This window comes from Microtus oregoni, unplaced genomic scaffold (assembly GCF_018167655.1).
Source record: "Microtus oregoni isolate MIOR12 unplaced genomic scaffold, Mior012 000005F_ref0000423, whole genome shotgun sequence".
Lineage (NCBI taxonomy): Eukaryota > Metazoa > Chordata > Mammalia > Rodentia > Cricetidae > Microtus > Microtus oregoni.
Window position 1 is genome coordinate 58,651,498 of NW_024543064.1, and position 121,896 is coordinate 58,773,393.

Below are 121,896 nucleotides of genomic sequence, written 5' to 3' on the forward strand. Positions count from 1 at the left end.
GTTGTATAAAAAAAAAAAAAAAAAAACAGAAACTGAGCAACCCATGGTAACAAGCCAGTAAGCATCGTTCCTCATGTTCCTCTGTGTTCTGCTTCAATTCCTGCCTCCAGGTTGCTGTCCTGAGTTCCCTTCATGAAGGACTTTAAACTGTAAGCTAAGATAAACCCTTTCCTCCCTCGGTTGCTTTTGGTCATGGTTTATCATGGCAGTAGAAAGCAAAGAGGAACAGCTCTTCAAATTGTGACCAGAACTGCCCATCTCCTATGTTTTGACCTTTGGGAAATAGTTTTAATGTCTTGTTTTGATGTTGCAAGAAGTGTTCTCCTATCTTGCAGCCTTGCCAGTCATGCTTCTGACGTGCCAAGCTGACATTTACTGCTTGTAGCTTTCCATTCTGGTTAAAATGGAGATGTTTTTATTCTAAATCTATAGTAAAAGTTAGATTAAACTGTTAATATTCTCCATAGTGGATACTTACCCATCATTTTCCTGTGAACATGTATTGATGTGCAATTTTGGTTTATATTCATTGTGGTAGTGGAGTTGATACTGTTATTTGCTTTTTTAAGGCAGGGTCTTATGTAGCCCAGGCTGGTCTCAAACTATGTTGCCAGGGATAATCCTAGACCTACCTACCTACCCACCTCCCTCCCTCCCTCCTTCCCTCCCTCCCTCCCTCTCTCTGTCGGTCCATCTGTCTGTCCATCTCTTTAGACAGGACCTCTCTGCAGCTCTGGCTCGCCTGGAATTTGCTAAGTAGACCAGTCTGTCCTTGAAATCACAGAGCTTTCTGCCCCCCCCCCCCCCCCATGGAGGATTAAAGGTATGTACTCTCACACCTAGCCTAACAAGCGCTGCTTTTGAAATACCTCACCCCTGTTTACTTCTTGGTCTTAGATTTTGGTTGTACCTCATGAACATCTTCTAGATGGATTAATTCCCTCCTGTGACACAAAGTATTTTCTAATGGGGTACCACCCATGTTTCTACACAGTAGTGGAACCTAACATGAAAGCAGGTTTTAGAAATAAAAAAGGAAAATCTGATTTTACTTGTTACAGCAGTATGGTGTTTGAAACATTTCTATAGTTCCAGTGACTATGTTTGTGGATTGCAACACCTTAATTGCTTAAAGAGCCTTTGATAAAATTTCTACTTATCACTCTAATTTCTGTTTCCTCTCTCCTCCCATGTCTATGTATTTTAGCCTTGTCTTTTACTCTGTTTCTGTATGACCCCACGGGACAGTACAGTGTCACATTTCTGACGTTCCAAAAGAGTTTTGAGATGCCAGCTGAACAGTGACTTCTAGAGGTTTCCTCTGACCCTCACAATCCCTGCATGATCCACGATCCTGTACTTTCCAATTGACAGTTGCTATTGCTGTTGTTATTGTTGAATGTTCACAGTCCACACCCGCACAAGACTGGCAGCTCAGAAATCAGAGGTAGACACTCGGTAGAGAAGTGAAAAGTGGGCGTGGAGACAGCACATTGGATGCCTGGTGAAGTTTCAGGCTTGGAAGAATTTATATTTTAGTTTCCAATTTATGCAGCTGCTAAAGCCAAATCAACAGCCATCAGTTTCTTCAACTGATGCTATGGCTGCTCCTTCAGAGCCTTGGAAAGCTTTCTATCTCACTGCTTTTCCTCTGCTTTTCTGCTCAAAGTGTTTCCCTTTTTACAAAAGAAAGCACAGTTTGTTAAATATACCACTACATTCACAAGGGTAAGTAAATTGCTTAGGTAGCAAAGATGCTTAAAATGTGTGACTAAATGGGATTAACATCCTTGATTTCAGAACAGATTAAAGGTTTAAGGTTTCTCTTGAGTATGAGTCAGTGTTTAAACTTCCCCGCTTTACCAGGCAATACAAACTGGAAGCTGACCATATTTATAAAGAATAAGTTCTGACAGCATGACAATTGTTTTAAAAGATAAACTAATAAAATTCAAGTTCTTCTTGCACAAAAGTGCAGTTTCTACTTCTTAAACAGTTTCTTTTGTAACTGAAGCAGAAAAATGTTCTCGAGGAATCTTTACAGTCTTGAAGTAATATGTTAGTAAGTGAGAACCAGCTCATCAGAATGGGGCCTCAAGTCTCTTCCACCCACAAGCGTGACTATATTCGGTGGAGACTGGCTCCTGGGCACATCTCTAGCAGCCAGGCTGGCTTCCTCATGTCAGGGCCTCTTTGATTTCCTGTACCAAACATTACCAGAAATTCCCAGCTACTGATTAGGTCCGAAAACAGTTAAGATCAGAAAACAGAGGTAGCCTGAGCCTTTGGGATTTGTTACTCTTGATTTGTCTTGAGGAGACCTGCAAATATAATCATGTCTTTGACAGAAAATAAGGATAGGTTCCTCTGATTTGGCATGGAATTGTGCAGGTCTCCTGCTTCTGCCACCCTGGCTTTGCTCTACCATCTCGAACACTAACCCTCTGGAACCCTAAACTCAAATAGACTCTTCCTTCTGTAAATTTTCTGGGAAAGGGTGTTTTATCACAGCTGTAGAAATGTGACCAGTACTCCTGGTACCACCCTCAGTATTAGTTTATTTCTATTGCTCTGATAAAACACTGTGACCACAGCAACATAAGGCAGAAAGGGTTTATTTGGCTTATGATTCCAGAGAGGTGAATCTGTTACAGTGGGGACGCCTGACAGCAAGGAAGTTGGGTGCCTGGAACAGCAAGTGGAGAGCTCACATTTTGAACTACAAGCATGGAAGAGAGAGCGAGCAAACTAGAAACAGTGTGAGCCTTTAAACTCTTAAATCTTACCTCTGGTGGCATAATGCCTCCAACAAGGCCACACCTAAGCCTCCCCAAACAGCACCAGCAACTGGGAACCATATATTCAAATGCCAGATCTTATGGGGGCATTATCATTCAAAGCACTACCAGAGGGCCATGGGCTTGCTTGTCTAGATGAAATGGAGAAGCTCTGCCTCAGATGAGAGGCTCTGTCTAAAGAAATAAGGTGAAGCTGACAGAGGAAGACGTCCAGTGTCAACCTCTGGCCTCCACGTGTGCAAACAGAGGTGATAGCACCCTCCAGCATGCCCATATACCAGAGAGAGAGAGAGAGAGAGAGAGAGAGAGAGAGAGAGAGGAGAGAAGAGTTGAGACAGTTTTTGTACACACTAAGCATAAAGTTTAAGAACATTTTAGTAGTTTTCTGCAAATGCTCGACCGCCTGCCAACGTGGAAAGACATGTAATTCATCAACTGCTTGCTGCTCATTTTTAATATATGTGTTCTACCAACTAGGAACTAACCCCAAAAGAAGAGTCCTACATGCCAGAATCACCTCTTCCAGAAAGGCTGGAGAGTTGGCTCTCATCATTTTAAAGAAGCAGCACACACAGGCCGTTCTGCACTTGCACAATAAGCTAGCAGCACCATGCCACATGCTTCTACTACAGCTTCCGAACACCATTTCCCGGTGTAGGCACTTAGAAGGAATTCATCTTCACTACCCTCTTTACTTTGCCCTGTAAGAAATATTACAGGATCACGAGGGTCCCAAACAAATTCACAGAATCAGTGAACTTTCAGCATTAGGAAAAAAAAAGTTCTCAGCCATCTGAAATTGCAAAACGAACCATGGGATTCAGAGAACAAGAGAGATGTATGTAATTCTAGAGCAAAGGGGTATGGAAATTATAAAAGGAACTGAAAATGCAAAACTTGTAACACTGTACAGAGAAGAAATAGCTTTATATTAAAATTTGTGTGTGAAAGAGAGAGAGAGAGAGAGAGAGAGAAGTTGAACCATTGCTATCTCTCCAAGCCTCAGTTTCCTCTGTATTAAAATGAGATCAAAGTGTTTACAAAGTTGTTGTGAATAGCAAACAAAAACACACATTGTGAAGCACTTAGTATCTTCCTTAGTGTAGTGTTTTCAATACGGCAGGTCTCTGTTAAGAGCTGGACTGATCAGCTAAGACTTTCTTTGAAGCCCGACACTTCTGGAGAAGTAACATACCTTGGCAGAGTCAATAATAAGCTGGGACCAGGGCCTTGGGAGAGCTGTGAATTCGGGTCCCAGAAGCCAACTCTTCCTACTGTAAGTGGCTCTGACTGCTGTGTGCTTGATCTGCAGTGCTCTTGAGATACCCTGTGTTCCCCTTGTGCAACGCTATTCCACTAGCCTCCTTCTGACATAGTCCCATGGTATGGTGGCTTTCTGCTGACTGCACCATTGCTGCCCTGGAAGTAGTAGATAAGGCGCTAAGCTTCTTAAAAAGTTTGCTTAGCATAAGCTATAGCTGGTGCAAGACCTCCCGATTCCAAACTTTCTTCTCCATCCTCTATCCTCTTTACCGTTTGAACTCATGGTCCTCTCTCAGGACCGTATCTATCACTGAAGAACAACCTGCTGATCCAGGTCAGCTATCCCCCAATATTTCTTTACTGGCTGTGAAAATACTGTTTCTTTCTCTAAAATTGATTGGGTCTCTGTCCACTACTCAGTAACTGACTTCAAAGCAAACAATATAAAAAGACAGTATTGTGTTATGAAGTCTAGAGAGGCAGAAAGCACCATAGCTCAGGAGAGCTCTTCCTTTTAAGGAAGTCTCCTTCTTATGTTTATATGGTGATGGTGACTGGATGGGGAAACATCTGGAAGAAAGTGCATAAGACCTGTGACGTTTAGTTAGCGATTGGGCAGCCACCACCCTTGCCTCAGCATCCGGGATTCATTTCCACATCACTAGGATATTGTCACTCTGTCCCAGGTGACCTTTGCCATCTCTTCACTTTTCTGCCTGTTCACACATAGCTCCTTTCTGTTCTATCTGGTTTCAGCTCAGTGGTTTCCCTAAAGAGCTATACATCGAAAGCAGAAGTTAAATGTCTGTGTTTTGTCATGCATCTGCTAGAGAGCCCTCATAATATCTGCCCCATATCATTTAATGCCACACTTTTAAGTATGCAGGATGTAGTGCTTCCTGTCAGGGACAACTTTGAAAAACATCTCTTGCCAGGGTGGGAGCGTGGGGATCAGAAAAATAAGTAAAGAGTGTGAAGATACAAGTAAAATAATAAATCAGAAAACAGGGTAGTCCTGGGAGGGCGTTCCAGTGAATACTGAAATTGCCGGTGTTTAATTTTCCCTACACTTTTATACCCCAATATAAAAGGGGGAAGAAGGCAACAAAAGACTTCTTTAACATGGTATGATACAAAGGACAACTTGAACAGTTAATTGCTTTGACACTGTGAGACATCAAGTCATTAGCATTATATTGTATAGGCAGTGAAGCCACCCTTGACCAAGTATCCTAAAAGCAGCCACTCCCCAGGTAACCTGCAATTCGAAAAGAAGGAGCAAAAGTGCACTTGCATATCCTGGCCATCTGTCAGGGGGAAGGGATCTTCCTGTATGAGCTATCTTAATGTCAAAAGGACCAAGTAACCGCATCCTGATTCAGGATGTGTAATTCTTGATTATTGCTAGCAAAATTCAGCGACCTCTAACTCTTTGACCTTCAGACAAGATGGAAATAGGCTCACATTTTTGGGCCTCCACAGCTTGTGGGTCAAGGAAAACTCAGGGAAGAGTTGTACCTGGAGAATAACTGTACCAAGGTCAGCAGCCCAGGCTGGGGGGTACGGGGCGGGGGGGGGGGGCAGATTCTGATCGTGTAGAAATTCCAGGACTGATTGGGGGTTTTCTTCGTGATGCAGAGACAAGTTTTTTGGTAATCCTAACAGTTGCATATTGTACCTTAAAAAGACTTTTTATAAAAGTCTATATCATGATACTGAAATCATTTACCTATCTTAATAGCAATCTTTGAAATCACCTTTCTAAAATCTAGAAGAACCATCTAAGATGAGTTCTGGAGAAGACTGGAGAGCAGTCCCTCCTCACGTGGGAGTAGCTCTAACTTAGTGCTCAGCTAGGAAGTGACTGCTGGTAGGAATACTGAAAGATAGCTGGTGTCCTGAGCCAATGACTTGTGCAGTGTTCCCTTGCTGATTCAGACACCCAGCACGCGTCCCACATCTTTCTCTCCCTCCAGAAGTGTCCAGTTGCTCTGCTCACTCACACTCAGTAGCCGTTTTCCCCATCCTTGTGGTATCTGCCCTTAGTTTCCCCCAAAGAGAACAAAGCCACAAATTAAAAGCAAAAGATGGGTGGAAGTTGTGATTTTGTAGAAATTCCTAAAGGAGGGATTACTTTTCCTTTACCTTCAGATGAATAATTTTAAAAAGATGTATTCATATTTTTTGCGTATGGGTGTTCTGCGTGCACGTCTGTCTGTGCATCATGTGTCCATAGTGCCTGAGGGTGCCAGGAGAGGGTGTCCGATCCCTTGAGACTGAGGTGACGGGTAGTTGTGAGCCTGTCCTCTGGAGGAGCAGCCCGTGCTCAGAACGGCTGAGCCACCTCTCCAGCCCTAATGTAGAATACATTTTTAAAATTACTGACTGTTATCTGTTAAGATGATGTGACTAGCAGCTGGTTGTGGTGGTGCTCGCCTTTAATCCCAGCACTCGGGAAGCAGAGGCAGGTGGATTTCTGTGAGTTTGAGGCCAGCCTGGTTACAGAGTTTTTCAGGATAACCAGGGCTGTTAACACAGAGAACACTGTCTCAAACAAAAAAAGAAAAAAAAATGCTGTAACTATAGCTGTAGCTAAAAGAAAATCAGAAGCTGGGCCATTTTCTTCTTTTGCTGAGAAAGTAATACCAGAGAAGTACTCCACTACCTGCCAGGAGAGAGGCCAGTCAAGCCTGGAGACCTGTTCATATTCTGTTTCTGTAGAAATCCACCTCAGAGGTTATAAACAATCTCTTCCACGCAATGAGTTTATTGCTGCAGCAGAATGGACACATTTACTTTGCTTTTGTATCTTGTAGAAACACTCCCTACTCAGTCAAGCAAGTTCTTTTTTGGCAATGGATAGCATTGTGGGAACAAAACATTCAGAATGTGTCCATTGTCTCTAGTCTGCTCTTTGTACAAGGCAGGAGGAAGTTTTGACATATTAATTCCTCTGGGTTCTCAGGTCTCGTGTGGGGAGGGGAGACCTGCCCATCTGGATGTGACATTGCAAGAGGAGCCTCCTGTTGGCTGTGCATTGCAGGGTACTAAGCAGAGGTTGTTTGCATTCCTTTCTTCTAGAAGCTCTCTTCCCTCGACCTTATAACCCAGGGAGCATCCTACCTCTTTGAAGGAATGAGCTTGCTTCGGTGCCAATCTCACTGGGTCCTTAGAGAAAACACAGACAAGGGTCAGGCAGCACCAGAGATTATTGGGATAGCCTGCTGACATCTGTAGACTGTATAGAACACTCAGGCACCACGGTGATCTGCTGCACATTGTAACTAAGGAGCTGCTGTGAGGAGGGCGGGGACTTTCACTTCCCTTGGGACCAGTCTGGTGTCTGCCTGTGGTCAGAGAATAACTTGTGGATTGCTCCAGCCCCGCTACTGGGTCAGTGCCGTGGCTTACACGGGAGGGACTTTGTCCCTGGCCTTCTCTCCCCTCCTCCACTTGTAAATGGGCTAGTCGGGGCTCAGGGTGACATAGACGGGTGTGTTTTTAACTGAATATCATTTTAGTTGATGCCTTAAAGGAGGAAACTTGTCCATCTTGATGCAGTACTGTGTGACAGTCACGCGCGTGCGCATGCTGTGAGGTTTATGCAGTACTGTGTGACATTCACACGCATGCGCACGCTGTGATGTTTATTCAGTACTGTGTGACATTCACACGCGTGCTCGTGCTGTGAGGTTTATGCAGTACTGTGTGACATTCACACGCATGCGCACGCTGTGATGTTTATTCAGTACTGTGTGACATTCACACGCATGCGCACGCTGTGATGTTTATTCAGTACTGTGTGACATTCACACGTGTGCGCGTGCTGTGAGGTTTATGCAGTACTGTGTGACATTCACACAGGGGTGCACGCTGTGAAGTTTATGCAGTTTAGATGACTCCTCTCAACCACCTTTTTCTGTTTTGCAGAGAAAACGCTGCAAGCCCTTCTCACAGCTTTAGAATTGGCGTGGCCTCATGGCTGTCTCTTTGTAAATAATATGCAGCAGCCCACATGGTCCTTTCCTTCCTGTTCAATTCTAACTGTCCAGAGGTCTCTTCCGCGTTCCCTTAGATAGTGCTAGCCGTTTTTCTTTCTGAGGGTTGTTGGTGTAAGCTTGGCTGACTTTGTGATTATGTAACTTCTTTCCCCCTGACCACTTCTATTTTTGTTGTTGCTTATATTATCAACTCAGTTTAAAAATATAAATAATTACCCCCCAGAGTAATATTTCCATACTGCCACATTGCCCTGGACTTTTCTCCATAGCTATATTTTGTTCCATAAGGAAGACTATTGACTTGGTATATATTCTGAAAATTCCGGAACTGAGAAGTTGGCCTGGACGTTGTGTGGGATGAGTTGAAAGAGTGCTGACTTGCCTTATCCTCAGCATCCCTCAGTAGAGCCAGACTGTTGGGGTCCAGTGGCAGACCGGACCCCAACATAAGCTATCTCTGTGGACCGGCATGGAGGCACAGGAATAAAGACACAACTCACATGGCTTTAGCGGGAGGGAGATTCTCCGTGATCCGTGATGAAAGCCTGAGTTCACATCCTGAGAAATTCCTCCTATTTATTCTCCAAACAGCCTTATATATCAGAACATAAACTGAAGGGGAAATACATTAGCGTTCTGTTTCCTAGGTAACCAGGTGAATGGCTTTTAGCCACGTCCACATCTACCTATGCCTGCTGTCACTTCTTCTTGCTCTGTATGCTAGCTCAGTCATGTGGGCTGAATCAGCACCTCTTTCCAGGCATCCTCCAAATTACAAAGAAAGGAGCAAAACAACATCCTGAACTTTTGTTAGGATAGCAACAGCCTGTCTGGAAGGTCACGTGACCACTTCAGGTGTGGCCTATGGCTTGAGAGCCTGGCTGCCATACCATATAGAAATATGGGCCTACACCAGACTTTACTCCTTTTCCTGTAGCTCTGCCGTGAAGTGTCTAGTCCATACAGCAACAAGCACAGGATGTGTGGCCTGCAATGACCCGATGGACACTGACAAAGTCCTTGGGGAAAGACAACCATGCAGGGTCAGATAGAGGTCGCTACCATTCAGAGCCTCAGACTAAGATTATGACTGTAGACATGACTTGAATCTTTCAGTCTCCTGATTCCTGAGTTGCAGTGCTGTAGGCCCACTGATGTGTTACAAACAGAAAGAAAACCCACTATTCCACCCTCCTCCGATTCCATGCCATGGGTTTCCCTGGGCTCTGAACGCTCATGTGCACCTCAGTCTCCTTTTCTCTTGCGGACTATTGCAGAGGAATCACATCCCAACTCGACCTTCAATCCGTGTTCTAACTTTGAAGATTAATTTTGTCTCCAAAACAGTCTATAAATGAATATCATACAAACAGTTTTCCAGAGAGGGCTGTGCAGATATTCTGGTTATGGCATCTCTGTGGCTAGTTAAGTACGGTGGGAACACACTCTGCTCCTTCAGCCAATAGCCTTTAAGATACCAGCCCACTGGGGCATAGTCTCTTATCCTGTAAAAGCTTTAGTAAACGTGAACCCACTCTCTTGCTTCTGGCTCCCACTTCCGGCTGCTAGACTCTGTTCCTGTTAGCAGAGGACTGTTATCTAGGACAGTGATCTGTAAGTTTTCCCCTTAAATAAATAACCCTTTTATTATTCATAATTCTGAACTGGTATGGGATTGTTTTGTGACTTACACCATCAGGTAAGTATATGAGTAAATATTCTCAAAGACCCATAGCAATGTAAGCTCCATAATTGGCATTTTTTAAATTTTAATGTCACCATAATTGTTGCCAAAAGTAATGACAAGAATATAAGGATCATCTAATTCCCTTTCTTTTATCCTCTAGATTTCTGGAGGTAGCATTTCACTGCCTTCAGGGACTATTAACATATAATCCTACCAGAGGAGGTTAGTGTTGCAGTGGGAGGGTCTGGTTCCAGGCTTCTGTGCCTTAGCTGGTCTGACTCCTCCTCTCCCCAAGCTATTCAGATCCCCACTAAATGAGAGAAAATACAAGTATTTGGTCTTACAAAGGTAAGTCGGTTGATTGGCGTGACAGTCACTCTCCTTCCAGTCTCTGCCAATGCATCCCCTCACCTGTCCTTGTGGACTTGGGCAGCAGCTTTCACCTTGCCTTGTCCCGAGTTTCCCAGCTTTGCTCCACTGAGTTTTCCCTCTTTATGCAGAGGTCACTTTCTTTAGCTTTATGGCTACTGAAGTCTCAACATACTTTTTGAGGCTACAAAACCACTATGGAGCTTAGCTTTTTGGAAAAGTGGAAATAATAAATGAAAAGTGAAGGAGAGTCATAGAGGAAAAAATGGCACTACTCTTCAGTCTTTCTTTTAGTTCCCTGTATTTTTATTACGTCACCATGAAATAGAATGTAACTAAAGGATAAGTAAACAAATGCCCGCCATTAAACACCATCACATTTCTGACAACATTAGAAAAGTTGAGAGCACATTGTTTTCCCAGATGAAGCACAGACAGACTGGCAGGATGCTCAGGATGCACAGGGATAGAGTAAGAGACACTAGTGGTGATGGTGGGGTTTTTTGGGAGGAGGGGTATGGAGTATGGGTAATACTTCAGACATTTGGGGGGTATGGAGCATGGGTATTACGTCAGACGTTTTGGGGGTATGGATTATGGGCTATTCATCAGACTGCCTGCATGGACATGTGTAGAAAACTAATTCCTGAATAATCAGCTACCAGTGAAGGTAATTGTCATCAATCCATCACTGTCAAACATAGTCAGTATTTAAGACGAAGACTGACAAATAAGAAATATTTGTTTAAAATAGACTTAAGACAAATTGGAATTTTTTTCCATTTTTTTCCAAAGCAAAAACCACTTTGTTGTTACCTTCTGAGAACTCTTGACTGACACTTTAATCAATACCCAAAGATCCAAAGACATGGGTTACTATGGAAGACAGAGGCCTTTCACACAGCTAAAACCCTCTGCGATTCAGTGTACTGGAAACCTAAGTGAACAGTACCTCTAGTGCAAGAGCTTTGAAGCCATAGGACAGTGCTTATGCTCTCTGGGTGGGAGGAGGGATGCTGAGGACTTTTGTCACTGTATATTAGAAGGTGGTAGTAGATGATAGACTGTGTAAGCCACATGGTGAGGGAAAGCAGCATCACCTTATGATTAGAATCATCACACTCAGACACAACTAGAAAGAACCACATTCAGGGTGGTTACAGATGGGAGAACATTAGATCTCAGTATGAAAAATGTAGCCAGACAAGATCTGGCTCCAGAATTAACTATTTGTGACCTTGAAAGACCAATGACACACAACTCCACAGCCTGCAAGAATTTTTCCCTGGAGGAGAAAAACTTCAGAGAAGTCATGAGTCACCTTCAAAATAAAATACAACCCCCCTTTGCTCCTGATGTTAAATGCTTCTTTGCCATGAACGGTTCAGCAAGTCAATGAACACCTGCAGAAGCCAAGAGAGCTTCTGGGTCATCAATCTGCAGGTAAAGGAAGGATGTGAAGTGGAGGTGCAGACTGGCTAAAAGCATGTACCTACACCAGACCAATATTTAAATATACAAAAAGTCCATAGTTGTGGATGGGTGTATATATACATGATTATATACATATATGCACTTCTGAATATAGACCAAATTATCATTGGAATGATAATTTCCATCTGGAGTGGAATAGCTGGTTTACTAGGAACGTTCATCTTCATTGCAAACTGATAATTTTAGGCTTGTGCTCTCAGGTCACACGGAGAACATGCCGGTAGAAATAAGGAAGTAAACTGTAGAGAAATATTCAGAAGTGAGAATGTGTCTGCTCCATAAATCCATGCCTGCACAGGCTGTCTTCACAGGAACCAGAGTCCAAGATTCAGCCACACTCTGCTCAGCCAGGCCAGGAGCCCCTCATTTCCCCAGAGCCCTCCTGCTCCCCCTCCTGGCCTCCCTGGTGATGTGCAGCTATGCCCTGTTGGGTCTGGGCTGTGAGCTGCCTCAGAGCTCTCCCAAGCTCAGCAGAAAGACATCTGTGCTCCTGGGCCAAATGGGAAGTCTCCTCTTCCTCTTGAAGGAGTGATAGAAGTGACTTCCAGTTCCAGAGGAAGATGGTAGGTGGCATCCAGTTCCAGAGAGTCCAGGCCATGACTTTCCTCCAGCTGAGGCTCCAACTCTTCCTCACAGGCAGCTCCTTTGATTCCTATACCTCAGCCTCCCCCTCCTCCCCAATAAACTCCATGCTAAACTCTTTGGGCAACTGGAGGACCTGCAGTGTGTTTGGTGGAAGTGATGGGAAGGAGAAAATCTGACCTACAAACGCCCTTGAGGAATGTCAGGGGAATCCATCTTTACCTGAAGGAGAAGAAAAAGTTACTATGCCTAGGAGACTGTCTTGGTGGAAATCACTCTGCTGATTTCCTTCTCTGGAAGAAGACTGTTGCAAAGACAAACCTGGGGTCCTCTGGCAATCATTCTTCTAGGGTACTCTAACACCTCAAACTTGGACATCTAGCTGGATTATTTCCAAGGTGACTCCTATTTATACTTTGGTCATATTGGATTTATATGAATTTAGGAAATACTTTAATAACGTTAAACATACATATATGAGAAATATATTCATATCCAGGGAGATCAGTCTCAGAGATGACTGACATATTTATTCATTTGCCTTTCTATTTTTACTAATTTTCATGTATTTCTAAGATTTATACAATTTCACATAAAAACAAATTTATGTTCACATTTTATTAAAATCTTTAGTAACTGTCTGGGGAGCACACTAGAGGTGATCCTGTTGTCAGGGATGCCAGCCCTGGAAGCAGAGCTTGAGAGCAACAGAGCTGACCCTGTCTTCCCCCATGTGACATGTGGTGGCATGGGTAAAGGAAAGATGATCTCCCTCTCCCCCCTTTGCTACCTATGGCAGATGAGAGAGCTGGGGTCACAAGAGTGAGAGAACTAACCCTGCCCTACACCAGCCACAGCACACAGAAAAGCTGCCCTGTACCCAGCCTGGGCACACACTAGAGCAGATTCTGTTGTCTGGGTTGCTGGTGAGCCAGTCCTGAGGGCAGGAGAGCAGGAGAGCTGACTCCCCCCCCCCCCCCCCCCCGCCCCACATCTTACCCCTTACAGCAGTCAGGAGAGAGGGCCCTGTACCTTGCCTGGGCAAAATAGTAGAGCTAAGCCTGGAAAATATGAGTTGGGGTTCTGGATCTGAGGACCCCCAAGAGCAGAAGAACTGGCCCCACTCCATGCTGTAGGCTGCGTGAGGTGAGCAGGCTGAGAGGGGAAGTCAGTGAGATGAGAAATGCAGAGCCACCCAGGCCCAGAGCCAGGGCTGTGTTGGGCTAACCACCCCAACATCTACCAAATCTATGAGCTCTTGGAGCAGAGAAAGAGGACAAACCGACAGATCCAAACCAACAGGATCTCCATGAAACAAGACAAGATATCTAGAGTTCATAATCGGCGGTGTAGCAGAAACCAGAGGCCTCCATCCGAACCACGAACCAGGCAATGAAAGATGAACAGACTAAAGGGTAAATTGCATCTCAATGGACCACGCCACAGCTTCCATGACAAGATTCTTCTTTTTTTGTTTTTTGTTTGTTTGGTTTTTGGTTTTCCTTTTTAATTTGGTTTTGGAGGGAGGTTGCAAGGGCAGAGAATAGATACTAAGGGAAAGGAGGTGAGAAAAGAATGCATGCTGTGAAATCCACAAAGAATCAATAAAAGTAAAAAAAATAATTTTCATGTCATTTACTAGACATTTTGTTTGATTTAATTCATGTAATTAATAACTTATGGATTATTGAAATCAAAATCACCCAGCTACATTCCAAATGCTTTATTTACTGCTCAAAGAAATGTGAGCTCAGACATGGAGCTGGTTTGTAAACAGCTACTTCTCCAGAGAACTTCCTCCTCCAGAGGTTCCTTTATAGTAGGTTAGAGGGAAAAAATCTCTTAGTAACTATTTGTTTTTTAATGTTTATTTATGTATTTTTTAAATTTATTTTTTATTGAAAAGAAAATTTCCGCCTCCTCCCAGCCTCCCATTTCCCTCCCCCTCCTCCCACTCCTCTCCCCCTCTCTCTCCAGTCCAAAAGCAGTCAGGGTTCCCTGCCCTGTGGAAAGTCCAAGGTCCTCCCCCCTCCATCCGGGTCTAGGAAGGTGAACATCCAAACTGGCTAGGCTCCCACAAAGCCAGAACATGAAGTAGGATCAAAACCCCGTGCCATTGTCCTTGGCTTCTCAACAGCCCTCATTGTCCGCCATGTTTAGAGAGTCCGGTTTTATCCCATGCTTTTTCAGTCATAGTTCAGCTGTCCTTGGTGAGCTCCCAATAGATCAGCCCCACTGTCTCAGTGGGTGGGTGCACCCCTCGTGGTCCTGACTTCCTTGCTCATGTTCTCCCTCCTTCTGCTCCTCATTGGGACCTTGGGAGCTCAGTCCAGTGCTCCAGTGTGGGTCTCTGTCTCTATCTCCATCCATCACCAGATGAAGGTTCTATGGTGATATGCAAGATATTCATCAGTATGGCTATAGGATAGGGTCATTTCAGGCTCCCTATCCTCAGCTGCCCAAGGAACTAACTGGGGGCATCGTCCTTGCTGGAGAGGTTGTGAAGGAAGGGGTACCCTCATCCATTGCTGGTGGGAATGAAAACTTGTGCAACCACTTTGGAAATCAGTGTGGCGGTTTCTCAGGAAATTCGGGATCAACCTACCCCTGAACCCAGCAATACCACTCTTGGGAATATACCCAAGAGATGCCCTATCATACAACGAAAGTATTTGTTCAACTATGTTCATAGCAGCATTATTTGTAATAGCCAGAACCTTGAAACAGCCTAGTTGTCCTTCAATGGAAGAATGGATGAAGAAAGTGTGGAATATATACACATTAGAGTACTACTCAGCGGTAAAAAACAATGACTTAGTAACTATTTGTACACTTTGAGCTGTCCATCGTCCAGAAAACATGACCAGTGTGAACTTGGGAGCATGCTTCCTCCCTCATATAAGAAGTGGAGGGAATCGAATCTTCCAAACAGATGTCTGTTCTTCTGAGGAAAAGCCCATTTGATCTGAGGAGAAAACTCTATTAGGAAGCAGAAATCCACGGAAAACATGCCAGAGCGAAGCTGGTACTTCTTTGACGGCAATTACCAAAAAGGGGCGATCTTTATCTCTGTAGGCCAGCACTGCTCAGTTTCCTTTCCTCATTTCTCCTCTCTCTCTCTCTCTCTCTCTCTCTCTCTCTCTCTCTCAGCCATAAACATCATTAGGTCATTAAAAGAATACTCTCAGTTCCAAAAATGTGAGAAAATTCTCTCGCACAAGAACTTTTTACAAACCTCGAGTTGCTTCGTTTTTGGTTTCACTTGTGGTTATGCATTTTCAGGAAAAAAAAATTATCACCGGAAATCCAGACGTAAGAGATAGCAGTTGTCTACTAAACAGAGTTGGTTAATGAGGAGCACACACTGGGGCTTTCCACATCAGGGAGCAGGAAACCAGGGCTATGAGGTGGAAAAATGGGGTCTGGAAAGCAGGGAGGTACTGGGAGTGTATCAGAAAAAAAGCTGTGTGCACACGTATGTGTAATATTATATATAGTATGTGCTGCTGTTAAACAGTGCATCATGTATAATACATGTGCTTATATATACGGCCACTTTCAGTGTTGGTCTAGGACACTGATCCCTATATAAAGTAATTATAAGCCATCAGTTCCTTATTGAGTATTGATTTCGGTGATTGATCTTCAGTTTCAGTGTGTCTCATTATAGAGATGTTTAGACTGTTTTAAGAGACAGCAGAGGCTTTCAGTGCTTCAACTGTCTATACTTTTCCATTAACTCTTCGGTCCTTAAGATGTTCATTTGATGGTATAAGTCTCTGTATCTGCTTGCTTTCTCTTTTCTACTCTCCTAGAAAGAAGATGCTGATGTTGTTTTGTGGCAATGAACCAAAAAAAAATATGATGATGTCGTTGGAAATGAAAGCTGAAGAATGGAGCTGGCAAATCATCCGAGTATGGCAGGAGTAGCAGCAACATTAGCTACTAATTTAAGTAGGAAAGATCTATGTTTTTAAATACAATAATTTTGTTATGAAAGTTTCTATATGTCCAAAGGATCTTCGGGTGCAATGCAGTCTGTCTTAGTTGGGGTGTCTATTGCTGTGAAGAGACAACATGACCACACCAACTCTGATAAAGGAAAACAGTTAATTAGGAGTGGCTTAATGTTTCAGAGGTGTAGTCCATTAGCCTCCTGGTGGGAAACATGGCAGCATGCAGGCAGACACGCTACTAGTGAATGAGCAAGAGTTCTACACATTGTTCCGGAGGCAGCAGAAGGGGTCTACCACACTAGACCTAGCCTAAGCATATAAGACCTCAAAGTCGAACCCACAGTGACACACTTCCAACAAGAAGGCCATGCCAACTCCAACAAGGCTGCTCCTCCTAATACGGCCACTCCTCATTCAAACACATGAGTCTACGGGGCCATTCCTATCTAAACCACCACTCAATCCAAATAAAAACAGAAATTTTATTTCTCTCAGAAGTTACCAAATTTTATTTCTCCCATGAAGATACCAAAGACTAAAAGGAGTGTTGTTTTGATACTGTCACCATACCTGATTTCAGATTACAGCTATATGTCTAAGAGAGTGTTACTGCGGGATTACTACTCCTACCACAGGAGCCTCCTACAGCAGATGGCAATGAACGCAGAAACCAACAAGTGGTCATGGAGCAGAAAATAAAGGGCTGACTTCCAGGCCCCGAGGACCATTGCAGAAAAGGGAGCAGAAGGATTGCAAGATCCAGAGGCCATGCATGACGACAGCAAAGCAGTGCTCTTGGACCAGCACGGGAGCTGCACAGATGAACTGAGAGTGGCTGAGACTGAATGAACAAGACCAAGCCAGACAGCATCCCAGCTTGGAACACACAGGAAATCCCACTTGTGGCTGAGGAACCATGGCAACTGGCGGCTGCTGAGAGAGAGAGATTCATTGTCCTCAGGGGTGGGGCCTCGAAGGTTCCAGGAGATGCCCGTGCACAACTGGAAGCACTAAGACAGGGTAGAAGGATGAAAAGTAGGAGGAGGAGAAAGAGGAGAAAAACCCATGAAATGGAAAGGGAGGATTAATTTCAGAGGCATTTCACTTCCGTGGTGGGATTTATTGCAGGCATATTTTTGAGACTATTATGAATGGAGTTGATTTACTGACTTCTTCTTGGTATGTTTGCTGTGGTATTCAGGCAGGTTGATGATTTTTCTGTGATCTACTTTATATCACTGCGCATGATCTCACTCTTATTTAGAACCCAAAACTGCCAAACTCACAGAAGTTGAGAGTGGATGAAAGGCCCCAGAGGTCAGGGAGGTCAGAGGGAGGATTACTCTGGTGAACACGACATCAAAGAGGACCAAGTCACAATGTCACAGGAACAGATTCTGGACAGCATGCTGACTGTCCCCACAGAGAATACTACATCCTGGAGAGAATTAGAGGGACAGATGCAGGGTTTGTCTAAGCACTATGCCATTGCACACATGTATCCTGCTCAATTTTTTGACATTTTGTTCATTTGTATAATTTGTATGGTGTAGAGTACCCACTTAAAAATACTGGGAAAATTGGAAAATTACAGAATTAACAAAGTAAAAAAGTTCCATACAGCAAAATTTAATAGAAAACAAAATAATTTAATTGCACAAGATGGTTTTCTACATTAAAGAAAATATAAAACTTGAAGATTGAATTTAAATAACTTAAATTATATAAATAGTAAAATGAGTAAATAAATACATATACAGATACACCAAAGAGGATGAAGGAACAAATGCTTTCATATATAGACCCAAATTGTCTCTGTTCTGCTGAAACATCTAGGCAGGTTGATTGAATTCATGCCAAAATGAGCAAGAGTTTTTAGTGGAGAATTTAGTGAGGTCCAGCGTCCAATCCCAGGAGACTCCTCAGGGTTTACTCCTTCTCCTTGTTCAATCCTTTTAGCAAGCTGGCTGAGAAAGACCAGGCTCTCCTGACTTCATCTCTGACCACCATCCAAGCACAGGGGCTGTGTTTCTTCTCTCTCAGGTAGGCAGTGATCCTCTCGAAATATTTCTTCACAGGGTATTCTCCCACATGCTGCTCCAGACAGGACTGCAGGTCATCAAGCTGCTGGTAGAGGATATTACAGAATTTCTCTCGGAGGGTTGTCTTCCATGCAGCAGATGACTCATCTGAGCGGAAGAGATTCCAGCTCTGGTGGATCACGTCATACAGTATCTGGATCAGTTGAGGCTTCGGGATCTGCTGGGCATCCATCTCCTCCAGGGGACATAGAAAGTCCTTTCTTTCCTTCAAACAGAGAAGACGGGAGGATTGCTTCTTTGGTACCAGGTAGTTCAAGAGAGTCTTGTTCATGAAGTTGCCAGTCTGAGGCAGGTCACATCCCAGAGAGCAGGTTGACCAGTAGCTCATCAGCACCAGGATCATCAGGAAGTCACAGGGTCTGGCCATTGTGGATGTTGCAGGTGCTGCTGGTCCTGTGGGCTGTGTGGTTCTGAACCTTCCCCTCTAGGTTCTATGAAGACCATCATTCCTGCAGGACTTATATAGGTGAAAAATTAGTTTTCATTTTCTGAATGCCCGCCCCTTACTTCCGAATTGCCTTTTCACTTTCTTGAGCTCATCCTCTGCTTGTGTCTAGACACTTTTTTCTAAACCATTTTGGTTTTCATCTTTGTTTCCTCTTTCACCGCTGCCCTCAGAAAGCTGTTGCTTTCAGCACTTTTCTGTTTCTCAATGCATTGTCATTAACCGTTACACCACAGAAGATCATTCCTTGTATGAAACTTACACTATTTTATCTATTTTAAAGATAAAGTTTCTCCCCAAATTTTATTTAAAAGTTATTTAAATTGATTTTACATTGTGTTTTATTTATATTATTTAAATAAATACTTATATCATATGTAAGGTGTGATGCGAATTATTTCTAAATGAAAAGTATCAATGTAATGGTACACTTCAAATTGCCTTCATTAACTCTAATATTGATTTCCATAAGATGTTCATTGCATCATTCGTGTTTCTTCGCTATTCTTCCAGTAATTGTCATGCCATCATGAGGCATCCAGGTGCAAAGGCTCGCTGTTCAAGCTTGATGCGCTGAGTCCAGGGTTGAAAGAGAGAAACAAACTCTCCTAAGTCGGACTCCAATGAGCACATTCACACATGGTAAGAGCTTGTGTATATACACACACACACAATGCATGCACACACACAAAACCCTCACACCGTTACATAAAACACACTCACATAAGCACACATTTACCTCCTCACAAATGCACTCACCTACACATTTACAACTTCACACATGTAAACACAAAACTACACACTCAAACACAAACATAAATTCACACACACACTCACACAGTGGTGCACACACACCTGTGGGCACACTCACAGACATGCTCTCTGTCACACACATACACACATCTATTCACAATGCTCACACACACACACACACACACACACGATAATACAGAGGAGTAATAACATCTCTAAACAAAAACTTTCATTTGTCACACTTGAGATCCTTACCTTTATGGATTTATTCCCCCTGAGGCTGGACGTCTTACGTGGTCTTTCTAACATGCTGGGGTCCAGAAGAAGTGGGCTCTAATGACAGTGAAGGAATAGGATTGCAATCGAGGTGAGAGCAAGCAGGCAAAGTTCAAAAGCTTTCTTCTTTCACGTCCTCTATGGATTCCAGCAGAAGGTGTGCCTCAGCATAGAGGTGGGTCTTCCCTTCTCAAAGGATCTGGGTTAAAGGTGAGTGGTCCCACCTCAAAGATCCAGATAAAAGGTGGTGCCTTCCCCTCCAAAGTCTTGCTTAGAAGTGGCGCTTCCCACTTCCACTCGAGAAAAATCCCTCACAGGAATCTTAGTTTTGAGGTGTTTACTTCTTATTACACTTGCTCACACACAAGCATTGTTTATAGGTGTGTGTGTGTGTGTGTGTGTGTGTGAGAGAGAGAGAGAGAGAGAGAGAGAGAGAGAGAGAGAGAGAGAGAAAGAGCATGTATGTAAGTATAGATGTTTGTTCACCAGCGTGTGAGTGTGTGCACATGTGTGTACATATGTGTGGAAATGTATGTGTGTGTTTGAGTGTGGGGGGCATGTACATGTGAGAATTTGTAAACGTGCATGTGAGTGCACTTTCATGGGGGGATGTATACTTGTGGGAGGGGGGAGTTTGTGTGTGTATGTGTGTGTGCTTATGTGAATGTGCATTTTAGTGTGTGATGCAGTGTGTGTCTATATGCAGATATGCTGGAGTGTGTGTGTGTTAGTTGTGGAGTGTGCATGTTTGTGTGTATGTATCTGTGGGAGTGTGTTTGTATATGTGTGTGTGCTTATGTGAATGTGAATGTGCATTTTAGTGTGTGATGCAGTGTGTGTCTATATGCAGATATGCTGGAGTGTGTGTGTGTGTGTTAGGTGTGGAGCATGCATGTTTGTGTGTATGTATCTGTGGGAGTGTGTATGCATATGTGTGTGTTTGAGTGTGTGTGAGCAGCCTCCAGATTGCCACATCATGAATGTGGTGGGCAGAGGACAAACTACAGGACTCAGAACTCTGCTTCAACCATGGGTTCCTGGAGTCAAACTCAGATCATCAAACTAGGACAGCAAACCTTCACATATTGAAACCTCATGATGGCATGGCAATCATTGAAAAATAGCCAATATACAGTGATTAATAAATCAAACATACATATAAATCAGTATTAATGTTAATAATGGCAATATGAAAAAAATAATTTTTTCCTTTCAATCATTGGAAAAACTTAGTGTCCCATTACATTAATATGATAAATTTAGAAACCATGAATTTGCATCATACCTTAAATTATAATTTAAAAGTATGTATTTGATATAAATAACAACAGAAAATTTAATTACAAACTGAATTTCAAATCTTTTTATGACAAGTATTAGAAGAAATTTATCATTGAATATTGTGTGTAAATATCAAATGTTGAGTGAATATGTGAAGTTAATAGTTAATGACAATTTTACTCATGGCAAGAAAACCTCTGATACAGATTTCTTTAGGAGAAAAATGAAAGGGGAAGCAGTAATGAAAATAAAACCGGTTGAGAAAAATGCCCAGCTGAGAACGAATGAAGAAGAGCGAAAAAAGAATTGTGGAGAAGGGGAGGGCATTCAGAAAGTGGAAACTAGTGTTTGCCATACTTAAGACAGATGCACAAATGATGATCTTCAGAGAACCTAGAGGAGAAGGTTCAGGACCAGCAGCATCTGCAACATCCACAATGGCCAGACCCTGGGCTTTCCTGATGGCTCTGGTGGTGATGAGCTACTGGTCAACCTGCTCTCTAGGGTGTAACCTGCCTCAGACTCATCACCTCAGGAACAAGGACATCTTGACAATCCTGAAGCAAATGAGGAGACTCTCCCTTGTCTCCTGCCTGAAGGACAGAAAGGACTTTGCTTTCCCTCTGGAGAATGTGACTGCCCAGAAGATCCAGAAGGCTCAAGCCATCCCTGTCCTGCAGGAGCTGACCCAGCAGGTCCTCATCCTCTTCAGCTCAGAGAACTCATCTGCTGCTTGGGAGACAACCCTCCTAGACACATTCTGCACTGGCCTCCACCAGCAGCTCAAGGACATGCAGGCCTGTCTGATACAGCAGGTGGAGGTGCAGGAACCTCCCCTGAGCCAGGAAGACTCCCTGGTGGCTGTGAGGAAATACTTCCACAGCATCACTGCCTACCTGAGAGAGAAGAAACACAGCCCCTGTGCCTGGGAGGTGGTCAGAGCAGAAGTCTGGAGAGCCCTGTCTTCCTCAGCTGAGTTGCTGGCAAGATTGAGTGAGGAGTAGTGAGTCCTGAGCCAAAGTGGAGAGGACTCTCCTGGACTAGGACCCTGCACTTCACTGGGCAGATTCTGCCATCTTAAAAAATCTCAGGCATTTTGGCAGGAACTGACTCCACCTGCTTAGGTGCTTCAGCAGCAATGAATAATAGTGTGCCTTGCTCTAAGATATTTGTTTTTCGTCCATTCAAATTTATTTATTTATTCATTTATTTATTTATGTGATTTAACTTAGTAATTTCATACAGTTTTATATTTTTTGAGTTAGCCAATACTTTAGTAGCACTTTATTTTCTTTGTTCTATAAATTTTTGTGAAATGAATCTGCTTTGCCTTTTTTATTCTTTACATGTTTCAAAGACATTTATTTCTTCATTTGTTTGGGCATGTCTATATATATAGGTTTTTATTTATTTTACTATTCACATAATATTATTTATTTAAGCTAAATCTGTCAGGTTTATATTGTCTTTACTGTAGGGAATCATCAGATTTAATTAAATTACTGTGTATTCAATTTGAATTTGCTGTATAAAACACTTTAGATTGTTTATTCTCTTTTTTATTTTTCCAATGTTTTCATCTTATATACTTCATTATAAAAATTATACTTTAAAATACCAATATCCTCTCTCAATTTCATGGGTTTGTCTCCTAATCTACTCCTCCTCTTCCTCTCCCTTTTCCTAATTCTCCTTCTTAGTCCTTCTAGTTGTACATGCACACAGGACCTTCTCCTGGAGTTTAGCATAGGTAGCCTCTCTCTGGTGCCCCAACCCTGAGGACAACTAAATCTCTCTCTCAGCAGCCGCCAGTTGCCAAGGTTCCTCAGCTACAAGTGGGATTTCCTGTGTGTTCCAAGCTGGGATGCTGTCTGGCTTGGTCTTGTTCATTCAGTCACAGCCACTCTCAGTTCATCTGTGCAGCTCCCGTGCTGGTCCAAGAGCACTGCTTTGCTGTCGTCATGCACGGCCTCTGGATCTTGCAATCCTTCTGCTCCCTCTTCTGCAATGATGCTCGGAGCCAGGAAGTCAGTCCTTTATTTTCTGCTCCAAGACCACTTGGTTTCTGTGTTCATTGCCATCTGCTGTAGGAGGCTCCTGTGGTAGGGGGTAGTAATCCCACAGTAACACTCTCTTAGACATGTAGCTCTAATCTGAAATCAGGTATGGTGACATTACCAATACAGCACTGCCTTTATTCTTTGGTATCATCATGGTTCCATGTGCTTCAAAAATGATATTTCTCGGAGAAACATAATTTAAAATCTGATTTGCATTGTGTGGTGGTTTGAATAGGAATGGCCCCCATAGACTCATGTCTTTGAATGCTTGGTCCACTGCATCTTTGTTGTAGTATGTGTGGCCTTGCTGTAGGAAGTGTGTCACTGTGGATACTGGCTTTGTGGTATTACACACCCAAGCTTGGCCTAGTGTGGCAGTCCCCTTCTGCTACCTGTGGATCAAGATTCTCAGCTCCTCCAGTAACATGTCTGCCTGCCCGCTGTCATGTTTTTCACCGTTTTGATAACGGACTACACCGTGAAACTGTAAGCTACCACAATGAAATGCTTTTCTTTACAAGATCTGATGTGGTCCCGGCGTCTCTACACAGAATTCCCTTGGGAACATAGTCACTTTCATAATGTTATTGCGTCTAATCAACATAGATCGTTCCCCCAAATCTTAGTGGTTGATTTTGTTGTCGCTGTCTCACTTGAATGATTTGCCAGTTCCTTTCCTCATCTTTCATTTCCAATGACATCATTGTTTTGTTCATTGCCACAAACCAGCATCAGGGTTTTCTTTTTAGGACAGTAGAAAAGGGAAATAAACCAGATGTGCTGACTTCTACAATCAAATCAACACCTCAATGACAGACAAAAAGAGTTAATGGAAAATTATAGACATTTGAAGTACTGAAAACTGTTGCCATCTGATAAAATAGCCTGAACATCTCTACAAATGTGTCTAGCTCCAGAACTGAAGCTTAATCACTGAAATCAAAACTCAATAAGGAAGTGAAGGCTTACAAATATTTTATATAGGGATCAATGTCCTAGACCAACACTGAAAGTGGCAGTACCTATGCATTACATTCGATGCACTCTTCAACAGCAGCACATACTAAATATAATATTACACATACGTGTGCACTCAGCTTTCTTTCTGATACACTCCCGGTACCTTGCTCTCCCAAACCCCATTATTCAGCCTCATAGCCCTGGTTTCCTGCTCCCTGGTGTGGAAAGCCCCAGTGTGTGCTCCTCATTCTGTCCTCATTCACCACCTCTGCTCACTGCACAACTGATTTCTATTATGTCCATTATTAATATTCTGGAAATGCACAACCACCATCTGGAAGCAAAAAATGAAATAATTCAAGGTTTGTAAAAAGCTCTTCTATGAGAACCCCTAATGGTCATCACTTAAAAATACATAGAGTTTAACTTAACTGTGTTTCTCAAGAAATTTGTTTTCTAGATTTTTCTCCACAGCCAAATGGGATTCGCCCATAACAACTGACTTCAATTTGAAAAACTCAATTCCCTTCACTTCTCATCTGAGGGAGGGAGCATCCTCCCAGGTTCACCCGGGTCATGTCTTCTGGACAATGGACAGCTCAATGTGCACAAAATGGTTACTGAGAGTTGTTTATCCCTCTAACCTTCTGCAGAGGAAGTTCTCTGGAGAAGGAGGGGTCTGTGTGTAGTCCTCTTACTAGCTGTTTACAACCAAGCTCTGTGTGTGACGTCACATCATTCGGAGCAGGGGGTGGGGGGGATCTGGATGTAAGCTGAATGGGATAGGAAGAGAGAGGAGGTATGGGCAGTATAGCCCCTGTAGAGCAATAACATCTTGAAATTTGCATGTAAATGGATGGAACTAGATGAAACCATCCTGAGTGAGTATACCCAGACCCAGAAAGATGAACAATGGTATGACTTATTTATTAGTGGGTTCTAGCTTTAAAACAAAGGATAAAGAGCCTATAGTCCATGACTCTAGAGAGGCTAAGTAACAAGGAGAACCCTAGGAGAAACATACAAAAATCCTCCTGGGAAGGGGAAATAGACAAGATATCCTGAGAAAACTGGGAGCATGGGGGTGGGGGAGACAAGGGAGTGCGAAAGTGGGGAATGAGAGGAGAAGGGGAGGAGGAAGGAGAACTTGAGGGAATGGGATAGTCAAGATAGGGGAAGGACAGAGATGAGAACAAGGAAAGAGATATCTTGATTGAAGGAACCATTATGGGACTAGTAAGAAATCTGACACTAGAGAAATTCCCAGGATTCCACAAGGATGGCCCCAGCGATAGAGGAGAGGGTGCCTGAACTGGTCTTCCCTGTAGCCAGACTAATGAATATCTTAAATATCACCATAGAACCTTCATCCAGTTACTGAGAAACAGAGGCAGAGACCTGCATCGGAGCACTGGACTGAACTCTCAGAGTCCAGTGGGAGGAATGAGAATATGAGCAAAGAGGTCAAGACCATGATGGGCACACCCACTGAAGCAGTCTACCTGAGCTAATGGGAGCTCACCACTCCAGTCAGACAGGGAAGGAGCCAGCATAGAATCAAACTAGGCCCTAGGAATATGGGTGACAGCTGTGTGGCTGGGAGAGACTGCACAGCAGGGCCACTGAAGGTGTCACCAGAATTTATCCCTACTGTTTGCACTGGCTTTTTGGAACCCTTTCTTTTTAGAGGGATGACTTGTTCAGTCTAGATACAGTGGCGAGAGCCTTGGTCCTTCCTTAAAGAAATGTGCCTTTCACTCTCTGAGGAGTAGATGGGAAGTGGGGTTGAGGGGAAAGTGGAAGGAACAGGAGGAGCAAAGGGAACTGTGATTGGTATGTAAAATGAAAAAGGTTTTTTTTTTCAAATAAAATAAGAAATGAAAAAAAAATACCTAAATCAGTCACATCATGTTGAGGCAGGACCAAGGGCCTGTCCCCTGTATCTAGGCTGAGCTCCCCATAGGAAATGGGCTCCAAAAAGCGAGTTTATGCACTAGGGATAAGTCACTGCAAGTGGTCCCCCAAAACTTCCCAAGTAATCTGGAGTTTGCTTACTGCTGCCCATTGTGCATGGGTAAACAGTCATCGAGTAGAAAAAATGTCACCATCTCAGGGCTCTCATTACTGAGAATAACTGAATATCCCTCTGCAAGCAGTCATGAGAGCAAAGAGCTCCTCAGCTAGGGGTGGGATTTCCTGACATCGTCCCCGCTTTAAACTGGGGTCCTGTCTGTCTTGGTCATATTCAGACTTTATGCATGCAGTCACAACTGCTATCAGCAGGTACAGGCGACTGCTCCATTGCGCCCACACCACTGATTGGCTGCAATCATCAACTGTCTCTGGGCGTTGTCATCTTCCTCTGAGCTCTCGTGTAATGACCGCTGACCCTCGGGATCCAGGAAAGCCAGACTGACCATGTCTCAGTCACCTGTTCTCTGTCCATTGACCACTTGTGCGCAGCTGTCTATTGCAAGAGGAAGGTTCTCTGGAGGACGGAGAGATGCGCTTGTCCTCTGTGAGGAGTAGAGTGATGTAAGAAACCAGGCACGGAGACAACATGGCCATTGCTCTTCTCCTCCACAGTCCTGCTACCTACAGCTTCCTGTTTCCATAGTGTGTGAAGACTGATGTTGTCTAGAAGGAAATTATTGAAGTTTTGATTGGGGTCGCATTGACTCTGCAGATCACTTTCAAAATTGCACTCAGTTTTATGTAAAATTATTTTATTTTATGGCTGTTGAAGTTTCAATTTGAACATTATTAACATTGTTGTTACTGTTTCCCCATTGGGATGACATCACTTCCTTTCTTTTACTTTATTTCAAGTGATATTGCATTTTCAGTTCAATCCTACAAGCAACGTCAGTATCTTCTCTCTCGGAAACTGAAAAAAAGAAACAAAACATTCAATGCCATGAAATTTCAAAAGAAAGGACATCCACCATGAAGCCAACATCACAATGGAAAAATTAAATGAGAAATTCTGAAAATTGGTGGCACTGAAGCTCTTCTGTCTGATAGAATGCCTCAAAGCTCTCCGCTGTTCAGATTTCAACTGGACAGAGACGGAGGTGGTGTCTTTTCATTTTACTACTAAAGTCAAACTGGGTGAATATCTGTGATCAAAACTTTTAGATAACTCACAGCCAATCAGAGGCACTGCTATCGGTGTCCTCTGCTCTGTATTTCCACCTAACAACTTCAGGCAAAGCAAGCACGCAGGGATTAAATATTGATCATAAAAATAATTTTTGGAAAAACAACAAATCCTTATCTATTATAAATGTCTTCAGGACAAACTGAAATGTTGACACATCCCTACAGACCACAGAGTTTTCTGCTATTAACATCTGGGGCTCCTTGACAATTTGACCCCTGGCAATGTGGTCACTGTTAAAAACAAAAGCTTTGCTAGTGAATCCACTAGAATCAGAGCAATGATCCTCTAGGATTTATGATGCCGAAAACCAAGTAAACACCACATTGTGTGTGAGCGCTGAAGTCATCCAGATACGGTGAGCACCCTCAGGGAGTGGGGTACAAGAAGAGGGCTGAGGACCCTGTGCCACTGTGCAGCAGGGAATGTGAGTAGAATCGAACACCACTGAATAAGTCACAGGCACCTGGGCAAATACCAGTAGCTGGAATCAGAGCCTGTAAACTCATACATACCAGGAAAAATACTGCATTCAATATAGGCGTAACTGTTATTGGTTGAAGAACACTCAGTGCACTAGTGATGGACAGAAAAGAGATGTCTACACCGATCCTGACATTGAAGGAACTGTAAAGAACAACCCCATGACCTAAAAATGTGGTTCATAAGAGGGATGGAGAGGGAGAGAAATATCAGAGAAGCTCCGTTCACTGTAGAAGTCACCATGGCAGCAGCACAGATGCCCCCCATTCTTCATTCTGATGAGAGCTCTTCTGGAGCACTAACAGCTAAAGAACCCACAGCCCGAGACAGCGTCCTGTAAATCATAGGGACAGAGATGCAGCAGTGCAAAGAAAAGGCTGAAACTTTTAGCACAAAGATGCATATTATAAACTCCCTCCAAGCTCACCCCCATATCCTCCCATTTTTTTCTAGTCAGAAATGGGCAGACATTCCACGGATATAAGCAAAACATGGCATGTAACTCATTTCTTAAACTCTTAATGAACACATATAAGTTGATCAGTACCATTGCATCAAACATCATTATTGTAAACTAAGAAAAAATAATTTGCAACAAAATTTACATTACAAATTAAATAACTATGTTAAAAAGTAAAAATGACCTACAAAACTCAATTGCAGTATTGAATTGAATAACTTTTCAGCACAATTATTAGAAGAAAGTTTCATTCTTTTCATGTGAGTAACTTCAAACATATAAGGTATATCTGTGCTGTAAATTGTCAAAACAATCTTTTAGGATTAAACTCAAAAGAAGCTTTGTTGGGGGGAACAGTGAAGAAGGAAACAAAAATGGCTAAAAATGGACGGATACAAGCAGAGAATGATTTAAAGAAAATGAAAAGGATGTGGGAAGATAATGGGAGGGCATTCAGAAAATGAAAACTAGTGCTTTCTCTTATTTAAGACACATGCATGCAGCAGCGTCTTCAGAGAACCTAGAGGGGAAGGTTCAGGACCAACAGCCCAGAGGACCAACAGCATCTGCAACATCCACAATGGTCAGACCCTGTGCTCTCCTGATGACCATGGTGCTGATGAGCTACTGGTCAATCTGCTCTCTGGGATGTGACCTGCCTCAGACTCATCACCTCAGGAACAAGGGAGCCTTGACACTCCTGGCACAAATGAGGAGACTCTCCCCTCTCTCCTGCCTCAAGGACAGAAAGGACTTTGCATTCCCTCTGGAGAACGTGGATGCCCAGCAGATCCAGAAGGCTCAAGCCATCCCTCTCCTGCAGGAGCTGACCCAGCAGGTCCTCATCCTCTTCAGCTCAAAGAACTCACCTGCTGCTTGGGAGACAACCCTCCTAGACACATTCTGCACTGGCCTCCACCAGCAGCTCAAGGACATGCAGGCCTGTCTGATGCAGCAGGTGGGGGTGCAGGAACCTCCCCTGTGCCAGGAAGACTCCCTGGTGGCTGTGAGGAAATACTTCCACAGGATCACTGCCTACCTGAGAGAGAAGAAACACAGCCCCTGTGCCTGGGAGGTGGTCAGAGCAGAAGTCTGGAGAGCCCTGTCTTCCTCAGCCAAGTTGCTGTCAAGATTGAGTGAGAAGGCGTAAATCCTGAGCCAAAGTGGAGGGGACTCTCCTGGACTAGGACCCTGTACCTCTCTGCTCAGAATCTGCAGTCACAAAAATCTCAGTAATTTTGTCATGAGTTCAGTCAACCTACCTACATCTTTCAGCAGCGATGAACCATCCTCCTGTCTATCAGTAAAGGGATTGTTCCCCACAACCTCTGATCAATTCATTTGTTTGTTTGTCTATCTGCCTGGCTATATACCTATTTATTTATCAAATATTTATGTAATGTAACTTATTTTGTGGTTAAATTTTTATATATTTGTATATTCTATAAAGTATTACTTAATCAATCTGATTTCATCTGTTCATTTTTTACCTCCCTTCAAAATTTTTAATGTTCAAGCTGGTATTCTGCATTATATTGCATACATGCTCAGGGTACAAAGTATTGTGGGTGCATGTGATGCTACACAATCTTCAGACAAGTGTATAGACCCTTCCCACGCTTCTCACTCATTGCTGATAAAATCCTGTGTTTCCATTTCTCCTGCTTTTCTTATAATTTTGTATGGACTGTCGTAGGCCAGAATATGTTGCTTCTGTCAAATTTTAACCTACTCCCCTTCAATCAACTATTCCCCTGACATTACTAGCCTCTGAACTCCCTGACTCTGGAATCTAGTATTCTACTTTCAACATCTAGGAATTTAAACATTTAGGGAAACAAATATTACTGAAGTCATGTACCACAGCATGAAAATAAAGCACACAGTATTAAATATCCACACTGCCTACCACTGACAAACGACCTGAGAAGAAACCTGGCAATCACCCCATTCATAATAGCCTCAGGAAACATCCTTTGAAACCAATCTAGCCAGGGATTGTATATTTCAAAAACCCCACTATTGCCTTTCAATGTCATGTGTTATCTTTTTTGTAACATTTATTTTTTGTGATTGTTGAATGTATGATTTTATATTCTGAAACATAGCTAAAATTCTTTTAGAAATGAACTCAAAAATTCAAGGAGGCAGCTGAGTTCTCCACCTCTGAATTTTCTTTCAGGCTTCAGTTGTATAACTCGGAAGAGAATCCTACCTGGATTGATTTTATCTTACACATACTCATCCATCACCCCTCATCAACACTTTCACCTTAAGTGAGTAAGTATACTATGAGTTTCCATTGTAAGACTACAGTGGTGTAAAGAAAACTGTGCACTTTTCTGCTTACTTTAAAGTTCTCCATATAGTTCAAAAAATCTGATGTGTGGAATTAAGGTAAGATGTCTTCAGAGTCAGGCTTATGAGTAACACTGAGTTTAACACCCAAATGCCCTCTATTTCAATGAAACAGATAACATCATGTTAACCTCAGGATGCACCATAAAAACCTACCTTAAATTTTAGACTTGGATATTTTATGCTGAGACTATGATTGGGAGCATCCTTCACTTAGTATCACAATTTGTACTAGAAATAGTGAGAAACACCCAGCAGCAGAGGCTCAAGAATAACATCTCAAAGAAGAAATTGATGCTAAAAACCCTCATTCAGTTGTATTCATCCTCAGCTTTAGTAGTACAGCTCAATGTGTGCTTCGTAGGGAAGATTCTGATACTAAAATAGCAGTCAAAGGCTCCTGTCCCCTTTACCTACAGAACGCATAGTTGGTTCTGATCCAGAAAATAAATGAATTTGCACATACTTACAATGAAGATATGTGGAATATATAAACAATTCAAATATGGCTATGAAAATACTATTTATATGTACATGGTGCCTCACACTGCTTTTCACCAACAGGAGATACCGTTAAGTCCATAAAACGCATAAAATAAAGCCATAAAGACAGAGAAAGCAAATAAGGACTAGATTACCCATGAGTGTGCTCAGTGCCCATGTACACACATTTGCATGTGTGTACGTGGGTACAGGGCCATTGACTGGTGCATGGATAGCCTCTAGAGGACCTGATGTCTGAGGTTGAATCACTCCCTCTGACAAAAGACATAAATTTCCATTAGGTACTCATCTTGGGGTGGAACCTCCTGACTTTCTCTCAGTTCCAAGTAGGGATTTTTGTCTGGCTTGATGTGTTCAGGCCTTGTGATAAGCAGTCACATCCATGGTAATCTCACATGTGCAAGGGGCCTGTTGTATCCTGAAAGCTCTTGCTGAGTCCTCCCCTGCGTCTAGATCTTACACTCTTTCTACTGCATCTTCTGATTCCTGAGTTTGGGAGGGGAGAATTAGATAGAAATATCCTATTTAGGATTGAGAACTCTTCCGGTGTTTATTCTCTGGTTGGGAATCCAGTTAGGTATCTCTTAGTTTATAGACAGTCAATGCAAAAAGAGTATTCTCTGATGAGGTTGAGGGATGCAGTAATCCATCATCATACACCTGTGATCTGAAGTCAGGTGTTAGACGCCTCCACTGTGGCTCTTTTTCTTCCATCGTGTTTCTGCTATTTAGTTCTTCCTGTTCCATAACTGTTTAATATTGGCATTGTTAGAGTGGCATTATTGAAATTTTCATTGATATAACATTTGCTCTGTAGATGACTTTCAAAAACTTGATCAGGAACCATCCCCTGATGTTGGGACTAATTGAGTCCTGGCTTTCAGCTGTTCTACCCTCCTAGAACCTTCTAATTAAAGTTACTAGAAGCTGTGCCTACTTAGAGGATCAGATGATGGGATTATCACCTGTTGGCCATTGACTGCAGTGTATTTAAGCCTACACGGTGCTAATAAAGGAGGGCTTTTGGTACCAGTGTTAGGAGGTCCCTGTGTTGGTCTGTCTCTGTGTGTGTCGGTCCTTTTCTGCCTGTATTCTCAACCTCCAGCCCCTTGCCTGAAGCTCGCGAACTGGGGTCTAGCTCGCATAGAGTGCAGACGGGGCCGGTACGCGGCATCCTGATGCACCAAAGACCACAGGACCCAACAGTCCCTCCTGCACCTGGAGTGGCAGGAGGGTGTCTGATATCTCTGTTCTCATGGCTCTAGCCCCACATTTCCACATCTATCCAGTGGCCAGACAGCAAGACCTTCTCCCTCCAACCATCGCCCATTACACCAGTGCTTCCTGCACTTACCTACCCTACCTGCACCTGGAGAGGCACAGGGAACTGTCTGTTTCCCTAGCTGGAGAGCATGGCTCTCTAGCCCCTAGGGTCATCCCACCTCCATATACAGCATCCCCAGGGACCAGGCAGTATCACCATCTCCCACCAACTATCCCCGACCACACAAGTGACAATCGGACCCACTGGGCTCATCTGCACATGGAGGGTCAGATGAGTGTCCAATATCTTGACTAGAGATCCCTGCTATCTAGGCCCTAGCCCCCCAATTCCTCCCCCATCTATAAACCCCCAGTGACCAGGCAGCAGCTCCCTCTCCCACCAACCAAATTCCACTGCACCATTAACCACCAGCCCCACCAGCCCTACCTGCAGCTAGACCGACATTGACCACTAGAGCCACAGGCCCCAACAACACCTGGGGTAAGAGCAATGACTGGAACAACAGACCCCACCTGTAGGGATTAGAGGGTGAGATGGGTAGACGGCAGTGTAAGGATACATTCAACAACATAAAGAGCAATAAGGCAATACCAGAAACTAATGTTTCGACAAGAGTAAGGCCTGAACAACCCAATTCAGATGAAGTAGGAGGAAAGAACCTTAAAAATAACTTTATGAAGATGATTGAGGCCCTAGAAGAGGAAATGAAAACATCCCATAAAGAACGTGAGGAAAAGACAGAAAAAGTTGGAAGAAATCAATACATTTCTCAAAGAAAAGCAAGAAACCCTGGGGTGGGTGGGGGGGAACAACCAAACAAGAGAAGGAAACTGTCAAAGACTTAAAAATTTGAACAGAGTCAATTAAGAAAACACAAACTGAGGGAATTATGAAAATGAAAATCTGGGTAAACAAACAGGAACTACAGACTCAAGCAAAACCAACAGAATGCAAGGGATGGAAGAGAGAATCTCTGGCATTGAAGATACAACAGAGGAAATAGATTCAACAGTCAAAGAAAACATTAAAGCCAACAAATTTTCTAACACAAAACACCTAGGAAATCTGGGACACCTAGGAATAATAGGGATTGAAGAAGGATAAGAATTTCAGCTCAAATGCACAGAAAATATATTCAACACCAGAATAGAATAAGAAAACATTCCCATCCTAAAGAAACACATGCTGATGAAGGTACAAGAAGCATACAGAACACCAAATACAGTAGACCAAAAAAAAAATCCCTTTGCCATATACTAATCAAAACACAAAACATATAAAATAAAGAATAAAGGAAGAATACTAAGAGCTGCAAAGGAAAAAAGGCCAAGTAACATATAAGGCAGACCTATCAGAATTATGCTTCTCAATAAAAACTCTGAAAGCCAGAAGGTCCTGGACAGATAGCCTGCAGACACTAAGAGACCACAGATGCCAGCAAGGCTACTATACCCAGCAAAGCTCTCAATAACCCTAGACGAAGAAAACAAGATATTCCATGATGAAAGCATATTTAGACAATGCCTGTCCACAAATCCAGCCATATAGAAAGTACTAGAAAAAAACTCCAACCCAAGGAAGTTAGCTACATCCACAGAAACACAGGCGACAGACAACCTCACATCAACAAACCCCTAAGAAGGGAAACATATAAACACTAACACTACCAATAACAAAGCCAAATATAGCAGGAACTAATAATTACTGATAATTAATATCTCATAATATCAATGATCTCAGTTCACCTATGAGAAGTTCACAGGCTATCAGAATGGATACCAAAAGAGGACCCATCCTTTTGCCGCAAACAAAAAACACACATCAACGTCAAAAACAAACATTACCTCTGAATAATGTTTTGGAAAAGTATTTTACAAGAAAATGGAAAGATGTGAGTGTAGCCATCCTAATGTCCAACAAAATAAACCTCAAACTAAAATTAATCAAAAGAGATTGAGAAGGACATTTCATATTGTCACAGAAAAAATCCATCAAAATGAAGTCTCAGTTCTAAACATTTATGTCCCCAAAACAAGGACACCCACATATTTAAAAGAAACATTACTAAATCTTAAGTCACACATCAAACCCCACACACTAATAGTGGGAGACTTCAGTACCCCACTCTCACTACTGGACAGGTCTACGAGACAGAAACTTTTACAGAGAAATAAGGGAACTAACAGATGTTATGACTCAAATGGACTTAACAGACATCTATAGAACATTTCATCCAAACACAAAAGAACATACCTTCTTCTCAGCACCTCATGGAACCTTCTCTAAACTTTGCCACATACTCAGTAACAAAGCAAACCTCAACAGATAAAAACAAATTAGAATAACCATGTGTTATCAGATCACCATTGCTTAAAGTTAGAATTCAAGAACAACACTAATTGCAGAAAGCCTGAGAACTCATGAAAATTGAACAGTGCTCAACTGAATGGGTCAAGGAAGAAATAAAAAGAAATTAAAGACTTCCTAGAATTCAATGAAAACTATAGAAACAAATGAAGCAGACTCACTCAGGAGGAGTAGATGACAGGAAATAATCAAATTGAGGGCTGAAATCGATAAAATAGAAACAAAGAGAACAATACAAAAAACAATGAAACAAAGAGTTGGTTCTTTCAGAAAATCAATAAGATAGACAGACCATTATCCAAACTAACCAAAAGAAAGAGAGAGGATATTCACAGTAACAAAACCAGAAATGAAAAGGAGGACATAACAACAAACAAGGAGGAAATCCAGAGAATCATTAAGTCATACTTCAAAAAATTGTACTACACAAAATTGAAAAATTGCCGGGTGGTGGTGGCGCATGCCTTTAATCCCAGCACTCGGGAGGCAGAGGCAGGCGGATCTCTGTGAGTTCGAGACCAGCCTGGTCTACAAGAGCTAGTTCCAGGACAGGCTCCAAAACCACAGAGAAACCCTGTCTCGGAAAAAAAAATTGAAAAATTTAACAGAAATAAATAATTTTCTGGATAGGTACCACTTACAAAGTTGAAACAAGATCAGGTAAACAATTTAAGTAGACCTATATCCTCCAAGGAAATAGAAGCAATCAATAAAAGTTTCCCAACCAAAATAACCCATGGGCAGACAGTTTCAGTGCAGAATTCTACCAGAATTTCAAAGAAGAGCTAATACAAATACTCCTCAAGTTGTCCCACACAATAGAAGCAGAAGGAACATTGACAAACTTTTTATGAGTCTACAGTTACCCTGATACCCAAATCACACAAATATGCAACTAAGAAAGAAATACAGACCAATCTTCCTCATGGACATTGATGCAAAAACACTCAGTAAAATACTGAAAACTGAATCCAAGGCACATCAAAAAAATCATCCATCATTATCAAGTAGTCTTCACCTCAGAGATTTGGGGATGGATCAATATATGAAGATCTGCCAGTTTAATTCACCATATAATTATACTGAAAGAAAAACACATGATCATCTTATTAGAGGCTGAAAAACCCTTGGACAGAATCCAACACCCCTTCATGATAAAGGGATGTTGGAGAGATCAGAGGTATAAAGAACATATCAAAACATAATAAAAAGTAATATACAGCTAACCGACAGCCAACATCAACTTGGAGAAAAAATCAAAGCAATCCCACTAAAATCAAGAACAAGACAAGGCTGTCCACTCGCTCCATATCTATTCAATATAGTACTCTAAGTTCTAACTAGAGCAATAAGATAACAAAAGGAGATCAAGTGAATATAAATTGGAAAGGAAGGAGTCAAACTTTCCCTATTTCAGATAAAATGATATTATACATATGTGACCCCAAAAATTCTACCGGGGAACTCCTACTACTGCTAAACACCTTCAATATGTAACAGGATACAAAATTAACTCAAAGAAATCAGTAACCCTCCTATATACAAATGATAAATGGACTGAGAAAGAAATCAGAGAAACATCATGCTTTACAATAACCACAAATAACATAAAGCATCTTAGGGTAACTCTAACAAACAAGTGAAAGACTTATATGACAAGAACTTTAAGCTTTGGAGAAAAAAATTGAAGAAGATATCAGAAAAAGAAAAATCTTCCATGCTCTTGGATAGGCAAAACTAATAGAGTAAACACGGCAATCTTGCCAAAAGCAATCTACAAATTCTATGCAATTCTTATCAAAATTCCAATACTGTTCATCACAGACCCCAAAAGAACAATACTCAACTTTATATGGAAAAAAAACAGGATAGCCAAAATAATCAATACTGTACAATAAAGGAACTTCTGGAAGCATCACCATACCTGACTGTAGTGATAATTTATTTGTATTTTATTAATAAAGCTTGCCTGAAGACCAGAATGCAGAGCTAAGCTACTAGAGGCTAGGGCGTGTTGCCATGCCTCTAATCCCAGTCCAGCATTTGGGAGACCGAGGCAGACAGACCTCTGTGAGTTCGAGGCTACACTGGGCTACACAAGATAAACCCAGAAACAGATCCAGGTGGTGGTGGTTCACACATTAAATCCCAGTGTTTGGGAGTCACACACACTTTTAATCCCAGCACTAGGGAGGTGGAGACAGAAACGATATGACTGGGTGGAGAGAGGAAAATAAAGCAGAAGAGATAGGAACTCACTGGAGTGCAGAGTCTGAGGATTTGTGGAGACAGCAACCCACTCTTTTGGAGTGAAGATTTGGCAGAGGTAAAAGGTCTCTCTAGTTGTTGGCTGAAAGACATTTAAGAGATTGCACACCATCCTGCTGTGCCATCATGGAAATGCAAATTAAAACAACTCTGAGATACCATTTAACACATATTAGAATGGCTACGATCAAAAACACTGATGACAGCTTATACTGGAGAGGATGGGGAATAAGGGGAACACTCCCGCAATGTTGGTGGGAATGCAAACTTGTACAACAGCTGAAAATCAGTACGGCAGCTTCTTAGAAAATTGGGAATCATCCCATGATCATCTTTTTGGGTCTGGGACACCTCACTCAGGATAGTGTTTTCTATTTCCATCCATTTGCATGCAAAATTCAAGAAGTCATTGTTTTTTACTGCAGCATAGTACTCTAGTGTGTATATATTCCATACTTTCTTCATCCATTCTTCCATTGAAGGGCATCTAGGTTGTTTCCAGGTTCTGGCTATTACAAATAATACTGCTATGAACATAGTTGAACAAATGCTTTTGTCATATGATAGAGCATCTCTTGGGTATATTCCCAGGAGTGGTATTGCTGGGTCCAGGGGTAGGTTGATCCCGAATTTCCTGAGAAACCGAAACACTGACTTCCACAGTGGTTGCACAAGACTGCATTCCCACCAGCAATGGATGAGGGTACCCCTTCCTCCACAGCCTCTCCAGCAAAGGCTATCCTTGGTGTTTTTGACTTTAGCCATTCTGACAGGTTCTTAGTTAAGGGAGCCACTTTAGGGTGGGCAAGAGACTTGACCCTAGAGGGGCTCCCAGGTGCCCAAGCTGAGGTTCCCAGTTAGTTCATTGGGCAGCTGAGGATAGGGAACCTGAAATGACCCTACCCTATAGCAATACTGACGAATATCTTGCATATCATCATAGAACCTTCATCTGGTGATGGATGGAGATAGAGACAGAGACCCACACTGGAGCACTGGACTGAGCTCCCAAGATCCCAATGAGGAGCAGAAGGAGGGAGAACATGAGCAAAGAAGTCGGGACCACGAGGGGGGGCACCCACCCACTGAGACAGTGGAGCTGATCTACTGGGAGCTCACCAAGGCCAGCTGGACTGTGACCGAAAAAGCATGGGATAAAACCGGACTCTCTGAACATGGCGAACAATGAGGGCTGATGAGACGCCAAGGACAATGGCACGGGATTTTGATCCTACTTAATGTGCTGGCTTTGTGGGAGCCTAGCCAGTTTGGATGTTCACCTTCCTAGATATGGACGGAGGCGGGAGGTCCTAGGACTTACCACAGGGCAGGGAACCCGGACTGCTCTTTGGACTGGAGAGGGAGGGGGAGAGGAGTGGGGGAAGGGGGAGAAGGGTGGGAGGAGGGGGAGAAGGGTGGGAGGAGGGGGAGGGAAATGGGAGGCTGGGAGGAGGTGGAAACTTGTTTTTTTTTCTCTCCTTTTCTCAATAAAAAAATCATTCTTAAAAAAAATAAGCATAAAATGGGACGGGTATGAAGGTGGGGGTGGATCTAGGAAGAGAGGGGGTGAATATAATAGAAATACATTGCACAAGACAAAGAGTTAATAAAATGCTATTTAAAAAAAAAAGAAAAGAAAATTGGGAATCAATATACCTCAAGATCCAGCAATACCACTCTTGGACATACTCAAAGGATGCACAATCATACTGCAAAGACATGTGCTCAACTATGTTCCTAGCAACATTGTTTGTAATATCCAGATCCTGGGGGAAAAAAAAACCCTGGGTGTCCCTCAGCTGAAGAATGGATAAAGGAAATGTGGTACATTTACACAATGAAGTATTACTCAACTGTAAAAATCAATGGCATTTTGAAATTTGCAGGCAAATGGATGAAAGTAGAAAAAACATTCTGAGTGAGACAACCCAGATGCAGAAATACAAGCACAGTAAGTACTCACTCATAAGTGGATATTAGATATAAAGCAAAGAATAACCAAGCTACAATCCACAATTCCAAAGAATCTAGGGTAAAAGGGGGACCCTAAGAGGGACACACATGGAGGGCCCCAGGAAGTAACACAGTTAAGCTCTCCTGGGTAAACTGGGAGGAGGTAAAAGGAAGGGAATGGAGGATGGGAACATGAGGGATCAAGAAGACCCAGCTGGGGGAGGGATGAGATGGGGGAGAGCAATGAAAGAGATATCTCATTAGAGAGAGTCTTTATGGTATTAGGGAGAAACCCGGTGTTAGACAAATTCGCAGGAATCCACACGGATGACCACAGCTAAGACTCCTAGCAATAGTGGAGAGGGTGTCAGAAAGGGCCTCCACCTTTAATCAGATTAGTGACTACCCTAATTGTCATCATAGATCCTCCATCCAGGAACTGATGGAAGCAGTTCCAGTAACCCACAGACAAGCACTGGGCTGAGCGCCTGGAGTTCAGTTGAAGAGAGTGAGGAGGGATCATATGAAGAACGGGGCTTGAAGGCACTATGGGGTAAACCACAGAGACAGCTGACCTGAGCTAGTGGGAACTCACAGACTATGGACCTACAGTTGGGGAACCTGCATGTGGCCTAACTAGACCCCCCTAGTGTGGGAGACAGTTATATGGCTTGATGTGTTGGGGCAGGGGGCTGGCAGTGGAGTGGCACAAGGACCTTTCCAAGGTGCAGAGGGAGAGCTGACTTTATGGAGCCCATTCCCTATGGTGGAATACTTTGCTCACTCCTGATACGGTGGGTGGAGGGTCTTGGTCCTGTCTCAAGATGGTATGCCAGACCTTGTTGACTCCCCAAGTAAGACCTTAGCCCTTCTGAGGAATGGATGTGGGATGGAAAGGAGGAGGTGGGAGAGCATGAGAAGTGGAGGGAGGGGAAACTGGGGTTAAAATGGAAAATAAAAAATAAAATTTTGATAAAATATATGAAAAAGAAACAGAAAAATCAGTTTCATATCATATTAATTATTTTCCTGGGGGCTTTACAACTTCAGATTCAAGCACTGCTTTCAGTGTTGCTGTTGTTTCCCCATTTGAATGATGTGCCACTTTTCTTCGGTTTCATTTCTAGTGGGGTCACATTTTTCTTGGTTCTCTGCCACAAAACAACATTAGGAATCGCTTCCTAGGAGAGTTTAAGAGAAAAATAGATCAGAATGACCTATTCTTCCTGTGTTTGTTTGTTTCACGCACTCTCTCTTCACCATCAAGTAGAGAAGGTGAAAGGAACAGTGGGCTGGTATCCACCATGAACCTATTGCCCAAATAGTAAAGTTAGAGGAAAAATTATTCACAGTTGAAGAATAGCGAGCTCTTCTTTCTGACAGAATAGTCTGAACATGTCCTACCACTCATTTTTCATTTGAAGGAAAGAAGTCATGGAAAACATTACTAAGATGTAAGTGGATAGACATCAAACAGTCAACTACACCAGACGACTGACAACGACACAAGGTACCACTGTGTGCTGTATGTTCACCTAATAATTCATGAATAGCCACCACTCCCTAATTAAATGTTGATCACAAAATAGTATTTGACTAAAGAACAAATACTTATCGACTAAACTGATAATAATACAAACTAGAAAATTTCCCCATTAATGTAGACAACCCAGGATTTTACTGTTAATGTCTGGGATTTCTTGACACTATGATACCTGACCATGTGGATCACATCTGAAAACAAAGTCCTGTCACACTGATAACTAGAGACAGGGGCCCTGATAGGACAGAAATTTAGGTAGGCGGAGTAGACAGAACAGAATGCTGGGAGAAAGAAGCCGAGTCAGTCAGTCGCCATGATTCTCCCAACTCCAGACAGACGCAGGTTAAGATCTTTCCTGGTAAGCCACTTTGTAGTGTTACACAGATTATTATAAATGGGTTAGATCAATATGTAAGAGCTAGCCAATAAGAGGCTGGAACTAATGGGCCAGGCAGTGTTTAAAAGAATACAGTTTCCATGTAATTATTTCTGGTAAAGCTAGCTGTGTGGAGCTGGGTGGGAACGCAGCCCCCAGCTCCTTCAACAGGCAGTAACCTTCTAGGATTTATTAAACTTAAACCCAGAGGACATGGCATCCAGTGTGAGTTCTGAAGTCATCTAGTGAGCCCTCTCATGGAGTAAGATACAAGAGGGAGGGCTGGGGGTGTGGTGTCACTGTGCAGCAGAGAGCGCTAATGAATCTGAGAGCTGCTGAGTCAGTCCCATGGTACTGGAGAAGCAACACCATCCTGGGATCAGACTGTGCACACACATACACACCAAGGAAGAACCAGCACTGAGGGTCTGGGTGATTGTCACAGGTTGAATGACACTGTAGACCTCACTACATAGTGGTGGGCACAAAGGGGGATGTCTGTACTGATGTTGACTTTGAGAGACCAGGGAAGCACAGCCACAAGCCCTGAAGGAATTCATTCCTGAGAGAGAGAAATGACAGAGAACCCCTTTGCCTGCATGAGTTGCCCAAGGGAATGAAGAGGAAAAGCCCCATCTGGTTCTTCATTCTGAAGAGATTGTGCTATGAAGGCTCTGCCCATCCCTGCCCAGTTATGGAAGCAAAGGGACCTGGAGCATCACTTTCCATCTAAAGTAAGCAAGGAAGCAGAGGCCTAAATCTTGTTCATTGAAGATAAATAATAAATACGTTAAATGAATTAAACAACTGTGTGTGTCAGTGTGTGTATGTGTATGTTTGTCTGTGTGCATGTGTGTGTGTCTGTATGTGCATGTGTGTGTGTCTGTATGTGCATGTGTGTGTCAGTGTGTGTTTATGTGTATTTTGTGTGTGTGTCTGTGTGTGCATGTGTGTGTCAATGTATGTGTATGTTTGTGTGTGTGCATGTGTGTGTACATGTGTGTGTCAGTGTCTGTATATGTATATTTTGTGTGTGTGTCTGTGTGTGCATGTGTGTGTCAGTGTGTGTATGTTTGTGCGTGTGTCTGTGTGTGCATGTGTGTGTCAGTGTGTGTTTATGTGTATTTTGTGTGTGTGTCTGTGTGTGCATGTGTGTGTCAGTGTGTGTGTATGTTTGTGTGTGTGTGTCTGTGTGTGCATGTGTGTGTCAGTGTGTGTGTATGTTTGTGTGTGTGTCTGTGTGTACATGTGTGTGTCAGTGTGTGTTTATGTGTATTTTGTGTGTGTGTCTGTGTGTGCATGTGTGTGTCAGTGTGTGTGTATGTTTGTGTGTGTGTCTGTGTGTGCATGTCTGTGTCAGTGTGTGTGTATGTTTGTGTGTGTCTGTGTGTCTGTGTGTATATGTGTGTGTGCGCGCACACGCATGCACATGTGTGTGTGTATCTAGAGCTCCAAGTTCTCCACTAAACACACAAGGATGTCAGATGACAATTTTCAGGCATCACTAATCTCTTTTCTTCTTGTTTCCAGAGACTAAAATCAATCTATCGGCTTCAACAGCGAAATCTTTTCCCCATAAATCCATTAGAGAATGACAACATGAAAATCTTTGCATGAATTGTTCACACAAATGCAGAAATGGTATTAACTAAATAAAGTCAATTTGAAGAAAATAAATTTTAAATACTTGAAAAAATTAAACACATGCGATTGTGTAAGTGTTCTTTCTTCATTCGTCTCTCACACAGCTCATCCCCACTGCAGGCTTTCCACTCTCCACTCCTCCCATTCCCGATTCCCCTGATGTACCTGCTCCTCAGACCAACTCTCCTCCATTTCCCTTCAGAAAATGTCAGGCTTCCCAGGGATATCACCAGAACAGATAACAAGCTACAATAATACTATTCATATCATGGCTGGGTGAGGCAACCAAATAGGAGGAAAAGGGTATTCAAGCTTCCTTATGTTACACTACTTTAATAAATTTCTTAACATGTAATAACTCTCAACCATAATTTTTAATTAATTTATTTGTTTAAAAAGAAAACAAACTATCTTTTTTCATTATACATACCAAACCAAGTTCCCACTCCCTCCTCTCCTCCCATTCCCTCCACATACCCCCCACCCCACTTTCCATATACTCTTCAGAGAGGATAAGGCACATTGCTTTGGGGAAGGTCCAAGGCCCTCCCTACTATATCTAGTCTGAACAGGGTATCCATTCAAAGAGAATAGGTTCTGAAAAAGCCAATGCAAGCAGTAGGGATAAATCCTGGTGTCACTGCCAGTGGCCCCTCAGTCTGCCCAAGACATACAATTGTCACGCACATTCATAGGGACTAATTTGGTCCTATGCTTCCCAGTCCAGCTGAGGTTGGTGAGCTCCCATTAGCTGAGACAGACTGTCTCAGTGGGTGTCCCGTCATGGTCTTGACCTCTTTGCTCATAGTCTCGTTCCTCTCACTCTTCAACTGGACTCTGGGAGCTCAGTCCAGTGCTCTGCTGCAGGTCTTTGCCTCTGTTTCCATCAGTTGCTGGATGAAGATTCTATGGTGATATTTTAGATATTCATCAGTCTCACTACAGGACAAGGCCAGTTCGGGCACCCTCTCCTTTATTGCTTAGGGTCTTAGCTGGCGTCGTCCTTGAAGATTCCTTGGAATTTCTCTAGACCAGGTTTTTTGTTAACCCCATAATGGCTCCCTCAATCAAGATATCTCTTTCCTTGCTCTCATCTCAGTCTTTCCTCCATCTTGACTTTCCCATTCCCTCAAGTTCTCCTTGCCCTTCCCCTTCTCCCCTCCTCTTTTCCTACCCCTATACTCCCAATTTTGTCAGGTGATCTTGTCTATTTCGACTTTCCAGTTAGATCTATTTATGTTTTTCTTAGGGTTCACCTTGTTACTTAGTTTCTCTAGAGTCATGAACTATAGGCTCAATACTCTTTGTTTATGGCTAGTATCCACTTATGTGTGAGTACAAACCATGTTCATCTTTTTGGGTTTCTTAACAAAAATTTTCTTAAATTTTGTAACATGTGATAAACCTCAATAATAATTTTTTTGCTACTTCAGACCTGTAATTTTACTACTGATTTGAATAAAAATATGAATATGTGATGTTCAGGGAGGGTCCTATACCCTCACCTGCTGCTTCAGACAGGCCTGCAAGTCATCGAGCTGCTGGTAAAGAGGATCAGGCCATGCTGGTTCAGCTCCTGCAGAAGAGCAGGGATAGCTTCAGCCTTCTTCTATTTTTCTTTCTTTTTGTTTTCATTTTCCTTCTCTCTCTCTCTCTCTCTCTCTCTCTCTCTCTTTCTCTCTCTCTCTCTCTCTCTCTCTCTCTCGTTCTCTCTCTCTTTCTTTTTTTTCCTGTCGAGACAGGGTTTCTCTGTGTAACAGTCCTAGCGTCCTGGACTGGAACCAGCTCTTGTAGACCGGGCTGGCCTTGAACTCACTGAGATGTGCACATCTCTGCCTCCCGAGTGCTAGGATTAAAGGCCTGTTCCACCACCTGGAGACTTGAGTCTTCTGGATCTGCTGGGCATCCACCTTCTCCAGAGGGAATGCAAAGTCCTTTCTGTCCTTCAGGCAGAAGACAGGAGAGAGTCTCCTCCTTTGTGCCAGGAGTGTCAAGGCTCTCTTGTTCCTGAGGTTATGAGTCTGAGGCAGGTCACACCCCACAGAGCAGGTTGACCAGTAGTCCATCAGCACCGGGAATGTAAGGAAAGCACAGGGCCTGGCCATTGTGGGTCTTATGATACTGCTGATCCTCTGAGTATTTTGGTCCTGAATTGTCCCTTCTCAGCTCTGTCAAAACCATCCTGTGCGGATGTGTCTATAACAGGAAAACCCTAATTTCCATCTTTTAATGCCAATAACTTGCTTCCCAATTCTTTTGTCTTTCTTGAATTCATTCTTTGTTTGTGTCTGGGCACTTATTTCTCAATATTTTTGATTCCTTTATTGCTTTTTTATGTTTGCATTTGATGTGAGTGTTCTGTTCGTGTGTGTTAGGCAGGAAGTCAATGGTCAGTTGCTACTTCAGTAAAGCCCTGTTTTCCTCCTGTGACAGGTTCTCTCATTTAAGGGGTATTCATCAATGCAGTTAGATTAGCTGGACTGAAGCTCTGGAGTCTGATCTGTGTCTCCTCCCAAGTTTCAGGATTACAGTTATGTGCTTCTGTGCCTGACTTTCACATAAGTGTTGAGAAGTCAATCAGGTACTCAAGCGTGTGCTGAAGGAAGGTTGAAACAGAGCATTCAATAGATTCTAAGTATAATTGTGGATGAAATTCTTTTCATTTTTTATATTAGATGAGTAAATCTTATCTATATATATTGTAAAAGTTAATGCCCTCATTTAGTAGAAACTTGTTAAATGATTTTGTTAAGATGAGCGGTGACAGTGAAAGCAATAATGAAAACCAAAATGTTGGAGACAAAATGCCCAAGACTTGATCATAGATTGAAGGTAAGAAGTGAAAAGAGAATAGGGAAGAAAGAGGAGGGCATTCAGAAAATGGAAACTAAAGCCTTCTCTTATTTAAGACACATGCATACAGCAGGGTCTTCAGAGAACCTAGAGGGGAAGGTTCAGGACTAACAGCCCAGAGGACCAACAGCATCTGCAACATTCACAATGGCCAGACCCTGTGCTTTCCTGATGGCCCTGGTGCTGATGAGCTACTGGTCAGCCTGCTCTCTGGGATGTGACCTGCCTCAGACTCATAACCTCAGGAACAAGAGAGCCTTGACACTCCTGGCACAAATGAGGAGACTCTCCCCTCTCTCCTGCCTCAAGGACAGAAAGGACTTTGCATTCCCTCTGGAGAACGTGGATGCCCAGCAGATACAGAAGGCTCAAGCCATCCCTGTCCTGCAGGAACTGACCCAGCAGGTCCTCATCCTCTTCAGCTCAAAGGACTCATCTGCTGCTTGGGAGACAACCCTCCTAGACACATTCTGCACTGGCCTCCACCAGCAGCTCAAGGACCTGCAGGCCTGTCTGATGCAGCAGGTGGGGGTACAGGAATCTCCCCTGAGCCAGGAAGACTCCCTGGTGACTGTGAGGAAATACTTCCACAGGATCACTGCCTACCTGAGAGAGAAGAAACACAGCCCCTGTGCCTGGGAGGTGGTCAGAGCAGAAGTCTGGAGAGTCCTGTCTTCCTCAGCCAAGTTGCTGACAAGATTGATTGAAGAGAAGGAATAAGTCCTGAGCCAAAGTGGAGAGTACTTTCCTGGACTAGGACACTGCAACTCACTACACAGAGTTTGCTTTCCCCTAGGTCTATTTTATTTTGATATCATTGGTTCAATTTGTATATGTTCCATAATATAAGTTAATATTGTGTTCATTTATAAGGACATTGTTTATTCATTTAGATATATTGTTTTTATATTTATTTGTTTATTTATTAGTTTTTCTGCTTGTTTTACTATTTATATGATATTTGTTATTTTATAATATCTTGGAATATTATATTTTATTTAATGTATCATACCAATATTGTTAATTGATTTCCTCTATTCAATAAAAATTTTTTTACTATACATGTTCAATCTTTTTGTCAGCCATTAGATCTTCTGTAAAGTTTTTGATGTATCTAAACTAATTCTGTCATCATAAATATTACATATCTGGACTCAGTAGGAAATAATACTGAAAGCAATGTGTACCTCATAGACTTAGGGGTGAGTTGAAACAACCATCTCATTCTTGTTCATTGATGATAAAATCTCATTTCTCTCCATTATAAACCACTCCTCAGAATGTATAGCCAGCATCCTGTGCAGACAGAAGTGAAGACATATTTGTCTCACATTGTGCCTTTGTCCTCTTGACCAACTCTTCCCAGAGTGCACTTCCCTCTGATTTCTCTGTGTAATCGCTTAAGTTTGACTTTCAACTTCTATCAGATTAATTCATTTGGATTCCAAATAGGAGTGAGATCATGAAGCCAGAATAAAATATATCACACAAGAAATGAGGACTCTTCCTTTATACCACAGAGAAACACTGAACACTGGTTATCAGCCCTGTCTTGGTGATGATCTCTACAGCTGTGTTAAAGTATCATTAGCTAAAGGAACTGGGGTGGAAAGGGTTTATTGTAGTGTTAAATCCACAGCATATTCCTTAGCGAGAGGGTTGACAGGCACCTGGACAGGGCAGGAACCTGAAGGCTCATACGGAGGTCATGGAAGAGGACTGCCTACTGTCTTGACATCTCATGAAACTGCTCGGTCTGTTTTCTATGCTGCTGAGGACCACCTGCCTGGGGTGAGATCACATACAGTAGGCTGCGTGCTCTTATCCCAGTCATGAGGTATTGAAATGGTCTAGAGACTTGTCTACAGGGTATCTATTTTTCTGTAGAGACATCTTCCCAATAAGAGTCCTTCTTCCCACATGACCCTAGCTGGTGTCAAGATGACATTAACTTTTCCAGGAAAAACTCCTTTGAAATTGGCCTCAAAAAACATCCCTTGGAAAAAATCTAACAAAGGAAATAAAATTCCTCAAAAATTTCTCCGCTTATCCCTCTCCATTTCATTTGAGTTTTTAGTTGTTTTTTTTTTTTTTTAGATTGAGTTCGCTCCCTGATGGCAGATGTGCATGGGTACACTGCCATCTAGTGGATGATGGCAATCTCTCAGGGATCCCATGACTGTGGATAACTGAATTACCATCATTTATGAAAAAGTTCCTCATTTAGAGATGGATTTCCTGACATCGTCCCCGCTTTAAACTGGGGTCCTGTCTGTCTTGGTCATATTCAGACTTTGTGCATGCAGTCACAGCTGCTATCAGCAGGTACAGGCGACTGCTCCATTGCGCCCACACCACTGATTGGCTCCAGTCATCAACTGTCTCTGGGCGTTGTCATCTTCCTCTGAGCTCTCGTGTAATGACCGCTGACCCTCGGGATCCAGGAAAGCCAGACTGACCATGTCTCAGTCACCTGTTCTCTGTCCATTGACCACTTGTGCACAGCCGTCTATTGCAAGAGGAAGGTTCTCTGGAGGACGGAGAGATGCGCTTGTCCTCTGTGAGGAGTAGAGTGATGTAAGAAACCAGGCACGGAGACAACATGGCCATTGCTCTTCTCCTACTACCTACAGCTTCCTGTTTCCATAGTGTGTGAAGACGGATGTTGTTGAGAAGAAAATTATTGAAGTTTTAATTGGAATTGCATTGACTCTTGATCGCTTTCAAAACTGCACTCAGTTTTATGTAAAAACGTTTTATTTTATGGCCATTGAACTTTCAATTAAAACTTTATTAACATTGTTGCTATTGTTTCCCCATTTTGATGGCCTGAATTTCCTTTTTTTATTTTGTTCTCAAATGACATCATAATTTCAGTTCAGTTCCACAAAGCAACGTCAGTATCTTCTCTCTAGGAAACTGAAATAAAAAAAAGAAACAAAGCATTCAATGCAATGAAAATCCAAAAGAAATGACATCCACCATGAAGCCAACATCACAATGGAAAAATTAAATGGGAAATTCTGAAAATTGGCAGTACTGAAGCTCTTCTGTCTGATAGAATGCCTCAAAGCTCTCCGCTGTTCAGAATTCACCTGGACAAAGACAGAGGTGATGCCTCTTTTTACTGCTATAGTCAAACTGGGTGAATATCTGTTATCAAAACTTCCAGATAACTCAAACCCAATCAAGGCACTGTGGTCGGTGTCCTCTGCTCTGTATTTCCACCTAATAACTTCAGTCATAACAAGCACTCAGGAATTAAATATTGACCACTAAAATAATTTTTGGACAAACAACAAATCCTTATCTTTAGAAATGTCCTCAGGACAAACTGGAATGTTGACACATCCCTACAGACCACAGAGTCTTCTGCTATTAACACCTGGGGATCCTTGACACTCTGACCCATGGCAACATGGTCACTGCTGAAAACAAGATCCTTGCTAGTGAATCCACTAAAATCAGAGCAGCGACCTTCCAGGATTTGTGATGCTGAAAACTAAGCAAACAACACATTGTGTGTGAGCGCTGACATCATCAAGGTATGGTGAGCACCCTCAGGGAGTGGGGTACAGGAAGAGGACTGAGGACCTTGTGCCACTGTGCAGCAGGGAATGTGAGTAGACTTGAACACCACTGAATAAGTCACAGGCGCTTGGGGAAACAGCAGCAGCTGGCATCAGAGTCTCTTAACTCATACACACCAGGAAAAAAAAACTGCACTCAATATAGGCGTAACTGTTATTAATCAGAGAACAATCGGTGCTCTAATGATGGACAGTTGGAGATATCTACACTGATCCTGACTTTGAAGGAAGTGCAAAGAACAACCCCGTGACCTAAAAAAAAAAAAAACAAAAACAAAAACTTGTTCATGAGAGAGGGGGAGTGTGAAGGAGAGGGAGAGGGTGAGAGAAAGAGAGATAAGACTGTATAAATCACAATGGCGGCAGCACAACAAAACCCCACCTGTTCTTCACCTGATGAGCTCTTCTGGAGCACTAACCAGCTACAGAACCCACAGCCCGAGACAGTGTCATGTAAATCATAAGGACAGAGATGAAGCAGTGCAAAGAATAAGGCTGAAATATTTAGAACAAAACTGTATTTGATAAACTTTTATAACACCTTGATTACATAAAGGTGCATGTGTCCGGTGTTTGTGTGTGTGTGTGTGAAAGAGACAGAGAAAGAGAGAGAGAGTGGGATCCAGGAATTCCTTGCAGCAGCAAGCACGTGGACCGAGAGGACAACTTCCAAGAATTGGTTTTCCACGCATACCACTGGCTCAAGGGATCAACATCAATTTTCCAGCCTTCATCAGGAAGCTCTTTACCATTGTGCCATGCGGACCCGTGGACAGTCATTAAATAAATACCCAATATACCATAAAGAACAAATTTAGTCTTTCATAAAAATTAACACTAAACTAAATTAAGACATCTAGAATAAAACGATTCCACTTTTAAAGTCGTTTATTCATTGTCCCTCTGGACGGCAGCTTCCCTTCCCTCCGCTCCCAGTTTCTCATGCCCTTCGAAGCCACCCGATATCCACTCCTCCTCCCTCTCTATTCAGACATAGACAGCCCTGACTTGGATATATGCAAAACATTGAAAATGACTCAAATTTTTAACGTTTTTTTTTTTTTTTTTTTTTTTTTTGGTTTTTTGAGACAGGGTTTCTCTGTAGCTTTGGTGCCTGTCCTGAACTAGCTCTTGTAGACCAGGCTGGCCTCGAACTCACAAAGATCCGCCTGCCTCTGCCTCCCGAGTGCTGGGATTAAAGGCGTGCGCCACCACCGCCCGGCTTTAACGTTAAATTACAATATATAAGATGTTGACCTGCACGGTTGCATCAAATATCATTAGTATAAACTTAGAAAAATAATTTGCAGCAAAATTTACATTACAATTTTAATGTGTATTTAAGAAATAAAAATTATACCCAGAATTCAATTGCATCATTACATTTCAGATTCTTTCATTAAAATTATTGGATGAAACTTTTCAGTTTATACATGTGACTAATTTCATACATGTAAGGAGTATCTGTGCATATGGTCCAAGACAATATCTTTTAGGAATAAACTCAAAATATTTTATTGGCGGAGCATTGAAAAGGGAAGCAATGATGCAAATAAAAGTGTCTAAAAAGAGGAAAGACACAAGCACAGAATGACTTAAAGAAAGTGAAAAGGATGTGGGAAGATAATGGGAGATCATTCAGAAAATGAAAACTAGTGCTTTCTCTTATTTAAGACACATGCATGCAGCAGGGTCTTCAGAGAACCTAGAGGGGAAGGTTCAGGACCAACAGCCCAGAGGACCAACAGCATCTGCAACATCCACAATGGCCAGACCCTGTGCTTTCCTGATGGCCCTGGTGCTGATGAGCTACTGGTCAACCTGCTCTCTGGGATGCGACCTACCTCAGACTCATAACCACAGGAATAAGGGACCCTTGACACTCCTGGCACAAATGAGGAGACTTTCCCCTCTCTCCTGCCTGAAGGACAGAAAGGACTTTGCATTCCCTCTGGAGAAGTTGAATGCCCAGAAGACCCAGAAGGCTCAAGCCATCCCTGTCCTGCAGGAACTGACCCAGCAGGTCCTCATCCTCTTCAGCTCAAAGGACTCATCTGCTGCTTGGGAGACAACCCTTCTAGACACATTCTGCACTGGCCTCCACCAGCAGCTCAAGGTCATGCAGGCCTGTCTGATGCAGCAGGTTGAGGTGCAGGAACCTCTCCTCACCCAGGAAGACTCCCTGGTGACTGTGAAGAAATACTTCCACAGGATCACTGCCTACCTGAGAGAGAAGAAACACAGCCCCTGTGCCTGGGAGGTGGTCAGAGCAGAAGTCTGGAGAGCCCTGTCTTCCTCAACCAAGTTGCTGGCAAGATTGAGTGAGGAAAAGGAGTAAGTCCTGAGCCAAAGTGGAGAGGACTCTCCTGGACTAGGACCCTGCACCTCACTGGACAGATTTAGCCTTCCCCAAGATATCTTTGATTTTGAAATCATTGATTCAATTGGTCTGTATATTTTCCATAATATTAGGTTCTATTTTATTTGTTTGTAAGGGCATTTGTTTATTTGTTAGTATGTTTTATTTATTTATTGTCTATTTATTTATTAGCTTTTCTGCATGTTTTACTATTTACATGATTGTAACTATTTCATTCCATCGCCAAATTTTATATGTTCATTAATGTATAAAACCTATATTTTTAATTTATTTCTTTTATCCAATAAATTTTTGATTATACATGTTTGTTCTTATTTGCTAGCCATTATATCTTTGAAAAAATTTTGATGCTTTTAAACTCATTTAGTCATCATAAATATTGCATACATGGACTCAATAGAAATAACACTGAAAGCAATATGGGCCTCATAGACTTAAGAGGTGAGTTGATACAACCATCTCATAGTTCTTGTTTGTTGATGGTGAAAACTTCCTTCCCTGTATTATATAGCACTCCTTGGTATGTGTAGCCAGCAGCAGAAGGAATCCCAAACTCCTCGACTGAGTCACGCAGTGCCTTTGTCTTCTTGATCAACTATTCCTAGAATGTACCTCACTCTGATTTCTCTGTCTTCTGATAATTAACATTTGGCTCTCAACCTCTATCAGATTAACTCATTTTGATTGAAATATGAGTGAGATCATAAAACCAAAATAAAATAGCAACTAATGAGGACTCTTTCTATAACCACTGAGAACACTGAAATATTGGGCATCAGCCCTGTCTTGGAGAAGGCTTCTATTGCTGTGATAGAGTATCATGACCTAAAGCAATGTGGGGTTGGAAAGGGTTTATTTTGGTTTAAATTCACAGTATATTCCATTACTGAGAGAAAGTTGGGCAGGAACTTGAACAGGGCAGGAACCTGAAGTAAGGTGTTGGTTGGTATAGAAATCGTGGAGGAGGACTCCCAACTGACTTGATTCATGGCCTGCTCAGCCTGCTTTTTTGCTGTTCAGCATCACCTGCCCAGTGCAGGGATCACCCCCAGTGAGCTAAATGATCCTATAACAGTAATCAGTTAGTAATATAACTTATAAACTTGTGTACAGAGTGAATCTATAGAGACTTCCCTAATAAAATTCCTTCTTCCTACATGACCCCAAATGGTGTCAAGTTGACATTAAAATGATCCAGAGAAAACTACACTCATAATATCATCAAAAAACCTCCTTTGGAATAAATCTAACAAGGGAAGACAAATTCCTTTAAAATAGACAATCCTAATCGCTCACAATTTCATTTGTTATTAGTATTTTTTAACCCAAGGTTTGCTTACAGCTGCCAGTTGTGCATGGGTACACTGGAATCCAGTGGAAAATTGTCAGCTTCTCAGGGCTCCCATTACTGAGGAGAACTGATTCTCCCTCCCCCATCAGTTGTAGTAAACAGTTCCTCAGCTAGGGGTGGGATTTCCTGACATCGTCCCCGCTTTAAACTGGGGTCCTGTCTGTCTTGGTCATATTCAGACTTTGTGCATGCAGTCACAGCTGCTATCAGCAGGTACAGGCGACTGCTCCATTGCACCCACACCACTGATTGGCCGCAGTCATCAACTGTCTCTGGGCGTTGTCATCTTCCTCTGAGCTCTTGTGTAATGACCGCTGACCCTCGGGATCCAGGAAAGCCAGACTGACCTTGTCTCAGTCACCTGTTCTCTGTCCATTGACCACTTGTGCATGTCTGTGTGCAGCCGTCTATTGCAAGAGGAAGGTTCTCTGGAGGACGGAGAGATGCGCTTGTCCTCTGTGAGGAGTAGAGTGAGGTAAGAAACCAGGCACGGAGACACCACCGCCATTGCTCTTCTCCTACAGTCCTGCTACCTACAGCTTCCTGATTCCATAGTGTGTGAAGACGGATGTTGTCGAGAAGGAAATTATTGAAGTTTTGGGATTGCATTGACTCTTGATCACTTTCAAAATTGCACTCAGTTTTATGTAAAATTATTTCATTTTATGGCCATTGAACTTTCAATTAAAACTTTGTTAACATTGTTGCTATTGTTTCCCCATTTTGATGGACTGATTTCCTTTTTTTATTTTGTTCTCAAATGACATCATAATTTCAGTTCAGTTCCACAAAGCAACGTCAGTATCTTCTCTCTAGGAAACTGAAAAAAAGAAACAAAACATTCAATGCAATGAAAATCCAAAAGAAATGACATCCACCATGAAGCCAACATCACAATGGAAAAATTAAATGAGAAATTCTGAAAATTGGCAGTACTGAAGCTCTTCTGTCTGATAGAATGCCTCAAAGCTCTCCGCTGTTCAGAATTCACCTGGACAAAGACAGAGGTGATGCCTCTTTTTACTGCTATAGTCAAACTGGGTGAATATCTGTTATCAAAACTTCCAGATAACTCAAACCCAATCAAGGCACTGTGGTCTGTGTCCTCTGCTCTGTATTTCCACCTAATAACTTCAGTCATAGCAAGCACTCAGGGATTAAATATTGACCACTAAAATAATTTTTGGACAAACAACAAATCCTTATCTTTAGAAATGTCCTCAGGACAAACTGGAATGTTGGCACATCCCTACAGACCACAGAGTCTTCTGCTATTAACACCTGGGGATCCTTGACACTCTGACCCACGGTAACGTGGTCACTGATGAAAACAAGATCCTTGCTAGTGAATCCACTAAAATCAGAGCAGCGACCTTCTAGGATTTATGATGCTGAAAACCAATCAAACATTGTGTGTGAGCACTGAAGTCATCAAAATATGGTGAGCACATTCAGGGAGTGGGGTAAAGGAAGAGAACCGAGGACACTGTGCCACTGTGCAGCAAGGAGTGTGAGTAGACTCGAACACTGAATAAACCACGGACACTTGGACAAATCCCAGTAGCTGGCGTCAGATTCTCCAAACTCATACACACCAGGGGGAAAAACACTGCATTAAATGTAATGTAACTGTTATTGGTCCAAGAACACTCAATGCAGTAAAGGCGGACAGCAGGGAGATCCTGCTATGATCTGACTATGAAGGAACTGTGAAGCACAACCTCATTGCAAAAAAAAAAAAAAACTGGTCATGAGAGAGAGGAAGATATGGAGGGTGAGGGAGGGAGGGAAATGGAAGGAGGGAGAAGAAAGAGAAAGACAGTGAGAGAGTTTGAGAGATAGAGAAAGAGAGAAATGTCAGAGAAGCTCCTTTTTCCGTGTAAGTTACAATAGCAGTAACACATCTGTTCTTCACCTGATGAGATCTCTTCTGGAGCACTAACAGCTAAAGAAACGCACAGGCTGAGACAGCGTCCTGTAAACCATAAGGACAGAGATGCAGCAGTGCAAAGAATAAGGCTGAAACTTTCAGAACTTTATATGATGAACTTTATGACAGTTTGTGTACATACAGGTGTGTGGGTTTAGTTGTGTGTGTGCGTGCGTATGTGTGTGTGTGTGTGTGTGTGTGTGTGTGTGTGTGTGAGAGAGAGAGAGAGAGAGAGAGAGAGAGAGAGAGAGAGAATATGAGTTAGAAATTTCTTGCAACAGCAAGCATGTGAAGTTGAAGACAACTTTTAGAAATGAGTTTTCCACTCCCATCATGGGTTTCAGGGATCAACATCAATTTGTCAGCCTTTGTCAGGAAGCCCTTTACTGATTGGGTCATTATGACCCTTGGACAACCATTAAATAAATACCAAATATACACAAAAAAATCATCTTTTATATAAATTAAAATTATACTAAATTAAGACAACTAGAATAAAATGACTCCACTTTTATTTTTTTATTTTATTTATTTTTATTTTTTGGTTTTTCGAGACATGGTTTCTCCGTGGCTTTGGAGCCTGTCCTGGAACTAGCTCTGTAGACCAGGCTGGTCTCGAACTCACAGAGATCCACCTGCCTCTGCCTCCCAAGTGCTGGGGTTAAAGGTGTGCGCCACCATCGCCCAGCTATGACTCCACTTTTAAAACTATTTATTTTACACCCAGCCTGCAGTTGCCCCTCCCTCTTTTCCTCTCAGGTTCTCCCTGCCAACTACCTTCGAACCCATCCCCACATCCTCTTGTCCTCCATTTCTCATCAGAAATGGGCAGGCCTCACATAGATGTAAGCAAAACATGAAATATGCCTCAATTTTTAACTTTCAATCAGCATATATAAAATTTTGATTTGTACTATTTTGCATCAAAGGTCATTAGTGTACACTTAGAAAAACACTTGGTAACAAAATTTGCATTGCAGTTTAAATTACTATTTCAAGAAATGAAAGTGACCCACAGAATTCAATTGCACCATTAGTTAAGATTTTTTTCAGTACAATTATTAGATGAAACTTTTCATTCTTTACATGTGAATAATTTCATACATGTAAGGTATATCTGAGTTATAAATAGTAAAGGATAATAACACTTAGAAAGAAACTCTAAAGAAGATTCCTTGGAGGAAGCAGTGAAAATAGGAGCGGTAATGAAAACAAAAATGTCTAAAAAGAGGACAGACACAAGCAGAGAATGACTTAAAGAAAGTGAAAAGGATGTGAGAAGATAATGGAAGGGCATTCAGAAAATGGAAACTAGTGCTTTCTCTTATTTAAGACACATGCACACAGGATGGTCTTCAGAGACCCTAGAGGGGAAGGTTCAGGACCAACAGCATCTGCAACATCCACAATGGTCAGACCCAGTACTTTCCTGATGGCTGTGGTAGTGTTGAACTACTGGTCAACCTGCTCTCTGGGATGTGACCTGCCTCAGACTCATCACCTCAGGAACAAGGGAGCCTTGACACTCCTGGCACAAATGAGGAGACTTTCCCCTCTCTCCTGCCTGAAGGACAGAAAGGACTTTGCATTCCCTCTGGAGAAGTTGAATGCCCAGAAGACCCAGAAGGCTCAAGCCATCCCTGTCCTGCAGGAACTGACCCAGCAGGTCCTCATCCTCTTCAGCTCAAAGGACTCATCTGCTGCTTGGGAGACAACCCTTCTAGACACATTCTGCACTGGCCTCCACCAGCAGCTCAAGGTCATGCAGGCCTGTCTGATGCAGCAGGTTGAGGTGCAGGAACCTCTCCTCACCCAGGAAGACTCCCTGGTGACTGTGAGGAAATACTTCCACAGGATCACTGCCTACCTGAGAGAGAAGAAACACAGCCCCTGTGCCTGGGAGGTGGTCAGAGCAGAAGTCTGGAGAGCCCTGTCTTCCTCAACCAAGTTGCTGGCAAGATTGAGTGAGGAAAAGGAGTAAGTCCTGAGCCAAAGTGGAGAGGACTCTCCTGGACTAGGACCCTGCACCTCACTGGACAGATTTAGCCTTCCCCAAGATATCTTTGATTTTGAAATCATTGATTCAATTGGTCTGTATATTTTCCATAATATTAGGTTCTATTTTATTTGTTTGTAAGGGCATTTGTTTATTTGTTAGTATGTTTTATTTATTTATTGTCTATTTATTTATTAGCTTTTCTGCATGTTTTACTATTTACATGATTGTAACTATTTCATTCCATCGCCAAATTTTATATGTTCATTAATGTATAAAACCTATATTTTTAATTTATTTCTTTTATCCAATAAATTTTTGATTATACATGTTTGTTCTTATTTGCTAGCCATTATATCTTTGAAAAAATTTTGATGCTTTTAAACTCATTTAGTCATCATAAATATTGCATACATGGACTCAATAGAAATAACACTGAAAGCAATATGGGCCTCATAGACTTAAGAGGTGAGTTGATACAACCATCTCATAGTTCTTGTTTGTTGATGGTGAAAACTTCCTTCCCTGTATTATATAGCACTCCTTGGTATGTGTAGCCAGCAGCAGAAGGAATCCCAAACTCCTCGACTGAGTCACGCAGTGCCTTTGTCTTCTTGATCAACTATTCCTAGAATGTACCTCACTCTGATTTCTCTGTCTTCTGATAATTAACATTTGGCTCTCAACCTCTATCAGATTAACTCATTTTGATTGAAATATGAGTGAGATCATAAAACCAAAATAAAATAGCAACTAATGAGGACTCTTTCTATAACCACTGAGAACACTGAAATATTGGGCATCAGCCCTGTCTTGGAGAAGGCTTCTATTGCTGTGATAGAGTATCATGACCTAAAGCAATGTGGGGTTGGAAAGGGTTTATTTTGGTTTAAATTCACAGTATATTCCATTACTGAGAGAAAGTTGGGCAGGAACTTGAACAGGGCAGGAACCTGAAGTAAGGTGTTGGTTGGTATAGAAATCGTGGAGGAGGACTCCCAACTGACTTGATTCATGGCCTGCTCAGCCTGCTTTTTTGCTGTTCAGCATCACCTGCCCAGTGCAGGGATCACCCCCAGTGAGCTAAATGATCCTATAACAGTAATCAGTTAGTAATATAACTTATAAACTTGTGTACAGAGTGAATCTATAGAGACTTCCCTAATAAAATTCCTTCTTCCTACATGACCCCAAATGGTGTCAAGTTGACATTAAAATGATCCAGAGAAAACTACACTCATAATATCATCAAAAAACCTCCTTTGGAATAAATCTAACAAGGGAAGACAAATTCCTTTAAAATAGACAATCCTAATCGCTCACAATTTCATTTGTTATTAGTATTTTTTAACCCAAGGTTTGCTTACAGCTGCCAGTTGTGCATGGGTACACTGGAATCCAGTGGAAAATTGTCAGCTTCTCAGGGCTCCCATTACTGAGGAGAACTGATTCTCCCTCCCCCATCAGTTGTAGTAAACAGTTCCTCAGCTAGGGGTGGGATTTCCTGACATCGTCCCCGCTTTAAACTGGGGTCCTGTCTGTCTTGGTCATATTCAGACTTTGTGCATGCAGTCACAGCTGCTATCAGCAGGTACAGGCGACTGCTCCATTGCACCCACACCACTGATTGGCCGCAGTCATCAACTGTCTCTGGGCGTTGTCATCTTCCTCTGAGCTCTTGTGTAATGACCGCTGACCCTCGGGATCCAGGAAAGCCAGACTGACCTTGTCTCAGTCACCTGTTCTCTGTCCATTGACCACTTGTGCATGTCTGTGTGCAGCCGTCTATTGCAAGAGGAAGGTTCTCTGGAGGACGGAGAGATGCGCTTGTCCTCTGTGAGGAGTAGAGTGAGGTAAGAAACCAGGCACGGAGACACCACCGCCATTGCTCTTCTCCTACAGTCCTGCTACCTACAGCTTCCTGATTCCATAGTGTGTGAAGACGGATGTTGTCGAGAAGGAAATTATTGAAGTTTTGGGATTGCATTGACTCTTGATCACTTTCAAAATTGCACTCAGTTTTATGTAAAATTATTTCATTTTATGGCCATTGAACTTTCAATTAAAACTTTGTTAACATTGTTGCTATTGTTTCCCCATTTTGATGGACTGATTTCCTTTTTTTATTTTGTTCTCAAATGACATCATAATTTCAGTTCAGTTCCACAAAGCAACGTCAGTATCTTCTCTCTAGGAAACTGAAAAAAAGAAACAAAACATTCAATGCAATGAAAATCCAAAAGAAATGACATCCACCATGAAGCCAACATCACAATGGAAAAATTAAATGAGAAATTCTGAAAATTGGCAGTACTGAAGCTCTTCTGTCTGATAGAATGCCTCAAAGCTCTCCGCTGTTCAGAATTCACCTGGACAAAGACAGAGGTGATGCCTCTTTTTACTGCTATAGTCAAACTGGGTGAATATCTGTTATCAAAACTTCCAGATAACTCAAACCCAATCAAGGCACTGTGGTCTGTGTCCTCTGCTCTGTATTTCCACCTAATAACTTCAGTCATAGCAAGCACTCAGGGATTAAATATTGACCACTAAAATAATTTTTGGACAAACAACAAATCCTTATCTTTAGAAATGTCCTCAGGACAAACTGGAATGTTGGCACATCCCTACAGACCACAGAGTCTTCTGCTATTAACACCTGGGGATCCTTGACACTCTGACCCACGGTAACGTGGTCACTGATGAAAACAAGATCCTTGCTAGTGAATCCACTAAAATCAGAGCAGCGACCTTCTAGGATTTATGATGCTGAAAACCAATCAAACATTGTGTGTGAGCACTGAAGTCATCAAAATATGGTGAGCACATTCAGGGAGTGGGGTAAAGGAAGAGAACCGAGGACACTGTGCCACTGTGCAGCAAGGAGTGTGAGTAGACTCGAACACTGAATAAACCACGGACACTTGGACAAATCCCAGTAGCTGGCGTCAGATTCTCCAAACTCATACACACCAGGGGGAAAAACACTGCATTAAATGTAATGTAACTGTTATTGGTCCAAGAACACTCAATGCAGTAAAGGCGGACAGCAGGGAGATCCTGCTATGATCTGACTATGAAGGAACTGTGAAGCACAACCTCATTGCAAAAAAAAAAAAAAACTGGTCATGAGAGAGAGGAAGATATGGAGGGTGAGGGAGGGAGGGAAATGGAAGGAGGGAGAAGAAAGAGAAAGACAGTGAGAGAGTTTGAGAGATAGAGAAAGAGAGAAATGTCAGAGAAGCTCCTTTTTCCGTGTAAGTTACAATAGCAGTAACACATCTGTTCTTCACCTGATGAGATCTCTTCTGGAGCACTAACAGCTAAAGAAACGCACAGGCTGAGACAGTGTCCTGTAAACCATAAGGACAGAGATGCAGCAGTGCAAAGAATAAGGCTGAAACTTTCAGAACTTTATATGATGAACTTTATGACAGTTTGTGTACATACAGGTGTGTGGGTTTAGTTGTGTGTGTGCGTGCGTATGTGTGTGTGTGTGTGTGTGTGTGTGTGTGTGTGAGAGAGAGAGAGAGAGAGAGAGAGAGAGAGAGAGAATATGAGTTAGAAATTTCTTGCAACAGCAAGCATGTGAAGTTGAAGACAACTTTTAGAAATGAGTTTTCCACTCCCATCATGGGTTTCAGGGATCAACATCAATTTGTCAGCCTTTGTCAGGAAGCCCTTTACTGATTGGGTCATTATGACCCTTGGACAACCATTAAATAAATACCAAATATACACAAAAAAATCATCTTTTATATAAATTAAAATTATACTAAATTAAGACAACTAGAATAAAATGACTCCACTTTTATTTTTTTATTTTATTTATTTTTATTTTTTGGTTTTTCGAGACATGGTTTCTCCGTGGCTTTGGAGCCTGTCCTGGAACTAGCTCTGTAGACCAGGCTGGTCTCGAACTCACAGAGATCCACCTGCCTCTGCCTCCCAAGTGCTGGGGTTAAAGGTGTGCGCCACCATCGCCCAGCTATGACTCCACTTTTAAAACTATTTATTTTACACCCAGCCTGCAGTTGCCCCTCCCTCTTTTCCTCTCAGGTTCTCCCTGCCAACTACCTTCGAACCCATCCCCACATCCTCTTGTCCTCCATTTCTCATCAGAAATGGGCAGGCCTCACATAGATGTAAGCAAAACATGAAATATGCCTCAATTTTTAACTTTCAATCAGCATATATAAAATTTTGATTTGTACTATTTTGCATCAAAGGTCATTAGTGTACACTTAGAAAAACACTTGGTAACAAAATTTGCATTGCAGTTTAAATTACTATTTCAAGAAATGAAAGTGACCCACAGAATTCAATTGCACCATTAGTTAAGATTTTTTTCAGTACAATTATTAGATGAAACTTTTCATTCTTTACATGTGAATAATTTCATACATGTAAGGTATATCTGAGTTATAAATAGTAAAGGATAATAACACTTAGAAAGAAACTCTAAAGAAGATTCCTTGGAGGAAGCAGTGAAAATAGGAGCGGTAATGAAAACAAAAATGTCTAAAAAGAGGACAGACACAAGCAGAGAATGACTTAAAGAAAGTGAAAAGGATGTGAGAAGATAATGGAAGGGCATTCAGAAAATGGAAACTAGTGCTTTCTCTTATTTAAGACACATGCACACAGGATGGTCTTCAGAGACCCTAGAGGGGAAGGTTCAGGACCAACAGCATCTGCAACATCCACAATGGTCAGACCCAGTACTTTCCTGATGGCTGTGGTAGTGTTGAACTACTGGTCAACCTGCTCTCTGGGATGTGACCTGCCTCAGACTCATCACCTCAGGAACAAGGGAGCCTTGACACTCCTGGCACAAATGAGGAGACTTTCCCCTCTCTCCTGCCTGAAGGACAGAAAGGACTTTGCATTCCCTCTGGAGAAGTTGAATGCCCAGAAGACCCAGAAGGCTCAAGCCATCCCTGTCCTGCAGGAACTGACCCAGCAGGTCCTCATCCTCTTCAGCTCAAAGGACTCATCTGCTGCTTGGGAGACAACCCTTCTAGACACATTCTGCACTGGCCTCCACCAGCAGCTCAAGGTCATGCAGGCCTGTCTGATGCAGCAGGTTGAGGTGCAGGAACCTCTCCTCACCCAGGAAGACTCCCTGGTGACTGTGAGGAAATACTTCCACAGGATCACTGCCTACCTGAGAGAGAAGAAACACAGCCCCTGTGCCTGGGAGGTGGTCAGAGCAGAAGTCTGGAGAGCCCTGTCTTCCTCAACCAAGTTGCTGGCAAGATTGAGTGAGGAAAAGGAGTAAGTCCTGAGCCAAAGTGGAGAGGACTCTCCTGGACTAGGACCCTGCACCTCACTGGACAGATTTAGCCTTCCCCAAGATATCTTTGATTTTGAAATCATTGATTCAATTGGTCTGTATATTTTCCATAATATTAGGTTCTATTTTATTTGTTTGTAAGGGCATTTGTTTATTTGTTAGTATGTTTTATTTATTTATTGTCTATTTATTTATTAGCTTTTCTGCATGTTTTACTATTTACATGATTGTAACTATTTCATTCCATCGCCAAATTTTATATGTTCATTAATGTATAAAACCTATATTTTTAATTTATTTCTTTTATCCAATAAATTTTTGATTATACATGTTTGTTCTTATTTGCTAGCCATTATATCTTTGAAAAAATTTTGATGCTTTTAAACTCATTTAGTCATCATAAATATTGCATACATGGACTCAATAGAAATAACACTGAAAGCAATATGGGCCTCATAGACTTAAGAGGTGAGTTGATACAACCATCTCATAGTTCTTGTTTGTTGATGGTGAAAACTTCCTTCCCTGTATTATATAGCACTCCTTGGTATGTGTAGCCAGCAGCAGAAGGAATCCCAAACTCCTCGACTGAGTCACGCAGTGCCTTTGTCTTCTTGATCAACTATTCCTAGAATGTACCTCACTCTGATTTCTCTGTCTTCTGATAATTAACATTTGGCTCTCAACCTCTATCAGATTAACTCATTTTGATTGAAATATGAGTGAGATCATAAAACCAAAATAAAATAGCAACTAATGAGGACTCTTTCTATAACCACTGAGAACACTGAAATATTGGGCATCAGCCCTGTCTTGGAGAAGGCTTCTATTGCTGTGATAGAGTATCATGACCTAAAGCAATGTGGGGTTGGAAAGGGTTTATTTTGGTTTAAATTCACAGTATATTCCATTACTGAGAGAAAGTTGGGCAGGAACTTGAACAGGGCAGGAACCTGAAGTAAGGTGTTGGTTGGTATAGAAATCGTGGAGGAGGACTCCCAACTGACTTGATTCATGGCCTGCTCAGCCTGCTTTTTTGCTGTTCAGCATCACCTGCCCAGTGCAGGGATCACCCCCAGTGAGCTAAATGATCCTATAACAGTAATCAGTTAGTAATATAACTTATAAACTTGTGTACAGAGTGAATCTATAGAGACTTCCCTAATAAAATTCCTTCTTCCTACATGACCCCAAATGGTGTCAAGTTGACATTAAAATGATCCAGAGAAAACTACACTCATAATATCATCAAAAAACCTCCTTTGGAATAAATCTAACAAGGGAAGACAAATTCCTTTAAAATAGACAATCCTAATCGCTCACAATTTCATTTGTTATTAGTATTTTTTAACCCAAGGTTTGCTTACAGCTGCCAGTTGTGCATGGGTACACTGGAATCCAGTGGAAAATTGTCAGCTTCTCAGGGCTCCCATTACTGAGGAGAACTGATTCTCCCTCCCCCATCAGTTGTAGTAAACAGTTCCTCAGCTAGGGGTGGGATTTCCTGACATCGTCCCCGCTTTAAACTGGGGTCCTGTCTGTCTTGGTCATATTCAGACTTTGTGCATGCAGTCACAGCTGCTATCAGCAGGTACAGGCGACTGCTCCATTGCACCCACACCACTGATTGGCCGCAGTCATCAACTGTCTCTGGGCGTTGTCATCTTCCTCTGAGCTCTTGTGTAATGACCGCTGACCCTCGGGATCCAGGAAAGCCAGACTGACCTTGTCTCAGTCACCTGTTCTCTGTCCATTGACCACTTGTGCATGTCTGTGTGCAGCCGTCTATTGCAAGAGGAAGGTTCTCTGGAGGACGGAGAGATGCGCTTGTCCTCTGTGAGGAGTAGAGTGAGGTAAGAAACCAGGCACGGAGACACCACCGCCATTGCTCTTCTCCTACAGTCCTGCTACCTACAGCTTCCTGATTCCATAGTGTGTGAAGACGGATGTTGTCGAGAAGGAAATTATTGAAGTTTTGGGATTGCATTGACTCTTGATCACTTTCAAAATTGCACTCAGTTTTATGTAAAATTATTTCATTTTATGGCCATTGAACTTTCAATTAAAACTTTGTTAACATTGTTGCTATTGTTTCCCCATTTTGATGGACTGATTTCCTTTTTTTATTTTGTTCTCAAATGACATCATAATTTCAGTTCAGTTCCACAAAGCAACGTCAGTATCTTCTCTCTAGGAAACTGAAAAAAAGAAACAAAACATTCAATGCAATGAAAATCCAAAAGAAATGACATCCACCATGAAGCCAACATCACAATGGAAAAATTAAATGAGAAATTCTGAAAATTGGCAGTACTGAAGCTCTTCTGTCTGATAGAATGCCTCAAAGCTCTCCGCTGTTCAGAATTCACCTGGACAAAGACAGAGGTGATGCCTCTTTTTACTGCTATAGTCAAACTGGGTGAATATCTGTTATCAAAACTTCCAGATAACTCAAACCCAATCAAGGCACTGTGGTCTGTGTCCTCTGCTCTGTATTTCCACCTAATAACTTCAGTCATAGCAAGCACTCAGGGATTAAATATTGACCACTAAAATAATTTTTGGACAAACAACAAATCCTTATCTTTAGAAATGTCCTCAGGACAAACTGGAATGTTGGCACATCCCTACAGACCACAGAGTCTTCTGCTATTAACACCTGGGGATCCTTGACACTCTGACCCACGGTAACGTGGTCACTGATGAAAACAAGATCCTTGCTAGTGAATCCACTAAAATCAGAGCAGCGACCTTCTAGGATTTATGATGCTGAAAACCAATCAAACATTGTGTGTGAGCACTGAAGTCATCAAAATATGGTGAGCACATTCAGGGAGTGGGGTAAAGGAAGAGAACCGAGGACACTGTGCCACTGTGCAGCAAGGAGTGTGAGTAGACTCGAACACTGAATAAACCACGGACACTTGGACAAATCCCAGTAGCTGGCGTCAGATTCTCCAAACTCATACACACCAGGGGGAAAAACACTGCATTAAATGTAATGTAACTGTTATTGGTCCAAGAACACTCAATGCAGTAAAGGCGGACAGCAGGGAGATCCTGCTATGATCTGACTATGAAGGAACTGTGAAGCACAACCTCATTGCAAAAAAAAAAAAAAAAAAAAAAAAAAAAAAAAAAAAACTGGTCATGAGAGAGAGGAAGATATGGAGGGTGAGGGAGGGAGGGAAATGGAAGGAGGGAGAAGAAAGAGAAAGACAGTGAGAGAGTTTGAGAGATAGAGAAAGAGAGAAATGTCAGAGAAGCTCCTTTTTCCGTGTAAGTTACAATAGCAGTAACACATCTGTTCTTCACCTGATGAGATCTCTTCTGGAGCACTAACAGCTAAAGAAACGCACAGGCTGAGACAGCGTCCTGTAAACCATAAGGACAGAGATGCAGCAGTGCAAAGAATAAGGCTGAAACTTTCAGAACTTTATATGATGAACTTTATGACAGTTTGTGTACATACAGGTGTGTGGGTTTAGTTGTGTGTGTGCGTGCGTATGTGTGTGTGTGTGTGTGTGTGTGTGTGTGTGTGTGTGTGTGTGTGTGAGAGAGAGAGAGAGAGAGAGAGAGAGAGAGAGAATATGAGTTAGAAATTTCTTGCAACAGCAAGCATGTGAAGTTGAAGACAACTTTTAGAAATGAGTTTTCCACTCCCATCATGGGTTTCAGGGATCAACATCAATTTGTCAGCCTTTGTCAGGAAGCCCTTTACTGATTGGGTCATTATGACCCTTGGACAACCATTAAATAAATACCAAATATACACAAAAAAATCATCTTTTATATAAATTAAAATTATACTAAATTAAGACAACTAGAATAAAATGACTCCACTTTTATTTTTTTATTTTATTTATTTTTATTTTTTGGTTTTTCGAGACATGGTTTCTCCGTGGCTTTGGAGCCTGTCCTGGAACTAGCTCTGTAGACCAGGCTGGTCTCGAACTCACAGAGATCCACCTGCCTCTGCCTCCCAAGTGCTGGGGTTAAAGGTGTGCGCCACCATCGCCCAGCTATGACTCCACTTTTAAAACTATTTATTTTACACCCAGCCTGCAGTTGCCCCTCCCTCTTTTCCTCTCAGGTTCTCCCTGCCAACTACCTTCGAACCCATCCCCACATCCTCTTGTCCTCCATTTCTCATCAGAAATGGGCAGGCCTCACATAGATGTAAGCAAAACATGAAATATGCCTCAATTTTTAACTTTCAATCAGCATATATAAAATTTTGATTTGTACTATTTTGCATCAAAGGTCATTAGTGTACACTTAGAAAAACACTTGGTAACAAAATTTGCATTGCAGTTTAAATTACTATTTCAAGAAATGAAAGTGACCCACAGAATTCAATTGCACCATTAGTTAAGATTTTTTTCAGTACAATTATTAGATGAAACTTTTCATTCTTTACATGTGAATAATTTCATACATGTAAGGTATATCTGAGTTATAAATAGTAAAGGATAATAACACTTAGAAAGAAACTCTAAAGAAGATTCCTTGGAGGAAGCAGTGAAAATAGGAGCGGTAATGAAAACAAAAATGTCTAAAAAGAGGACAGACACAAGCAGAGAATGACTTAAAGAAAGTGAAAAGGATGTGAGAAGATAATGGAAGGGCATTCAGAAAATGGAAACTAGTGCTTTCTCTTATTTAAGACACATGCACACAGGATGGTCTTCAGAGACCCTAGAGGGGAAGGTTCAGGACCAACAGCATCTGCAACATCCACAATGGTCAGACCCAGTACTTTCCTGATGGCTGTGGTAGTGTTGAACTACTGGTCAACCTGCTCTCTGGGATGTGACCTGCCTCAGACTCATCACCTCAGGAACAAGGGAGCCTTGACACTCCTGGCACAAATGAGGAGACTTTCCCCTCTCTCCTGCCTGAAGGACAGAAAGGACTTTGCATTCCCTCTGGAGAAGTTGAATGCCCAGAAGACCCAGAAGGCTCAAGCCATCCCTGTCCTGCAGGAACTGACCCAGCAGGTCCTCATCCTCTTCAGCTCAAAGGACTCATCTGCTGCTTGGGAGACAACCCTTCTAGACACATTCTGCACTGGCCTCCACCAGCAGCTCAAGGTCATGCAGGCCTGTCTGATGCAGCAGGTTGAGGTGCAGGAACCTCTCCTCACCCAGGAAGACTCCCTGGTGACTGTGAGGAAATACTTCCACAGGATCACTGCCTACCTGAGAGAGAAGAAACACAGCCCCTGTGCCTGGGAGGTGGTCAGAGCAGAAGTCTGGAGAGCCCTGTCTTCCTCAACCAAGTTGCTGGCAAGATTGAGTGAGGAAAAGGAGTAAGTCCTGAGCCAAAGTGGAGAGGACTCTCCTGGACTAGGACCCTGCACCTCACTGGACAGATTTAGCCTTCCCCAAGATATCTTTGATTTTGAAATCATTGATTCAATTGGTCTGTATATTTTCCATAATATTAGGTTCTATTTTATTTGTTTGTAAGGGCATTTGTTTATTTGTTAGTATGTTTTATTTATTTATTGTCTATTTATTTATTAGCTTTTCTGCATGTTTTACTATTTACATGATTGTAACTATTTCATTCCATCGCCAAATTTTATATGTTCATTAATGTATAAAACCTATATTTTTAATTTATTTCTTTTATCCAATAAATTTTTGATTATACATGTTTGTTCTTATTTGCTAGCCATTATATCTTTGAAAAAATTTTGATGCTTTTAAACTCATTTAGTCATCATAAATATTGCATACATGGACTCAATAGAAATAACACTGAAAGCAATATGGGCCTCATAGACTTAAGAGGTGAGTTGATACAACCATCTCATAGTTCTTGTTTGTTGATGGTGAAAACTTCCTTCCCTGTATTATATAGCACTCCTTGGTATGTGTAGCCAGCAGCAGAAGGAATCCCAAACTCCTCGACTGAGTCACGCAGTGCCTTTGTCTTCTTGATCAACTATTCCTAGAATGTACCTCACTCTGATTTCTCTGTCTTCTGATAATTAACATTTGGCTCTCAACCTCTATCAGATTAACTCATTTTGATTGAAATATGAGTGAGATCATAAAACCAAAATAAAATAGCAACTAATGAGGACTCTTTCTATAACCACTGAGAACACTGAAATATTGGGCATCAGCCCTGTCTTGGAGAAGGCTTCTATTGCTGTGATAGAGTATCATGACCTAAAGCAATGTGGGGTTGGAAAGGGTTTATTTTGGTTTAAATTCACAGTATATTCCATTACTGAGAGAAAGTTGGGCAGGAACTTGAACAGGGCAGGAACCTGAAGTAAGGTGTTGGTTGGTATAGAAATCGTGGAGGAGGACTCCCAACTGACTTGATTCATGGCCTGCTCAGCCTGCTTTTTTGCTGTTCAGCATCACCTGCCCAGTGCAGGGATCACCCCCAGTGAGCTAAATGATCCTATAACAGTAATCAGTTAGTAATATAACTTATAAACTTGTGTACAGAGTGAATCTATAGAGACTTCCCTAATAAAATTCCTTCTTCCTACATGACCCCAAATGGTGTCAAGTTGACATTAAAATGATCCAGAGAAAACTACACTCATAATATCATCAAAAAACCTCCTTTGGAATAAATCTAACAAGGGAAGACAAATTCCTTTAAAATAGACAATCCTAATCGCTCACAATTTCATTTGTTATTAGTATTTTTTAACCCAAGGTTTGCTTACAGCTGCCAGTTGTGCATGGGTACACTGGAATCCAGTGGAAAATTGTCAGCTTCTCAGGGCTCCCATTACTGAGGAGAACTGATTCTCCCTCCCCCATCAGTTGTAGTAAACAGTTCCTCAGCTAGGGGTGGGATTTCCTGACATCGTCCCCGCTTTAAACTGGGGTCCTGTCTGTCTTGGTCATATTCAGACTTTGTGCATGCAGTCACAGCTGCTATCAGCAGGTACAGGCGACTGCTCCATTGCACCCACACCACTGATTGGCCGCAGTCATCAACTGTCTCTGGGCGTTGTCATCTTCCTCTGAGCTCTTGTGTAATGACCGCTGACCCTCGGGATCCAGGAAAGCCAGACTGACCTTGTCTCAGTCACCTGTTCTCTGTCCATTGACCACTTGTGCATGTCTGTGTGCAGCCGTCTATTGCAAGAGGAAGGTTCTCTGGAGGACGGAGAGATGCGCTTGTCCTCTGTGAGGAGTAGAGTGAGGTAAGAAACCAGGCACGGAGACACCACCGCCATTGCTCTTCTCCTACAGTCCTGCTACCTACAGCTTCCTGATTCCATAGTGTGTGAAGACGGATGTTGTCGAGAAGGAAATTATTGAAGTTTTGGGATTGCATTGACTCTTGATCACTTTCAAAATTGCACTCAGTTTTATGTAAAATTATTTCATTTTATGGCCATTGAACTTTCAATTAAAACTTTGTTAACATTGTTGCTATTGTTTCCCCATTTTGATGGACTGATTTCCTTTTTTTATTTTGTTCTCAAATGACATCATAATTTCAGTTCAGTTCCACAAAGCAACGTCAGTATCTTCTCTCTAGGAAACTGAAAAAAAGAAACAAAACATTCAATGCAATGAAAATCCAAAAGAAATGACATCCACCATGAAGCCAACATCACAATGGAAAAATTAAATGAGAAATTCTGAAAATTGGCAGTACTGAAGCTCTTCTGTCTGATAGAATGCCTCAAAGCTCTCCGCTGTTCAGAATTCACCTGGACAAAGACAGAGGTGATGCCTCTTTTTACTGCTATAGTCAAACTGGGTGAATATCTGTTATCAAAACTTCCAGATAACTCAAACCCAATCAAGGCACTGTGGTCTGTGTCCTCTGCTCTGTATTTCCACCTAATAACTTCAGTCATAGCAAGCACTCAGGGATTAAATATTGACCACTAAAATAATTTTTGGACAAACAACAAATCCTTATCTTTAGAAATGTCCTCAGGACAAACTGGAATGTTGGCACATCCCTACAGACCACAGAGTCTTCTGCTATTAACACCTGGGGATCCTTGACACTCTGACCCACGGTAACGTGGTCACTGATGAAAACAAGATCCTTGCTAGTGAATCCACTAAAATCAGAGCAGCGACCTTCTAGGATTTATGATGCTGAAAACCAATCAAACATTGTGTGTGAGCACTGAAGTCATCAAAATATGGTGAGCACATTCAGGGAGTGGGGTAAAGGAAGAGAACCGAGGACACTGTGCCACTGTGCAGCAAGGAGTGTGAGTAGACTCGAACACTGAATAAACCACGGACACTTGGACAAATCCCAGTAGCTGGCGTCAGATTCTCCAAACTCATACACACCAGGGGGAAAAACACTGCATTAAATGTAATGTAACTGTTATTGGTCCAAGAACACTCAATGCAGTAAAGGCGGACAGCAGGGAGATCCTGCTATGATCTGACTATGAAGGAACTGTGAAGCACAACCTCATTGCAAAAAAAAAAAAAAACTGGTCATGAGAGAGAGGAAGATATGGAGGGTGAGGGAGGGAGGGAAATGGAAGGAGGGAGAAGAAAGAGAAAGACAGTGAGAGAGTTTGAGAGATAGAGAAAGAGAGAAATGTCAGAGAAGCTCCTTTTTCCGTGTAAGTTACAATAGCAGTAACACATCTGTTCTTCACCTGATGAGATCTCTTCTGGAGCACTAACAGCTAAAGAAACGCACAGGCTGAGACAGCGTCCTGTAAACCATAAGGACAGAGATGCAGCAGTGCAAAGAATAAGGCTGAAACTTTCAGAACTTTATATGATGAACTTTATGACAGTTTGTGTACATACAGGTGTGTGGGTTTAGTTGTGTGTGTGCGTGCGTATGTGTGTGTGTGTGTGTGTGTGTGTGTGTGTGAGAGAGAGAGAGAGAGAGAGAGAGAGAGAATATGAGTTAGAAATTTCTTGCAACAGCAAGCATGTGAAGTTGAAGACAACTTTTAGAAATGAGTTTTCCACTCCCATCATGGGTTTCAGGGATCAACATCAATTTGTCAGCCTTTGTCAGGAAGCCCTTTACTGATTGGGTCATTATGACCCTTGGACAACCATTAAATAAATACCAAATATACACAAAAAAATCATCTTTTATATAAATTAAAATTATACTAAATTAAGACAACTAGAATAAAATGACTCCACTTTTATTTTTTTATTTTATTTATTTTTATTTTTTGGTTTTTCGAGACATGGTTTCTCCGTGGCTTTGGAGCCTGTCCTGGAACTAGCTCTGTAGACCAGGCTGGTCTCGAACTCACAGAGATCCACCTGCCTCTGCCTCCCAAGTGCTGGGGTTAAAGGTGTGCGCCACCATCGCCCAGCTATGACTCCACTTTTAAAACTATTTATTTTACACCCAGCCTGCAGTTGCCCCTCCCTCTTTTCCTCTCAGGTTCTCCCTGCCAACTACCTTCGAACCCATCCCCACATCCTCTTGTCCTCCATTTCTCATCAGAAATGGGCAGGCCTCACATAGATGTAAGCAAAACATGAAATATGCCTCAATTTTTAACTTTCAATCAGCATATATAAAATTTTGATTTGTACTATTTTGCATCAAAGGTCATTAGTGTACACTTAGAAAAACACTTGGTAACAAAATTTGCATTGCAGTTTAAATTACTATTTCAAGAAATGAAAGTGACCCACAGAATTCAATTGCACCATTAGTTAAGATTTTTTTCAGTACAATTATTAGATGAAACTTTTCATTCTTTACATGTGAATAATTTCATACATGTAAGGTATATCTGAGTTATAAATAGTAAAGGATAATAACACTTAGAAAGAAACTCTAAAGAAGATTCCTTGGAGGAAGCAGTGAAAATAGGAGCGGTAATGAAAACAAAAATGTCTAAAAAGAGGACAGACACAAGCAGAGAATGACTTAAAGAAAGTGAAAAGGATGTGAGAAGATAATGGAAGGGCATTCAGAAAATGGAAACTAGTGCTTTCTCTTATTTAAGACACATGCACACAGGATGGTCTTCAGAGACCCTAGAGGGGAAGGTTCAGGACCAACAGCATCTGCAACATCCACAATGGTCAGACCCAGTACTTTCCTGATGGCTGTGGTAGTGTTGAACTACTGGTCAACCTGCTCTCTGGGATGTGACCTGCCTCAGACTCATCACCTCAGGAACAAGGGAGCCTTGACACTCCTGGCACAAATGAGGAGACTTTCCCCTCTCTCCTGCCTGAAGGACAGAAAGGACTTTGCATTCCCTCTGGAGAAGTTGAATGCCCAGAAGACCCAGAAGGCTCAAGCCATCCCTGTCCTGCAGGAACTGACCCAGCAGGTCCTCATCCTCTTCAGCTCAAAGGACTCATCTGCTGCTTGGGAGACAACCCTTCTAGACACATTCTGCACTGGCCTCCACCAGCAGCTCAAGGTCATGCAGGCCTGTCTGATGCAGCAGGTTGAGGTGCAGGAACCTCTCCTCACCCAGGAAGACTCCCTGGTGACTGTGAGGAAATACTTCCACAGGATCACTGCCTACCTGAGAGAGAAGAAACACAGCCCCTGTGCCTGGGAGGTGGTCAGAGCAGAAGTCTGGAGAGCCCTGTCTTCCTCAACCAAGTTGCTGGCAAGATTGAGTGAGGAAAAGGAGTAAGTCCTGAGCCAAAGTGGAGAGGACTCTCCTGGACTAGGACCCTGCACCTCACTGGACAGATTTAGCCTTCCCCAAGATATCTTTGATTTTGAAATCATTGATTCAATTGGTCTGTATATTTTCCATAATATTAGGTTCTATTTTATTTGTTTGTAAGGGCATTTGTTTATTTGTTAGTATGTTTTATTTATTTATTGTCTATTTATTTATTAGCTTTTCTGCATGTTTTACTATTTACATGATTGTAACTATTTCATTCCATCGCCAAATTTTATATGTTCATTAATGTATAAAACCTATATTTTTAATTTATTTCTTTTATCCAATAAATTTTTGATTATACATGTTTGTTCTTATTTGCTAGCCATTATATCTTTGAAAAAATTTTGATGCTTTTAAACTCATTTAGTCATCATAAATATTGCATACATGGACTCAATAGAAATAACACTGAAAGCAATATGGGCCTCATAGACTTAAGAGGTGAGTTGATACAACCATCTCATAGTTCTTGTTTGTTGATGGTGAAAACTTCCTTCCCTGTATTATATAGCACTCCTTGGTATGTGTAGCCAGCAGCAGAAGGAATCCCAAACTCCTCGACTGAGTCACGCAGTGCCTTTGTCTTCTTGATCAACTATTCCTAGAATGTACCTCACTCTGATTTCTCTGTCTTCTGATAATTAACATTTGGCTCTCAACCTCTATCAGATTAACTCATTTTGATTGAAATATGAGTGAGATCATAAAACCAAAATAAAATAGCAACTAATGAGGACTCTTTCTATAACCACTGAGAACACTGAAATATTGGGCATCAGCCCTGTCTTGGAGAAGGCTTCTATTGCTGTGATAGAGTATCATGACCTAAAGCAATGTGGGGTTGGAAAGGGTTTATTTTGGTTTAAATTCACAGTATATTCCATTACTGAGAGAAAGTTGGGCAGGAACTTGAACAGGGCAGGAACCTGAAGTAAGGTGTTGGTTGGTATAGAAATCGTGGAGGAGGACTCCCAACTGACTTGATTCATGGCCTGCTCAGCCTGCTTTTTTGCTGTTCAGCATCACCTGCCCAGTGCAGGGATCACCCCCAGTGAGCTAAATGATCCTATAACAGTAATCAGTTAGTAATATAACTTATAAACTTGTGTACAGAGTGAATCTATAGAGACTTCCCTAATAAAATTCCTTCTTCCTACATGACCCCAAATGGTGTCAAGTTGACATTAAAATGATCCAGAGAAAACTACACTCATAATATCATCAAAAAACCTCCTTTGGAATAAATCTAACAAGGGAAGACAAATTCCTTTAAAATAGACAATCCTAATCGCTCACAATTTCATTTGTTATTAGTATTTTTTAACCCAAGGTTTGCTTACAGCTGCCAGTTGTGCATGGGTACACTGGAATCCAGTGGAAAATTGTCAGCTTCTCAGGGCTCCCATTACTGAGGAGAACTGATTCTCCCTCCCCCATCAGTTGTAGTAAACAGTTCCTCAGCTAGGGGTGGGATTTCCTGACATCGTCCCCGCTTTAAACTGGGGTCCTGTCTGTCTTGGTCATATTCAGACTTTGTGCATGCAGTCACAGCTGCTATCAGCAGGTACAGGCGACTGCTCCATTGCACCCACACCACTGATTGGCCGCAGTCATCAACTGTCTCTGGGCGTTGTCATCTTCCTCTGAGCTCTTGTGTAATGACCGCTGACCCTCGGGATCCAGGAAAGCCAGACTGACCTTGTCTCAGTCACCTGTTCTCTGTCCATTGACCACTTGTGCATGTCTGTGTGCAGCCGTCTATTGCAAGAGGAAGGTTCTCTGGAGGACGGAGAGATGCGCTTGTCCTCTGTGAGGAGTAGAGTGAGGTAAGAAACCAGGCACGGAGACACCACCGCCATTGCTCTTCTCCTACAGTCCTGCTACCTACAGCTTCCTGATTCCATAGTGTGTGAAGACGGATGTTGTCGAGAAGGAAATTATTGAAGTTTTGGGATTGCATTGACTCTTGATCACTTTCAAAATTGCACTCAGTTTTATGTAAAATTATTTCATTTTATGGCCATTGAACTTTCAATTAAAACTTTGTTAACATTGTTGCTATTGTTTCCCCATTTTGATGGACTGATTTCCTTTTTTTATTTTGTTCTCAAATGACATCATAATTTCAGTTCAGTTCCACAAAGCAACGTCAGTATCTTCTCTCTAGGAAACTGAAAAAAAGAAACAAAACATTCAATGCAATGAAAATCCAAAAGAAATGACATCCACCATGAAGCCAACATCACAATGGAAAAATTAAATGAGAAATTCTGAAAATTGGCAGTACTGAAGCTCTTCTGTCTGATAGAATGCCTCAAAGCTCTCCGCTGTTCAGAATTCACCTGGACAAAGACAGAGGTGATGCCTCTTTTTACTGCTATAGTCAAACTGGGTGAATATCTGTTATCAAAACTTCCAGATAACTCAAACCCAATCAAGGCACTGTGGTCTGTGTCCTCTGCTCTGTATTTCCACCTAATAACTTCAGTCATAGCAAGCACTCAGGGATTAAATATTGACCACTAAAATAATTTTTGGACAAACAACAAATCCTTATCTTTAGAAATGTCCTCAGGACAAACTGGAATGTTGGCACATCCCTACAGACCACAGAGTCTTCTGCTATTAACACCTGGGGATCCTTGACACTCTGACCCACGGTAACGTGGTCACTGATGAAAACAAGATCCTTGCTAGTGAATCCACTAAAATCAGAGCAGCGACCTTCTAGGATTTATGATGCTGAAAACCAATCAAACATTGTGTGTGAGCACTGAAGTCATCAAAATATGGTGAGCACATTCAGGGAGTGGGGTAAAGGAAGAGAACCGAGGACACTGTGCCACTGTGCAGCAAGGAGTGTGAGTAGACTCGAACACTGAATAAACCACGGACACTTGGACAAATCCCAGTAGCTGGCGTCAGATTCTCCAAACTCATACACACCAGGGGGAAAAACACTGCATTAAATGTAATGTAACTGTTATTGGTCCAAGAACACTCAATGCAGTAAAGGCGGACAGCAGGGAGATCCTGCTATGATCTGACTATGAAGGAACTGTGAAGCACAACCTCATTGCAAAAAAAAAAAAAAAAAAAAAAAAAAAAAAAAAAAACTGGTCATGAGAGAGAGGAAGATATGGAGGGTGAGGGAGGGAGGGAAATGGAAGGAGGGAGAAGAAAGAGAAAGACAGTGAGAGAGTTTGAGAGATAGAGAAAGAGAGAAATGTCAGAGAAGCTCCTTTTTCCGTGTAAGTTACAATAGCAGTAACACATCTGTTCTTCACCTGATGAGATCTCTTCTGGAGCACTAACAGCTAAAGAAACGCACAGGCTGAGACAGCGTCCTGTAAACCATAAGGACAGAGATGCAGCAGTGCAAAGAATAAGGCTGAAACTTTCAGAACTTTATATGATGAACTTTATGACAGTTTGTGTACATACAGGTGTGTGGGTTTAGTTGTGTGTGTGCGTGCGTATGTGTGTGTGTGTGTGTGTGTGTGTGTGTGTGTGTGTGTGTGAGAGAGAGAGAGAGAGAGAGAGAGAGAGAGAGAGAGAGAATATGAGTTAGAAATTTCTTGCAACAGCAAGCATGTGAAGTTGAAGACAACTTTTAGAAATGAGTTTTCCACTCCCATCATGGGTTTCAGGGATCAACATCAATTTGTCAGCCTTTGTCAGGAAGCCCTTTACTGATTGGGTCATTATGACCCTTGGACAACCATTAAATAAATACCAAATATACACAAAAAAATCATCTTTTATATAAATTAAAATTATACTAAATTAAGACAACTAGAATAAAATGACTCCACTTTTATTTTTTTATTTTATTTATTTTTATTTTTTGGTTTTTCGAGACATGGTTTCTCCGTGGCTTTGGAGCCTGTCCTGGAACTAGCTCTGTAGACCAGGCTGGTCTCGAACTCACAGAGATCCACCTGCCTCTGCCTCCCAAGTGCTGGGGTTAAAGGTGTGCGCCACCATCGCCCAGCTATGACTCCACTTTTAAAACTATTTATTTTACACCCAGCCTGCAGTTGCCCCTCCCTCTTTTCCTCTCAGGTTCTCCCTGCCAACTACCTTCGAACCCATCCCCACATCCTCTTGTCCTCCATTTCTCATCAGAAATGGGCAGGCCTCACATAGATGTAAGCAAAACATGAAATATGCCTCAATTTTTAACTTTCAATCAGCATATATAAAATTTTGATTTGTACTATTTTGCATCAAAGGTCATTAGTGTACACTTAGAAAAACACTTGGTAACAAAATTTGCATTGCAGTTTAAATTACTATTTCAAGAAATGAAAGTGACCCACAGAATTCAATTGCACCATTAGTTAAGATTTTTTTCAGTACAATTATTAGATGAAACTTTTCATTCTTTACATGTGAATAATTTCATACATGTAAGGTATATCTGAGTTATAAATAGTAAAGGATAATAACACTTAGAAAGAAACTCTAAAGAAGATTCCTTGGAGGAAGCAGTGAAAATAGGAGCGGTAATGAAAACAAAAATGTCTAAAAAGAGGACAGACACAAGCAGAGAATGACTTAAAGAAAGTGAAAAGGATGTGAGAAGATAATGGAAGGGCATTCAGAAAATGGAAACTAGTGCTTTCTCTTATTTAAGACACATGCACACAGGATGGTCTTCAGAGACCCTAGAGGGGAAGGTTCAGGACCAACAGCATCTGCAACATCCACAATGGTCAGACCCAGTACTTTCCTGATGGCTGTGGTAGTGTTGAACTACTGGTCAACCTGCTCTCTGGGATGTGACCTGCCTCAGACTCATCACCTCAGGAACAAGGGAGCCTTGACACTCCTGGCACAAATGAGGAGACTTTCCCCTCTCTCCTGCCTGAAGGACAGAAAGGACTTTGCATTCCCTCTGGAGAAGTTGAATGCCCAGAAGACCCAGAAGGCTCAAGCCATCCCTGTCCTGCAGGAACTGACCCAGCAGGTCCTCATCCTCTTCAGCTCAAAGGACTCATCTGCTGCTTGGGAGACAACCCTTCTAGACACATTCTGCACTGGCCTCCACCAGCAGCTCAAGGTCATGCAGGCCTGTCTGATGCAGCAGGTTGAGGTGCAGGAACCTCTCCTCACCCAGGAAGACTCCCTGGTGACTGTGAGGAAATACTTCCACAGGATCACTGCCTACCTGAGAGAGAAGAAACACAGCCCCTGTGCCTGGGAGGTGGTCAGAGCAGAAGTCTGGAGAGCCCTGTCTTCCTCAACCAAGTTGCTGGCAAGATTGAGTGAGGAAAAGGAGTAAGTCCTGAGCCAAAGTGGAGAGGACTCTCCTGGACTAGGACCCTGCACCTCACTGGACAGATTTAGCCTTCCCCAAGATATCTTTGATTTTGAAATCATTGATTCAATTGGTCTGTATATTTTCCATAATATTAGGTTCTATTTTATTTGTTTGTAAGGGCATTTGTTTATTTGTTAGTATGTTTTATTTATTTATTGTCTATTTATTTATTAGCTTTTCTGCATGTTTTACTATTTACATGATTGTAACTATTTCATTCCATCGCCAAATTTTATATGTTCATTAATGTATAAAACCTATATTTTTAATTTATTTCTTTTATCCAATAAATTTTTGATTATACATGTTTGTTCTTATTTGCTAGCCATTATATCTTTGAAAAAATTTTGATGCTTTTAAACTCATTTAGTCATCATAAATATTGCATACATGGACTCAATAGAAATAACACTGAAAGCAATATGGGCCTCATAGACTTAAGAGGTGAGTTGATACAACCATCTCATAGTTCTTGTTTGTTGATGGTGAAAACTTCCTTCCCTGTATTATATAGCACTCCTTGGTATGTGTAGCCAGCAGCAGAAGGAATCCCAAACTCCTCGACTGAGTCACGCAGTGCCTTTGTCTTCTTGATCAACTATTCCTAGAATGTACCTCACTCTGATTTCTCTGTCTTCTGATAATTAACATTTGGCTCTCAACCTCTATCAGATTAACTCATTTTGATTGAAATATGAGTGAGATCATAAAACCAAAATAAAATAGCAACTAATGAGGACTCTTTCTATAACCACTGAGAACACTGAAATATTGGGCATCAGCCCTGTCTTGGAGAAGGCTTCTATTGCTGTGATAGAGTATCATGACCTAAAGCAATGTGGGGTTGGAAAGGGTTTATTTTGGTTTAAATTCACAGTATATTCCATTACTGAGAGAAAGTTGGGCAGGAACTTGAACAGGGCAGGAACCTGAAGTAAGGTGTTGGTTGGTATAGAAATCGTGGAGGAGGACTCCCAACTGACTTGATTCATGGCCTGCTCAGCCTGCTTTTTTGCTGTTCAGCATCACCTGCCCAGTGCAGGGATCACCCCCAGTGAGCTAAATGATCCTATAACAGTAATCAGTTAGTAATATAACTTATAAACTTGTGTACAGAGTGAATCTATAGAGACTTCCCTAATAAAATTCCTTCTTCCTACATGACCCCAAATGGTGTCAAGTTGACATTAAAATGATCCAGAGAAAACTACACTCATAATATCATCAAAAAACCTCCTTTGGAATAAATCTAACAAGGGAAGACAAATTCCTTTAAAATAGACAATCCTAATCGCTCACAATTTCATTTGTTATTAGTATTTTTTAACCCAAGGTTTGCTTACAGCTGCCAGTTGTGCATGGGTACACTGGAATCCAGTGGAAAATTGTCAGCTTCTCAGGGCTCCCATTACTGAGGAGAACTGATTCTCCCTCCCCCATCAGTTGTAGTAAACAGTTCCTCAGCTAGGGGTGGGATTTCCTGACATCGTCCCCGCTTTAAACTGGGGTCCTGTCTGTCTTGGTCATATTCAGACTTTGTGCATGCAGTCACAGCTGCTATCAGCAGGTACAGGCGACTGCTCCATTGCACCCACACCACTGATTGGCCGCAGTCATCAACTGTCTCTGGGCGTTGTCATCTTCCTCTGAGCTCTTGTGTAATGACCGCTGACCCTCGGGATCCAGGAAAGCCAGACTGACCTTGTCTCAGTCACCTGTTCTCTGTCCATTGACCACTTGTGCATGTCTGTGTGCAGCCGTCTATTGCAAGAGGAAGGTTCTCTGGAGGACGGAGAGATGCGCTTGTCCTCTGTGAGGAGTAGAGTGAGGTAAGAAACCAGGCACGGAGACACCACCGCCATTGCTCTTCTCCTACAGTCCTGCTACCTACAGCTTCCTGATTCCATAGTGTGTGAAGACGGATGTTGTCGAGAAGGAAATTATTGAAGTTTTGGGATTGCATTGACTCTTGATCACTTTCAAAATTGCACTCAGTTTTATGTAAAATTATTTCATTTTATGGCCATTGAACTTTCAATTAAAACTTTGTTAACATTGTTGCTATTGTTTCCCCATTTTGATGGACTGATTTCCTTTTTTTATTTTGTTCTCAAATGACATCATAATTTCAGTTCAGTTCCACAAAGCAACGTCAGTATCTTCTCTCTAGGAAACTGAAAAAAAGAAACAAAACATTCAATGCAATGAAAATCCAAAAGAAATGACATCCACCATGAAGCCAACATCACAATGGAAAAATTAAATGAGAAATTCTGAAAATTGGCAGTACTGAAGCTCTTCTGTCTGATAGAATGCCTCAAAGCTCTCCGCTGTTCAGAATTCACCTGGACAAAGACAGAGGTGATGCCTCTTTTTACTGCTATAGTCAAACTGGGTGAATATCTGTTATCAAAACTTCCAGATAACTCAAACCCAATCAAGGCACTGTGGTCTGTGTCCTCTGCTCTGTATTTCCACCTAATAACTTCAGTCATAGCAAGCACTCAGGGATTAAATATTGACCACTAAAATAATTTTTGGACAAACAACAAATCCTTATCTTTAGAAATGTCCTCAGGACAAACTGGAATGTTGGCACATCCCTACAGACCACAGAGTCTTCTGCTATTAACACCTGGGGATCCTTGACACTCTGACCCACGGTAACGTGGTCACTGATGAAAACAAGATCCTTGCTAGTGAATCCACTAAAATCAGAGCAGCGACCTTCTAGGATTTATGATGCTGAAAACCAATCAAACATTGTGTGTGAGCACTGAAGTCATCAAAATATGGTGAGCACATTCAGGGAGTGGGGTAAAGGAAGAGAACCGAGGACACTGTGCCACTGTGCAGCAAGGAGTGTGAGTAGACTCGAACACTGAATAAACCACGGACACTTGGACAAATCCCAGTAGCTGGCGTCAGATTCTCCAAACTCATACACACCAGGGGGAAAAACACTGCATTAAATGTAATGTAACTGTTATTGGTCCAAGAACACTCAATGCAGTAAAGGCGGACAGCAGGGAGATCCTGCTATGATCTGACTATGAAGGAACTGTGAAGCACAACCTCATTGCAAAAAAAAAAAAAAACTGGTCATGAGAGAGAGGAAGATATGGAGGGTGAGGGAGGGAGGGAAATGGAAGGAGGGAGAAGAAAGAGAAAGACAGTGAGAGAGTTTGAGAGATAGAGAAAGAGAGAAATGTCAGAGAAGCTCCTTTTTCCGTGTAAGTTACAATAGCAGTAACACATCTGTTCTTCACCTGATGAGATCTCTTCTGGAGCACTAACAGCTAAAGAAACGCACAGGCTGAGACAGCGTCCTGTAAACCATAAGGACAGAGATGCAGCAGTGCAAAGAATAAGGCTGAAACTTTCAGAACTTTATATGATGAACTTTATGACAGTTTGTGTACATACAGGTGTGTGGGTTTAGTTGTGTGTGTGCGTGCGTATGTGTGTGTGTGTGTGTGTGTGTGTGTGTGAGAGAGAGAGAGAGAGAGAGAGAGAGAATATGAGTTAGAAATTTCTTGCAACAGCAAGCATGTGAAGTTGAAGACAACTTTTAGAAATGAGTTTTCCACTCCCATCATGGGTTTCAGGGATCAACATCAATTTGTCAGCCTTTGTCAGGAAGCCCTTTACTGATTGGGTCATTATGACCCTTGGACAACCATTAAATAAATACCAAATATACACAAAAAAATCATCTTTTATATAAATTAAAATTATACTAAATTAAGACAACTAGAATAAAATGACTCCACTTTTATTTTTTTATTTTATTTATTTTTATTTTTTGGTTTTTCGAGACATGGTTTCTCCGTGGCTTTGGAGCCTGTCCTGGAACTAGCTCTGTAGACCAGGCTGGTCTCGAACTCACAGAGATCCACCTGCCTCTGCCTCCCAAGTGCTGGGGTTAAAGGTGTGCGCCACCATCGCCCAGCTATGACTCCACTTTTAAAACTATTTATTTTACACCCAGCCTGCAGTTGCCCCTCCCTCTTTTCCTCTCAGGTTCTCCCTGCCAACTACCTTCGAACCCATCCCCACATCCTCTTGTCCTCCATTTCTCATCAGAAATGGGCAGGCCTCACATAGATGTAAGCAAAACATGAAATATGCCTCAATTTTTAACTTTCAATCAGCATATATAAAATTTTGATTTGTACTATTTTGCATCAAAGGTCATTAGTGTACACTTAGAAAAACACTTGGTAACAAAATTTGCATTGCAGTTTAAATTACTATTTCAAGAAATGAAAGTGACCCACAGAATTCAATTGCACCATTAGTTAAGATTTTTTTCAGTACAATTATTAGATGAAACTTTTCATTCTTTACATGTGAATAATTTCATACATGTAAGGTATATCTGAGTTATAAATAGTAAAGGATAATAACACTTAGAAAGAAACTCTAAAGAAGATTCCTTGGAGGAAGCAGTGAAAATAGGAGCGGTAATGAAAACAAAAATGTCTAAAAAGAGGACAGACACAAGCAGAGAATGACTTAAAGAAAGTGAAAAGGATGTGAGAAGATAATGGAAGGGCATTCAGAAAATGGAAACTAGTGCTTTCTCTTATTTAAGACACATGCACACAGGATGGTCTTCAGAGACCCTAGAGGGGAAGGTTCAGGACCAACAGCATCTGCAACATCCACAATGGTCAGACCCAGTACTTTCCTGATGGCTGTGGTAGTGTTGAACTACTGGTCAACCTGCTCTCTGGGATGTGACCTGCCTCAGACTCATCACCTCAGGAACAAGGGAGCCTTGACACTCCTGGCACAAATGAGGAGACTTTCCCCTCTCTCCTGCCTGAAGGACAGAAAGGACTTTGCATTCCCTCTGGAGAAGTTGAATGCCCAGAAGACCCAGAAGGCTCAAGCCATCCCTGTCCTGCAGGAACTGACCCAGCAGGTCCTCATCCTCTTCAGCTCAAAGGACTCATCTGCTGCTTGGGAGACAACCCTTCTAGACACATTCTGCACTGGCCTCCACCAGCAGCTCAAGGTCATGCAGGCCTGTCTGATGCAGCAGGTTGAGGTGCAGGAACCTCTCCTCACCCAGGAAGACTCCCTGGTGACTGTGAGGAAATACTTCCACAGGATCACTGCCTACCTGAGAGAGAAGAAACACAGCCCCTGTGCCTGGGAGGTGGTCAGAGCAGAAGTCTGGAGAGCCCTGTCTTCCTCAACCAAGTTGCTGGCAAGATTGAGTGAGGAAAAGGAGTAAGTCCTGAGCCAAAGTGGAGAGGACTCTCCTGGACTAGGACCCTGCACCTCACTGGACAGATTTAGCCTTCCCCAAGATATCTTTGATTTTGAAATCATTGATTCAATTGGTCTGTATATTTTCCATAATATTAGGTTCTATTTTATTTGTTTGTAAGGGCATTTGTTTATTTGTTAGTATGTTTTATTTATTTATTGTCTATTTATTTATTAGCTTTTCTGCATGTTTTACTATTTACATGATTGTAACTATTTCATTCCATCGCCAAATTTTATATGTTCATTAATGTATAAAACCTATATTTTTAATTTATTTCTTTTATCCAATAAATTTTTGATTATACATGTTTGTTCTTATTTGCTAGCCATTATATCTTTGAAAAAATTTTGATGCTTTTAAACTCATTTAGTCATCATAAATATTGCATACATGGACTCAATAGAAATAACACTGAAAGCAATATGGGCCTCATAGACTTAAGAGGTGAGTTGATACAACCATCTCATAGTTCTTGTTTGTTGATGGTGAAAACTTCCTTCCCTGTATTATATAGCACTCCTTGGTATGTGTAGCCAGCAGCAGAAGGAATCCCAAACTCCTCGACTGAGTCACGCAGTGCCTTTGTCTTCTTGATCAACTATTCCTAGAATGTACCTCACTCTGATTTCTCTGTCTTCTGATAATTAACATTTGGCTCTCAACCTCTATCAGATTAACTCATTTTGATTGAAATATGAGTGAGATCATAAAACCAAAATAAAATAGCAACTAATGAGGACTCTTTCTATAACCACTGAGAACACTGAAATATTGGGCATCAGCCCTGTCTTGGAGAAGGCTTCTATTGCTGTGATAGAGTATCATGACCTAAAGCAATGTGGGGTTGGAAAGGGTTTATTTTGGTTTAAATTCACAGTATATTCCATTACTGAGAGAAAGTTGGGCAGGAACTTGAACAGGGCAGGAACCTGAAGTAAGGTGTTGGTTGGTATAGAAATCGTGGAGGAGGACTCCCAACTGACTTGATTCATGGCCTGCTCAGCCTGCTTTTTTGCTGTTCAGCATCACCTGCCCAGTGCAGGGATCACCCCCAGTGAGCTAAATGATCCTATAACAGTAATCAGTTAGTAATATAACTTATAAACTTGTGTACAGAGTGAATCTATAGAGACTTCCCTAATAAAATTCCTTCTTCCTACATGACCCCAAATGGTGTCAAGTTGACATTAAAATGATCCAGAGAAAACTACACTCATAATATCATCAAAAAACCTCCTTTGGAATAAATCTAACAAGGGAAGACAAATTCCTTTAAAATAGACAATCCTAATCGCTCACAATTTCATTTGTTATTAGTATTTTTTAACCCAAGGTTTGCTTACAGCTGCCAGTTGTGCATGGGTACACTGGAATCCAGTGGAAAATTGTCAGCTTCTCAGGGCTCCCATTACTGAGGAGAACTGATTCTCCCTCCCCCATCAGTTGTAGTAAACAGTTCCTCAGCTAGGGGTGGGATTTCCTGACATCGTCCCCGCTTTAAACTGGGGTCCTGTCTGTCTTGGTCATATTCAGACTTTGTGCATGCAGTCACAGCTGCTATCAGCAGGTACAGGCGACTGCTCCATTGCACCCACACCACTGATTGGCCGCAGTCATCAACTGTCTCTGGGCGTTGTCATCTTCCTCTGAGCTCTTGTGTAATGACCGCTGACCCTCGGGATCCAGGAAAGCCAGACTGACCTTGTCTCAGTCACCTGTTCTCTGTCCATTGACCACTTGTGCATGTCTGTGTGCAGCCGTCTATTGCAAGAGGAAGGTTCTCTGGAGGACGGAGAGATGCGCTTGTCCTCTGTGAGGAGTAGAGTGAGGTAAGAAACCAGGCACGGAGACACCACCGCCATTGCTCTTCTCCTACAGTCCTGCTACCTACAGCTTCCTGATTCCATAGTGTGTGAAGACGGATGTTGTCGAGAAGGAAATTATTGAAGTTTTGGGATTGCATTGACTCTTGATCACTTTCAAAATTGCACTCAGTTTTATGTAAAATTATTTCATTTTATGGCCATTGAACTTTCAATTAAAACTTTGTTAACATTGTTGCTATTGTTTCCCCATTTTGATGGACTGATTTCCTTTTTTTATTTTGTTCTCAAATGACATCATAATTTCAGTTCAGTTCCACAAAGCAACGTCAGTATCTTCTCTCTAGGAAACTGAAAAAAAGAAACAAAACATTCAATGCAATGAAAATCCAAAAGAAATGACATCCACCATGAAGCCAACATCACAATGGAAAAATTAAATGAGAAATTCTGAAAATTGGCAGTACTGAAGCTCTTCTGTCTGATAGAATGCCTCAAAGCTCTCCGCTGTTCAGAATTCACCTGGACAAAGACAGAGGTGATGCCTCTTTTTACTGCTATAGTCAAACTGGGTGAATATCTGTTATCAAAACTTCCAGATAACTCAAACCCAATCAAGGCACTGTGGTCTGTGTCCTCTGCTCTGTATTTCCACCTAATAACTTCAGTCATAGCAAGCACTCAGGGATTAAATATTGACCACTAAAATAATTTTTGGACAAACAACAAATCCTTATCTTTAGAAATGTCCTCAGGACAAACTGGAATGTTGGCACATCCCTACAGACCACAGAGTCTTCTGCTATTAACACCTGGGGATCCTTGACACTCTGACCCACGGTAACGTGGTCACTGATGAAAACAAGATCCTTGCTAGTGAATCCACTAAAATCAGAGCAGCGACCTTCTAGGATTTATGATGCTGAAAACCAATCAAACATTGTGTGTGAGCACTGAAGTCATCAAAATATGGTGAGCACATTCAGGGAGTGGGGTAAAGGAAGAGAACCGAGGACACTGTGCCACTGTGCAGCAAGGAGTGTGAGTAGACTCGAACACTGAATAAACCACGGACACTTGGACAAATCCCAGTAGCTGGCGTCAGATTCTCCAAACTCATACACACCAGGGGGAAAAACACTGCATTAAATGTAATGTAACTGTTATTGGTCCAAGAACACTCAATGCAGTAAAGGCGGACAGCAGGGAGATCCTGCTATGATCTGACTATGAAGGAACTGTGAAGCACAACCTCATTGCAAAAAAAAAAAAAAAAAAAAAAAAAAAAAAAAAAAAAAAAAAAAAAAAAAAAAACTGGTCATGAGAGAGAGGAAGATATGGAGGGTGAGGGAGGGAGGGAAATGGAAGGAGGGAGAAGAAAGAGAAAGACAGTGAGAGAGTTTGAGAGATAGAGAAAGAGAGAAATGTCAGAGAAGCTCCTTTTTCCGTGTAAGTTACAATAGCAGTAACACATCTGTTCTTCACCTGATGAGATCTCTTCTGGAGCACTAACAGCTAAAGAAACGCACAGGCTGAGACAGTGTCCTGTAAACCATAAGGACAGAGATGCAGCAGTGCAAAGAATAAGGCTGAAACTTTCAGAACTTTATATGATGAACTTTATGACAGTTTGTGTACATACAGGTGTGTGGGTTTAGTTGTGTGTGTGCGTGCGTATGTGTGTGTGTGTGTGTGTGTGTGTGTGTGTGAGAGAGAGAGAGAGAGAGAGAGAGAGAGAGAGAGAATATGAGTTAGAAATTTCTTGCAACAGCAAGCATGTGAAGTTGAAGACAACTTTTAGAAATGAGTTTTCCACTCCCATCATGGGTTTCAGGGATCAACATCAATTTGTCAGCCTTTGTCAGGAAGCCCTTTACTGATTGGGTCATTATGACCCTTGGACAACCATTAAATAAATACCAAATATACACAAAAAAATCATCTTTTATATAAATTAAAATTATACTAAATTAAGACAACTAGAATAAAATGACTCCACTTTTATTTTTTTATTTTATTTATTTTTATTTTTTGGTTTTTCGAGACATGGTTTCTCCGTGGCTTTGGAGCCTGTCCTGGAACTAGCTCTGTAGACCAGGCTGGTCTCGAACTCACAGAGATCCACCTGCCTCTGCCTCCCAAGTGCTGGGGTTAAAGGTGTGCGCCACCATCGCCCAGCTATGACTCCACTTTTAAAACTATTTATTTTACACCCAGCCTGCAGTTGCCCCTCCCTCTTTTCCTCTCAGGTTCTCCCTGCCAACTACCTTCGAACCCATCCCCACATCCTCTTGTCCTCCATTTCTCATCAGAAATGGGCAGGCCTCACATAGATGTAAGCAAAACATGAAATATGCCTCAATTTTTAACTTTCAATCAGCATATATAAAATTTTGATTTGTACTATTTTGCATCAAAGGTCATTAGTGTACACTTAGAAAAACACTTGGTAACAAAATTTGCATTACAGTTTAAATTACTATTTCAAGAAATGAAAGTGACCCACAGAATTCAATTGCACCATTAGTTAAGTTTTTTTCAGTACAATTATTAGATGAAACTTTTCATTCTTTACATGTGAATAATGTCATACATGTAAGGTATATCTGAGTTATAAATAGTAAAGGATAATAACACTTAGAAAGAAACTCTAAAGAAGATTCCTTGGAGGAAGCAGTGAAAATAGGAGCGGTAATGAAAACAAAAATGTCTAAAAAGAGGACAGACACAAGCAGAGAATGACTTAAAGAAAGTGAAAAGGATGTGAGAAGATAATGGAAGGGCATTCAGAAAATGGAAACTAGTGCTTTCTCTTATTTAAGACACATGCACACAGGATGGTCTTCAGAGACCCTAGAGGGGAAGGTTCAGGACCAACAGCATCTGCAACATCCACAATGGTCAGACCCAGTACTTTCCTGATGGCTGTGGTAGTGTTGAACTACTGGTCAACCTGCTCTCTGGGATGTGACCTGCCTCAGACTCATCACCTCAGGAACAAGGGAGCCTTGACACTCCTGGCACAAATGAGGAGACTCTCCCCTCTCTCCTGCCTCAAGGACAGAAAGGACTTTGCATTCCCTCTGGAGAACGTGGATGCCCAGCAGATCCAGGAGACTCAAGCCATCCCTGTCCTGCAGGAACTGACCCAGCAGGTCCTGATCCTCTTCAGCTCAAAGGACTCATCTGCTGCTTGGGAGACAACCCTCCTAGACACATTCTGCACTGGCCTCCACCAGCAGCTCAAGGTCATGCAGGCCTGTCTGATGCAGCAGGTGGGGGTGCAGGAACCTCCCCTGAGCCAGGAAGACTCCCTGGAGGCTGTGAGGAAATACTTCCACAGGATCACTGCCTACCTGAGAGAGAAGAAACACAGCCCCTGTGCCTGGGAGGTGGTCAGAGCAGAAGTCTGGAGAGCCCTGTCTTCCTCAGCCAAGTTGCTGTCAAGATTGAGTGAGGAGAAGGAGTAAGTCCTGAGCCAAAGTGGAGGGGACTTTCTTGGACTAGGACAGTACACCTCACTGCTCAGACTCTGCAATCTCAAAATTCTCACTCAGGAACTCAGTCAACCTGCCCTGATATTTTAGGAGCAATGAACAATCATCCTGTCTATCTGGAAATGCACTTGTTTTCCACCCATTCTGATCTATTCATTTATTTGTTTGTTTATATATTTATTTACTATTTATATAATGAAGCATATTTTGTAATATAGTTTGGTATATATTTGTATTTTCTATAAATTATTACTTAATCAATCTGAGTTTACCTGTTCATTTTTTTAAAAGAGAAAATAAACTATCTTTTTCATTATACATACCAATCCAATTTCCCATTCCCTCCCCTCCTCCCATTCCCTCCACACCACCCCTCATCCCACCTCCATCCTCTCCTCATAGTGCCTAAGACACATTGCTTTGGGGAAGACCCAAGGCCCTACCTACTATATCTAGGCTGAGCAGGGTATCCATACAAAGAGAGGTTCTCAAAAAGCCAGTGCAAGCAGTAGGGATAAATCCTGGTGTCACTTTTTGGCCCCTCAGTCTGCCCCAGCCATGCAACTGTCAATCATATTCAGAGGGACTAGTTTGGTCTTATGCTTGTTCCTTCCCAGTCTAGCTGGTGTTAGTGAGCTCCCATCAGCTCTGGTAGACTGTTTCAGTGGGTGTACTCACCATGGTCTTGACCTCTTTACTCATATTCTCATTCCTCCCACTCTTCAACTGGACTTTGGGAGCTCAGTCCAGTGCTCTGAAGCGGGTCTCTGCCCGTTTCCCTCAGTTGCTGGATGAAGGTTCTATGTTGACATTTAAGATATTCATCTGTCTGACTACAGGACAAGACCAGTTCAGGCCACTCCCTTCTGTTGCTTACGGTCTTAGCTGGGGTCTTCCTTGTGGATTCCTGAGAGTTTCTCTAGAGCCAGGTTTCTTGCTAACCCCATAACGGCTTCCTTAATCAAGATATCTCTTTCCTTGCTCTCATCTCTGTCTTTCCACCATCTTGACTATCCCATTTCCTCAAGTTCTCTTTGCCCCTCCCCTTCTCTCCTCCTCTTTCCCTTCCATCCTTTTTCCCCCATTCCCATGCTCCCAATTTTGTCAGGTGATCTTGTCTATTTCAACTTTCCAGGCAGATCTATCTATCTATCTATCTATCTATCTATCTATCTATCCATCCCATGCTCCTCATCCATATACAACGCCAACAGAGACTAGGCAGCAACACCCTCTCCCACTAACTATCCCCCACTTCACCAGGAACCACCAAACCCACTGGGCCGACCTGCACCTGGAGGGACAGATAAGTGTCTGGTATCTTGTCTGGAGAGTTTTGTTCTCTAGACTCTAGCCTCAGCCCCTCCACCATCTACAGCACCCCCAGCAACCAAACAGCAGGACCGTCTCTCTCCCACCATCTCCCACTCCACCAGTAACACTTGGACCCGCCAGTCCCACCTGCACCTGGAGAGACAGCAACCACCAGAACCAAAGGCCCCAACTGCACCTAGAGGAAGAGTGAGCACTGGAACTACAGACCCCACGTACACTGATTGGAGGATGAGATGAGTAGACAACATTCAACAGCATAAAGAGCAATATGACAACACAAGAAACTAGGGTTCTACAACAGCAAAAGTTAAACATCCCAATGCAGATTAACCAGAAGAAACTGAACTTAAAAATAACTTTATGAAGATAATAGATGCCCCTAAAGAGGAAATGAAAAATTACCATAGAGAAATGGAGGAAAAGACAGAATAAAATGGAAGAAATCAGTAATTCCATTAAAGAAAGACAAGAAAACTAAGGAAAGCCAAGCAAACAAGTGAAGGAAGGTATCCAAGACTTAAAAATTCAAATAGCGGCAATAAAGAAAACACAAACTGTGGGAATTTGGGGAATGGAAAATCTGGATAAATGACCAGGTACTGCAGATGCAAGCATAGCCAACAGAATGCAAGAGATGGAAGAGAACATCTCAAGCATTGAAGGTACAATAGAGGAAACAGAGTCACCAGTCAAAGAAAACATTAAAGCTGACAAACTCCTAACAATAAACATCCAGGAAACCTCAGACATCATGAAAAGACCAAACCAAAGAATAACAGGAATAGAAGGAGAAGAATTCCAGCTCAAATGCACAGAAAATATATTCAATAAAAGAATAGAAGAAAACTTTCCCAACCTTAAAAAAAATATGCCTATGAAGGTACAAATAGATTACAGAATACCAAATAGACTTGACAAAAAGTCCCCTGTCCATACAATAATTAAAACACTAAACATACAGAATAAAGAAAGAATACTAAGAGCTACAAAGGAAAAAGGCCAAGTAACATATAAAGGCAGACCTATCAGAATTACACCTGACTTCTCAATGGAAAATCTAAAAGCCAGAAAGTCTTAAACAGACTTTCTGCAGACACTAAGAGACCACAGATGCCAGCGCAGGCTACTATTCCCAGGAAAGCTCTCAATCACCATAGATGGAGAAAACAAGATATTGTGGTTGACAAAAGCAGATTTAGACAATGCCTATCCACAAATGCAGCCCTACAGAAAGTACTAGAAGGAAAACTGAAACCCAAGGAAGTTAGCTGTACTCATAACAACACAGGCAACAGATAACCTCACATCAGCAAACACCAAAGAAGGAAAATGTAGAAGGAGGCTGCTTGTTTCTCCTAGCTGCCCAGAACCAAAATATCCACACAGAAACTGTATCATTTAAATCACTGCTTGAATCATTAGCTCTAGTTTCTCATGGGCTAACTCTTACACATTAATTTAACCTATCTCCATTAATCTGTGCATCACCACAAGGTACTGACCTACCAGCAAAGTTTTAGCACATTTGTCTCCAGTGGCTTTTCTCTGATTCCACCTCTTTTCTCTCAGCATTTAGCTTAGTTTTCCCCACCCAGTTCTATTCCCCTATAGCTCTGCTATAGGCCCAAAGCAGTTTCCTTATTTATCAATAGTAATCACAGCATAAGAAGGAAATCCCACACCAGGGAAACACACAAACACTACCACCACCACTACCATCACCACCACAAAAATAAAATATGACAGAAATGAACAATTACTAGTCATTAATATCTCTTAATGTCAATGGACTCAATTCACCTATAAAAGACACAGGTTAACAGAATAAATAAAACAGAACCCATCCTTCTGCTGCATACAAGAAACACACCTCATAGACAGACATTACCTTGGAGTAAAGGTTTGAGAAATGATTATCTAAACAAATGGACCTAAGAAACAAGCATGTGTAGCTATTCTAATAGCCAAATATAAACATTGAACTAAATTAATCAAAAGAGAAGGAGAAAGATATTTGATATTCGTCACAGGGAAAATCCAACCAATTGAAGTCACAATTCTAAACATCTACGCCCCCAATATAAGGGTACTCCCTCTTGTTAAAGAATTATTACTGAAACTTAAATTATACATCAAACCTTATACACTAATAGTGGGAAACTTCAACACCCCACTCTCACCAATGGAAAGGTATGCAAGACAAAAACTTAACAGAGATATAAAGGAAATAACAGATGTCATGACTCAAATAGACTTAACAGACATCTCTATCACATTCTATCCAAACATAAGAGAACACAACTTCTTCTCAGCCCCTCCTGGAACCTTCTCTAAAATTAACTACATACTCTGTAACAAAGCAAGCATCAACGGATACAAAAAACTTGAAACAACCACATGTATCTTAGCAGATCACCTTGGCTTAAAGTTAGAATTCAACAATAACACTAATTGCAGAAAGCCCACAAACTCATGGAAATTAAACAATGTCCAACTGAGTCGTCATTGGGTCAAGGAAGAAATAAAGGAAGAAATGAATGACTTCCTAGAATTCAATAAAAATGAAAGCACAACATCCCCAAACTTATGGGACACTACAAAAGCAGTGCTAAGAAAGTGTCTACATAAAGAATATGGGAAAACCTCACACTGGCCACTAACAGCCCACTTGAAAGCTCTAAAACCAAAATTCAACCAGGAGGACTAGATGACAAGAAATAATCAAATTAAAGGCTGAAATCAATAAAATAGAAACAAAGAGAACAATACATAAAATCAATGAAATAATGAGTTGGTTATTAGAGATATTCAACAATATAGACAAACCCTTATCCAAACTAACCAAAAGACAGAGAGAGAATATCCAAATTAACAAAATCAGAAATGAAAAGTGGGGCATAAAACAGACATGAAAGAAACTCAGAGAATCATTAGGTCATTCTTTGAAAACTCGCACTCTGCAACATTGGAAAATTTAAAAGAGATGGACAATTTTCTGGATAGGTAACACATACCAAAATTAAATCCAGACCAGATAAACTATTTAAATAGACTCATATACCCCAAGGAAATAGAAGCAGTCATCAAAAGCCTCCCAACCATTAAAAGCCCAGTTTCCTTCTTTTAATGCCAATAACTTGCTTCCCTATTCTCTTGTCTTTCTTGCATTCATTCTTTGCTTCTGTCTGGGCACTTCTTTCTCAGTTACATTTGATTTCTTTATTGCTTTTGTATGTTTGCACTTCATGTGAGTGTTCACGTGTGTTAGGCCATAGTCAATGGCCAGTTGCTACCTCAGGAACGCCCTGCTTTCCTTCTGTGACAAATTCTCTCATTCAAGCTTCATCAATGCAGTTAGATTAGATGACCTAAAGCTCTAGAGTCTTCTCTGTGTCTACTCCAAAGTTTCAGCATTACAGGTATGTGCTTCTGTGTCTGGCCTTCACGTGGGTGCTGAGAAGCCAAACAAGTACACAAGCATGTGGTGTGCAATGCTGAAACAGAAGCACTCAATAGGTTCTAAGTACAACTATGGATGAAATTATTTTCATCCTTTGTATTAGATGAGTAAATTTCATATATTTACATATAGATATCTATACTGTAAAAGTTAATGTGTTTTCATTTAGTAGAAACTTGTTAAATGACTTTGTTAAGATGAGCAGTGAAAGTGAAAGCAATAATGAAAACCAAAATGGCTGAGAAAAATGCCCAGAAATAGTCACAGAATGATTGTAAGAAGGGAAAAGAGAATTGGGAATCAAGGCAAGGCCATTCAGAAAATGGAAACTAGAGCCTTCTCTTATTTAAGACCCATGCACACAGGATACTCTTTAGAGAATCTAGAGGGGAAGGTTCAAGACCAAGAGCCCAGAGGACCAACAGCATCTGCAACATCCACAATGGCCAGACCCTGTGCCTTCTTGATGGCCCTGGTGCTGATGAGCTACTGGTCAACCTGCTCTCTGGGATGTGACCTGCCTCAGACTCATAACCTCAGGAACAAGGGAGCCTTGGCACTCCTGGCACAAATGAGGAGACTCTCCCCTCTCTCCTGCCTCAAGGACAGAAAGGACTTTGCTTTCCCTCTGGAGAACGTGGATGCCCAGCAGATACAGAAGACTCAAGCCATCCCTATCCTGCAGGAACTGACCCAGCAGGTCCTCATCCTCTTCAGCTCAGAGAACTCATCTGCTGCTTGGGAGACAACCCTCCTAGACACATTCTGCACTGGCCTCCACCAGCAGCTCAATGACCTGCAGGCCTGTCTGATGCAGCAGGTGGGGGTACAGGAACCTCCCCTGAGCCAGGAAGACTCCCTGGTTGCTGTGAGGAAATACTTCCACAGGATCACTGCCTACCTGAGAGAGAAGAAACACAGCCCCTGTGCCTGGGAGGTGGTCAGAGCAGAAATCTGGAGAGCCCTGTCTTCCTCAGCCAAGTCGCTGTCAAGATTGAGCCTGAAGGAGGAGTAAGTCCTGAGCCAAAGTGGAGAGGACTCCCCTGGACTAGGACCCTGAACCTCATTAGAAAGATTGTCTTCCCCAAGATCTCTTTTCCTTTGACGTCAATGATTATGTTTGCCTGCATATTTTCCATAATGTTATATTCTATTATATTTATTTGTAAGAGCATTTGTTTATTCATTCAAATGTTTTATTTATTTATTTATATTGGTTTTATGCTTATTTTACTATTTACATAATTTTAATTACCTTATAATACTATCAATTTTATATTTTCTTTAATGTATCAAACCAATATTGTTAATTTATTTCCTCTAGTCAATAAATTTTTTATTATACATGTTTGATCTTATTTGTCAGCCATTATATCTTTGAAAAAAGTTTTTGATGGTTTTAAACTCATTGTATCACCATAAATATTACCTATCTGGACTCAGTAGAAAATAATACTGAAAGCAATGTGCACTGCATAGACGTAAGAGGTGAGTGAATACGATCATATAGTCCTAGTTTATCAATGGGAAAATCTTCCTTCTCTCTATTATAGAGCACTGCTCAGTATGTGTAGCCAGCAGCATGTGCATAAGGATGTCAGAACATCTTGTTTGTGTCAAGCTGTGCCTTTGTCCTCTGGACCAACTCTTCCTAGACTGCACTTCCCTCTGATAACTAACATTTGACTCTCAACTTCTACCAGATAAACTCATTTCGATACAAATATGAGTGAGATCATAAAGTCAAAATAAAATATAGCACAGAACAAATGAGGACTCTTCCTATAATCTCTGAGAAACACTAAAATTATGGGCATTAGCCATGTCTTGGAGGAGGCCTCTATTGCTGTGAAAAAGTATCATGACCTAAAGCAACAGGTGGATGGAAAGGGTTTATTTTCATTTAAAATCCACAGCATATTCTACTACTGAGAGCAGGGCAGGAGGTTGAGGCAGGGGCTGGTATGGAATCACAGAGGAGCACTGCCTGCTGCCTTAATGGCTCAGGGCTGCTCAACCTGATTTTTATGCATACAGAATGGCGTTTCTAGGGGTGAGATCACCTGCAGTGGGATGGATGGTTCTATAGCAGTCATCAGTTAATCGAATGGCTTAAAGATTCGTCTTCGGGGTGATTCTATAGGAATATCTTTCCTAATAAGATTCCTTCTTCCCACACGACCCTAGCTGGCATCAAGATGACATGAACTTTTCCAGGAAAAACTCCACTCATAATAGCCTCAAAAAAAAACATGGATCAAACCTAGCAAAGGAAGTGAAATTACTATAAAGTTACTATGCTAGTCCCTCTCAATTTTATTCCTTATTATTTTGTTTTTAGCCTTGAGTTCACTTTTTGCTGCCAAATGTGTAGTGTATGTGTACACTGCCATCTAGTGGACTATGGGTAACCTCTCATGGCTGCCATTACTGAAGAGGCCTAAATCCCCCTTCCCAGCAGCCATCAGTTGTAGTAAACAGTTCCTCAGTTAGGGGTGGGATTTCCTGACATCGTCCCCGGTTTAAACTGGGGTCCTGTCTGTCTTGGTCATATTCAGACTTTGTGCATGCAGTCACAGCTGCTATCAGCAGGTACAGGCGACTGCTCCATTGCGCCAACACCAGATTGGCTGCAGTTATCAACTGTCTCTGGGCGTTGTCATCTTCCTCTGAGCTCTCGTGTAATGACCGCTGACCCTCGGGATCCAGGAAAGCCAGACTGACCATGTCTCAGTCACCTGTTCTCTGTTCATTGACCACTTGTGCACAGCTGTCTATTGCAAGAGGAAGGTTCTCTGGAGGACGGAGAGATGCGCTTGTCCTCTGTGAGGAGTAGAGTGATGTAAGAAACCAGACATGGAGACACCACGGCCATTGCTCTCCTCCTCCACAGTCCTTTTACCTACAGCTTCCTGTTTCCATAGTGTGTTAAGACTGATGTTGTCCATGAGCAAAGAAGTCGGGACCACGAGGGGAGCACCCACCCACTGAGACAGTGGAGCTGATCTATTGGGAGCTCACCAAGGCCAGCTGGACTGTGACTGAAAAAAAAATGGGATAAAACTGGACTCTCTGAGCATGGCGAACAATGAGGGCTGATGAGAAGCCAAGGACAATGGCACGGGGTTTTGAACCTACGTAATGTGCTGGCTTTGTGGGAGCCTAGCCAGTTTGGATGTTCACCTTCCTAGGAATGGACGGAGGGGGGAGGACCTAGGACTTTCCACAGGGTAGGGAACCCTGACTGCTCTTTGGACTGGAGAGGGAGGGGGAGAGGAGTGGGGGAAGGGGGAGAAGGGTGGGAGGAAGGGGAGAAGGGTGGGAGGAGGGGGAGGGAAATGGGAGGCTGGGAGGAGGAGAAAACTTGTTTTTTTTTCTCCTTTTCTCAATAAAAAAAGTTAAAAAAAAAAAGACTGATGTTGTCAAGAAGGAAATTATTGAAGTTTTGACTGGGAATGGATTGACTATCTAGGTCACTTTCAAAATTACTCTGATATGTGGCAATGTGGCCACTGCTGTAAATAAAAGCCTTGCTAGTGAATCCACACTAAAATCAGAGCAGCAATATTTTAGGATTTATGATGCTGAAAACCAAGCAAACACGTTGAATGTGAGCGTTAAAATAGTCAAGACATGGTGAGCACAGAGATTGGGGTACAGGAGGAGGGCTGAGGACCCTGTGCCACTGTGCAGCAGGGAGTGTGAGTAGACTCGAACATCACTAAATAAGTCACCGGGCACCTGGGGAAATACCAGCAGCTGGTGTCAGATTCACTCAGTATAGGTGTAACTGTTATTGGTCGAAGAACACTCAGGGCACTAATGATGGACAGTGGGCGATGTCTGCACTGATCCTGACATGGAAGGAAGTGCAAAGAACAACCCCATGGCCTCAAAAACTGCTTCAAAAGAGGGTTGGAGAAGGAGAGAAATATCAGAGAAGCTCCGTTTCACTGTAGAAGTCACCATGGCAGCAGCACAGATGCCCCGCCTGTTCTTCACCTGATGAGAGCTCTTCTGGAGCACTAACAGCTACAGAACCCACAGCCCGAGACAGCGTCCTGTAAATCATAGGGACAGAGATGCAGCAGTGCAAAGAATAAGGCTGAAACTTTTATCACAAAGATGTATATGCTATACATTATAACCTTTAGTATATACATACAGATGTGTGTGTATTGTGTGTGTGTGATAGAGAGGCAGAGACACACACAGAGAATGCATGTATGTGTGAGTGTGAGCCAAAAACTTCTTGCAGCAGCAAGCACGTGGACCAAGAGGACAACTTCCAGGAATCCGTTTTCCACGCCCAGCACTGGCTCAAGGGATCAACATCAATTTTCCAGCCTTCATCAGGAAGCTCTTTACCATTGTGCCATAAGGACCTGTGGATAATCATTAAATAAATACCCAATATACGATAAAAAACAAATTTAGTCTTTCATATAAATTAATATCCAACTAAATTAAGAAAGCTAGAATAAAAATGACCTCACTTTTCAAGTTATTATTTATTGTCCCTCCAGACTGCAGTTTTCCCTCATTCCTCTCCTCTCAGTTTCTCTTTGCCGGTGTCCTTCAAACCCACCCAATAGCCACTCCTCCTCCCTTTCTACTCAGAAACAGACGGGCCTCCCATTGATACATGCAAAACACGGCATATGACTCCATTTGTTAACACTTAATTAGCATATATAGATGATAACTGTAAGGTAACATTGCATTAAATATTTGAAAAAATTTAAAACACTAATGTACACTTAGAAAAAAATAAGTTGCAGTAAAATTTACATTACAATCTAAGTAACTCTATTAAGAAGTAAACATGACTCACAAAATTCATTTGCAGTATTAAATTCAATAACTTTTCAATACAATTATTAGATGAAAGTTTTCATTTTTTACATGTGAGTAATTTCACACCTGTGAGGAATATCTGTGCTATAAATTGTCCAGGACAGTTTCAGGAATAAACTCTAAAGAAACTATGTTGGGGGGCATAAGTGAAAATGGTAACAGAAGTGAAACAAAAATGTCTAAAAAGACGACAGGCACAAGAGGAAGATGACTTAAAGAAAGTGAAAAGGATGTGGGGAGAAAAAGGGACAGCATTCATAAAATGGAAAGTCGAGCCTTCTCTTATTTAAGACCCATGCACACAGCAGGGTCTTCAGAGAACCTAGCAAGGGAAGGTTCAGGACCAACAGCCCAGAGGACCAACAGCATCTGCAACATCAACAATGGCCAGACACTGTGCTTTCCTGATGGTCCTGGTGCTGATGAGCTACTGGTCAGCCTGCTCTCTGGGATGTGACCTGCCTCAGACTCATAACCTCAGGAACAAGGGAGCCTTGACACTCCTGGCACAAATGAGGAGACTCTCCCCTCTCTCTTGCCTGAAGGACAGAAAGGACTTTGCATTTCCTCTGGAGAACGTGGATGCCCAGCAGATACAGAAAGCTCAAGTCATCCCCGTCCTGCAGGAACTGACCCAGCAGGTCCTCATCCTCTTCAGCTCAAAGGACTCATCTGCTGCTTGGGAGTCAACCCTCCTAGACACATTCTGCACTGGCCTTCACCAGCAGCTCAATGACCTGCAGGCCTGTCTGATGCAGCAGGTGGGGGTACAGGAACCTCCCCTGAGCCAGGAAGACTCCCTGGTTGCTGTGAGGAAATACTTCCACAGGATCACTGTCTATCTGAGAGAGAAGAAACACAGCCCCTGTGCCTGGGAGGTGGTCAGAGCAGAAGTCTGGAGAGCCCTGTCTTCCTCAGACAACTTGCTGTCAAGATTGAGTGAGGAGCAGGAGTGAGTCCTGAAGCAGAGTGAAGGGGAATCTCCTGGACTAGGACCCTGCACCTCACTGCTCAGACTGCACAAAAATCTCCCTCCTTTTGTCATGAACTCAATCAACACGTCTACATGTTCTATCAACAATGAACAATACTTCTATCTCTCTTTAAAGACACTTGTTCTTCATCCACCAGATCTATTTATGTATTTATTTAATTGTTTAATTTTCTTTTCATTCATTTATTTATTAACTATTTGTGTAATGTAGCATGTTTTGTGTTGTAATTTGGTATGTACTTGCATTTTACATAAATTATTACTAAATTGATCTGATTTTGTCTCTTCATTCTTTACCTCTTTTCAAAATTTTTAATATTTAAGTTGATATTCTGGTGTAAATATTACATACATGATCAAGATACAAAGTACTGTGGATGCATGGAATGATGTATATTCTTCAGGCAAATATATAAACCCATCGAATACTTCTCAATCATTGCTTGTAAAGTCCTGTCTTTGCGTTTCTTCTACTAATCTCATGCTTCTGTATTGACAGTCATCACACAGTGAAGCAGTAAGTCAGAATGTCTCGCTCTTGTCAGATTGTGACCCCTTTAATCAATTATACCCCTGACTTTACCAGCCTCTAACCACCCTGACTCTGTATCAGAGTAGATCTAGTATTCTACTCTCAACTTCAAGGAATTTAAACATTTAGGGAAGCTAATGTTAGTGAAGTCATGTACCACAGCATAAAAAGAGAGCACACGGTAATAAATATCCACCCTGTATACCACTGACAACCTCCCAGAGAGGAAATCTGGCAATCAACCCATTCATGATAGCTGCTGAAAAAAATCCCTTGGAACCAGTCTAGCCTGGGATCTGAAATATGTATAAACAAATCCTTCAGAAACCCACAATTGCTTCACAGTTTCCTGTGTTATCTTCTTCGTAAAGTTTGTTTTTGTGGTTACTGAATGGACGGATTTTGTAGTGTGCAACCCATTTTAAAATCGTTCACCAATGAACTAAAGATGCAAGGAGGAGATTGACTTCTCCACACCTGAACATTCTTTCAGTCCTGTCTTGTATACGTGGTTTGATTTAATCATACACATACTCACCGTCATCCCTCCTCAACACTTTTATCTTAGTGAGTATGTAGACTACAAGTATGTGTTTTCGCTGTAAGGTTACAGTAGTGTTAAGAAAATGATCAACTTTTCTGCTTCATTTAAATGTCTTCATTTAGCACAATGCTTTCACGACAAATTTGGTGTTTGGATTTAAGGTGAAATTGCCACACCCCAGATGTCTTTAGACCCAGGCTCAGGTGAGCAGCACTGGATTTAGCACCCTAACACCCTCTATTTCAATGAGACCGATGTCACCATGTTACCCTCAGGATGCACCACAAAATCTGCCGTAAGTTTTAGACTTTGACATTTTATGCTGAGACTAAGATTGAAAGTGCCCTTCAGTTACTCTCACAGGTTGTCCTAGAAACAGTGAGAAACACCCAGCAGCAGAGGCTCAAGATTAACATCTCAAACATGTCTGCCATGAAGTTGAGGAAGTGAGCATCCTCATTCAGTTGTATTTATCCTCAGATTTAATAGTATAGCTCAATGTATGGCTCATAGGGAAGATTCTAATACTAAATTAGCATCCATCAGTCAACTGTACCAGAAAACCGATAACCAAGCCAGGGTACACACCACTGTGTGCTGTATGTTCCCCTAATAATCCAGGCATCGCCACCACTCATTGATTAAATATTGATCACAAAATAGTATTTGATTAAAGAACAAATACTTATCGATTAAATTGATATTAACACAAACTACAAAATTTCCTTATTGATAGAGGCAACCCAGTATTTTTTTATTAACATCTGGGATTTCTTGACACTCTGACCTGACCATAAGGATCACATCTGAAAACACAGTCCGGTCACATCAACAACTAGGCATAGGAGCAGCAACCTTCCAGGATTTATGAAACGTAAACTCAGAGTACATGACATCCAGTATGAGTTCTGAAGTCATCTAGTGAGCCCTCTCTCATGGAGTAAGATACAAGAGGGAGGGCTGGGGATGTGGTGTCGCTGTGCAGCAGAGAGCGCTAATGAATCTGAGAGCTGCTGAGTCAGTCCCATGGTACTGGAGAAGCAACACCATCCTGGGATCAGACTCTGCACACACATACACACCAAGGAGGTATCCAGCGCTGAAGGTCTGGGTGATTGTCACAGGTTGAATGACACTGTAGACCTCACTACATAGTGGTGGGCACAAAGGGGGATGTCTGTACTGATGTTGACTTTGAGAGACCAGGGAAGCACAGCCACAAGCCCTGAAGGAATTCATTCCTGAGAGAGAGAAATGACAGAGAACCCCTTTGCCTGCATGAGTCGCCCAAGGGAATGAAGAGGAAAAGCCCCATCTGGTTCTTCATTCTGAAGAGATTGTGCTAGGAAGGCTCTGCCCAATCCCTGCCCAGTTACGGAAGCCCAGGGGGCTATGGAGCATCACTTTCCACTTAAAGTAAACAAGGAAGCAGAGGCCTAAATCTTGTACACCAAATATAAATACTAACTTGTTTTAAATGAAATAACTCTGGGGGGGGGGAGCTGGGAGTGTGTGTCAGTGTGTGTGTGTCTGTATGCATGTATGTGTACGTGTGTGTGTGTGTAGAGCTCCAAGTTCTCCACTAAGCACATCAGAAGGTCAGATGACAATTTTCAGGCATCACTAATCTCCTTCCTTCTTGTTTCCAGGGACCAAAATCAATCCATTGGCTTCAACAGTGAGATCTTTTCCCCACAAAACCATAAGAGAATGACAACATGAAAATCTTTGCGTGAATTGTTCACACAAAAATTCAGTATTAACTAAATAAAGACAATTTGAAGAAAATAATCTTTAATTTTTAAATACTTGAAAAGTTTAAAAACATACCCTTTCATCAGTGTTCTTTCTTCATTCTTCTCTCACACCGTACTTGTCGATTACAGTTTCTCAAGTCTACACTCCTCCCATTCCCCATTCCCCACTCTAACTCTCCCTTCAACCAACTCTCATCCATTTCCCTTCATATATGCAGGCCTCCCAGGGATATCAGCCAGAACAGGGCATAACAAGAAACAATAAGACTAGGTACAAACCCTCATATATCAGGCCTGAGTGAGGCAACCAAGTAAGAGGAAAAGGGTCCCGAGAGCAGACAAAGGAGTCGGAGACAACACAATCCCACTGTTAGGAGTCCCACAAAAACATCAACCTAACAAGAATAACATATTTGCAGAAGACTTAATACAGACCCATGCAGACTCTGTAACTGACGCTTCAGTCTCTCTGAGTCCCTATGAGACCTGCTTAATAGATTCCGAGTACTGTGTTCTCCTGGTGTCTTGTTCTCTATGGCTCCTACAACCCTTCTTTCCCGTCTTCTGTGGGATTCCCCGGTGTTTTTAATTATGGTTAAAAATAAGTTTTTATCTTTATTACCATGTAATTTATTTAATAATATAAAGAAAATAAATATCACCTGAAATATTAATCCTAAAATTAAATTCAGCACTATTTAATACAATGTTTTGAAAAAAAAGGTGCTGAAAATTAATTTAGGAAAGAATTATAATGTTTCTATGATTCTTTAGTCAAATTAAAAAGATTCCACATCACACTTGAACCACATTTTTAACATATAGAGCACATCAGATAACTATATCATGTTTGTGCATGTTAAAAGTATTGATATGTAGGAGCAGCAGTCTAACATAGAGCACAGAACTTATACTTTATATATTTCCATTAATTTTTAGTATGCCTCATATGAGATATTTAAATGTTAAGATAAAATGTATTTATATTTACACTTCAATAAACGGATCAATCCTTAAAGCCTCAAATTAATTTAGTTCTATTTTTTTTAATTTTTGAAGCTAAGACAATCTATGTAGCACTGGATGTCCTAGACCACACTATGTATCTCTGTGGTTTCCAAGCTTCCTTATGTTACGATACTTTAACACAGTTCCTTAACTTGTGGTAAGCCTCAACCATAAATTTTTTTCTTACTTCATAACTGTAATTTTGCTTCTGATATGAATAAAAATATAAATATCTTATATTCAGAGAGGTTCCTTTACCACCACCTGCTACATCAGGCTTGCAAGTCATTGAGCTGCTGGTGGAGGCCAGTGCAGAATGTGTCTAGGAGGGTTGTCTCCCAAGCAACAGATGAGTCCTTTGAGTGAAGAGGATGAGGACCTGCTGGGTCAGTTCCTGCAGGACAGGGATGGCTTGAGCCTTCTGGATCTGCTGGGCATCCACGTTCTCCAGAGGGAATGCAAAGTCCTTTCTGTTCTTGAGGCAGGAGAAAGGGGAGAGTCTCCTCATTTGTGCCAGGAGTGTCAAGGCTCCCTTGTTCCTGAGGTTATGAGTCTGAGGCAGGTCACATCCCAGAGAGCAGGCTGACCAGTAGCTCATCAGCACCAGGGCCATCAGGAAAGCACAGGGCCAAACCATTGTGGATGTTGCAGATGCTGCTGGTCCTCTGAGCAGTTGGTTCTGAATTATCCCTTCTCAGTTCTGTCAAGGCCATCCTGTGTGCATGTGTCTTAAAAGGAGAAACATTAATTTCTATTTTTAATGCCAATAACTTGCTTCCCAATTCTCTTGTCTTTCTTGCATTCATTCTTTACTCCTGTCTAGGCACTTGTTTCTCAATCACTTTTGATTTCTTTATTGCTTTTGTCTGTTTGTATTTGATGTGAGTGTTCATGCATGTTAATCCAGAAGTCAATGGCCAGTTCCTACCTCAGTTATGCCCTGCTTTCTTTCTCTGATGGGTTCTCTCATTTAAGCTGTAGTTAGATGGCTGAAGCACAAGAGTCCTGTCTGCTTTTTCTCCCATGTTTCAGGATTACAGTTCTGTGCCTGGATTTCACATGGGTGCTCAGAAACCCACGAGGTACTCAAGCATGTGCTGAAGAAACGTTGAAACAGAGCATTCAATAGATTTTTAAGTACAATTATGAATGGAATTCTTTTCATCCTTTATATTATATAACTAAATTTCATTTATATATGGATATCTATACTGTAAAGTTAATGTCTTCATTTAGTAGAAACTTGTTAAATAACTGTTAATATGAGCAGTGAAAGTGAAAGCAATAATGAAAACCAAAATGGTTGAGAAAAAATGCCCAGGTTTGATCACAGAATGAATGTAAGAAGTGAAAAGAGAATTGGAAAGAAAGGGGAGGGCATTCAGAAAATGGAAACTAGAGCCTTCTCTTATTTAAGACACATGCATACAGCAGGGTCTTTAGAGAACCTAGAGGGGAAGGTTCAGGACCAACAGCCCAGAGGACCAACAGCATCTGCAACATCAACAATGGCCAGACCCTGTGCTTTCCTGATGGCCCTGGTGCTGATGAGCTACTGGTCAACCTGCTCTCTGGGATGTGACCTGCCTCAGACTCATAACCTCAGGAACAAGGGAGCCTTGACACTCCTGGCACAAATGAGGAGACTCTCCCCTCTCTCCTGCCTCAAGGACAGAGAGGACTTTGCATTCCCTCTGGAGAACGTGGATGCCCAGCAGATCCAGAAGGCTCAAGCCATCCCTGTCCTGCAGGAACTGACCCAGCAGGTCCTCATCCTCTTCAGCTCAGAGAACTCATCTGCTGCTTGGGAGACAACCCTCCTAGACACATTCTGCACTGGCCTCCACCAACAGCTCAATGACCTGCAGGCCTGTCTGATGCAGCAGTTGGGGGTGCAGGAACCTCCCCTGAGCCAGGAAGACTCCCTGGTTGCTGTGAGGAAATACTTTCACAGGATCACTGTCTATCTGAGAGAGAAGAAACACAGTGTTTGTGCCTGGGAGGTGGTCAGAGCAGAAATCTGGAGAGCCCTGTCTTCCTCAGCCAAGTTGCTAGCAAGATTGAACGTGAAGAAGGAATAAGTCCTGAGCCAAAGAGGAGAAGGCTCTCCTGGACTAGGATGCTGAAACTCACCTCACCAAACCTGCTCTCTCTGTGATATCACTCATTTTGACATCTTTCAGTCATCCTTCCTGGATGTTTCATCAGTTATGAACAAGACTGTGTGTATCGTGGAGACATTAGCTTCTAGATTCATCCAGTTATTTGTATTTATGTGTATAATTATTTATTTATTTAACTGTGAAAGTTAAATTTTAATACATGTGAAAATTGTACATATTCTTTAATAGAACAAAACATTTTTAGTATAATTTTAAATTATTTTTCTGTGTTTTTTCAATTTTTATTATACTAATCTTATTTTGCGTATGTACTGTATGTGGCCTAAAATTGTGATTCAGTGGAATTGAAGACTGTCAGCATTTTATTATTATATGAGCTGTAGGGAAAACTTGCCAAGTTTATGAATTGAACATCACTGCAGTAAGTTCAAAGAGAAGCAAAACGTGGCTCTTGGGTATGTGAACACAATGTATAACTCTTCAGAGTTTGGACTCAAGATTTGAAAATTGAAATGTCTGTATACTTTGCTCCTCAACCAATAAAATGTCAGTTGTAAAAAAATTACAAAGAAAAAAAGAATACACCAGCTTGCTTCTTAAGTCCATTTGCTTGGAAAATCTTTTCTCAACCCTTTACTCTGTGGTAATATCTATCTTTGACACTGAGGTGTGTTTCTTGTATACACCAGAATGACGGATCCTCTTTGCCCAACCATTCTTTCATCTGTTTCTTTAATTGGGGCAATTGAGTCCATTGATTTTGAGAGATACCAATGATTGCTAATTCCTGCTGTTGCTGGTGGTGCTGGTAGTGTGTCTGTGTGTTAGTGTGTGTGTACATGTGCATGCCTGTGCATGTGTGTATGTGTGTGAGTGTGTGTGTGCAGCCACACTAATATTTCGTTCCCTGAAATAATCAATAAATTTTCATTTATACAGTTTGCCTTTGAGGATATAATGAAGGTTCAAGTTCTCTGTGAACACTGCTCTCATGACTATCAACCCCCAGCACAGAAAACCTTAAGTAACATCTTATATCCAAAGCACATTATACAGGTAAAATCTAAACTTTGTATTCCAAATGCTTAGGATCTCAGATGCTATGATATGAGTACTATTAAAATTATACCAATTTTTAAAATAATTTTTAATCATCATTTAATGTTTATTCTTATGCACAGGACATTGTAATATGGCTCGGTACCTACAAACAATGTTGGTATCAAATCAGATAGAGGCAGTTCTAGCATCTCAACATCTCCCACTGTGTGTGGTTGCAAACTTCAAAGACTTAGTCCTCATTTAGTAAGTTATGTATAAGTTTAGTTTAATTAAATGCAGCAGATAATTGTTATAATGTTCAGATTATATAAAAGGTCTTCTGTGTAAGAGAACATTAGAGTCCCTATTTTCTCACCTCCAAACTGTATCTAATGGAGTATTTGCTTTTCTGCTGTTGATAATATTAGTTTCCTCTACTTTTTAGGGTACACTGTTATCAGATACTTTGGCAACATGTTCTCTCATCTCTCTATGTCTAGCAACCCTGGTGATTGTTTTCTTAGCTGTGTAGACCTTTAGTGCCTGTTTATCCTTCTCAATATCCATGGTCGTCTGATGCCTCTGTCATGGAATCCTTATCTATGAAGTCTGTGTGTCTGTATTTGTTTAAATTCATGTAGGTGACTTGACTGAAGTTGGAATTTCAAATATTGGGAAGGTGAAAGAAATGTGTGGATCTGCTAAGCATTTATCGCAGGGCTGGTCTAGTTACAGCGGAACCTTAATTTGTGTCTCTGTCTGAAAGTTCATTTCTCCTCCGTTACCAGAACACAGCTTTGTAGATTGAAATCGTGATGGATCTAAATGTTCTCCACTCAGAACTTTCCATGTCCTCCTCTTCCCAGATGGCCTGGAACACTCATCCTGAGTAACCTTGTAGTTGCGTAGAGTTGAGCTTGTAGGATCGTCCATGTCAGGGTTGTGCTCTCTCAACTGTTTAACAAGAATTTTGTCCTGAGCTTCAGGTAGCTCACCTGTAATATGGGAGGAGATGATGCCTTTTTGTGTGTCTCTTGTACACTCTGAATGTGAATGTTAATATTCTTAAGATGAGGGGAATTTTAACATTCATTTCATTTAACACTTACTTTATGATGTTTGTCTTCATTCTCTCAAATGATAATAATTCCAGTATCTCTTCATTTAAAAGTCTCATTTGCAATGAAGACACCTCATGTGTGCTTTGAAGCTCTCTCCTTACACAGTAAAAATTCATCAATTTTAAGACTTCTATTTCTGTCTTTATAGCATCTCTTCACTGAGTTCTTCTTTCATGGCATGGGCTATTTTCTCATTTTATTTATGATACTTGTGCATAATCTTGTGGCTACCTCTGTCTCTAACTATTTCTTTCAAATCTTTTTCAAACATTTGTGCTTAGGGGGGAGACATGGACCCTAATACTTAGGGTTCTCTAGAGTAACAGAGTTTATAGAAAGAATCTCTCTCTCTCTCTCTCTCTCTCTCTCTCTCTCTCTCTCTCTCTCTCTCTCTCTGTGTGTGTGTGTGTGTGTGTGTGTGTGTGTGTGTGCAATATCAGAGCAACTTACAGACTGTGATCTAGCTAATCCAAAAATATCCAAGAATTGAGCACCTGTTCACTCCACATGCTGGATGTCCTAAGTGGTCTTCAGTATATGCAGGAATCTAAAGAAGTAGGCTCTAAAGCCAGTGAAGGAATGCACTTTCTGTAAGATGAGAGAATGCAGACAGAAACAGAAGCTTCCTTCTTTCATGTCTTTACATAGGCTTCCAACAGAAAGCATGGTCCAGATTATAGTTGTGTCTTCACATCTCAAAAGATCTCAGTTAAAGATGCATCTTCCCATTTTATTCATCTTAAATAGTCATCTTAAAGATCCTGATTATAAGTGGATATTCAAACTCCAAATTAAGCAAAAATCCATCACAAGTGTGCTCCTATACCTGTGCTTTCAGGGTTTTTTTTTGGGGGGGGGGTCAGTTAATTCCAGATGTAGTCAAGTTGACAATCAAGAATAGCCATCACAAATTCCAAGGACAATCAATCTAACTACAATGGTGAACTCTAGCTTAAGTGAGAGAACCTGTCACAGAAAATGAGGAGGAAAGAAATGAAGGTAAAAACTGGATATTGGTTGACATATGGCTCCACTCTCTGTACATACAAGATACAAATACACAAACATTTTAATGCAGTAGGGCTTATATAATCTAAAACAATATTGCAAGTATGTCACAGTTAATTTAAATTAAATTTCTTTATTATTCACAAAATGAGCACAATGACTATACCAATAATGAAAGAACTGGTGGAAGCATCACCATCCTCAACCTCACAGTTTGTTACAGAGCTACAGCATAGCAACCTCTCCAGACTGGAATAAAAGCAGACTGTTTGATCAATGGAATAGAACTGAAGATCCAGAAAGAAGGTCATACAGCTCTGGGAACTGTTTTTTTATGAAGAATACAAAAATACCCACTGGAAATAAGAAATCATCTTCCACAAATAAGAAATCATCTTCCACAAATGATGGTAGTCCAACTGGATAGTTACATGGAGAAGAATGAAAATAGATCCATATTCATCATCCTGTAAACTCAACTCCATTGGATCGAGGGCCTCAATATATGACTAGATACACAGAAAGTGATAAAGGAGATGGTAGGAGATAAGCTTGAACTCATAGGCACATGAAAGGACTTTCTGCACAGGACACTGAAAACAGAAGTCTGAAGACCAACAGTTACTAAATGAGGCCTCATGAAGCTGAAATATTTCTGTGTCACAAAGGATGCCATTTTTATTTTGTTTATTAATTAATTTTTTTTGAGTGTAGAAGAAGTGGCGGACTGCTTTCTGTTGGAAGCCTATGTGAAGACATGAAAGAAGGAAGCTTCTGTTTCTGTCTGCATTCTCTCATCTTACAGAAAGTGCATTCCTTCACTGGCTTTAGAGCCTACTTCTTTAGATTCCTGCATATACTGAAGACCATTTAGGACATCCAGCATGTGGAGTGAACAGGTGCTCAATTCTTGGACCTTCTATACATTTATTTGGTGGATATTTTTGGATTAGCTAGACCACAGTCTGTAAGTTGCTCTGATATTGCACACATACACACACACACACACACAGAGAGAGAGAGAGAGAGAGAGAGAGAGAGAGAGAGAGAGAGAGAGATTCTTTCTATAAACTCTGTTACTCTAGAGAACCCTAAGTATTAGGGTCCATGTCTCCCCCCTAAGCACAAATGTTTGAAAAAGATTTGAAAGAAATAGTTAGAGACAGAGGTAGCCACAAGATTATGCACACTGCCTGGCCTGTTATCTGTAGCCTCTTATTGGCTAGTTCTCACATCTTGATTAACCCATTCTAATAATCTGTTTAGCACCATGAGGTGGTGGCTTATCACGAAAGATTCTAGCCTACGTGTGTCTCAGGTCGGAGAATCATGGCAACTCTTTGACTCAGCTTTCTTTCTCCTAGAATTCTGTTCTGTCTACTCCACCTATCTAAATCCTACCCTATCAAAAAGCCAAGGCAGTTTCTTTATTAACCAATGAAAATAACACATAGACAGATGACCCTCCTCTATTATTGAGACAGGGTTTCTCTGCAGCCTTGGTACCTGTCCTAAAACTCACTCTGTAAACCAGGTTGGCCTTAAACTCACATAGATCTGCCTGTCTCTGCCTCCCATGTGCTGGGGTTAAAGCTGTGTACCACCATTGCCCAGCGCAATTTTGGTTTCTACAAACACAGTGATCTGAAATTAATACATGCCATTGATAAGATGTGAGCTTGTCTGTCTGCATCCACACATACACAGAGTCGCCCGGTCCTACACTGTATGCTCACCTCCTATGTGTGCCAAAGAGCCATTGCTTAGGGAATATGGCACTAAGCAGGTACCATGACTGGGATATTGAATATGAAGATGCATAGAATAACAAGACAGAAACCATAAGACAATACTGGGAAGATATTCCAGGGATTATGAAACTCTGAAATCACATGCATTTATTTTTCCACAGCTTTTATACCCACGGGGGGAAAAAACACTGGGGGAGAAGGTAACAAAAAAATTTATTAACATGATACAAAGGATAACTCACACAATCAATGACCTTATCACTCTGAGACTCAAATCCTTAGCATTCTGTCATCTAGGTAGCTAAGGTGCTCTAAGTCACTTATGCTTTTGTAGGTGACCTCATAGTTACAATAGAAGGAACAGAAGTTCATGTGCATATCCTGAGCACCCATCAGGATGTCACTGAACTATCTTAATTTCGAAAGAGCAAGGCAACCACCTCCTGAGTTAGGAGGTACAATTATACCTGTCAGTCTTCAAACTCTCTGACCAGCACACAAGGTGGAAATGGGCCTGCATTTTTCTGCCTCCACACTCACTGATTTGGCCAGATCGTTGGAGTGGACCATCTTTCTTTGCTCCTGTGTTCCCACGTCTTGCTCTCCATCACTGGGTGCTGGTCACTGCAACTCTGAAATCAGCAGACACAGAGGACTGCCATGGAGTTCACACTCTCACTCCGGAAGCTAGACGGACTTGGCTGTCTCTAGTTTGCATGGTATTGCCATCCCTGGCTGTCTCTTCATGGAGGGCTGTGTGATGTTCCCTGCTTCCCAGGGCCATTCTCACATGGACCAGATGTTGCTACACAGACTCAGAGAAGGTTGAATAGAGTCCAGTCAGATATGCTGGAGAGATAGCTTAGCAGTCTCATAGCTCACAAAATGTCCCATCTCAGTCCTTCCGCCCTGCATCTAGGTTCCCCAATTCTGTGAACAAAAAATAACTAAGATGTGAAAAACTAAAGGGCTATACATATGTTCATAGCAAGGTAATAGAATGGGGCTGCTTAATAGTATTTTATTCCATTACATAAGCATAAAGATGATGAAAATTACTTTAAATTACCTTAAAATAAGCACCAAGGAATGGAGACAGAGAGTTGTATCTCAAAGATGCGGCACAATCACACAGCCCAGTTCTTCCAATAACCATACTCCCTGCCAGAGTCTTCTCTAATTTCAAACTCTGCAGCTCGCCTTGGTATCGCTCAGTTATCCCCAATACACATCCCACCCTGCCTGTCCCTGTAATATCGAAAAGTCCCTTAGCTATTCCTGTGCACCCCCTGAGGACTCCAGCAGGGCAGTCCTCCTGTGAGCATGTGTCTCATTCAAAGTGAAGTTGACAACTTCCTCCTGGCCATAGCGTCAAGAGGAGGACCCGTCAGCATGGAGGAATTTTCAACTAACAAGTTACTTTTAAAAAGGAGTTGATGAACCTATAAGATTTCCTTGGCAACTGTACCTACAGATGGGAATTGTCTTTCTCCCTCCATGTGTCCCGCAAAGGGGCTGATGGGTCCGAGATGCTCTGGGCTGTTGAGCTGTGCCCTTGCAAAACACAGACCTTGCTCCAGTAGGAATAAGAACTAGTTTATTCCACACCAATTAAACTCTTAGTTGTGAGTGACCATGGCGTAGAACACGGATTCGTGTTACCCCAAGTGGTGTGTTCTATAGTGGAAGAGGCAACCCGAACTTTTGAAGTCACGTGTCAAGACAGTCATAGGTCAGTGCATTACCCAGCCCATGGTTGCCGGTCTCAGTAGGCAGAACAGCAGATGAAGGAGCTCTTCTGTGGGTTGACACTATGTTACAGCCTTCCTGGCTGGGGCATGGTTTGCTCAGCTACATTACAAATGCTTTACTTACTGCTCAAAACAATGTAAGGTCAGACATGGACCTGGTTTGTAAACAGCTACTTCTCCAGAGAACTTCCTCCTCCAGAGAACTTCCTTTATAGTAGGTTAGAGGGGAAAACATGCCAGAGTGGAGCTGGTACTTCTTTGTTGGCAATTGCCAAAAAGGGGCGATCATTATCTCTGTATGCCAGCACTGCTCAGTTTCCTTTCCCGCCCCCCCCCCCTTCTCATTCAGCCATAGACATCATTAGGTCATTAAAAGAATACTCTCAGTTCCAAAAATGTGAGAAAATTCTCTCGCACAAGAACTTTTTACAAACCTCGAGTTGCTTCGTTTTTGGTTTCACTTGTGGTTATGCATTTTCAGAAAAAAAAAATGATCACCGGAAATCCAGACGTAAGAGATAGCAGTTGTCTACTAAACAGAGTTGGTTAATGAGGAGCACACACTGGGGCTTCCCACACCAGGGAGCAGGAAACCAGGGCTATGAGGCTGAATAATGGGGTCTGGAAAGCAGGGAGGTACTGGGAGTGTATCAGAAAAAAAGCTGTGTGCACACGTATGTGTAATATTATATATAGTATGTGCTGCTGTTAAACAGTGCATCATGTATAATACATGTGCTTATATATACGGCCACTTTCAGTGTTGGTCTAGGACACTGATCCCTATATAAAGTATTTGTAAGCCATCAGTTCCTTATTGAGTATTGATTTCGGTGATTGATCTTCAGTTTCAGTGTGTCTCATTATAGAGATGTTTAGACTGTTTTAAGAGACAGCAGAGGCTTTCAGTGCTTCAACTGTCTATACTTTTCCATTAACTCTTCGGTCCTTAAGATGTTCATTTGATGGTATAAGTCTCTGTATCTGCTTGCTTTCTCTTTTCTACTCTCCTAGAAAGAAGATGCTGATGTTGTTTTGTGGCAATGAACCAAAAAAAATATGATGATGTCGTTGGAAATGAAAGCTGAAGAATGGAGCTGGCGAATCATCCGAGTATGGCAGGAGTAGCAGCAACATTAGCTACTAATTTAAGTAGGAAAGATCTGTGTTTTTAAATACAATAATGTTGTTATGAAAGTTTCTATATGTCCAAAGGATCTTCGGGTGCAATGCAGTCTGTCTTAGTTGGGGTGTCTATTGCTGTGAAGAGACAACATGACCACACCAACTCTGATAAAGGAAAACAGTTAATTAGGAGTGGCTTAATGTTTCAGAGGTGTAGTCCATTAGCCTCCTGGTGGGAAACATGGCAGCATGCAGGCAGACACACTACTAGTGAATGAGCAAGAGTTCTACACGTTGGTCCAGAGGCAGCAGAAGGGGTCTACCACACTAGACCTAGCCTAAGCATATAAGACCTCAAAGTCGAACCCACAGTGACACACTTCCAACAAGAAGGCCATGCCAACTCCAACAAGGCTGCTCCTCCTAATACGGCCACTCCTCATTCAAACACATGAGTCTACGGGGCCATTCCTATCTAAACCACCACTCAATCCAAATAAAAACAGAAATTTTATTTCTCTCAGAAGTTACCAAATTTTATTTCTCCCATGAAGATACCAAAGACTAAAAGGAGTGTTGTTTTGATACTGTCACCATACCTGATTTCAGATTACAGCTATATGTCTAAGAGAGTGTTACTGCGGGATTACTACTCCTACCACAGGAGCCTCCTACAGCAGATGGCAATGAACGCAGAAACCAAGTGGTCATGGAGCAGAAAATAAAGGACTGACTTCCTGGCTCCGAGCATCATTGCAGAAGAGGGAGCAGAAGGATTGCAAGATCCAGAGGCCGTGCATGACGACAGCAAAGCAGTGCTCTTGGACCAGCACGGGAGCTGCACAGATGAACTGAGAGTGGCTGAGACTGAATGAACAAGACCAAGCCAGACAGCATCCCAGCTTGGAACACACAGGAAATCCCACTTGTGGCTGAGGAACCATGGCAACTGGTGGCTGCTGAGAAAGAGATTTAGTTGTCATCGGGGTTAGGGCACCAGAGAGAGGCTACCTATGCTAAACTCCAGGAGAAGGTCCTGTGTGCATGTACAACTAGAAGGACTAAGAAGGAGAATTAGGAAAAGGGAGAGGAAGAGGAGGAGTAGACTAGGAGACAAACCCATGAAATTGGGAGAGGATATTGGTATTTTAAAGTATAACTTTTATGATGAAGAATATAAGATGAAAAACATTGGAAAAGTAAAAAAGAGAATAAACAATCGAAAGTGTTTTATACAGCAAATTCAAATTGAATACACAGTAATTTAATTAAATCTGATGATTCCCTACAGTAAAGACAATATAAACCTGACAGATTTAGCTTAAATAAATAATATTATGTGAATAGTAAAATGAATAAAAACCTATATATATAGACATGCCCAAACAAATGAAGAAATAAATGTCTTTGAAACATGTAAAGAATAAAAAAGGCAAAGCAGATTCATTTCACAAAAATTTATAGACCAAGATAATAAAGTGCTACTAAAGTATTTGCTAACTCAAAAAATATAAAACTGTATGAAATTAGTAAGTTAAATCACATAAATAAATAAATGAATAAATAAATAAATTTGAATGGACGAAAAACAAATATCTTAGAGCAAGGCACACTATTATTCATTGCTGCTGAAGCACCTAGGCAGGTGGAGTCAGTTCCTGCCAAAATGTCTGAGAAGTTTTTGAGATGGCAGAATCTGCCCAGTGAGGTTCAGGGTCCTAGTCCAGGAGAGTCCTCTCCACTTTGGCTCAGGACTTACTCCTTCTCCTCACTCAATCTTGCCAGCAACTCGGCTGAGGAAGACAGGGCTCTCCAGACTTCTGCTCTGACCACCTCCCAGGCACAGGGACTGTGTTTCTTCTCTCTCAGGTAGGCAGTGATTCTGTGGAAGTATTTCCTCACAGCCTCCAGGGAGTCTTCCTGGCTCAGAGGAGTTTCCTGCACCCCTACCTGCTGCATCAGACAGGCCTGCAGGTCCTCGACCTGCTTATAGATATCTTCACAGAATGTGTCTAGGAGGGTTGTCTCCCAAGCAGCAGATGAGTCCTTTGAGCTGAAGAGGATCAGGACCTGCTGGGTCAGCTCCTGCAGGACAGGGATGGCTTGAGCCTTCTGGATCTGCTGGGCAGTCACATTCTCCAGAGGGAAAGCAAAGTCCTTTCTGTCCTTCAGGCAGGAGACAAGGGAGAGTCTCCTCATTTGCTTCAGGATTGTCAAGATGTCCTTGTTCCTGAGGTGATGAGTCTGAGGCAGGTTACACCCTAGAGAGCAGGTTGACCAGTAGCTCATCACCACCAGAGCCATCAGGAAAGCCCAGGGTCTGGCCATTGTGGATGTTGCAGATGCTGCTGGTCCTGAACCTTCTCCTCTAGGTTCTCTGAAGATCATCATTTGTGCATCTGTCTTAAGTATGGCAAACACTAGTTTCCACTTTCTGAATGCCCTCCCCTTCTCCACAATTCTCTTTTCGCTCTTCTTCATTCGTTCTCAGCTGTGTCTGGGCATTTTTCTCAACCATTTTTATTTTCATTACTGCTTCCTCTTTCATTACTCTCCTAAACAAATCTCTATCAGAGGTTTTCTTGCCCTGAGTAAAATTGTCATTAACTATTAACCACACATATGCATTCAACTTTTGATATTTACACACATAATTCAATGATAAATTTCTTCTAAAACTTGTAATAAAAAGATATTGAAATTTAGTTTGTAATTAAATTTTCTGTTGTTATTTATATCAAATACATACTTTTAAATTATAATTTAAGGTATGATGCAAATTCGTGGTTTCTAAATTTATCATATTAATGATACCAAGTTTTTCCAATATTTCAAAGGAAAAAATTATTTTTACAAATTGCCCTTATTAACTTTAATACTGATTTATATGTATGTTTGATTTATTAATCACTGTATATTGGCTATTTATTCAATGATTGCCATGCCATCATGAGGTTTCAATATGTGAAGGTTTGCTGCCCAAGTTTGATGAGCTTAGTTTGATTCCAGGAATCTGTGGTTGAAGCAGAGTTCTGAGTCCTGTGGTTTGTCCTCTGCCCACCACATTCATGATGTGGCAATCTGGAGGCTGCTCACACACACTCAAACACACACATATACGTACACACTCCCACAGATACATACACACAAACATGCACACTCCACAACTAACACACACACACTCCAGCATATCTGTATATAGACACACACTGCATCACACACAAAAATGCACATTCACATTCACATAAGCACACACACATATACACACACACTCCCCTAACACACACACACACTCCAGCATATCTGCATATAGACACACACTGCATCACACACTAAAATGCACATTCACATAAGCACACACACATATACACACAAACTCCCCCCCCCACAAGTATACATCCCCCTCATGAAAGTGCACTCACATGCACATTTACACATTCTCACATGTACATGCCCCCCACACTCAAACACACACATACATTTCCACACATATGTACACACATGTGCACACACTCACGCTGGTGAACAAACATCTATACTTACATACATGCTCTCTCTTTCTTTCTCCTTTTCTCTCTCTCTTTCTCTACACACACACACACACACACACACACACACCTATAAACAATGCTTGTGTGTGAGCATACACACACACCCAGTCATACACAAGAGTAATAAGAAGTAAACATCTCAAAACTAAGATTCCTGTGAGGGATTTTTCTCGAGTGGAAGTGGGAAGCGCCACTTCTAAGCAAGACTTTGGAGGGGAAGGCACCACCTTCTATCTGGATCTTTGAGGTGGGACCACTCACCTTTAACCCAGATCCTTTGAGAAGGGAAGACCCACCTCTATGCTGAGGCACACCTTCTGCTGGAATCCCATAGAGGACATGAAAAAAGAAAGCTTTTGAACTTTGCCTGCTTGCTCTGCCCTCGATTGCAAGCCCTTTCCTTCACTGTCATTAGAGCCCACTTCTTCTGGACCCCAGCATGTTAGGAAGACCACGTAAGACGTCCAGCCTCAGGGGGAATAAATCCATAAAGGTAAGGATCTCAAGTGTGACAAATGAAAGTTTTTGTTTAGAAATGTTATTACTCTTATTACTCCTCTGTATTATCGGGAGTGTGTGTGTGTGTGTGTGTGTGTGTGTGTGTGTGTGTGCGAGCATTGTGAATAGATGTGTGTATGTGTGTGACAGAGAGCATGTCTGTGAGTGTGCCCACAGGTGTGTGTGCACCACTGTGTGAGTGTGTGTGTGAATTTATGTTTGTGTTTGAGTGTGTGGTTTTGTGTTTACATGTGTGAAGTTGTAAATGTATAGGTGAGTGCATTTGTGAAGAGGTAAATGTGTGCTTATGTGAGTGTGTTTTATGTAACGGTGTGAGGGTTTTGTGTGTGTGCATGCATTGTGTGTGTGTGTATATACACAAGCTCTTACCATGTGTGAATGTGCTCATTGGAGTCCGACTTAGGAGAGTTTGTTTCTCTCTTTCAACCCTGGACTCAGCGCATCAAGCTTGAACAGCGAGCCTTTGCACCTGGATGCCTCATGATGGCATGACAATTACTGGAAGAATAGCGAAGAAACACGAATGATGCAATGAACATCTTATGGAAATCAATATTAGAGTTAATGAAGGCAATTTGAAGTGTACCATTACATCGATACTTTTCATTTAGAAATAATTCGCATCACACCTTACATATGATATAAGTATTTATTTAAATAATATAAATAAAACACAATGTAAAATCAATTTAAATATCTTTTAAATAAAATTTGGGGAGAAACTTTATCTTTAAAATAGATAAAATAGTGTAAGTTTCACACAAGGAATGATCTTCTGTGGTGTAACGGTTAATGACAATGCACTGAGAAACAGAAAAGTGCTGAAAACAACAGCTTTCCGAGGGCAGCGGTGAAAGAGGAAACAAAGATGAAAACCAAAATGGTTTAGAAAAAAGTGTCTAGACACAAGCAGAGGATGAGCTAAAGAAAGTGAAAAGGCAATTCAGAAGTAAGGGGCGGGCATTCAGAAAATGAAAACTAATTTTTCTCCTATATAAGTCCTGCAGGAATGATGGTCTTCATAGAACCTAGAGGGGAAGGTTCAGAACCACACAGCCCACAGGACCAGCAGCACCTGCAACATCCACAATGGCCAGACCCTGTGACTTCCTGATGATCCTGGTGCTGATGAGCTACTGGTCAACCTGCTCTCTGGGATGTGACCTGCCTCAGACTGGCAACTTCATGAACAAGACTCTCTTGAACTACCTGGTACCAAAGAAGCAATCCTCCCGTCTTCTCTGTTTGAAGGAAAGAAAGGACTTTCTATGTCCCCTGGAGGAGATGGATGCCCAGCAGATCCCGAAGCCTCAACTGATCCAGGTACTGTATGACGTGATCCACCACAGCTGGAATCTCTTCCGCTCAGATGAGTCATCTGCTGCATGGGAGACAACCCTCCGAGAGAAATTCTGTAATATCCTCTACCAGCAGCTCGATGACCTGCAGTCCTGTCTGGAGCAGCATGTGGGAGAATACCCTGTGAAGAAATATTTCGAGAGGATCACTGCCTACCTGAGAGAGAAGAAACACAGCCCCTGTGCTTGGATGGTGGTCAGAGATGAAGTCAGGAGAGCCTGGTCTTTCTCAGCCAGCTTGCTAAAAGGATTGAACAAGGAGAAGGAGTAAATCCTGAGGAGTCTCCTGGGATTGGACGCTGGACCTCACTAAGTTCTCCACTAAAAACTCTTGTTCATTTTGGCATGAATTCAATCAACCTGCCTAGATGTTTCAGCAGAACAGAGACAATTTGGGCCTATATATGAAAGCATTTGTTCCTTCATCCTCTTTGGTGTATCTGTATATGTATTTATTTACTCATTTTACTATTTATATAATTTAAGTTATTTAAATTCAATCTTCAAGTTTTATATTTTCTTTAATGTAGAAAACCATCTTGTGCAATTAAATTATTTTATTTTCTATTAAATTTTGCTGTATAGAACATTTTTACTTTGTTAATTCTGTAATTTTACAATTTTCCCCGTATTTTTAAGTGGGTACTCTACACCATACAAATTATACAAATGAACAAAATGTCAAAAAATTGAGCAGGATACATGTGTGCACGGCATAGTGCTTAGACAAACCCTGCATCTGTCCCTCTAATTCTCTCCAGGATGTAGTATTCTCTGTGGGGACAGTCAGCATGCTGTCCAGAATCTGTTCCTGTGACATTGTGACTTGGTCCTCTTTGATGTCGTGTTCACCAGAGTAATCCTCCCTCTGACCTCCCTGACCTCTGGGGCCTTTCATCCACTCTCAACTTCTGTGAGTTTGGCAGTTTTGGGTTCTAAATAAGAGTGAAATCATGTGCAGTGATATAAAATAGATCACAGAAAAATCATCGACCTGCCTGAATACCACAGCAAACATACCAAGAAGAAGTCAGTAAATCAACTCCATTCATAATAGTCTCAAAAATATGCCTGCAATAAATCCCACCACGGAAGTGAAATGCCTCTGAAATTAATCCTCCCTCTCCATTTCATGGGTTTTTCTCCTCTTTCTCCTCCTCCTACTTTTCATCCTTCTACCCTGTCTTAGTGCTTCCAGTTGTGCACGGGGCATCTCCTGGAACCTTCGAAGCCCCACCCCTGAGGACAATGAATCTCTCTCTCAGCAGCCGCCAGTTGCCGTGGTTCCTCAGCTACAAGTGGGATTTCCTGTGTGTTCCAAGCTGGGATGCTGTCTGGCTTGGTCTTGTTCATTCAGTCTCAGCCACCCTCAGTTCATCTGTGCAGCTCCCGTGCTGGTCCAAGAGCACTGCTTTGCTGTCGTCATGCATGGCCTCTGGATCTTGCAATCCTTCTGCTCCCTCTTCTGCAATGATGCTCAGGGCCAGGAAGTCAGCCCTTTATTTTCTGCTCCGTGACCACTTGTTGGTTTCTGCATTCATTGCCATCTGCTGTAGGAGGCTCCTGTGGTAGGAGTAGTAATCCCGCAGTAACACTCTCTTAGACATATAGCTGTAATCTGAAATCAGGTATGGTGACATTACCAATACAGCACTGCTTTTGGTCTTTGGTATCTTCATGGGAGAAAAAAAAATTGGTAACTTCTGGGAGAAATAAAATTTCTGTTTTTATTTGGATTGAGTGGTGGTTTAGATAGGAATGGCCCCATAGACTCATATGTTTGAATGAGGAGTGGCCGTATTAGGAGGAGCAGCCTTGTTGGAGTTGGCATGGCCTTCTTGTTGGAAGTGTGTCACTGTGGGTTCGACTTTGAGGTCTTATATGCTTAGGCCAGGTCTAGTGTGGTAGACCCCTTCTGCTGCCTCTGGAACAATGTGTAGAACTCTTGCTCATTCACTAGTAGCGTGTCTGCCTGCATGCTGCCATGTTTCCCACCAGGAGGCTAATGGACTACACCTCTGAAATGTTAAGCCACTCCTAATTAACTGTTTTCCTTTATCAGAGTTGGTGTGGTCATGTTGTCTCTTCACAGCAATAGACACCCCAACTAAGACAGACTGCATTGCACCCGAAGATCCTTTGGACATATAGAAACTTTCATAACAACATTATTGTATTTAAAAACATAGATCTTTCCTACTTAAATTAGTAGCTAATGTTGTTGCCACTGCTGGCACACTTGGATGATTCGCCAGCTCCATTCTTCAGCTTTCATTTCCAGAGACATCATGTTTTATGGTTCATTGCCACAAAACAACATCAGCATTTTCTTTCTAGGAGAGTAGAAAAGAGAAAGAAAGCAGATACAGAGACTTATACCATCAAATGAACATCTTAAGGACCGAAGAGTTAACGGAAAAGTATAGACAATTGAAGCACTGAAAGCCTCTGCTGTCTCTTAAAACAGTCTAAATATCTCTATAATGAGACACATTAGAACTGAAGAGCAATCACAGAAATCAATACTCAATAAGGAACTGATGGCTTACAAATACTTTATATAGGGATCAGTGTCCTCGACCAACACTGAAAGTGGCTGTATATATAAACATATGCATTACACACGATGCACTGTTTAACGGCAGCACATACTATATATAATATTACACATACGTGTGCACACAGCTTTCTTTCTGATATACTCCCAGTACCTCCCTCCTTTCCAGACTCCTTTATTCAGCCTCATAGCCCTGGTTTCCTGCTCCCTGATGTGGAAAGCCCCAGTGTGTGCTCCTCATTCTGTCCTCATTCACCACCTCTGTTCACTGCACAACTGATTTCTATTATGTCTCTAATTCTGGCTATTAATTTTCTGGAAATGCATAACCACCAGTTGAAAACAAAAAAGAGAGAGAGAGAGAGAGAGAGACTTTTCAAGGTTTGTAAAAAGCTCTCATGTTAGAGAATTTGGAACTGAGAGAAAGTTCTTCTAATGACCTAATGGTGGCTTTGGCAAAGAAAAGGAAGAAGGAAGGGAGGGAGAGAGGGAAAGAGAGAGAGAGGGAGGGAGCGACGGAATCTTCATAGTTGGCAAACTTCAGAGAGGAAGGGAACCACCTGTTTCCCATGACCTGCAAGGAATAGTGGGAGTGTGACTGGCCTGCTTTCTGCAGAATTCTGTTTCCTGGAAGATTTTTCTCCACAGCTGAAACAGGCTTTTCTACAGAAGAACTAGCTTCAGTTTGGAAGACTCGATTTCATTCACTTCTCATAAGAGAGAGGGAACATCTTCCCTGGTCCATACATGTCATGTCTTCTGGACAATGGACAGATCAATGTCACAAACAGTTACTAAGAATTTTTTTCCCTTTAGCCTTCTGTAGAGGAAGTTCTCTAGAAAAGGAGGGGTCTGTGTGTATTCCCCCTAGAAGCTATCTACAACCACCTCAGTGTCTGATCTCACATCGTTTTGAGCTGTAGGTAAAGCATTTGGGATGCATTGTGAAACTGAGCAAACCATGCCCCCAGCTAGGAATTCTGTAGCATAGTTTCTGAACCTGCAGAAGAGATGCTCTGTTCTCCACCTGCTGCTCTGCCTACTGAGACCAGCAGCAATGGGCTTGATAATGCTCTGATATAATACATGGAGGGAGAAAGACGGC

The 121,896-nt window shown here is 41.8% G+C and overlaps 17 protein-coding genes and 1 pseudogene across 17 annotated transcripts; 15 read left to right on the forward strand and 3 right to left on the reverse strand.

Moving 5' to 3' along the window:
• Positions 1 to 18,079: 18,079 nt before the first annotated feature.
• Positions 18,080 to 18,619, reverse strand: LOC121448127 (interferon alpha-1-like). Its single transcript, XM_041651875.1, has one exon. It carries the CDS (start codon positions 18,617 to 18,619, stop codon positions 18,080 to 18,082), a length of 540 nt encoding a protein of 179 aa, XP_041507809.1.
• A 2,825-nt stretch (positions 18,620 to 21,444) lies between these two features.
• Positions 21,445 to 22,011, forward strand: LOC121448126 (interferon alpha-12-like). Its single transcript, XM_041651874.1, has one exon. It carries the CDS (start codon positions 21,445 to 21,447, stop codon positions 22,009 to 22,011), a length of 567 nt encoding a protein of 188 aa, XP_041507808.1.
• A 6,699-nt stretch (positions 22,012 to 28,710) lies between these two features.
• On the forward strand, positions 28,711 to 29,398 carry LOC121448125 (interferon alpha-12-like). The gene has a single exon (XM_041651872.1). The coding sequence runs from the start codon at positions 28,711 to 28,713 to the stop codon at positions 29,278 to 29,280; it is 570 nt and encodes a 189-aa protein (XP_041507806.1). The 3' UTR covers positions 29,281 to 29,398.
• A 16,030-nt stretch (positions 29,399 to 45,428) lies between these two features.
• On the forward strand, positions 45,429 to 46,001 carry LOC121448496 (interferon alpha-12-like). Its single transcript, XM_041652562.1, has one exon. The coding sequence runs from the start codon at positions 45,429 to 45,431 to the stop codon at positions 45,999 to 46,001; it is 573 nt and encodes a 190-aa protein (XP_041508496.1).
• A 4,635-nt stretch (positions 46,002 to 50,636) lies between these two features.
• Positions 50,637 to 51,209, forward strand: LOC121448518 (interferon alpha-12-like). Its single transcript, XM_041652589.1, has one exon. It carries the CDS (start codon positions 50,637 to 50,639, stop codon positions 51,207 to 51,209), a length of 573 nt encoding a protein of 190 aa, XP_041508523.1.
• A 4,731-nt stretch (positions 51,210 to 55,940) lies between these two features.
• On the forward strand, positions 55,941 to 56,513 carry LOC121448511 (interferon alpha-12-like). The gene has a single exon (XM_041652577.1). The coding sequence runs from the start codon at positions 55,941 to 55,943 to the stop codon at positions 56,511 to 56,513; it is 573 nt and encodes a 190-aa protein (XP_041508511.1).
• Positions 56,514 to 61,236: 4,723 nt separating this feature from the next.
• Positions 61,237 to 61,809, forward strand: LOC121448509 (interferon alpha-12-like). Its single transcript, XM_041652574.1, has one exon. The coding sequence runs from the start codon at positions 61,237 to 61,239 to the stop codon at positions 61,807 to 61,809; it is 573 nt and encodes a 190-aa protein (XP_041508508.1).
• Positions 61,810 to 66,566: 4,757 nt separating this feature from the next.
• Positions 66,567 to 67,139, forward strand: LOC121448510 (interferon alpha-12-like). The gene has a single exon (XM_041652575.1). The coding sequence runs from the start codon at positions 66,567 to 66,569 to the stop codon at positions 67,137 to 67,139; it is 573 nt and encodes a 190-aa protein (XP_041508509.1).
• A 4,715-nt stretch (positions 67,140 to 71,854) lies between these two features.
• Positions 71,855 to 72,427, forward strand: LOC121448505 (interferon alpha-12-like). Its single transcript, XM_041652571.1, has one exon. The coding sequence runs from the start codon at positions 71,855 to 71,857 to the stop codon at positions 72,425 to 72,427; it is 573 nt and encodes a 190-aa protein (XP_041508505.1).
• A 4,756-nt stretch (positions 72,428 to 77,183) lies between these two features.
• Positions 77,184 to 77,756, forward strand: LOC121448506 (interferon alpha-12-like). The gene has a single exon (XM_041652572.1). It carries the CDS (start codon positions 77,184 to 77,186, stop codon positions 77,754 to 77,756), a length of 573 nt encoding a protein of 190 aa, XP_041508506.1.
• A 4,711-nt stretch (positions 77,757 to 82,467) lies between these two features.
• On the forward strand, positions 82,468 to 83,040 carry LOC121448508 (interferon alpha-12-like). Its single transcript, XM_041652573.1, has one exon. The coding sequence runs from the start codon at positions 82,468 to 82,470 to the stop codon at positions 83,038 to 83,040; it is 573 nt and encodes a 190-aa protein (XP_041508507.1).
• Positions 83,041 to 87,799: 4,759 nt separating this feature from the next.
• LOC121448512 (interferon alpha-12-like) lies at positions 87,800 to 88,372 on the forward strand. The gene has a single exon (XM_041652578.1). It carries the CDS (start codon positions 87,800 to 87,802, stop codon positions 88,370 to 88,372), a length of 573 nt encoding a protein of 190 aa, XP_041508512.1.
• A 5,264-nt stretch (positions 88,373 to 93,636) lies between these two features.
• Positions 93,637 to 94,209, forward strand: LOC121448492 (interferon alpha-12-like). The gene has a single exon (XM_041652555.1). The coding sequence runs from the start codon at positions 93,637 to 93,639 to the stop codon at positions 94,207 to 94,209; it is 573 nt and encodes a 190-aa protein (XP_041508489.1).
• Positions 94,210 to 98,434: 4,225 nt separating this feature from the next.
• On the forward strand, positions 98,435 to 99,007 carry LOC121448504 (interferon alpha-12). The gene has a single exon (XM_041652570.1). It carries the CDS (start codon positions 98,435 to 98,437, stop codon positions 99,005 to 99,007), a length of 573 nt encoding a protein of 190 aa, XP_041508504.1.
• Positions 99,008 to 101,972: 2,965 nt separating this feature from the next.
• On the reverse strand, positions 101,973 to 103,523 carry LOC121447890 (annotated as a pseudogene).
• Positions 103,524 to 104,394: 871 nt separating this feature from the next.
• LOC121448501 (interferon alpha-12-like) lies at positions 104,395 to 104,967 on the forward strand. Its single transcript, XM_041652567.1, has one exon. The coding sequence runs from the start codon at positions 104,395 to 104,397 to the stop codon at positions 104,965 to 104,967; it is 573 nt and encodes a 190-aa protein (XP_041508501.1).
• A 9,594-nt stretch (positions 104,968 to 114,561) lies between these two features.
• LOC121448502 (interferon alpha-12-like) lies at positions 114,562 to 115,134 on the reverse strand. The gene has a single exon (XM_041652568.1). It carries the CDS (start codon positions 115,132 to 115,134, stop codon positions 114,562 to 114,564), a length of 573 nt encoding a protein of 190 aa, XP_041508502.1.
• Positions 115,135 to 117,965: 2,831 nt separating this feature from the next.
• On the forward strand, positions 117,966 to 118,505 carry LOC121448832 (interferon alpha-1-like). The gene has a single exon (XM_041653076.1). It carries the CDS (start codon positions 117,966 to 117,968, stop codon positions 118,503 to 118,505), a length of 540 nt encoding a protein of 179 aa, XP_041509010.1.
• Positions 118,506 to 121,896: the final 3,391 nt, after the last annotated feature.

Excerpts from the sequence above, each read along its gene's own strand:
- LOC121448127 (XM_041651875.1), bottom strand. The coding sequence starts at position 18,619 with ATGGCCAGACCCTGTGACTTCCTGATGATCCTGGTGCTGATGAGCTAC.
- LOC121448126 (XM_041651874.1), top strand. The coding sequence starts at position 21,445 with ATGGCCAGACCCTGGGCTTTCCTGATGGCTCTGGTGGTGATGAGCTAC.
- LOC121448125 (XM_041651872.1), top strand. The coding sequence starts at position 28,711 with ATGGTCAGACCCTGTGCTCTCCTGATGACCATGGTGCTGATGAGCTAC.
- LOC121448496 (XM_041652562.1), top strand. The coding sequence starts at position 45,429 with ATGGCCAGACCCTGTGCTTTCCTGATGGCCCTGGTGCTGATGAGCTAC.
- LOC121448518 (XM_041652589.1), top strand. The coding sequence starts at position 50,637 with ATGGCCAGACCCTGTGCTTTCCTGATGGCCCTGGTGCTGATGAGCTAC.
- LOC121448511 (XM_041652577.1), top strand. The coding sequence starts at position 55,941 with ATGGTCAGACCCAGTACTTTCCTGATGGCTGTGGTAGTGTTGAACTAC.
- LOC121448509 (XM_041652574.1), top strand. The coding sequence starts at position 61,237 with ATGGTCAGACCCAGTACTTTCCTGATGGCTGTGGTAGTGTTGAACTAC.
- LOC121448510 (XM_041652575.1), top strand. The coding sequence starts at position 66,567 with ATGGTCAGACCCAGTACTTTCCTGATGGCTGTGGTAGTGTTGAACTAC.
- LOC121448505 (XM_041652571.1), top strand. The coding sequence starts at position 71,855 with ATGGTCAGACCCAGTACTTTCCTGATGGCTGTGGTAGTGTTGAACTAC.
- LOC121448506 (XM_041652572.1), top strand. The coding sequence starts at position 77,184 with ATGGTCAGACCCAGTACTTTCCTGATGGCTGTGGTAGTGTTGAACTAC.
- LOC121448508 (XM_041652573.1), top strand. The coding sequence starts at position 82,468 with ATGGTCAGACCCAGTACTTTCCTGATGGCTGTGGTAGTGTTGAACTAC.
- LOC121448512 (XM_041652578.1), top strand. The coding sequence starts at position 87,800 with ATGGTCAGACCCAGTACTTTCCTGATGGCTGTGGTAGTGTTGAACTAC.
- LOC121448492 (XM_041652555.1), top strand. The coding sequence starts at position 93,637 with ATGGCCAGACCCTGTGCCTTCTTGATGGCCCTGGTGCTGATGAGCTAC.
- LOC121448504 (XM_041652570.1), top strand. The coding sequence starts at position 98,435 with ATGGCCAGACACTGTGCTTTCCTGATGGTCCTGGTGCTGATGAGCTAC.
- LOC121448501 (XM_041652567.1), top strand. The coding sequence starts at position 104,395 with ATGGCCAGACCCTGTGCTTTCCTGATGGCCCTGGTGCTGATGAGCTAC.
- LOC121448502 (XM_041652568.1), bottom strand. The coding sequence starts at position 115,134 with ATGGCCAGACCCTGGGCTTTCCTGATGGCTCTGGTGGTGATGAGCTAC.
- LOC121448832 (XM_041653076.1), top strand. The coding sequence starts at position 117,966 with ATGGCCAGACCCTGTGACTTCCTGATGATCCTGGTGCTGATGAGCTAC.